This window comes from Giraffa tippelskirchi, chromosome 2, assembly GCF_054371585.1.
Source record: "Giraffa tippelskirchi isolate mGirTip1 chromosome 2, T2T-mGirTip1v1.2.pri, whole genome shotgun sequence".
Classification (NCBI taxonomy): domain Eukaryota; kingdom Metazoa; phylum Chordata; class Mammalia; order Artiodactyla; family Giraffidae; genus Giraffa; species Giraffa tippelskirchi.
The window spans coordinates 65,891,680-66,002,127 of NC_137276.1; the positions used below are offsets into that span (position 1 = coordinate 65,891,680).

At 50.0% G+C, this 110,448-nt stretch overlaps 1 protein-coding gene and 1 non-coding gene across 16 annotated transcripts; one reads left to right on the forward strand and one right to left on the reverse strand.

The window, feature by feature from the left end:
• Window positions 1-16,426: 16,426 nt before the first annotated feature.
• Window positions 16,427-102,073, reverse strand: PALD1 (phosphatase domain containing paladin 1). Of its 15 annotated transcripts, none has more exons than XM_081573869.1 (21): window positions 101,520-101,798; window positions 95,189-95,297; window positions 57,954-58,167; window positions 55,248-55,350; window positions 53,795-53,974; window positions 52,616-52,780; window positions 51,590-51,750; window positions 51,314-51,389; window positions 50,474-50,625; window positions 50,031-50,130; window positions 49,735-49,827; window positions 47,736-47,831; window positions 47,177-47,305; window positions 46,584-46,700; window positions 46,348-46,503; window positions 45,853-46,035; window positions 44,594-44,734; window positions 44,282-44,353; window positions 40,394-40,534; window positions 20,124-20,279; window positions 16,427-18,261 (listed from the first exon to the last, which is right to left on the reverse strand). In XM_081573869.1, exons 3-21 carry the CDS (start codon window positions 58,136-58,138, stop codon window positions 18,109-18,111), a joined length of 2,559 nt encoding a protein of 852 aa, XP_081429995.1. In that variant the 5' UTR covers window positions 58,139-58,167; window positions 95,189-95,297; window positions 101,520-101,798; the 3' UTR covers window positions 16,427-18,108. The 15 variants fall into 15 exon arrangements, with proteins under 15 accessions (XP_081429995.1, XP_081429989.1, XP_081429993.1 ...); XM_081573863.1 differs by having other exon boundaries at window positions 44,585-44,734; XM_081573867.1 differs by lacking the exons at window positions 95,189-95,297; window positions 101,520-101,798 and adding exons at window positions 66,988-67,114; window positions 67,278-67,303.
• A 7,269-nt stretch (window positions 102,074-109,342) lies between these two features.
• On the forward strand, window positions 109,343-109,415 carry TRNAG-CCC (transfer RNA glycine (anticodon CCC)). The gene has a single exon. It is a non-coding gene; the product is annotated as a tRNA-Gly (tRNA).
• The last annotated feature ends 1,033 nt before the right edge of the window (window positions 109,416-110,448 follow it).

The following is a 110,448-nucleotide window of genomic DNA, read 5'->3' on the forward strand; positions in this document are numbered from 1 at the left end:
ACAGATGAGACCAGGGTCACAAGTGAGATTCTCACGGGGTGATGAGGATTAGTGTTGCACAGAAAGGGACCAATCTCATCACAGACAGGATCCTCAAGAGCAGCCAAGGACTGACAGCCAACCCAGGCCACAGATGAAATGATTCCAGCCACAGGTTCACCCCAGACTGGCCATAGAGACTCAACCATATGAACCTTGACTTTGATCCAACACTGAGCCCCAACCCCAACCAGTTCTCTTTTGTACACCACAATCACATAAAACTCCTTCCAGGTTCCCACATCCCAGTTGTAGAACAAGGAGCTAGAACAATGATTTCTGTGTGGTTTTCCAGCTAGGAGGGACTGGACCCTGATTCCTCAAGTTGGCTGGTCCCTGACACTCAGTGGGTGTGGCTGAAGAACCCGACAGCCCTGTTACCCTAAATCTGCTGGGTGGGCAAACCCCACAATCACTGCCCTCCCGATTCTCAGAAGTCCTGCTCCACAGGCGCTTCTCTTCACAAAGCCAGATTTGCAACCCTGGCCAGCCAAACCAGAACAGCTGCTATTGTTTTGCAGACTATAATGGCAATCTGTTTACTGCAGGGCTTGACTGCACATCTGGAGCCCGCAGTTAATCTCCACAACAGCCGGTTCCCTGTTTCTTCTTAAGAGGCCCATGACGTCAGCTTACTGGCAGGACACTGACTTTTCCCTTGGGAGACCCAAACTCCCCATGAGATCCACCACCATGAAAGAAGGCTGGCCCCCAGGAAAACATCTTTGTCTCCTTCTCCTCTCTACTCACAGGAATCATAGCCTGGTGGACGGGGGACCTTCCCCCAAGGTCCCGCCTCCACGGAGGCAGTCACCAAGGATGTCACTCCCACCTCTGCCAATCCTTCTCCCACAGGAATGTAGGGCTTCATGAGACTTCATTTTGTGAGGCATTTTTCCAAGTTGCAGTAATTGAGAGACCCCCTACTGCCTCTCCTTGCCTCTACACTACCCTTATTTTTCTCTTAGTAACACTACAAGTAAAATACTAATAACATTTCTTGAGTGCTTATGGTAGAATTTTGATGGCTGTACGTACATTAGCGCATTTAATCTTCCCAGCAGCCCTATGAAATGGATGTATTCATCCCTGTTTTAGAAATGAGGTCTCCCAGAAAGCTGAGGAGCACGTGTCTCTGGCCGTCCCACTGTATGATTCCTGAGATGTCCAGAGCATATTCTGCACCATCTCCCCTAATGTCTTGTCCTCATAGTCTTCCCAACCATCACCACACAAAGACTTCATGTGAAGAAGACTCACTTTAGGTGGATGCTCTCAGGAAGAGTAATTCCCTGATGCCACCAGCCACTCACTTTTTTTTTTAAGTTGATAAGATAAGACAACATACAGAGCATAGTAGGGCTTCCCTGGTAGCTCAGATGGTAAAGAAGCAGCCTGCAATATAGGAGACCTGGATTCTATCCCTGGGTTGGGAAGATGCCCTGGAGAAGGAAGTGGCAACCCACTGCAGTATTCTTGCCTGGAGAATCCCATGGACAGAGAAGCCTGGTGGGCTATAGTCCAGGGGGTCCTAAAAAGTCGGACAAGACTGAGCAACTAAGCACGCACATACAGAGCATAATATTTATCATTTTAACCATTTGGAAGCATACAGTTCAGTAGCATTAATTACATTCACAACATCATGTAAGCATCACCTCTATTTTTTGTTGTTCAGTTGCTAAGGTATGTCCGACTCTGCAACCCCATGGACTACAGCATGCCAGGTTTCCCTGTCCTTCACTATCTCCCAGAGCTTGCTCAAATTCATGTCCATTGAGTCAGTGATATTATCTCACCATCTCATCCTCTGCTGCCCTCTTCTCCTTTTGCCTTCAATCTTTCCCAGCATCAGGGTCCTTCCCAATGAGTCTATCTATACCTGAAAGACAGAAAAGTGAAAATGAAGTCGCTCAGTCATGTCCAACTCTTTGTGACCCTGTGGACTGTAGCCTACCAAGTTCCTCTGTCCATGGGACTCTCCAGGCAAGAATACTGGAGTGGTTTGCCATTTCCTTCTCCAGGGGATCTTCCCAACCCAGGGATCGAACCCGGGTCTTCCGCATTGCAGGCAGACGCTTTACCCTCTGAGTCACCAGGGAAGCCCATCTATACCTGTGACTTGCTTATTATCTCCAACAAAATCTCTGTTCCCATTAACAATAACTCCCCCTCCCTCAGTCTCTAGTAACCTCTATTCTATTTTCTGTCTCTATGAGTTTGCCTACTCTAGGTACCTCATATTGGAGAAGGCAATGGCACCCCACTCCAGTCCTCTTGCCTGGGAAACCCCATGGATGGAGAAGCCTGGTAGGCTGCAGCCCATGGGGTTGCATATGATCAGAATCATACAGTATTTGTCTATCATTTCTGGCTTCTTTCATTCCACATAATGTTTTCAAGGTCCATTCATATTGTCAGCTGTGTCAGGCCTTTATTCTTTTATGGCTGAATAATATTCCACTGTATGGATATTTCACTTTGTTTATCCATTCTTCCATGGATGGACATTTGGATTGTTTCTACCTTTTGGCTATTGTGACTAATGCTATGATGAACACTGGGGTACAAGTTTCTGTTTGAGTCCCTGCTTGCACTTCTTTTAGATAAACAACAAGGAGTGGAATTGCTGGGTCATATGGTAGTTCTATGTTTAACCTCTTGAGAAACCACCAATCTGTTTCCTGCAGCCTGCCACTGGCTTCAGAGAAGGCAATGGCACCCCACTCCAGTACTCTTGCCTGGAAAATCCCATGGATGGAGGAGCCTGGTAGACTACCGTCCATGGGGTCGCTAAGAGTCGGACACGACTGAGCGACTTCACTTTCACTTTTCCCTTTCATGCACTGGAGAAGGAAATGGCAACCCATTCCAGGATTCTTGCCTGGAGAATCCCAGGGATGGCGGTACCTGGTAGGCTGCCGTCTATGGGGTCGCACAGAGTTGGACACGACTGAAGCGACTTAGCAGCAGCAGCAGCCGCCACTGGCTTCTCAGCTGGCCTCTGCCTTGACCTTCCTGGGTCTATCTTCCCACCTGTCAGGTCAGGACCTAAAACAAGATCCAACTCAGCTCTCCACCTTTAGGGAGACCAACCTCACCCTCATGGTAGGGTCATGAGACTCCAAGCCTTCCAAGCACCAAGGACCTAGCCCCACTCACTGCTCCGCCACCCCTCCCAGAACTCCCTGTTAGAGCAATGCTCCACTCCGGGGTGGGGGTGGGAGGCAGTGAAGAAAGCCAAATGGGTGGGGCTGTCACTAGGCCTGTCTTTTGCATGGTACTGTCTTGATCATCCAGAGAAGGCAATGGCAACCCACTCCAGTACTCTTGCCTGGAAAATCCCATGGACGGAAGAGCCTGGTGGGCTGCAGTCCATGAGGTCGCACTGAGTCAGACACGACTAAAGCAACTTAGCAGCAGCAGCAGCAGCAGTCTTGATCATCACTGCCTCCATGTCCCTAATAGGACCTGGCACTTAGCAAGCACTCAATAGATACTGCTGAATGAATGAATGTTGGCATATATTACCCTCTGCTTCCTGTAACTGTGAGCTTGTGCGGTGAGGGGAGACAAAGAGACTGGGGAGGGTGGGAGAGTGAGCACTGGAGCCTTGCTCCTGGAAAAGAAGAGTCGAGGGTGGGCTGGAGAGAAAGCTTCTGCTCCTCCCTTCTCACTGTCCCCCATGGCTCCGCCCCCCCCCCAAAAGGCCAACTCCACCTCTACTCTTCCTCCTTTAACCTTGAAACTATTTGAGACCCCCAGTGTGGGGAGCCAATATTTGGGAGGAAGGGACTTCCAACCAGAGCCAACCCCACTCTCATGCACAAGCTCATGACAAATACCAAGGTGAGGATGAGACTTCAAGGTTTCTAGTTTGGCTTTACCTTTATCGACCACTTCTCAAAGTGCCTACTGTGAGACGCATACTGTGTAAATATGCATGATTTCATTTATTTTTTCTAAGAGCCCTACTTTATAAGTGAGGAAACTGAGGCTAACCAAGGTTTGAGAACTTTTCTGAAGTCTCCCAGTTGCTTATTCTGGGAATGGAGAGATTCGAACCAGGGGTTCTGCTGCTGATGGTGCTGGGTATGTCCTGCTTCTACTCCCATTTCCCCACCTGTCCTCCCCAGGCATCCACCCCTCGCTACTGCAGGCCTGCAGCAGTGCCCAGGTGCCCTCAGTCACTCCTCCTGTCCTGGCCAGGGCATAGGGCTCTCACCAGGACCCCTTCCCTCTGGCTCCTCGCTCCTCCACTTTGGTCCATATAACACTGGAGGCTCCTAGCCCACCCTGGTGTCCTCCACTGTCTTCTTTGGCATTTGGAAATGACACCTGCAGGTTTGTACATCGCTTCTCCAGGGGCTAGAATGAGGGGTGCACTTGGTTCCCCTCCCTGGGGCATTCAATGAACCAGACCCCCAGCTCCCATGCCCACTCTCTGGACCAGAAGAGGGTGGGGAAGGCTAGCTGGGGATTCCAGGGAGCCTGGAGGGAAAGCAGGGGGCACGAATTTCCTGGGCATTCCTGTGTCAGGCACTGTGCTTCTCCGTCACTCTAACCCCCTCGGCTGCCAGTCAAAGACCCCACAGGCAGGGCAGGAGCGGGACTTGCTCCAGGCCATGTACACTGACCCAGAAGGCCTCACTCCTCATCAGCCACTCCCTTCAGTTTCCATGACCCTCTCCTCTCCCAGGAGGCCAACTGCTAAGGGAACAGCCAGTTGCTGAAGGCAGCTTACAGGAGGGGCTCAGGGACAGGACTCCAACCCAGCTAGAACCCCCCTCCCTGCCTCTTAAAAGCAAGCTGAGCAGAGAAGAAACAGAAAGCCTGTGTTTAAGCTGGAGCCAGCAGTCTAAACATAAGCATCTGTTTATGATTTCAAAAACAAAACAAAAATACAGTTTGCTGAATCAATTTGCAGGGCGAATGACATGGCGGGGGATTCTTTAACCTTGTTAAGAACGCAAACTGCTTTCAAGTCCTTTGGAAACCATTTAAAACCATGTAAGCGTGCTTATTAAGCAAACCGTACAAATCAGCTTACAAACCACGAGTAATCCCGCATGATTCTTATCTGGTGTTTAAGCAGGTGCTGCAGGGCCCTGGCTGGGTCCAGACAGTAGTTTATTCTTGGTTCTCATCTGTAGTATATTTGAAAATAACACTAGGGCTTTCCTTGAAAAAGTTCAGTGATTTAGACGTTCTGGTCCATCATTCCCTAATTTTGTCCCCCCAACTGCTTCCAAAAAGCATTTGTTTACTGTTTTCTTGCATCAACAAACTGGGCAGAAGGACCTTTATTGGTACCACCTGGAGTGAACAGCATTTTCACAGCCCTCCCAGACCAGATGTGTGTGGCAGACTACGCCCTTGCTTGCTACGTGACCTTGAACAAGCAGGTTCCCCTCTGGGTCTGCTGTTCCTCACGTTGCCTGGACACACTGACAGCTCAGGCAGGGTCTAAGATCACACGTGGGCTCCTGTGGGGGAGAGGACCGGATGTAGAAGCACCTTACAAACACGTCGGGTGCAGCAGCAGCATCGGGAAGGGGCCCGACTTACAGGTGGATGCCTGTCCTGCCCCAGATCCCACAGGCAGCTAGGGAATCCTGCTGGCGCAGCAAGTCAGGGTGTGGAGCAGGAGAGCACTGTCAGCTCCTTTTAGAGACGCAGAAACTGGGGCTGCAACAATTTGTCAGGTACATATGAGATGCTCAATAGCACCTGTCACTCAAGAAACACTCACAGAGACACTACCGTGTATGGTACCACAGGAACCACAAAGACACCACCAACTGCAGTGGCCTGTGCTGATCTGCTGCTCTCACCTCCGCCCCGAGACACTCCTGCTTGCGGCTGAGTCCCTCCTCAGTGTACCTTTCCTGGAAAACCTCTTCATGAAGCCGCAAGCTTGCCTGTCCGGCCAAGGAGAAAGTGCACCTCGCCAGAGAGAACGTCACTCAATGCCCTGATAGGGGAATCTGAGGCAGGAGGGACAAAGGCCTGGCTCCTGCATCAGCAGAAGGTGGACACAGGGACCCAGGCAACCCTAAGGGAGCGGGGTCATCTCACATGGCCACAGCCTCCCGCCCCCACCCAGGGCTTCCTTTCCCAGGGAATTGGGGACAGGAGATTGCTTTGGTCACTTAGAGCATGTATTCTTCAGAATCTCACCCAAAACTCTTGTGAGAAAACTTAAGCCAATAGACAATGATATAACCTCCCCATGTGACCAGAGTTCATGCCAACTGGCAGTCAAACTGGTGGAAATGCCACTCAGGGATCCAACAGAACCCACGCCCAGCCACCTGTAGAGGGTGCCTTTCAGGAGAATTCTACACAGCCACCAGTACACAAGCTCTAAGCAGCTGCCTCTCAGTGGAGGGCGAGATTCCCAAAGGCTGGCCCACACTGACTTCTTCAGTCAAGAGCAGCATGAGCAAAATAAGGACCATGTAGGGTGTTACAGCTATTGCATCTAATTGGAAGGCCCATCATTTTTATCCCCCAGAGAATTTGTTTGGAGGGGTTAAAAATACCCTTTTATGATATGATAGTGTTGTAAGAGGGGTTCATTCCTTTTTAGTGGGGCAACTTGGCAAAAATTTACAACCTAATATTCTTTGAAAAATTCTATTTGTCTCTGTAATCAAGAAGTTGGGGAACCACTGGAGAAACACATACAGGAGCCCCCACCCACTTTTGGGGAGTCACAGTTTTTGTATTTATTTTGAAAGCCTGTATTTATTTTGAAAGACACAAACACTGGATCCTCTCCTGAGCTAAGTACATAAACACAATTTCACACACAACTTCAAGCATCTGAAGCCCATGGGGATCTTCAGTGAAGAGGAAGAAAGACAGGCACTATGAGCTAGGGCCTGGGAAGACACCCACACAGCCTTAGGAAAGGTGGCTTCTGTGGGTCTCCAGGCCCTGGGTTAGTGAGTGGTACCAATCCAGATGCTGAGATAGATCTGGAGAGGAAGGGAAAAGAAAGAGCACTGCAGGGAGTCAGCACACTGGTCCCTGCATGACTTTGGCTGTCACTGCCTCTCCAGCCTCAGATCCCTCCTTTGCTAAGTGAAGAGGTGCACGAGCTCCCTTTAGGTGTCATATTTCCATGGTGAGTGAATTTCCAGCAGCGAATGACATATTCCAGTAGTATGAAAATACTCAGCAAAGGTTCATTCATTCATTCTTTCCAAAAACATTCAGAAATGCATAAACACAGTCCCCAGCCCCATGTAGCCTCTAGGCTACAGAGAAGGCACTGAGTCACCAGCATGGGTTTGAGGGAATCTTGGTGTCCCGAATCCCAAATCCCTTAGGGATATGACGTGAGCCTTGAGTAAATTACAGAACTTCTCTTGGTCTCATAAAACAGAGATCGTAATCCCAGCCTCGTCTGATTTGGGAGGCTCTGGTGAAATAATGAATTCAGTGCCCCAACATGATGTATGAAAACCACCCATAGGCATTCAATAAATAAAACTTTCCTTCCCTTTTCCTGAGAAACACCAAATGCCTTGTGAATTATCAACTTATCAAATATTTACTGACTACATTCCGTGTACCAGGCCATCACAGACCCTGAGATACAAAAAGTCCCCAACCTCCAGGATCTAATGCCTGATGACCTGTGGTAGAGCTGATGTAATAATAATAGAAATAAAGTGCACAGTAAGTGTAATGTGCTTGAATCATCCTGAAACCATTCCCCCCACACCTAGTCCATGAAAAACCTGTCTTCTGCGAAACCAGTCCTTGGTGTCCAAAAGGTTGGGGATCGCAGCTTTAAGGAATTGACAAGTTAGAGGAGGTTTAGACAAGTTGATGGACAAGAGTGTGCAAGTGTTTTTGAGAAATGGGCCCAGAGGTACAGACTGTTCTCCATATAATACTTCCAACCTGCCTGTACTTTTGAAATTTTTGTAATGAAACGCTGGACGTAATGTGGGCACAACATCTTGAGATACCTAGAATCCTTTCTCTAGGTATCTTAAGGGCACTGAGATGGCAGGGGTGAGCAGACTTGAATCAAACTGAACGTGAACCGTAAGGAGCAGTGGGCTAGAGAAAGGAGGAAAAGCAAAGGGAAAAGCAGAGGGAAAACCTGGAGGTGTCACTGGATCAAGGTGCCTGAGCTTCCTCTTTTGCAAAATAAGGAACACGCCTACCTCCTTGGGCTGTCGTAGAACTACTGGAGGTGATGACATACCTGAAGCACTTGGAAGAGGCTGCACTGATTCTCCCGCTTGTCCCTCTCCACTCCCTTTCTTCAGAGGCTGACCCACCCTGTGGACCATGTCACTGGTGCCCCCTGCAATCAAAGGAAGGTCCTGATGGGAGATCAGAGGACAGCAGAGGAGAGCAAGGCAAAGCATTTGCCCCTCTTCCATCAGTTCCATGTTCAGTGATGCTGCTCTGGCCATGGTTACTCCCTCCTCAACTCTGTTTCTGTTGGATGGTCCCGAGTCCCCTGAAGATGCCTGTGGCACGGGCAGGTAATACAGTGCTGTCCCTTTGCCCTCTTAGGTCTAGGGACAGTTACAGCTTCCCCCTGTAACTAGTTCCTGAGCACCTCACCACTGGTTCCCTTAACCCTGCCCACACCTCTGCAAATGGTCCTCTCATTAAACTCTCTTCACAGTCAGATCTGAAGTTTGTTGCCAGAATCCTAATTGTTACAGGGCAATAGCTACATAGTGTGAGTTATTTTTATACATAAATTATGATTGAGCATATGTTTTCATTTCCCCTTCCCAACCCACAGTCCTCAAAATATCATTTAAACTATGTATTTGTTAAATTCTATGCCAGTACTCGAGTAAGAAGGGGTCAGAAATGGTGAGGAATCCCTGAAAGACAGAGGTTGACAGAACTGGATAGGCAGGGGAGATGACAGCCCACAAGTCATGCAGGTGAAAGCTTCTGAGAGAGGAGGAACCAGCTTTGAGGAAGATCTCAGCTCAGAGATGCCAAGCCAGGAGGCAGGAGGAAGCCTGAACACCCATCAGGACATAGGTTGGAGCATTCCAGCAGAGGTGGCTGGAGAATTTGGCTCTTCTTGTGCCCCCTGAGGAGCCCAGGTCAGGTCAGCAGGTAGTAGCAGTCAGTAGGGCACTTGGGGCAGCAGCCCAGGGCTGATATACACCCTTGTCCAGAAGGACAGCCACCAGCACACACTGTCACCAGCACAACTCATCCCTGCCCAGCAGTCAGTCGTCTGGGATATGCTAAAGAGTCACAGGTCTCACAAACAGGATAACCTCAAATCTCAAGACAAAGATGAGCACACAACCAAACTCAGCAACCACTAAGGAACACCAGCAACATGGAAAACAAACACCAAACTCAACAAAGAGAACCAACATCCAATAAAACAGAGCTAATGGAATAAGCCTTCAAATATGAATAACTAATGTCTTCAAGGGGATTCCCAGGTGGTGCAGTGATAAAGAATCTGCCTGCCAATGCAGGAGATGTGGGTTCAATCCTTGTGTTGGGAAGATCCTCTGGAGTAAAAAGTGGCAACCCACTCTCGTATTCTTGCCCGGAAAAAAAAAATTCCATGGTCAGAGGAGCATAATGGGCTATAGTCCATGGGGTCACAAAGAGTCGGACACAACTGAGCATCCACACCACACCATGCTAATGTCTTCAAAGAGATGAGGCTTATAATGCTTTTAGGCTTCCCCTAAGAAATGAATTGAAAATCTTAAAAATTAAAAATGTGACCTGGGAGGGTGGTGGTAGGAAGTAAAGTGAAGTGAAGTGAAAGTCGTTCAGTCGTGTCCACTCTTTGCGACCCCATGGACTATAGAGTCCATGGAATTCTCTAGGCCAGAATACTGGAGTGGGTAGCCTTTCCCTTCTCCAGGGGATCTTCCCAACCCAGGGATCAAAGCCAGGTTTCCAGCACTGTAGGCAGATTCTTTACCTGCTGAGCCACAAGGTGGTAGGAAACATACCCATTACACACCTATTAGAATGACTAAAGTTAAAAAGATTGACAATTCCAAGGTTGGTAAGGGTGTGGAGGCACTGGAACTCCATGTGCTGCTGGTGGGGATGAAACCACCTGGAAAATAGTTTGGCAGTTTCTTAAAAAGTTAAACATACATATGCCACATCATTCATTCTCTCCCTAAGTATTTATCCAAGAGAAATGAAAACATACGTCCATACAAAGACCTCCACATGTTCATAATAGCTTTACTTGTACTAGCTAAAACTTGGAAATGACCCAAATACCCAGCAACAATTTGGATTAACCAACTGAAGGTACAGCCATATGATGGAATACTATGCAGCAGTAAAAAGAATGACCAACTGACATATATTAAACATGGATGATTTCAAAATAATCACACCGAGTGAAAGAAGCCAGATAATAAAAGAGTACAAATTGATGATTCCATTTATGTAAAACCCTGGAAAAGGCAAACAAATCTATGATTTCAAAAAGCAGATCAAAGTGTGCCTGGTGAGAGGGATGGGGAAGGGGGAAAGGAGGAATAACAAATGGACCTCAGCAAACTTTTGGAGATGACGGATATTGTTCATTAACTTGACTTCATTAACTTGAGGATCATTTCACAGGTGTGTATATTTGTCAACACTTAAAAAATTGTATACTTAGTGGTTTAGTGTATGTCAATTATACCTCCATAAAGTTGTTTTTAAAAACTTTATGGAAATGTGAAAAAAGAAAGATTGGAGTATTTGTAAGAGTTTTAAAATGAACAATATTCTTCTCATCTATTTTGTGTATGTTAATTTATATAGGGGGTAGGGTACGTCAGAGTGAGAGATATAATTAGTAGTCACTTGACAAATCTTAATAAACTTTTCAAAGCATATTTTCCAGAAAATGAGAGAGTTAATGACTCTGATACCCAGATAATAGATCCTTTTGCAATTCAGGTGTTTTCCAATTCTCTGCTTATAAAAAAAAAATTACAGGAAGGCTTCCCTGGTGGCTCAGTGGTAAAGGAGCCACCTGTCAATGCAGGAGGCAGGGGTTCGATTCCTGATCCAGGAAGATCCCACCTGCCATGGCACAACAAAGCCTGTGCACCACAACTATTGAGCCCATGCTCTAGAGCCCAGGAGCTGCAACTTCTGAGCCCATGTGCCTCAACTACTGAAGCCAAGAGCTCTATGGCCTCTGCTTTGCAACAAGAGAAGCCACTGCAATGAGAAGCCTGCACAGTGCAACTAGAGTAATCCCCGCTCGCCGCAACTAGAGAAAAGCCCATGCAACAATGAAGATCCAGCATAGCCAAAAATAAATGAATAAAATGATTTAAAAAAAATTATAGGTGTACTCCCTTGATTGACAGCTAATGAAAAAAAATTTTGATGTTTTAAAGAGATATCATGATGTGATTTTTGGCATATTACTTAGAAGAGGTTCACAGAATCAAGCAGCATTACTATAGCAAAAATTCACCTCTATTACTTTATGTGATCACAAATTCTCAGTGTTCACATTTATAAGAATGAAAATAGCTTATTTGAAAGCAACAATTGAATAGAAAAACATACAAATGTAACCAAGAAAAACATGTAAGATATTCATAAATATTAAAACTTAGAAAGAAGATAGTCACAGATGATACTCTTTGAGACTCCATGGACTGCATCTCGCCAGGCTCATCCATGCATGGAATTCTCCAGGCAAGAATGCTGGAGTGGGTTGCCATTTCCTTTTCCAGGGTATCTTCCCAATTCAGGGACTGAACCCAGGTCTCCAGCATTGCAGTCAGACTCTTTACCATCTGAGCCACTGGAGAAGCCCCACAGATGCAGAGGAGGCTTTTAAATACTTAAGAGAATATTACATATGATTTTACATTAATAAATTTGAAATTCTTGACAGATGTCTATATGTTATTCTGGGAAAATGTTGGTATTTTACCAAAATTGACCCAAGAAAAAGTAAAAGGCCAGAAAAGAGTAATAAAGATTTAAAAAATTAAAAATCCAGTCAAGATTTTTTAAAATTAGGATGGAAAGTCAGAAATGGTGGCTGGATGATGAATGAATGCTACAGGCAATGGCAACCACATGTCTATCATATGGACCCATCAAATGACGAGGACTGCAGTTCAAGGAGTAAAGAATCTTGGCTACTCAATAAATTAACATGGGCCAACTGGATACCCATTTTGAAAAAAAATAAATTCTGTACCTCATGTCACTCACAAACATTTATTCCAGGCCAACTGAAGAATGAAACATGAAGGACAATACTGTACAAGTGATCAAAGGAAACCAGAAATTAGATCAATAATCCTGGGTAGAGAAGGTCTGCTGACACAAGACACAAAATACAAAAATCTGACAGAATACACTCCAAAAGAATTACAAGACCAGATAAACTAAGAGAAAGAACTGGCTGTAGATCTATCTACCTACGAATGAAACAGTTTATGTTAATATCTTAAGCCTATTAATTTAAAAAAAAAACCAGTAGAAAAATAAGCAAACATATAAGAGAGCAAATCCAAATGGCTAACAAAAGAATAAAAAGATGTTCCATCTCATTCGTAATTGGGAAAATCATATTAAGATAAAAATAAAAGTTTTCTCCCTTATCAGATGGGCAAAAATTAAAAAGACTAGTGACCTCAAATGTTAGGGTGGGAATGGAGAAATGGGTGTTTTCATAAATTATTGGTGTCTAATTCAGCCCAGAAGATGGTCTCATTTAGTTCAAAGAAAGAACGAAAATTACTTTTGGATAGCATGGCCACTCTGTCATGTATGGCATGTCAAGGGGTGAGGTGGGCAGATGGTAGGGAAAAAAAATATGCTAAGGGGAGGCACAAAATGAAACTCAAAAGCCCCTGTAACAGATAATTTATCAGAGTGACTCATAGGAAACAAGCCCTTCTTGTGGGTGTTGAGGGGAACCTCTTGAAAGGACACAAGGGTTTGAAAAGCATCGAGTCTGAGAACCACAAGACCTCATGGGAGGGTTTTCAAAGTAATCATTCTTTCCCTTCACCCCCCTCCTAACCCACCCCAGCAAAGGCACGCTTCCAGAAGGACTGACATTTCTCTCCTATCAGTGAAAATGTCAGACAGGATTCCAGTACCCAGAGCTGGCACCAATATCCATCTCTAAAATGAGCGCAGGCTTGGAGTCAGATACTCTCTGACCACACAGATGAGTGGAACAGAACAGAGAACCTAGAAATAAACTCATGCCCTTATGATCAATTAGTCTTCAACAAAGGAGGCTTTGTTGGGCTTCCCTGGTGGCTCAGAGGGTAAAGCGTCTGCCTGCAATGTGGGAGACCTGGGTTTGATCCCCAGGTCAGGAAGATCCCCTAGAGAAGGAAATGGCAACCTTCTCCAGTATTCTTGCCTGGAAAATCCCATGGACAGAGAAGCCTGGTAGACTACAGTCCATGGGATTGCAAAGAGTTGGACACAACTGAGCAACTTCACTTTCTTTTCTTTCACTTTAAAGGAGGCAAAACTATCCAATGGAGAAAAGACAGTCTCTTCGATAACAGTATGGAGGGTCCTCAAAAAACTAAAAATAGTACTACCGTATTATCCAGCAATTTCACCCCTGAATATATATCCAGAAAAAGAACAAAAACACTAATTCAAACAAATGTATCCCAATGTTCATTGCAGCACTATTTACAACAGCCAACACATGGAGGCAATCCAAGTGCTCATCAACAGACAACTGGATAGAGAAGATGCAGTGTGTGTGTGTGTGTGTGTGTGTGTGTGTGTCTGTGTCTGTGTGTGTGTGTCTGTGTGTGTGTGTGTCTGTGTGTGTGTGTGTCTGTGTCTGTGTGTGTGTGTGTGTACACACAATGGAGTATTACTCAACCATAAAAAGAATGAAATTCTGTCATCTGCAGAAACACAGATGGACCTAGAGAATATTATGCTTTGTGAAATAAATCAGATAAAGAAAGACAAATAGAGTATGATACCATTTATATATAGACTCTAAAAAATTACAACAAACTAGTGAATATAACAAAAAAACAAAAGCTGACTCGTGGACATAGAGAACAAACAAGTGGTTACCAGTGGGGAGAGGGAAGTGAACAGGGGTAATACAAGGGTAGGAGAGTAAGAGGGACAAACTATCAGGTATAGAAAAAGCTACAAACATATATTGTACAACACAGAGAATATAGCCAATATTTCACAAGAACTCTAAATGAAGTATAAGCTTTAAAAATTATGAAAACTAGTATAACATTGTAAAGCAACCATACTTCAGTAAAAATTAATTTTAAAAATTATGAATCACTATATGTCTTAAATGTATAATACTGTACAGCAACTATACTTCAATTTTAAAAATAAGTAAATAAACAAAATATAAAATTAAACACATATGAAATTCTATTTTGAGCCACAAAACTATCAAGAACTTTTAAAAAAAATGTAATAGACCTGGATAGGAGGGGAGCTTGGGGGAGAATGAATACATGCATATTCATGTATGGCTGAGCCCCTTTGTTGTCCACCTGAAACTATCACAACATTGTTAACTGGCTATACTCCAAAATAAAATAAAGTTAAAAAAAAATGTAATAGCAGTGCTGGCCAGGCTGGAGAAACACTAAGCTCATTAACTGCTATTTGAGACCATCAAATAGGACGTTTCTGGAGGACAAATGAGGTGCATCTTGAAAAACCTTTATAATGGGCATTCCCTTTATTTAGAAGATAATCAGAGGTTGGCACTGCCACATGCAGATTTAGAGGTATCCACCCAGATCACACTGAGCGCCTCAGTCCTGCCTTCCCCACCCCACCCTCATCTATAGGGAAGATGAGCAATCATTTCCTGCCCTTCCGGCCACAGTTCACAGGCCCAGTGGCCCCATACTCGAGATGGAAGGGCAGGGTGGTGCAAAGAGAGAGAAAGACAACTGATTCTGGTTGGAACTATAACATATGAAGTTGGAAACCAGGCTGGTGGCTTCCCTAAGCAGTGCCGGAGAAGGCTGCCTTCACCAGAAAGAAGGACAAAGCAGCTGCCCAGAGAGACAAAGATGACGGTGAGGGTATGTTACTCAGGTCCTAGAGTAGCAGACACTAGGGTGGGATTAGACTTTCAAGAGTTTTATTTGCGGAAACCCCTGTGAAGGATGAAGGAGGAAGCAGAAGGCAGGAACAGCCTACAGAATCACGATGCAGGTCTGACACCCATGAAAAGAGAGAGGCAAGGAAGAGCCTCACATAGCAGGGTGGGTGTGAGGAACACTCAGCCAGACCAGTGGGGAGGCTCCAGGCAAGGCTGCCACAGGCAGAAACAGTGTAGCTAGTGGCTCAGAGTCCTGCCAGGCTCACAGAGACCGAGTGGGGAGAGTGCTGTACAGGGAGCGCAGCCTTGGCATGTGCTGGATCGAAGCTGTAGTGGCTAGAGGTTGTGTCGACTGCTCTTGCAGCTGCTCCTCCCGAGGGGGGACCAGAGCAGTGTACCCCGTGGATGCTGCAGAGGGCTTCTGGGACTCCCTGGGCAGTTTTCCAGGTCCCAGTCCAGGTCGTCCCAAGACCCTGCCGCATCTCTATCAAGGATCCCAGATCTTTGTACTGGTCATATTTTTATAATCCCTTCATCCCAGGCAGAACCACCCCTCACACTTACACACACACATGTGGGCGTACACACCACTGCACTCACATTCAGAAGCTACATAGAGCATCCTTGGACTCAGGGCGCTGGGAAGTAACCCCAGGAGGCCTCCCTTCACCCAGGCTGGGGAGAAAACCAACCCTAGTGCAGTAGGGGCTCTGGATTCCATTCTGACCTTGGCACTTCCATTTCAGCTGACCTTGGAACCACAGCCCAGAGGGTCTGATTCCCCCTAATCCTAGAAGAGCCTGGGGAGAAGCCTGGGTCTGCATTCTGCCTGCCTGACTCTCCCTCCTGCCTCTTTACACATCCATTTCTCAACACAAATGTGTTAGAGCCTTTGGGGGCCTAAAGGGACCAAGAAGAGCCTGCAGGGATGAGAAAAGGAAGTAGAGGCTGAGTACTGCTTTCACTCTGTTTCATAGCCCATGAAATTCAATTTTGCTCCATCTCCCTAAATAAAACAGTCTTTCACACTTTAGTGTGAATTAGCTTGCTACATTACTTTCTTCAAGGAGGGACGTCAGCCCTGGGCATCCAGAATGAGATGGTCATACATGATTGGGGATGTGAAGGAAAGAGAATAATGTCCAGAAAAACCCACCTTCTCTGAGAATCAGGTGCACAAAGGGCAGGTGCTCTTGGCTTACCCTGGCCCTCCCACCCTTACTCTGAGGGAGCAGGGACCCCAGCTTGCATCAGTTCTGTAATACCTGCCCCCACACTAAAGACATTGGCAGCCAGGCGCACTTCACATTTAGCCATTTTTAATGCTCAAAAGATCTGTACAAAAAAAAAAATCACGAATAAATCCTCACAACACCCCTGTGAGGTAGGTAGGCAAGTATTATTCTCCCATTTTACAGATGGGGAAACTGAGGCAGAGAGGTGAAGTGACTGGCTAGTAGTCCCAGCACAGCTGAAGTCAGGGTCAACCATGAGAACGCAAAGGATCCCTCCCAGTTCAGCCCTGATCTCTGACCCCTCATCTAGACCTTGTCTGCAGAGAAATTAACACTTTTTACTACATGCAAAAATAAAACCAAAAACAATAAATCTAAAAAGGTAGTGAAAAGACATACAGTAGATTTGCAAAAGAATTCAGCCAAATGGTCATAAATTTTCCAATACTAGGTAGACGTGAACAACTTTGGCCTCATCCGCCTTTTCAAAATACCACGACCAGTGATACATCATCTGTTTTTCTGCCCAAGTGCTGGTGTCCAACCAAGAGAGGCCTGCCTGGCCCCAGTGAGCCAGGCCAGAGTGACAGCGTCCACACCGTTCAGACCTTGCAATTTGGGGGGAGACCAGTCCCCGGAGGGAGAGCCGCAGGGTCAGCTCAACACCCGCCTGCCTCTCCTTGCAACCTTCCCACCATCCACACAGAGTTGGTCCCAGCAGCTGCCAACTCTGCAGGCCTTGGCCTCTTCTGCTCCCATCACAAGGCAGCGAGGATGGCCTGCAATCCAAGTGCCCCCTCGTGTCATCCCTGGCCCACTCACACACAGGGTCACCCAGGAGTCCCCACGGCTCCTGCCACAGCAGGTGGGGGTTCAGACCACTGTAGGGGGGCCAGGCAGAGCAGGGAGGAGGTGCTTCTCCAGACCTCCCCCCATGCTCCCAGGGAAATGGAGCAGGCCTCTCCCACAGGGCGGCATGCACCTTCTGGGAGCTCTTTCTTGCCCCCTCCAACTCCAAGAGGGATTCCCTTTTGTTTTCAGCTCCACGGAAACCTCTACAGTCCTGCCAGCCCAGGGGAGGGGAGAGGGCAAAGGCAGGAGGGGCAGAGGCCTCCACTGAACCCACAGGGAATGTGGCTGTCCTTCTTCATGTCTCGAGGTTGAGACATGAATGAGAGGCAAGAACACTAGGGAAAACTGCCTTTAAGGTAACAAATCTAGCCAGAGCGAAGTCCATCTCCCAGGGAGCCCAGGGCCACCAGAGCAATGCTCAGGCAGCAAAAGGGGAGAAGCCACGTGGGAGAGCTGCGAGAGAAGGAAACCAACACTGGCCGGTGCTGCTCTAGGCCAGGGGCCGTCAGAACTGCTCGGGACAGAGGGGAAGACGGAAGTGGCGAGAGGTTTGGCTTGGCAACTTGGGCAGTGAGCGCCTTGGAGAACTGATGCCACACCAGGCCTTCCTGCAGGCCCTCCCGGAGCAGCCATTCACAAGGCATCACTGTGCGCCAACTATCCTGTAACAATTCTTTCAAAAGGGGATCCCCACCCAACCTGGTCTCTGGGAAGCCGAAGAGTTGTTTCTCAGGGCCACTGCCACCGAAGAGCATCAGGTACCCCCAGACCACGTGGGGAGGGAGGTGGCCCTGCGGGAGCATCGGGTACCCCCAGACCACGTGGGGAGGGAGGTGGCCCTGCAGGAGGCGGTAATAGCAGGGGCAGGGGGAGTGCATCCCACAGGAAGCCCCCTTCCTACAGGAAGTCCCCTGCGGTGGACAGCTCGGGGCCACGGTTCTGCTCCTGCCACCGGCAGCGCAACCTCGAGAAGGGCTGGTCCTCCACGCTCTCGAGCTCGGGGAAGCCCAGCTGGTTGAGGATCTCGTAGACGCCGGCCTTTGCTGCCACCTGGGGAGGACAGGAGAGTTTGGGGCAGTGCTCGAGGGGAGGGAGGGTGTCATTTGGGTCCTGTGCCCTCCTCTGTCACACCCCTCACTGGGCTCTGCTGACACATGTGAGTCTGGGGCCCAGCGCTGCCTCCCACCAGCTCAGCGACCAAGTTTGCATCTTGATTCCTATTAACTACTCTGAGCTTCTGTTTCCTTGTGATGGCAGAGCACAGCGTGGAGGGCTACGCTGCACAGAAAGCGCTCGGCAGGCAGTAAGAGCAGGTAGGAAGTGGAGGGGGAGGCCAAGCATGCACCATGCTTTCAGCCCTGATGCTCCCATGGGGACACTCAGGAGCACAGGCCCAGCTGCTCGTGGTGTTACAGCTGGGGCTGCAGGGAGCGCTGGGGAAGCCAGCGAGGAAGAAGCAGCCAGCAAGAGCCCTTTGGCTATGAGTTCTGACTGTGGACCCAGCAGGCCCACCAAGGACCTCAGCTCAGGCAGGTTGACTGAGGCCTCCCTGGACACTCTCCACACAGCCCTAGGGCCCAGGCCCCGGCCCTAGACTCAAACCACTCAACAACCAGCCTTCTTCTCTTCCTACCATCCTGGGGATGGGGAGGATGCAGACTCCACTCCAAACTAACATCCCCAGGCAACCCTCACCCGCTGCCCCTCCGCTCATCCCCCGAGGCTAGAACTTCAACATCTCCTAAGACCCAACACCCTCCTTCAGCTGGGGAGGGGATCAAGCTCCCTCCCAGCCCCCGCCCCACCCCCCTATTTCAGCTCTCCAAGCAGAAGTGTCCTAGGTTCCTCACCACCGCCAAGAGGAAGCTGAGCCCTGGCCTGCTCAAGAGGCAGCCCCACTGTGACCTTGGTGTGACTCACCCGCACATCAGGACCACCCTGAAGGCCTGTCTTCGGCACAAACACTCAGCAGCCACCCCTCCTGGCACCAGCCCTGCAGGGGCCTCCCGGCCTCTGTCCCCTCGCAGCTCCGACCCCACCTGTACACGTCCCAAAGCCCCACACCCTTCCTACACCTGTCACTCCTGCCTTCCCATTCACCCTGCCCACGGGAGCTAATTCCAGCCTGGAGTCCAGATGTCAACCACCAGGACAGGCCAGTGAGGTCAGCAGGGGCCAGCGTCCCAGCGGAGGGGTAATTACAGGCCGCTCTGCCAAGCAGAAGGGAGACCTTTCTCCTACCCTAGAGGTGACAAGGAGGCAGCTCTGCCTCTAAAACTAACCAAGCCGGGAAGAGCCAAGCCGAAGGGAGGGAGGAGGTGCCCGAGACAAGTCTGTCCGAGGCCGGACATGGTGGGCTCTGGAGCCAACCAACTGCCCTAGCGCTGACTATGAACACGGCACTGAACCCCTCTGCACCCAGTCTCCCCCTCTGTAGAGCAGGAGCGTACAGTGGCCACGTGAGGCAGGCCTGCTGACACGAGCCGTGGCAGACGGCAGTGCACATATCTCACAGAATCCCCGCCACGGCCTCCTGAGGTGGTGCCCACTGTGCCAACAGTACTTCCGTGGTAACACTGAGGACAGCAGCTCAGAGGGGCTAAATGCCTTGTCCACGGTCATGGCTGGAAGGCGGCAGGGGAGAGGGAAGCCAGGGGGCACAGGTGAAGGATGAACACAGCAGTGGGTGTGAAGCACCCAGGTGACACTGCCTCGGGGACGCGGGGAGCAGGGGCCCAGCCCAGCCCCTACCCTGCAGTCTCCTCCTCCTCATCCCTCGCTCACGGCCCGCCGAGCGCAGACGCTGTGCTGGGAGCCAGAGCTGAACGAGACACAACCTCGGCCGCAGGGAGGAGAGACATGAGAGCCGTGCCCGCTCGCCAGGGAGCCGGTCTCCGGCTCCCCGCCCTCACCTCCCGCATCCAGGCGCTGAAGGGCCTCTGCCAGGAGCCGGCCTTCTCCAGATGCAGGTACGCGCTGAAGAGCACCAGGTAGACGTAGCGCTCCAGGTACTGCAGGCTCCGCAGCCTCAGCCTCCGGGCCTCCTGCTCTGACTTGGCCGCCTTCGCCTGGAGGACAGACGGCACGGGACGGGGGTCAGAGTGGGGGCTCATCCCCACCCGAGCACACCGCACACCCCACACACTCTACACGGGTGCACATGCCCCACACTCACACACACACCACACACGCTCTACACAGGTACACATGCCACATCCTCACACCACATACACCACACACACTCTACACAGGTGCACACGCCCCACACTCACACACACACCACACACGCTCTACACAGGTACACATGCCACATCCTCACACCACATACACCACACACACCCCACACGCTCTACACAGGTACACACGCCCCACACTCACACACACACCACATATGCTCTACACAGATACACATGCCCCATACTCACACCACATACACCACACACGCTCTACACAGGTGCACACGCCCCACACTCACACACACACCACACACACCACACACACCACACACGCTCTACACAGGTACACACGCCCCACACTCACACACCCCACACGCTCTACACAGGTACACACACCCCACACTCACACACACACACACCCCACACACGCTCTACACAGGTACACACGCCCCACACTCACACACACACCACACATGCTCTACACAGGTACACACACCCCACACTCACATACACACATACCACACACGCTCTACACAGGTACACACACCCCACACTCACACACACACCACACACGCTCTACACATATACACATGCCCCACACTTACACACACACCACACATGCTCTACACAGGTGCACACACCCCACACACGCTCTACACATGTACACACGCCCCACACTCACACACACACCCCACATGCTCTACACAGGTACACACGCCACATCCTCACACCACATACACCACACATGCTCTACACAGGTACACACGCCCCACACTCACACACACACCACACACACCACGCATGCTCTACACATGTACACATGCCCCACACTCACACACACACTCTACTACATGTACACACACCTCATCCTCACACACACCACACACAATCACACACACCACACACTCACACATACCCCACTCATACACCAGAGGTACTCACACTCCCCACACACACTCACATAGCCTCACAATCACACACACGACATATACACATACCACACACACTCTACACATGTCAGTTCAGTTCAGTTCAGTTGCTCAGTTGTGTCCGACTCTTTGTGACCTCATGAACCGCAGCACGCCAGGCCTCCCTGTCCATCACCAACTCCCTGAGTCCATCCAAACCCATGTCCATCGAGTCGGTGATGCCATCCAGCCATCTCATCTTCTGTCGTCCCCTTCTCCTCCTGCCCTCAATCTTTCCCAGCATCAGGGTCTTTTCCAATGAGTCAGTTCTTCGCATCAGGTGGCCAAAGTATTGGACTTTCAGATTCAACATCAGTCCTTCCAATGAACACCCAGGACTGATCTCCTTTAGGATGGACTGGTTGGATCTCCTTGCAGTCCAAGGGACTCTCAAGAGTCTTCTCCAACTCCTCAGTTCAAAAGCATCAATTCTTCGGCGCTCAGCTTTCTTTATAGTCCAACTCTCACATCCAAACATGACCAATGGAAAAACCATAGCCTTGACTAGATGGACCTTTGTTGGCAAAGTAATGTCTCCGCTTTTTAATATGCTGTCTAGGTTGGTCATAACTTTCCTTCCAAGGAGTAAGCGTCTCTTAATTTCATGGCTGCAATCACCATCTGCAGTGATTTTGGAGCCCAGAAAAATAAAGTCAGCCGCTGTTTCCACTGTTTCCCCATCTATTTGCCATGAAGTGATGGGATCGGATGCCATGATCTTAGTTTTCTGAATGTTGAGCTTTAAGCCAACTTTTTCACTCTCCTCTTTTACTTTCATCAAGAGGCTCTTTAGTTCTTCTTCACTTTCTGCCATAAGGGTGGTGTCATATGCATATCTGAGGTTATCGATATTTCTCCCAGCAATCTTGATTCCAGCTTGTGCTTCATCCAGCCCAGCGTTTCTCATGATGTACTCTGCATAGAAGTTAAATAAGCAGGGTGACAATATACAGCCTTGACGCACTCCTTTTCCTATTTGGAACCAGTCTGTTGTCCCATGTCCAGTTCTAACTGTTGCTTCCTGACCTGCATACAGGTTTCTCAACAGGCAGGTCAGGTGGTCTGGTATGCCCATCTCTTTCAGGATTTTCCACAGTTTATTGTGATCCACCCAGTCAAAGGCTTTGGCATAGTCAATAGAGCAGAAACAGATGTTTTTCTGGTACTCTCCTGCTTTTTCAATGATCCATCAGATGTTGGCAATTTGATCTTTGGTTCCTCTGCCTTTTCTAAAACCAGCTTGAACATCTGGAAGTTCACGGTTCAAGTATTGCTGAAGCGTGGCTTGGAGAATTTTAAGCATTACTTTACTAGCATGTGAGATGAGTGCAATTGTGCAGTAGTTTGAGCATTCTTTGGCATTGCCTTTCTTTGAGATTGGAATGAAAACTGACCTTTTCCAGTCCTGTGGCCACTGCTGAGTTTTCCAGATTTGCTGGCATATTGAGTGCAGCACTTTCACAGCATCATCTTTGAGGATCTGAAATAGCTCAACTGGAATTCCATCACCTCCACTAGCTTTGTTCATAGTGATGCTTCCTAAGGCCCACTTGACTTCACATTCCAGGATGTCTGGCTCTAGGTGAGTGATCACACCATCGTGATTGTCTGGGTTGTACAGAACTTTTTTGTACAATTCTGTGTATTCTTGCCACCTCTTCTTAATATCGTCTGCTTCTGTTAGGTCCCTACCATTTCTGTCCTTTATTGAGCCCATCTTTGCATGAAATGTTCCCTTGGTATCTCTAATTTTCTTGAAAAAGATCTCTAGTCTTTCCTATTCTATTGTTTTCCTCTATTTCTTTGCATTGATCACTGAGGAAGGCTTTCTTATCTTTCCTTGCTATTCTTTGGAACTCTGCATTCAAATGGGTAATATCTTTCCTTTTCTCCTTTGCTTTTCGCTTCCCGTCTTTTCACAGCTATTTGTAAGGCCTCCTCAGACAGCCATTTTGCTTTTTTGCATTTCTTTTTCTTGGGGATGGTCTTGATTCCTGTCTCCTGTACAATGTCATGAACCTCTATCTATAGTTCATCAGGCATTCTGTCTATCAGATCTAGTCCTTTAAATCTATTTCTCACTTCTACTGTATAGTCATAAGGGATTTGATTTAGGTCATACCTGAATGGTCTAGTGGTTTTCTCCACTTTCTTCAATTTCAGTCTGAATTTGGCAATAAGGAGTTCATGATCTGATCCACAGTCAGCTCCTGGTATACACATGTACACACATCCTAATCTCACACACACACCACACACTCACAGAGCCTCACAATCACACACACCCCACATACACACACCCCACACACACACTCACAGACTCTCACATCATATACACCATATACTCCACACACAGTCTACACATATACAAACACACCACTCACACACTCCACACACACAGACTCTCATAATCACACACATCACATATACAGTCATGCACACACCCCACTCACACACCACATTCTCATATACACACCACACACAGATCCTCACAATCACACATAGCACACATATACTCATACCTACACACACCCCTACACACCACATGCACCCAGTCACACATACCACAGACACTCACAGACTCTCACAATCATATATACACTCTATATATACACTATACACACTCTACAGATATACAAACATGCCATTCACATACTCCACACACAGACTCTCATAATCACACACCCCACACACTCAACACACACACACATCCCACACACACACTCTCACAATTGTACACACCACACACACACTCATACACATATATATATACACTCACAAATACCTCACTCACATACCACACACCCTCACTCACACACCACACACAACCAGAGTCTCACACACACTGCACACATACACACACACACAGTCTCTCTCTCACACACACACTGCACACACACACTCTCTCCAAGGCTGGGACCAGGTCATAGAAAGACCACAGAAACAGAATTAGCAAGAGGTGCAGTGCTTCAGGGAAGGAAGAGGCTGGGATGGGACACAGACCCTTTTAAACAGTGACCCCCAAGCACATTCTAGGAGAAGAGCATGAGGCCCCTGCTAAGGGGAAAAGAGACAGCCAAGGGATTAAAGATAGTTTCCCAGAGAGCGTGGATGCAACTGGACTGTGAGGGCTTCCATGGACTTGATGGACAGTAAGCACCAGAAGGGGAAGACAGAGGTGAGGGTAATGCGAGGCAGGTGGGCATCAAGAAGGGGCCAGCTTGGCTGGAAGGAGGGTGAGAAGGGATGGGTTGGCACCCACTGGGAGCCACCCTGGGCTGAGAAGGCCACCCTCTAATCAGCTACCCTGCATGCAGTTGCCTGGGCCCCACCCCAGACCAGACTAGCATCTCTGCAGGCTGGGCCTGGGCTTTGGATTGTGAAAAGTTCCCTGGGCGGTTCTACGGAGCCAAGGTTGAGCTCTGTGGCTTCAGCACTGGGGAGCCACTGAAGGTCTGAGAGTAGGGGTGACCTGTTAATGGAGGACTCACGGGAGACTGATGCTTAGGAGGAAGGAAGCTTACTTGGGGGCCTCTCCAGGTTCTCAGCATGGGGGTCGGCAGGCAGCCAGGGGCACAGGCCCAGGACATACAGGGCCAGCTCCCCTCCGTAGGGTGTCCACCCCAACCACCTGAGTGTGCCCCTTCAGCCCACCAGATGGATTGCCACCAAGGGGGAGCCCCTAGGACTGAACGCCACACCTCACCTCGCACCCTCCCTCTTCTCACCACCACGCCACCATTCCAGGATGCCCTGGCCACCATCCAGGGCCCACAGCAGCCCTCTCTGCTCCAGGAAGAGGGTGCAGTATAGCGGCTGTACCTTTAGACACCAGGAGCACCGCGGGGAGGGCACAGATGACTCCCAGCCCCCAGGAACCAGGAAGGGCAGTCTCCTAACAGCTGGGCCACAATTGGAAGCCTTCCCACACAGGCACACAATGTCAGTCTCATGCATCTCCTTCGGGAAGGCTCCCAGGTGGGCCCTTACCCCAGACGTGACACAACCCACAGCACCCTGAACAGTGAGCTGGAGCAGACCTGCTCACAGGGCCTGTGGCCCCTCCCACCTCTGCTTCGGGTGATTCAGACTTTGGGGCCTCGGTCCTCATTCTCCCAGGGTCGGGAGTGGATGGTCACTTGCACAGCTGGCCCCTCCCATTACCTTCCAGAAGCAGCTCTGGAGCCTTGGGAACCAAGCAGGGGTGGAAGGCAGACAGTGAATGGGGCCCCACTGGAGCGAGGGGACCACGGCCAATGCCTTGACTTCCTGGGAGACGGGACTGGGTTCCGGTCCCAGTTCTGCCATTTAAACTCTCAGTCCCACGTCACCAGGGGTCAGATAGCTCAGTAAAGCATGGTACGAGGAAACCCTATAAGCCCTGGGGAGCCACATGGGTCCAACCATTCATGGAACGGGGGTGGGGGGCCTGGCACAAAGGTGGGGCACACACAGGCCCTGCCCACAGAGATGCCTGTGGTCTGGGGGAGGCAGAGGACAACCGGCAAACACCCAGAGCAGCCGGATGGCAGAATCGAGGCAAGACGGGTGGCTGGAAGAGGAAGAGGCTCTGAGAGAAGGAGGATTTGAGGTGCATTAGGAAGAAGGGGGCAGGAAGGTGTCTTGAGAGGGGAGGAAAGGGTCAAAGAGTGAGGTGGGTTCAACTGAGGGAGGGGGGAGGGGTTTGTAGCAGCAGGGGACCTAGAGCCAGGGGAACCCCAGACCCTACAGAGGAGCCAGTGAAGGTTTTCAGTGGATGTGAGGGTGGGACTGGCCCCAGGGCTGCTGCCTTGGGAAGATGACTGGGAAGGGTGGGGGCAGGATGCTTGTTTTAGGAATCAGGCAACCAAGTGTTCAAAAAAAACCACACTAATTTGTTTAGAAATTAAGCAGTGAACCAAAAATTAAAAAAAAAAAAAAAAATTTACCTAAATACAAACTGTGGCCAACACAGCACAATTCTGCCTATCTCTAAGGATGCCCAAGAAGCACTGGGCATCCACCACCCTATCCCTTACCCTGCTCCCCAATCTCCATCCAAAGGCCAGGAGCCTAGTTCAACAGAGTTTCTTAGAAAGAAGGAAAGGAATTCACCCACTGTCCCACCAAGTGAGAGCCACTGCAAACTACTTTCTAGAGCTCAGAAGTAAAGTCCTGGGGTGTGAAGAGGCCCCAGCTCTGGGCTCAGCCCAGGGGCACAGCCATACCAGCCCTTAACCTCTTGGCACCCCCTGCAGCTGGGGGGACACAATCCTGCTGTGCCCTGAAACTCCAGCAAGGATTCTGAGGACCATCTGGGGTGGAGAAGTCAAGTGATTCCTTCCGAGTCCTATTGGCAAGGTAGGGTAGAATTATCTCTAAATTCAGACCACTGGGTCAAGGTGACGCCTGATACCCGCCAGAAGGTTCCTTAGGTGCAATCCTGCCAGACCGCAGTCTATGATTTGAGACAATAACCCACCTTCCTAGCAAAGCCCTGGTTTCCTCAAAATCACCCCATGTCGGCACCGTCTGGGGAGGAAGACAGGCCAGCCGCCTCCAGTAGATAAAAATAGTGGCTGTTTTTAAGTGGTTTGGCAGGCCAGGCTGTCATTAGCTGTGGCAGAGCAGACAAGGTTTCCTCGTCCATTGGGGACTGAGCACTAAAATAGACAGGGCCCAGGAAAGGTGGCCCAGGCGCTGGGTAGGTCAGGTTTCTCACGCCTCCGTTCTACCCAGCATCAGCACGGGCCCAGCGGCGCCTGCAGTGGCTCCCCTGAAGCTCTGCTGCTCACTGGAACACCTGGGAAAGCCCTACAGAGGCAGGGCTGGAAAGCCTCCCCAGGTGTGTACAGGGCTCCTGAGTGCAGGTAACAGGTTGAGCACGTTCATGCAGATCTGATGATGAGATTCTGATATGCCCTTCAGTGACCCCATGAGGGAAGAAGGACATCTCGTGTTGCAGATGGGGCTCAGCAAGGCCGCAGAGTTCTAAGCTGGGACATGAATTCCAAAACTTCAGCTTTCCTACCAGCACCCTAGCCCCCTTCACCACAGTCAAGTTCAACCACTCCCTGCCTCACTCTTGCAGCTGTACTTTTACCCTCTTTCTTCCTCCTGTCTGGAATGCTCTCCCTTCGCCTGGCCAGGTGATGTTCATCTTGTCCCTCCAGGCCCTGGACAAGCCCCTGTTCTCCCAAGGCTCTGAACCATCCAGTCCCACAACCTGCCCTTCTTGGCTCCGGTTCTCTGCACCAATTCATTAACTATTACAATACATTCCACCATGAGGGTTTCTCTTTTTTTCTTCTTAGGCCATGTCATACGACATGTGGGATCTTAGTTCTCAGACCAGGGGTCGATCGAACCCATGCCCTTCGTTGGGAGCTCAGAGTCTTAACCACTGGGCCCCCAGCGAAGTCCCATCATGAGGGTTTCTGACTGCTTCTCCAAGGCATGACTCGTCTCCTCAAGACAACAATAAGCCAGGGCAGACATCAGATTATAACCAGGTTTCCAACTCTGCCTCCCCACCACAGCCCCAAGTGTCTGACCAGGACTCAAGTGTGCAGAGGGTGCCTGACTAGTCAACAGACACTCACTTCCTAGGTCATGTCACCCTTTCAGTGTCACCTAGGACAGCGAGTGCAGGCAGGACCCTGGGGACTCCCATACACACTCCTGCATCAGGACTCAGACGTGCAACCACTGCTCATGAGCTCCACATGGATCCAGTTCAGACTCCACAAATTCCACACACACCCCAAACAGACCTTGGAAGCCCTCCCCAAACCTGACCCGCCCATAACTTGCCTTCTTAAAGGAAACTACATCCTTCCTGCTGCTCAGGCCCAAATTTGACATTCCTCCTCGACCTCTCCCTTTCTCAGCCCAGGTTTTGTTCAGTTCAGTCGCCAAGTCATCTCCAACTCTTCAAGACCCCATGGACTACAGCACACGAGGCTTCCTGGTTCCTCACCATTTCCCAGAGTTTGCCCAAGTTCAAGTCCATTGAGTCAGTGATGCCATCCAACCACCTCATACTCTGTCGCCCTCTTCTCCTTCTGCCCTCAATCTTTTCCAGCATCGGGGTCTTTTCCAATGAGTCGGCAGGTCTCAGCCCCACACCCAACCAATCAGAGAATCCCACTGACTCTACATCAACACACCCCCAGAAGTTGCCCACCTCTCATGCTCCAGTAAAGCCACCACATCTCAGGGACAGCTCCTGCTGGCCTCCCTGCCACTGCCCTCACTCCCGTCCCTGCCATCTCTTCTCCCCACAGCACCAGAGTGAGCCTGCAAGAACATGGAGTCATTACTGGAGCCCCCTGCTGCCCTCTCCCTGCCTGCTCCCCAACAAGCCCTCCTTTGGTAACCACTGCTCTCCAGTTGAAGCAGGGTCCAGGTTGGTCAGGTGACTAACAGCCCTCAAAGATGGTCAGTTTCCAGACCTCCCTGGTGGGCCAGTGGTTAAGATTCCAAGCTTCCAATGCAGGGGGCATGGGTTCAACCCCTGGTCAGGGAACTAATATCCCACATGTCGAAATACGTGGCCAAAATATTAAAAAAAAAAAAAAAGGCAGTTCCTAAGGAGCAGGGTTCCTGAGTTCAGACCCCACCCTTCTTCTCAAAATTCAATGCTACCCTCTCCTTGGGGGCTCCACATGAGTCCCTACAGACTCCATCCTCAGGCCTGTGGGGAAGAGGGGCCTCAAGCCCAAGGAAGCTTTCCACACCTAATCCCCAAGAGGGATTAGGCCGTCAGCCCAGACGTGGGTAACTGGCTTTCCGAAGATGTCATATTCTGATCAGCACTTTCAAAGCATTGAAGGAGCTAAACTTGGCACCATGGGCTTCTCTGTGTGCTGTTCATTCAACAAACACTGTCACCCGTAGGCTAAGCTCTGGGATTCAGGGCCGACCAGATACGGTGCCACCCTCAGGAGCCCACTGTCCCTGCACACAACCCAGGGAGTCTGCCTGGTGTCCCAGCTACCCTACAGCCCACTCCCACATCACCCGTACCCTGGCTGGTGCTCACCACCACCCCTCAAAGCAGGCCGGGCAGCAGTAGTTGAACCCAAGTGACAGATGGAAAAACAGAGATCCAGGCAGGTCAAAGTGATGGGCCCAAGGCTGCACCGTAAGTTACCAGCAGAGCCTGGGCTAACACCCAGGTTACCAACCCCAACTAGGGCTCTTTCAGTCACTGGAGAAGAGCGCCCTCTCCTGGAGACCAACAATGTGGACAAAGAATCAAAAGGTACCGATATGGTGGGGGCCAGTTTCCTATTTAATCACACAGTGACTATTCCCTCTTCCCCCTTCCATCCACTCACAGGCAGACATTCATGGAATCCTGCTCGAGACAGGCAGGGTCTGAGTCAGGGTTTCAGAGATGAGCCCTTATGCATGGAACAGAGACGATCAGCAGAAAGAGTCAACTCCAGTGACCACCACAAACTTGACAACAACAGCTGTAAGCACACAGGCTGGGTATCAGGAGAGGGGGGAATATGCTGGGGTTGAGATGTGAACCCCTTCTAAACAACTGAAAACCCCAAGTCTGTTGGTGCATGCTTGAAAACCATGCCTGGCACAATATCAGTGCTCATTGGATGGACGCTGTTGAAACCAGGAAAGTACGCGGAGGGTGGAAGCAGTTCCAGCTCAGCCATATGATGGGAAACAAGGAAAAGCAAAGGAGGTCTCAGACCGAGAACATGAGTCTACTGACACTCATTCACACATTCACACTTACACACAGACCTACAAACACACACCCCATCTGAAAGCCGCTCACCAATCCACTGGCTCTATTTTGGGCCAATGTTAAAGAGCCTTGGGAAGGATTCTTCTGTCACGTTTTACATGACAGCTCACAGCACTCCAGGACTGCTCTAACTGCACGACCTGAGACACTTTACCTACTGGAGTGAGGTCTCCAAGGAACAACTTTGGCCAAGCCAGAGTCTTGGAGAGACTGAGAGAGACCCCATGTGGGGGTCAAGGCCAGAGCTGTCTCTCTCTACATTTATCTTAAGAAATAATCTTAGTCCTTGGGGTGCTGAGCTGGACCTCTCTGACCTCTTAGCAATCCAGGGTGGTGCATCCAGGAAGGGCTGGTGGCTTCCTTGCCAACCCTTTTATTCAAGAGAACCGTTTCCTGGGTTGTGTCAGTGAAGGAAAGGAATGTGGGCCGAGGAGCTGGGAGACAGGTTCTGATCCTGCCTGCAGCTGGTCACAAAACTTCATTAGGCCTCCGTGTCTTCCTCAGGACAATGGGTCTAATAAAACCCACCCTCACCTCCTCACCAGTTGTTCTGTGGACCCAAGGAAAGAGAGGGAAGTTCTCAGAAAACTCAAAAAGAACAGCTCAAAGTTAAAGCATCACAGTCTATAAAATAAACCTCAATTTAAGACCAAGGGATGTTTCACATCTCCCTCTGTGGCTACCTTCACCTCAGATTTTCCTCAACCTCTTTCTGAAGGGACAGAAGAGAGATACACCATGCTGCTTTAAACACAGAACTGATACAGAATTAACATCACTAGCCAAGGCTAAGGAAAAGTACCCCTGGCATTAATGATTCTAACAGGACTTCCTGCAGGAGCCCTGACCTTGGTTTCTGTCACAAATATTTTCCCTTTTCAGGCCCAGCAGGAAACAACTCATTCACCAGATGGTGTCACCACTGTGGGCTGGTGGCCATCTTGGATTCTCCTCAGTCAGGGGCCCAGCCTTCTCACCTCTACCCCAACTTCATGGAGTGGCTTAGTTCAAAGGATTTTCTCTCTCATTTTTCCGTTTAAGGTATTTTTTTTGTAAACACCCTGAGCATTCTGGCCCTTTCACATACGTGGGGTGATCGGGCCCTGACCCAATCTCACTGACGCTCTGGAATGGAGGAGGCATCATGAGCTGCAGCCCGGAGGCTCGGCAGCCTGAAGCAGGCCTCAGTGGAGAGAGATGCCCGGGCTGCTGTAGCAGGGAAGGTCTGTCTCTATGGAAAATGTATGTGCAGGTTTGGCCCCGTGCCCGTCTACAGTCATGACCTGAGTCTGAGATGGGTTCTTGTCTTCTGGCCTCCTTCCCCTACTCAGGCTGGGAATACAAGGGCCAGGGCCATGGTTTCCAGGTCGTACTATTCTCCCAGTGGGGCTGGAGGTGGGCAAGGGAGGGGAAATGGTGCCTTCTCCTCCTTGGGCAGCAGTGGGGCACAGTGGACAGGGCCTGACCTGAGAGTCAGGGGCTGGGGTCTCGCCCTCCTCCCGCCATCATCTACCAGCTGTGTGTTCTTGGGTAAGCCCAGTGCCTCCCCTCCTCAAATGGAGGTCATGTTACAGGCTGCCTTGGTCAGGCACAGGCACACAGTGAAGACTGAGCCAGACCACGGATGTGAAAATGTACCGTCAGCTTGGCAAGGATACATCCCAGTTGGCCAAGGACACAAGGGACCTGGGTCCTCCCACATCCAGCAACTCCCAGCCTCCCATCCATCTCCCCTCTCTCAGACCACCCCCACCTAGTCAGCCCCAGACTCTCAACACAGACTCCAGTGCCATCCAAGTCTGCAGGAACATTAGGGCTCACCAAGTCCCTCCCTTCAGCTTCAGAGAAGCATCTCCCAAAGCTCCCCAGCGGATGGCAAATCTAGGGAAAAGCAAGCACTGGCCCTGCCTTCCTGTCCTCACAGCATGTGGGGGGAGTCCCTTTCTGGAAGCACTGCAATCAATTAATGCAGAGGGAATGAGAGTGCCAAGATATCACCGTTTCGCAAACCCTCAATAAAATAAGGAATCCAGAAGACGAGCGCCAGAGGCTGCCAGCTCACAAGAGAGACCCGCGGCAGCACACAGCATCACCCACGACTGTGCCGGCCAAACACCAAGCCAAACCTGATCGAGCCAGTGCTCTAGGTTTACAAAGAAAGCACAGGGACTGCAACACAGGCTCAACCAAACCCTGTGGTGCAATCAACAAGATCTAGACTATGGGACGCCCGGGAAGATAACCGGTTACCTCATCACATTCACTTCAGGGGAGGAAAGGCGGGGAAATGTTCTATATTCATTGAGACTTAAGGTCTCATCAGATAAATGCCACCTGTGGATCTTTTGGGTCCTGCTACAACTGCAGAAAGACCTTGGGAGACCAGTAAGAAAATCTAACATCGACTAGGTATTGCAGGATAAGAAATCACTATTGTTTTAGGTGTGATAATGGCATTATGATGGTCTTTTTTAAAAGATCCTTTCTCTAATGTATATGCTGAAATATTTCAGAGAAAGTAATATTCAGTCTAGGACTTGCTTCAAAATAATCCAGAAAGGGTGGTGGGCGGCACTGGCAGGGCTTCAGATGAGATAAGACTGGTCTTGATTCCTGAAGCTGGGAACACAAGGGTTCAAGGAATTATTCTCCCTACTTTGAAATTTTTCAAAATAATTGCAAAAAATAAGTTCCTACTTTTCAATTCAGTCAATAATCCTTCTTCTAAGAATCTGCCTACAGAAACAAGCCATGTGGGTGAAAGAGCAGCACACGCTGGGAGATCCACAGCACCATCATCTGCTCAGAGAACAACAGGAAGCGATCTCATGAGCCACATCCACAGGAAGAGCAGGGGATGCTGGGACATGTCCACTCCACCACGGTATCATGCCGACATTACATATGGGGATATAAAGGCTATTCAACAGACAGGCTAAAAAGTCCACGAGCCCCAACTATTTATTAATGAGCCTCTCCTCATTCTACTATAAGATAATCTCAGTGAAGCTTCACTCACTATTCCATCCCCAGACACAGGACAGGCACTCAGTAAGCAATGTGCTAACTGAGGACATGTTTCAATCCAAGAACATCATCCAGGTGAACACACAGGACAGCCTGGGCACATATCATGATCCTCCTGTTAGAGGAAATATGTGCACAGGCACAAAGACTAGAAAGAGAAGGCAAACTGAAACCATTCCTGGGAGACTGGGTAATGGTCTGATATTGTTCCCATAACCACAAAAAAAGCAACAAACAATCCTCATCACTGTTGTGTGACCTCACTGTGCAGACAAGAGACACACACACTCTGAGCCCTCCCTCCTGACCCTCAACAGAGCAGCGACCTCCACATCCTCCCGCTTGTCTCCACCGAGGGCCCTGAAATGGTTTTACTGCTGGCAGAAGTGCCCTCACCAAGTTCCACGAGTTGTTTTCTTACTTGCTTGTGATTAGGGTGTAAGCTGACTGTTGGACCTGGCAAGGAAGGGAAATGCACCGTTTGGGGGTTCTGGGGTGCAGGGCAGGAAGCCAAGGAGCCATGTGCTGCAGAGGGTTTCAGAATCCCAAGGCGGTGGGCTCCTGGGAGGAAACCTTGAGGTGAGCAGAGTGTGGACTGGACCTGGAATGTTCCCAGGCAAGTGGAGAGCTGATGTAGGTGGTACACCCTTTGCCAGGCAGAGGTTCTGGAGCTCTAACTGGGCAAACAAGTGTATACACGCAGCATTCTAGCCTGCTCTGAGCAGACAACCGCAGTCTCCATGGCAGAGCACCTCGGGGTTTCCGGATTGAAACCGGAGGGCAGGGGTCTAAATACACAGCCACGTACCAGGAGTGAGACACAGCTGCCAGAAAGGGGAGAGGGAGCAGCTGCCTTCTGGAGCCTCAGCAAGCCCCCCCAAAGCCCACCAGGCAACAAGGACCAAGACCTGGGGTCAAGGGCATCAGGGGAGGGGCTCAGGGTTGGGAGTGAGGGTCTTTGCCTCTCACCTCTGCTCTGCTTATGATAATTCATGTGGGACCCTGGGCATCCCACTCTGCTATTCATCTGTAAACAGGGGGATCAGATGCTCTCTAAGTCCCCTTGGCACTAAAATTTGAGAGTCTGTTCAGGAGGTTTAAAACTAGGAAGAACATCACAGGATATGCTGCCCCACAAAGATCCTTGGGGCTCCCTTTCTGGAGCATTTACTTTGTACCAGCCAAGCCCTGTGCTTCCAGTCCCCTTGCCATTCCCACACACGCCCTACCAGGAAGCAGCAACAGTCCAGTATGGCAGGTGAGGGACACAGGTGGCTAGAGAAGATGAAGGTGGCCCTGTCAGAATCCAGCTCCCTCCAGCTCCCACATCCTCATTCCTTTCACCAGTCCACCCAGGACAATCTAACTTGCTTCCTTCCCATCCACACAGGGATTGACGATCATAATTAAGTCCATTCCAGGGTGCATGCACGCACGCGCGCACACACACACACACACACACACACACACGCAGGAGGCCAGATGCTCCTTCAAGTCTGGAAGCCACTGGGACAGCTGAGGTCACCCTGCTCCCAGGCAGGACAGGGACTCTGGGTCCAGTCAGGCCAGGGCAGTTTCAGGGTGATCCTGGAGGAGGCATGCTGCCTTTCCAAGTAAACAGCGGCCTCATTGCCAAAAGCTGCAAGTCCCAAATCTAGGTTCATGACCAGTTTCCCAAGTCCACAGGCATTTAGACATACAAATCTCTTCAAGGCCTGTCCTCTATTCTGAGAACACTCACTCTACTTTTCTGGTATTAAAATAACCTTTCTTTTATAAAACACCAACCATGTTAGATAGTACTTGGGTTTTTTCATTTTTGCTCCTTTCCTTCCTTTCTTCCTTTAAAATGAACACATTTAACAATAGCACATACCGGCAACCCTTGAAAGGTCCTTCCCTTTGTTTAAACTGATGTGTGAAATAAGGAATAAGGTCTTCAGGTCCTGTCTTTGTTCTATAACAGCACTTCTGGGAGTCTATGATTAGATGGCCTCTGAGATTAGCGTCCTTATAAGAAAGGAGACCAGAGAGCCTCCTGCCTTCCCCCATCTCTGTACATACACACAAACACACACACGCACGCACGCACGCAGGCCATGTGAGGACACAGTGAGAAGGCAGCTGTATGGAAACCAGGATGAGAGCCCTCACTAGAAACTCAATCAGCCAGAATCTTGGTCTTGAACTTGCCAGCCGCCAGAACCGTGAGACAGGAAATTTCTTTTGGTTACGCCATGCAGTCTGTGGGATTCTGGTATGCCAGCCCAAGCTGACTAACGCACTTGGGATACCCTCTCTCCCTCTCTAGGCTTCTGTATCCCCATCTGTAAAAGTAAGAGGGTAACATTGTATGGGTAGCTTCCCTCGTGGCTCAGATGGTAAAGAATCTGCCTGCAATGCGGGAAATGTGGGTTCCGTCACTGGGTCAGGAAGATCCCCTGGAGAAAGAAATGGCAACCCACTCCAGTTTTCTTGTCTGGAGAATTCCACAGACTGAGGAGACGGGTAGGCTACAGTCCATGGAGTCGCAAAGAGTCGGACATGACTAAGCAACTAACACACACACACACAACATTGTATGAGGCCAGGGTCACCCTGATGCCAAACCACACAAACACATCATAGAAAAAGAAAACTACAGATCAGTAGCTTTTATGAATTTGATGCAAAAATCCTCAACAAACCAAATGCAGCGATACAGAAAGAAGATCATACACCATGACCAAGAAGGATTTATACCACAGATGCAAGCTTGGTTTAACAATCAAAAATCAATTCCAATAATACACTCCACCAACAGAATAAAGGCAAAAGCCAAAGAATCATCTCAATGGAAAGAGAAAAGGCATTTGATAAAATTTAACACCTCTTCATTAAAAAATACACTCAATAAACTAAGAATGCAGAGGAACTTCTTCAGTCTGACAAAGGACATCTGTGAAAAACCCATAGCTGACATCATACTTAATAGTGAAAGACAGAAAACTTTCCTCTTAAGATCAGGAAGAAGACAAAGATGTCTGTTCTTGCCACTTCTAGTCAACACTGTACACGAAGACCTTGCCAGGGAAAATTAAATAAAAGGCATGTAGATTGGAAAGACAAAAGTATATATCTCTGTTTGCTGATGACATGATCTTGTATACATAAAATTCAAAGAAATTCACTAATAAAAAGCATTAAAACTAATAAATGAGTTCTACAAGATTGCAAAATAGAAGATCCATATATAAATACCAGTTATATTTCTATACAGTAGCAATGAACAAACTAAAAAATGAAATTAAGAAACCAATTCCATTTATAATAGCATAAAAATAACAACACACCTAGGAATAAAATTAGCAAAATAAGTACAAAACTTACACTCTGGAAGCTATAAGACATCATATAAGAAATTAAAGAACACCTAAGTAAATGGAAAATACCTCATTTTCATGGGTTAGAAGAGTGACTATTGTTAAGATGGCAATACTCCCCAAACTGATTCCCTGCCTCTTCCCAGCTGACTCTGTCAGCAAGAGCACCCCACCTCCCCTTCCTCTTGGATCTGCTTGACCCCCACTCAGGAACGTTAGGGAAACCCATCACTCCACACTCTGCCAGAGCACCCAGTCAATGCCTCCTAGAGGGGCAGAGAGACACACCGTCTCCCATATAGGAGGCAAGGACTTCAGGTCCCATTTCACCCACAAAAGTCCTCAGTGACCAGGTAAGAAGCCACCTAATCATCTGGACCACAGCTATCATGGGTGGCTAGACTCAAAAAGGACAATTTCCAGGGAATTTCCTGGTAGTCCAGTGGTTAGGACTTCATGTTTTTACTGCAGAATGTGTGGGTTCAGTCCCTGATCGGGGACCAAGAATCCACAAGCCATGCAGTACGGCCAAATAAATAAATAATTTTTTTTAATTTAAAAAAAAGGCCATCCTCCAATAGTGAGGATGCAGTAAACTGGAACCTTCACATACTGCAAATGGGAATATAAAATGGCGCAGCCACTTTGGAAAACAGTCTGGCAGTTTCCCCAAAAGATTAAACCTAAAGTTATAATATGACTCAGCAATTCCACTCCTACAAAAGACGTCCCCACAAATACATGTCATAGCAGCTTTATATTCATAATAGCCAGAAAGCAGAAACGGTCAATGTCCATCAACTAATAAAGAGATAGACAAAATGGGATCTATCCATACAACAAGAAGAGGGTTTAGTCATAAAAAGGAGTGAAATACTGATACATGCTACAGTTTGAATAAACCTCAGAAATACTATACTCAGTGAAAGAAGCCAGTCACAAAGGACTAAATATTGTATAACCCCAAGTATATGAAATGTCCAGAATAGGCAAATCCCCAGAGATAGAAAGCAGACTGATGGTTGCTTAGGGCTGGGGGAATGGAGGGGATGGGGGAATGATAACTAATGGGTATGGGAAGTTTCTTTTTAGGGCGATGAAAATACTCTAAACTTGATTGTGGTGATGATGATTATACAACCCTGTGAATACACTAAACACCATTGACTTGCGCACTTTAAATAAGTGATCTGTGTGGTGTATGAGTTACACCTCAAAAAAAACTGTTATGAAAAGGAGAGAGCAAGGAAACTACAGCCAATATTTTATAATAACCTGTAATGGAAAATAATCTGAAAAATAATATATATGTACATGTATAACTGAATCACCTTGCTATGCACCTGAAACATTTTAAGTTAAATATACTTCAATAAAATATATATATTAAAAAAAAAGCAAAGGAGAGAGCAAGAGGGCAAGACATGACATGTTAGACCCTCTGTGTGGCCCCCGCCCAGGAGTAGCAGCAGCATCTAGAAGCTTGCTAGACACCCGGACCTACAGAAGCAAAAGGTCAAGCTGGGCCCAGCAACGTGCATCTAACATCCTCCAGGTACTCCGGAACCTCCTAAAGTTGGGGGCCCTGGCTTAGAGTATGTAGTGCTCAACCTTAACTGCTCTTTGCAATTACCTAAGTTATTTTAGGAAAAGATCCATGCCCTGGCCATCCCCATCCCTAGTAGACCAACTGAGTCAGACTCTCTGGGGATTGAGCTCAGGCATGGCCTGTTTTAAAGCTCCCAGGTGAATCTGTTGTACAGCCAGGGTGAGAAGAATTGAATTGGAGGGTGTCTCAGGCCCCTCAGCTCTTCAGCTCTTTTTAGAGTTTAGCCCACGCGCAGCTCACTAGGGCCACCTGGTGGCCACATTGGGGAATGACTCTGTACCCTGCTTCTGTCCCAGACCCTTATCCCCCAGTCACCAACACCAGGGATGGGGTTCAGGGGTTCCCCTCTTCCCACAGCAGAGGTTGGCACCATCCTGGCCTTTGGAATAGGGGTAAGTGGCCAGATATTATGGGGAGGGAACGAGAGTCCTCTGCTGGTTCTGTTTCCATTAAAACACCCCAAACTCCAAAGGCAGCCAGAGCATCTACTGCACTTAGTTCCAGCCACACTGCCCTTCCCTCCCACTGCCAACAGAGCAGACCCAGCTTACCCATCCAATTTCATCTCTGACAATTTCCAACACAACTGTGTTTGTGGGCACCGAAGCACCTTCACCATCTCTGAACTCTCTCTGCACTTTTCCAGCTCCTGGCCTTTGACCATGCAGTACCTCCCATCTGAAGCAACCTCCCCTGCTCTCATTACATCAGCACGGTTCAAGGCCTGCTCTGTGGGACCTCTCCTCTCTCTCCAAGGCTCATGCCCACCTCCTTCCCGATGACCCCTGCTGCACCCACTGTGTGCCCCACAGTGCACATCCATGACTGCAGAGCTCAGAGGAGGGGAGGGTCTATCAGCTTTGGTGGGGTGGGGGGACCCCTGGATTGCCTGAAGGCAGCCAAGAGCTCCAGGGCCAGAAGGAAGAGGCTGTGAAGAGGGGTACTTTGACTGAGTGTGGTCAGCGTCGGGAGGGGACCTACGGTACTTTGAAGCAGAGCTAGGCATTCCTTTCCTACTACTCAGGCCTCTAGCTACAGAGAGAAGTAGAAGCTTGGTTCTCTGCTCTTTCAACGTCTCCTGAGCAGGAGGAGCTCGGGCTCTCGGTTCACTGCTGCCACCTGGTGGCAGTACAAGAGACCGCCATGAGGAAGACCCACAGGGAGCTGCCGGCCGTGGGGAAAACTAGGCCATCTTTCAGAGCTCAGCAAAGTCTGAAACTCCTTAACCACTTTCCCCACCCCAAATTTGGTATCCCTTCCAACTGACCGCTGACCCTGGGCATAACCTGACCCCAGATGGCCTGCCTCCACCCAAACACCCTTTCCCCCAACCGTGGTCTGACCTGTGACCCTGAGCAAAGGTTGGCCTGGATCAGCCATTCACAACGCATGCCCAGTGCAGGCTAAGCACAGGGCTGGCTCAGAGCCACCCCTTCTTGGGGACTGCTGGCCCACCGCAAGTCGGTACCCAGGGGGGTGGCTCACTCACTTGGGGCACAGTCTTCTCAAAGCTTCTGCTTCCTTCACAACTGTCCCCTCCCACGCCAGCACCCTCCTCTGCCCAGCAGACAATCAAGTTCACTGGGTCAGAGAGGAACAGAATTAGACACGTCAGTATGCTCCACAGAGAGACCAGAGGCCCCCGAGTCTGACGGCCAGGGTAGCCCCCGTGGGTTATGTAACTGCACCAGCCGGGCCACGTGCGACAGAGTGCCTGGGACCACGGCTGACTGGAGGGCTTGTTTTTTCTAGATCAGCTAAAACTCTGAATTTTTATATGAAATCTGGACTTTTATAGAAAACTTCTGATGTGTATAACTGAATGCTCAGTCCCTCAGGCAGCATCAGCTGTGAAAACACTGGATGGCTTTCCTGCCGGATATTAAACAGCCACTCCCCAGGACCCATCCACCCACCTGCCTCCTGCCCAGGACCCCCAGGGCCTCCCGTGGCCCAGAAACTGGAGGGTGAATGCCTGGCACCACAGGGATCGCGGACAGAGTGTTCCTTCTGACCAGTCACATCCTTGGCGCGTTCCAGGGCCACAGCAGCTGCCAAATCCTCTGAACCTCATCCCTGCACACACCCCACCAAGCACTGCAGAACCCAGCCAGGGCAAGTCAGGGCTGGGCGTGCTTTTATGTCAGGGATTACCTTGACTTCCAGGAGGTGGAGAAGGGACTGAGAGCCCATGAGGGTTCTGTGGGACGCCCTAGCCATCTCACACCCAGGTCAGCCCCCTCCTGGGCTGTGCACGCGGGGACGGCACGTGGGCCGGGGCTCACCTGGCGGTAGGTGCAAATGATGATCTCCCGCAGATGGTAGTGCATAGGCGTCATGGTCTCACTGACTGTGTCCAGAGCTGCATCCACCTCCCTCTTCACCCGGTGCCCGTCAGGCAGCAGCTGCACCACCTTCATCACCACCTGGGGCCAGAGGCAAAGGATGAGCCGAAAGAAAACCGGGGGGGGGGGGCCTCCAGCGCTAGCAACAGGCTCGCCCACACTAAGGGCCACGCTGGCCCTAACAGCCCCTTAGTTCTCGGACAGGGACGGGACATAAGGGCATTTCTGGATATCTCAGAGGCCAGGGCTCCCGAGGGGCTTATTTTTTCAAGCAGTAGGAACCTTGCTTCAAATGGAGCCTTATCTAGGACTCTAATACATAAAACGGATAGTTGTCATGTAACTGGAGCTGGCGGGGTGAGCAGTGGGTGTATGATAAGCCTCACGTGGGCTCCGCTGGCTCTCCTTCCACCCTGCAGGCACTTCGGGGACACCCGGCTCTGGGAACCCCAGTGTGGACAGCGTTCCCTTTACCTGAGGACACTGAGGCCAGTTAAGGTCACTCTGCAGTGCACGGCTCCTCCCAGCTACCCTCCCAGTCACTTGCTGTGGATTTGGCTCTGACTCAGTCTACCCTGCACCCCCACACCCTGTGCCAGCAGCGATCCACGCCTCCAGCACCCCCAACCCACTGCAGCAGCCCCGCCTCCTCCCCCTCACTGGTAGCCAGAGAGGCCTTACAAAATTATAAATGTGAGCGCTTCCTATTTGGGTAACTTCAATCTCTTCCTGGCTCCTTTACACTCAACATAAAACCCGAAAGTTTCCCCATGTCTACAAGGTCACCCAGTGTCTGACCCCACCTGCTTCCCAGCCTCACTCAGAACTCCGCCTACTCCTCCTAGGGGTCCAATGCCTTCCTGGAGCCCTCTCAGTCTACCCATCCCAAAAGCCCACATAGTCCTTTCAGAGCCCCGAAGTCGACCGCCACCTACTCATCACATGCACCCACGTGCTTAACTTGTTCACATCCACTCCCCACCAGATGAGAAGCTCCCTGACCCCCAAGAGCAATAGATTTTCTCTCTAAGAGGCATTCCGTGGGATGATGCTAAATGAACAAAAGACCAAAACCCTGACTAAGTCAGCTCTTCAGCTCTTCTCTCAATCTGACCCATTTCCACAGCTGCGTCCTAGCAGGATCACGGTGGTGGTTGGGGTGGGGAGGTAGGTCTCCCTCACCCTTGTGTTTCTCAGAGGAACTGGCCCTGAGCTAGCACACCGGCAAGGGTGGAGCTACAGCCCAGTGGGAGGAGAGGACTCATCACCTGGGAGGACCCTGGGCTAATCCACGCCTGGATTCCGAGCTCTGGCTGGGACACCTCACTGGAGAGGAGTATGGACCACAGGCAGGCCCCCAGCGTGACCCAGGGGCAGCTCCCCAGCAGAAGGCTGCAGCTTTTTCAAATGCAAGGCATCAAACTCAGCCTCTCCTCCCCTTCCTCTCCTTGGCTGTCACCAGCTCCAGCAGGAAACCCAAGGTCATCCTGTTGTCTTCCCTCTCTGCCCCACCACTAATGGTCCCCAAGACTGACCAATGGGGACTGGGCTCCTGTTCACTGGGCAGGCCCATCCTCACTTAGGCTCCAGCTTTCCCTCTCCATGCATGCCTTCCTCCACATACTGGCACTCCAGCATAAGACTCTGATCCTGACCTCCCCTACTTCCTGGCTGGCCTCAAGGTTAAGATCAAACACACAGTACGGCCCTCCAAGGTCCTCACAATCAGTGACCCCCACCTCAAACCCTTCCATTCTGGCCAACTGCAGCCTCCCACAGCTCCTGCCCTTTCCAGACTCCCTCCTCTGCACACTTGATCCTCTCTGCATACTACCTTTCCTCCCCACAGCCCCAGGCAGACTCATTTGTCCTTCTAAAAATGCACTCAAATGTCACCTTCTCCATGAAGCCCTCCTGGACTCCCCCAAGCTATACCCTCAGCCCTCAGCACTAATGTCTATTTCAGCCCTCTTCATACTCTATTAAATGCTCCCCACTGGACTGTGGGCTTGACAGACCTGAATTAATCACAGAGGAAGCTGGTCTAGACATGAGGATGCTAGAGATGGGTGAGGATGTGGTATAGAGTATCCTTGGGTCACAGGATGTAACTTTAGAACACAGATTCAGAGGCTGACTTCCTGGCTGTGCTCTGGTCCCACCCCATCTCTGATGTGGTTCTAGGGTGATGAGCTTGGCTGCCTGCATCAACTGGGAGGAGTCAGGGCACCTAACCCTTGAATAGACATTTCTCTGAAGAAGATAAACAAACGGCCTTAAAACAAATGAAACAATGTTCGACATCACTAGTCATTGGAGAAATACAAATCAACACTACAGTGAAGTATCACTTCACACCTACTGGGAAGGCTATTAAAAAAAAACACACAGAAAACAACAAGTGTTGGAAAGAATGTGGAGGAACTGGAACCCTTGTACTTTGCTGGTGGGACTGTATATGGTGCAGTTGCTATGGAAAATAATATGGCAGTTCCTCAAAACTTGAGCAGTGAGTTACCAATTGATTCAGCAATTCCTCTTCTGGAATTGAAAGCAGAGACTCAAACAGATATGTGTACACCCACGCTCACAGCAGTGTTACTCACAATAACCAAAAGGAGAGGACAACCTAGGTCTCCACAGACAGATAAAATGGATAAATGAAACATGGTCAGTACTTATAATGGAACGTTATGCAGCCTTTTAAAAAAAGGAAATCGTGACACATGCTACAATATGAATGAACTTTGAAGATATTATGTCGAGTGAAGTAAGCGAGTCACAAAAGGACAAAAGCTGCATGATTCTCCTTATAGAAAGTACATAAAATAGTCAAATTCATGGAGAGAGAAAGTAGAATGGTGGCTCCCAGGGGCTAGAGGAGGGATGATGGGGAGTTAGGGGGTATGGTGAATTTGGCCTGAGGAAAAAGTTCTGGAGATGGTGGTGAAGGCCATACAATAACGTGAACGTACTTAACGCCAGAGAACCAAACACTGAAAAATGGTTAAGAAGACAGATTCTATGTTATGTATATTTTACCACAATAAAAAAATAAAAGGAAAAGAATCTGTGAATCAGCCAGGAGAAAGAAGAGAGAAGTGGTCGAGGGCAAGGGAAAAGCATATGCAAAGGCCAGAGGCTGAAGGCGCTTGGTGAGCTTGAGGAGCTGCGCGGAGGCCCGGGTGTCAGGACAGCAGGGAGGGGCAGGGCAGGAGAGGGGCACCGGCGAGGCTGGCCAGGCAGGCAGGAGCTGAGCACAGCGCTGACACCGGGCAGCCCCAAGCCAACTCTTGAGTTCCACGTGCCCCGTCTGTAAGACGGGGGGGGACATTGCCACCTACCAGCAGGGTGTCAGGGAAGATGGCACATGGCGGGGCACAGTACACGGGTGGCTCAGTGTGCAAGGTGAGTGCGGTCCATCCAGAACCCTGAACTGAAATGGGCGTGGGGTGGAGCATGGCCCTGCACAAGGTCACCAGCCACAGCTGCGTCCCCGGTGCCTGTGAGGTGGTCGTGAATGTTACCCAGACAAGATAGTGGCCAGGGGTCTCCCCAGGGCACACAGCCACCCAGCAGCAGGGCCAGGAAGAATGGGGAGGGGTCCAGCCCCCACTTCTCACAGCCATCTGCCAGGGCCCAGAGCCAAGCTACCCTGTGCCCTGGTTTGCTCATCTGTGAAACGGAGACAGGGAAGTACAGATACAAGGAGGTGGAAGAAGGTGATGGCCTTGGGAGGAGTTTTGAACATCCCTCCAGACCTGCCAGGGAGACTCACCCTCTCTCCTCCCCAAGGTGTCCCCTGGGGACGCTAGGGGGCATACTCACCTCAAACTCGCCCTTGGTGAACTTGGCATCAGGCACACTCACGAGCTCTTCCTCGCCGACCTCGGGGAAGCCCTGAGGGAGCACAGCCGCTGGGACTGGGAGCCCAGCGACCAGACTGCACCCTCCCCCAACCCCGTGCCCAGGGCCCATGCTGGGGGTCTGCCAGCCCACATGTCGTCTGCCCAGGGCTAATGGGAGGGGCCTCTGGGATCACACCAGGCACCAGCTCAGCCCCACAGACCCTCCTGCCTTCGCTGGGGTCCCCAGGGACCAACTGGCTGCCTGCCTGGGCAGACCCCTGACCTCACATACTCTGATGTGCCAGAAGGCAAGCACAGCCACCACCATGGCGGTCGTGGTTCGGCCCTGGCCGCTGAGGCAGCTGAACACGAAGCCAGTACCCGGGTCCTTGGCAAGGGCAGCCTGCAGGGCCCCCAGCAGCCGGTCAAAATCCTGCATAGGGAAACCGAGGTCGGAGTCAGTAGGCGCTCCGGCTGCACAGATTCCCAAGGCGGCCTGTCCCTCCCAATGGCAACCCCGCCAGCTGCCCTGGGAGTGCCTATCCAGTGCCTGGTTGTGCCAGGCTCATAACCTGGTATACACACACACAGCTCACTGAGGTACACACAAGACCTTGTACACACAAGCCATACCCCCAGATAACCTGGCATTGGACATGTCAGCACACACAAGCACACACCTGAGGCTCCAGGTGCTACCACCCGCCAGGGAGAACATACATATTCCCATGTGCTGTGCCCCCAGGCTACATGTGGACCCCCAGCCCTACTGCCCACCTGAGGTGGACCCAACCCAGGTCCCAGCTACAGGGCAATTTGGACCTCAGCCAAGCACTGCAGCACAAGACCACTAGGGGGCAACAAACTACAGGCAACCAGACCACAGAGCAAGTGAGAGGGCAACACACAAGCCCATCGCCACTCATCCCACCAGGCATACAACAGGCAGTGTGCAGACACAGACTCGCCACCCAAACAACCGACACATCACACAGGCACACAGTAACCCCCACACAATACATGCCAGGCACACACTCCACACAAACCTTAGAGACACAGACTACACAAGACATACACATGCACAAACCTATAGATAACACACGCAGACACAAATGCTCTCCATCACACAAAGAATTCTGCAGCAGCCCCCTCCACAGACTCCATACACTCACCACCTCACAGCACTCCCCAAAACATGCTCTCTCCACGGCCCCTAGTAAAGACAAGCAGTACCTCACAGCCGCGGTAGACACAGACTCACCACATACACATACACACACACTCCACAGCCACACAGACTCCACCAACAGCACAGACATACTCACCCACCCCGCACTTATATCACATGAAACACACACATACACGTGTGCACGCATACACATGAATGCAAAGCCTGGAAGGCATGTGAATAAACCACGGAGGCCACTCTGAAACCGTGCAGAACAAGCTCTTAGTCCCTCTGGGGAGCTGTGCCCACAGCCAAGACCCAGGCCAGAGGGAGATAGGGTCTCCCTCCCCTCTCCAGAGGCCTCAGCTGCTTGGTCCTCTCACCTCCTCGCGAGGGGCGCAGAAGTCTGGCACGGGGATGCGGTGGTAGGTGAGGCCGGGGCAGGCCCCGCGGTGCCGACTGAAGACCTCCTGCATGGTGAGGCACATCTGGAACCTGTGGGTCCGAGGGCCCTCTGCATCTGGGGGAGGCCTGGTCAGGTGGGCCTTCAGCTGGGTCTCCAGGTTCTATGGGAGGGTGGCAGAGAGGACTCAGGCCACAAGGCAACCCCCAGGCCAGCCCTGAAAGACCAGAGCCGGCTACGGCCAGGACAGTCCTGGCTTTTGGGCCTATCACTGCCGCTTCTCGAGCCTCCAGGTTTACAACCAGACATGGGGCTAGCATGACAGTCTTGAATCAGTCACTCCCTGAGACACTCCTCTCGGGGCCTGTTTTCTGCAACTGTACAACAGGAGCGTACAAGCTTCTGAAGACCTTTTCAGGCCAGCTTCCCAGAAGGCCTCCAACGTAGGGGTGCGTACAAGGCAGGAGGGCCTCACCTCCAGCTGGTCGGGGGCCATGGGGGGCCCGGGCCGCCGCAGACTGTGGGTTCGCCCATCACACTCCAGCACAGCCTCCTCCCTCAGGTTGACCCACACGACCTTCTGCAGTTTCCTCTTGGAGTCAGTCAGGTAGGCCAGGATACTGCCCAGGGCCTGGAGGACAGGAAGGCCATCAGTGAAAGGGCTCAGTCACCTTTCCCCTTCCCCACAAGTGTGCCCCCCAGGGTGGTCACCTTGGCACTGGGCTGGGCCATGCCGTAGATGGGCAAACGGGGCACCCGACGGAAGTTGGCCACGTCCATCTCTCTGATGGTGCTGAGTGCGTCTGGGGAGACGAGGTCATCTGCCCCCTGTCGGGAAGCAGCAAGCCTGGGACCCACAGCAGCCACTGAGGTTCAGAGCCTGGCCCCAGGTGGGCATGGAGGATGGGGGATAAGACCAGCACTTGACAGTTTACAAAGCACTTTTGCACGCTTGGAGCCTTATAACCACCCCGGCATAGACAAGAACAACGGTGCCCACTCTCCGAGTAAGGACGCTGAGACTCAAAGATGAGACACTGGCGGCAAAGCTACCAGAAAGTTTTCCTCACTCCCTGCCCAGAGCACTTGGGTTTGAGAACGAACAGCAGTAACCAGAACAGTAACCAGAGCTGCAAGCACTTCTTAGGGCCTGAGAATGGTCCCATTTTGTTCACAGGCAGATCCCATCACCCATCATCACTGAGGGCAATGGTTAGCCCAACCCCACCGGAATCAGGGGTGTAACCAACCCCAGGGCCAGCCCACAACCACTCCCACTTCCCCAGTCCGTCAGGTACACTCACCAGGGAGTCCATGGCGATGAGGTCCCTGGGGGCCACAGGCCCCACTGAGCTTAGTGTCACAGGCAGGCGGTATAGTTCAGGATGGACACACAGCCAGCGGCTGAAACTGAGGGCAAAAGCCAGCGGGTACTGCAGCCCGAGGCAGAGAGAGACGGGAGTTCAGGGGCACGGGGCCATCCCAAACTCTTCCTGCCTACCTCGTGGTGGGGGACCCAGGAGACACCCATCACAGTCCAGAGCAGGGACAAGAGGGTGGGGAGAGAGGAACAGGATGTCCAGAGAGAGATCCCTCCAGGCCCAGATGCCCTGGCTAAGGATAGAGAGATGGATCCAGAGGAAAGAGAGATGGGGCCTCTCCTTGGCTGACCTGCTCAGGGACTGTCTATCTGGGTCTCTCCTTACTTCCCCCATTCCCACCTTCCTCTGAAAGCAACAAACGTCCCCACTCCCCTCCCAAGCTCCACAGAGGTCCCCGCCGACCCCATACCAGTCACCGAGTGGGGAGACTGGAGGGGCCCCAGGATAAGGGGGCGTGTGTCCGCTCAGCTCCCAGCCCCACCTGCTCGTGGAGATAGTAGTTAAACAGGATCAGGTACAAGTACCGCTCCAGGCTCTGAAGCGCCCTCTGCTGGACACCGTGCTGGCTGCTGCTTCCCTGAGAGGGAGGGACCCGGAAGGGCCAGCGGTAAACATGGGGCAGCTCAGGCCACCCAACCGCATCCCTGGAAGTTAAGCCTCAGAAATTCCCAGAGGGCAATCCATCCTGCTCTTCATAACACTGTTTTGCCAGGTTGGAAGTTCCTGCAAGCATCTAACTCTATCCCATTTACTGTGGTTTATCCGTGTTCAGGGAGGGCAGCTGGTGACCAGAGCTGGACCAAGCATTCCAGTTCTCGGTGGGGCTGTGCCCAGAGACAGGCTGGGTCCCAGTGCCACCCACGCAATCCGTGCTGAAGCATCAAGTGTATAAACACCCTTCCCTGAGCCAAAAGCCCCGCCTAAGAGCTGTGACCCTCTCCGCCCCAGCATCCACTGGGCAGGGCAGCTGTCACAGAGAATTCCAAGGTCCTTCTCTTCACCTGTGGATCTCAGGCTTCTCCTGCTGGGTCAGCACCACCTTCTGGAGGGCAAGTGAGATTCGTATAGGCCGGAAAAAAGAGGCCATGCCCTTGGATGAAGTTTAATCCCACCTCTGGGAATCTAGGCCTGAGGTCAGCAAACTTTTATTTCTATAAAAGTCCAGACAGTAAATATTCTAGGCTTGCAGGCTACCAGATCCGTGTTGTGACAGCTCGAAGCTGCCAAGGCAGCACACAACCACCGTAGACTGTACGTAAATGGATGGGCGAGACCTCATGTCAACAAAACTTATTTACCAAAACAGGTGGTGGGCTGGATTTGGCCTGTGGACCGTAGTCTATCAAGTCCTAATCCAGACCTTATAAGGGGAAAAATCCTAAATACAAAAAAGCCTCGTTTGCATGAAGCAGTTCAATGCAAAGTAGGTACACTGGTGACCCCACTGTGCAACAGGAAGGGGCCTGTACATCACATCAGGGGATGCCTATGCCCAGGAACAGCTGCTCTGTCGGGCTCCCTTCTGAGACTTTATGGCGTGAGCTCACCTAACTCACAACAACCCTATGGAGTAGTTACTGTTAGTGGCCCCATTTTATATGTGGGGAAACTGAGGCACGGAGCAGAGAAGGAGGTTGGCCAGGCCCACATGCCTGTAGGTGGCCGAGCCAGAAGCGGAAGCCTGGTAATCAGGCCAGAGCCCTGCTCCTAACCTACAGGCCAAGGAAGGCTAAGCCTCACAATGGCTTTGGTTCCACAGCAATAAATCTCAACGACGACAAGCAGGTATGACACGGAAAAGACAGGGTTACATGAAACAAACAGGAGGCAAACGTGCCCTGGACAAGCTACAGAAGAACATCAGAAATATGGAAACTGAAGGAAGCCAGCCCAAAATGTTCATAGTAGCTGTGCTTGGATGATGGGCAGTTTTACTTCTTCTCTAATTTCTCAATTTTCCATAATATTGCTTTTAAAAGATATTTCTTTAAGCATTAAAGAAGAAAAAGGCTCTGTGGGCTTTAGATTCTTTCCATGAGCTGTGTGCAAATGCTGTCAAGCCAGCCTCCTCTCTCCAGAGCACGGGGACGGGCCTGCTGAGACAGCCCAGAGCGCATTGCTCTTCTAGAAGATGGGCTGGACCTAACCCCAGCCTTCCCAACGAAACAGCAAGTGTTTCATCTGCAGGGGGGGCCCGGAGCAGCCTGGAAAGCATCTGCAGTCAGAGGCCTCCAGCTCCTCGCCAGCAGCCCCTTCTTCCATCCTGTTTATTCTGCAGCAAGGGGTCCCAATCAGGGAAAGTAAACTTCCTCTCTTCCTACAGGCCCAGCTCCCCATCTCCCCTTCCTCTGAAAACTGCTCTCTACTCGTGGAAGCAGCAGCAGCAATCAGGAAAAGCCAGGCTGAAAGGGGCCAGTCAACAGGCCTCACCCAACGAGGCTGCCGAGCTCCAGTGAAAGCAGCAGCTCTCCGCGCCTCACCTGGGCCCGGCTGCCTTCCAGCTCCCGCTGGTTTCCCAGGACTACTTCCTTCAGGTCGTGCAACTCTGCACAGGCGGCGATGGCTCTGTCCACCTGGTGCCAGGGACCAGGGCAGGGGAGAGGGGACACAGGCAAGGAAGGAGCAGGGCCAAGGAAAGATGGCAGGAGGCAGAAGAGAGGGGCAAAGAGAATGACTGGTCAGGAAGGGAGAGCAGGGGAGGAGAGCTCCCCAGCAAGGACACCGAGTGCTCCCCCACCACCCCACCCCCAGCTCTTCGCCCAGTTCCCTCGCTCACCTCCTCCACCATCCTCCTCCCCTCAGGCACCGTGTGGAGAAAGTTCTGGACCACCTCAAGCTGTTCCATGGACAGTGGCTTGGTCTTCACAGGGGCAGCCCTGACAGGCAGGGACAACAGCACAATCAGCACTCCTGGAGGCCACCGTCAACACCCTCCCATTCACCTGGACTGCACTGGGCTACACTCTCAAGTTTCCCTTCCAAATCAGGTAGGAGAAACAAGAGGTCTTTGCCCCACTGGGGAAACCGAGGCCCAGAAAGGTCAAGTGACTTTCTCCAGATCACCCAGGGAAGTCTGTGCAAACCAGGAAAGGAACTGCCAATGCCCAATATCCAGCTGTAGCTCTGGGTTTCTGATGTGTCCTCAGCATCCTGGGGCGGCCCGCCCCTGCTTCCCCCATCCCCGCAGCCCCTTGGGGCACTAGCTCCCATGCCACTCACTCCGGCCTCAAGGCGGTCCCATCATGGTGAAACAGGAGGAGTGTGCCCAGAACCATGCCCAGGCTGGCCCTGCCCACGCCCGTCTGGCAGCTGAAGAGGAGAGCAGGGGGAGGCCTGTGGGCATCTTGGAGCAGCAGCAGGCTGGGGGTCTCCTGGGGAAGGACCATGAAGAGCAGGGAATGGTGTGAGCAGAAAGCCCTCAGCTGAGGACCAAGTTGGGATGCAGGTGGAGGGGCATCATGACATTGATGCCTCCCCCTGGTCTGTGGCAAGACGGGGACAGACCAGCAGCCTCTGGAGCAATCCCACAGCTCGGTCTGCTCCACCTGCCCCAGGAGCACAGGCCCTGCCCCCTTCCCAGGCTCCAGGGGGCTCAGCAAGGCCCTGGAGGTGAAAACTACTCAGAGGTGACACAGGGCCACAGCCACACTGCTATGCAGTTTACACTGCAAATTCAATAAGGCCACCTCCAAGGGGAGTACAGATCAAAACACGGGTACTCAGGAAATATCAGCTGGAGACCCGAGGGTAAGAAATTTTAGTTCTAATAAAGAAATGAGGAACCTGAGACCTAGAAAATTTAGGAGATTCATCCAGGATCACACAACAAAGTGAGGAGCCGAGCCATACCCAGAGCCCAGCCCTCCAGATGCTCAGTGCTGGGCTCTGCCATTAGACAGTATACAGTTACACATCCACACAGACACACGCAACCCCCTCGGCCTTCCTCCAGGAGACACACCACCCAAGCATCTCCAAGGAGACAGGGCCTTGACACAGACCCACTCTCCAAGCACCTGCGCACCCCATGCTCCCACCACTCCTCCAGTCCCCACTTACCCGCAGGACACCAACAAAGGCATCAAACTGGGCTTCCAGGGGAGCCCCTTGCTCTGGCAGGGGCAGACGGTGGTACCTGCCAGGTGACAGGGAACAGCCCATCAGGTAAGCCACACACCCCACACCCCGGATGTCCACCATTCCCGGGGGAGACACAGGCCTGGGGGACTCAGCCCAACCTGCAGATGGTAAGACTGAGGCCACACCAGGAGAGAAGGCCCAGCAAGCACCCACGCCCAGCACACGGGGTCCCCATGCAGGCCTGGCCCCCAGTACCTGTAGGAGGGCTGCAGGAAGAGGGGCCTCTTATACACCTCCTCAGTCACGTGCACATCGTCCTCGCCCCGGATGGCCACGGCGTGGGGCTCCCCCCGCAGGTCCTCGGTGTTGTGGTATACATAGTACTTGTTCTCACTCAGCTGGGCAAAGTCATGGATCTAGATGGAGGCCAGGGGCCAGAGGGCCATGATGGACCTTTCTGGCTCAGCTCTGGAGGCACCTAAGCCACACAGAGGCCATGGATAGGCCGCTTGCCCTCCAGGGAGAACTACGGCCAGAGGTGCTTTCTGTGCCCTGGGAGTATGGAGGGACCGGGATGACCACTGGCCCGAGGGCAGCCACCTATGCCTCAGGTGATGTGTCCCACACCAGGGTCAGGCTGGAAGGGCTCTGCCCAGTGGGCAGCAGGAATTGGCCAAATCACCAGACTGAAGGACAGGAGGAAGCTGGTCAGCTGGGAGCTGGAGGGGACGAGGCCTGAGAAGGAGATGGGGAGACAACCACAGCCAGTGCGACCTCTGCTCCTGCCTGGGGATGTCTCAGAGGAGGGGGGACACCATGACCCCTACACACTATTTACACAGCTCTGTGGTGTGTGAACAGCCCCAGAGACCTGGACAAGTCCCCATGCTGTGAAGAAAGAGGTCAGAGGAACCTCAGAAACAGAGGCCCAGGGAGAGAAGTGGCCCAGCCCAGGCCTCACAGCTCATGGAAGGCTGTAAGGCTGGACCTGTCTTGGGACTTTCAGTTGAGTGCTCTCTGCCCTCCACCAGATCCTTTTCTAAATAAGTATGCTGAGTTTGGAGGAGAGAAGCAGGGTGGGGAAAGAGCAGAGGCAAACAGAGCTGAGGAGAGAAGTCCTTACCCTGGTGCCCCATAAGCTGGCATTGCAGCAGCCACTGGCCCAGATGGGACAGCAAAGTGGGCAAGCACAGGCCAGTGAGAGCAGAGCGGGCTTGGGCTCAGCTCAGGTGTCCAAGGCTACCAGGAGGGCGGCCTGCCACCCACACAGGTGGCCCTCACCTCCTTCCGGATGGCCAGCTCCAAGCGCTCCGCCGGAACCCCGGGTCCAAGGCCCTGGAGGTTCTCATGAAGATGCTGCTTGTCTCGAGGCGTGTAGGGCACGAAGTCCTCAGCAGCTCGCAGAAACAGCACAGGCTCCTCCCGCACACAGAAGATGACACACTCCTGCTCAGCGCCCAAGGAGAAAGGAGCCATCACCACTATCTAGGGTGGACACCCGCTCCACTGCCCCTTCTCCTGACCTCCTGGAGGGCCTGTCACCGCCCTCTGCCCCTGCAACCTGAGTCTTACCCCAGAAATGCCACCTGCTCCTGACCCTCCCTCCTCTCTACATCTTTCTCCCCTTGTGGACTACAGGGTCCTTGCAGGTAATCATGTCCTGGTCATTTTCATGTCCCCACAAAGCCTAGCATAGAGCCCTGAGTAAATCAAGTGCTGATAAACATCAGCTGAAGACATGAATGCCCACCACCACCACACAGTCACTCTGTCACTGAGCACCATACAGACAGAGGGAGCTAGGTGGGCAGGCTCCACCCTGGAGAACTTGCTGGGACAATGGAATGGGATCCATGCTCAGCTAACATCCCCTCTTCACTCTGGTTCACTAAAGCCTCTCCATCTTCATCCACGTTAAATCAGACTGCCTGCTACGAGCCTGCAATGACAGTGGACCCTCCACCTCTGTCCTGGAGACACTCAAAATCCCATCTCCACAGCAGGTGGAGAGAGGAGTCATGTAAAGCAGACACGTGGAGTCCAGAGGTCTGAGTGTGGGTCTTGGGACACCACTCAGGGGCTGTGTTTCCTATCCTCTCTGGGCCTCAGTTTTCTCCTCTGTAAAATGGGACAATAGCTGCCCCACCCATGTAGGGTTAACATGAGGATGTAAGTCTTAGCTGTAATCATCAACCTATGGGTATATAGAGGGGCTTCTGACCTCGGGGTTCCCATGTCCATACCGGACAATGCAATAAATATTTGCCCAGAATTTCCCAGTCATCCTGAGCACAATGACCATCGACTTTCAGGGCCTGGCAGGGCCTGGCCCTGGCCACCAGTCACCACCTCCCCCAAAATATGGCCAGGCCCCTCCAGAGCCTCCGCAGTTGCCCCTCCGGGAAACCCATTTCCCCCGACTTGGGGACTGGTTCCTGCCTGGGAAATGGCCACACTTACCCGGTATCCATCCTTCTGGAGTTTCTGGAGGACTTGCCTGAACCCCAAGAGGCTGGGCTGTCCCATGCCGAACACAGCGAGCCCGCCCCGCACCTGCCGGAAGTTGGGGGCCCCACAGCTCTGCAGGGTGCCCAGCATGTCCATCTTCTCAGTAACATCCTGCACCAGGAAGTAGCGACCCTGGCAAGGGAGAGCCACAGGGGTCACTCAGATGACACAGGGACATCTTCTACAGACAAGGCTCTATCCCAGGCCCCAGAGGATGGGGAGCAGGGAGACCGGGTGGGGGACATGGTCCTCAGGTTGTCTGCAGACTCGTGGGAAAAGTAGACAAAATACTTGTGATGCCAGAAGGGGTGTCATATAGTGTAGGAAGACAGAAGACAACTCTTCCTGAAGGAGAATCAAAGAAGGCTTCATGCAGGAGGCGGCATCTGAGCCAGGACTTGAGGCAGGAGAGTAAGGAGAAGCACTACAGGGACAGGAAACCGAAGACCAAAGCTGCCTGTAGGGTGCGTCTACAGCTCCCAGGGCAGAAAACAAACATCCCTCACCCAGAGAGGAAGCTCATGGAAAAGGGGTTCCAGTAGGGAATCACAGCTGGGACATCAGTAACCAACTAGGAGAAGAGTGTGAGCCACTTCCTAGGGGCCTGCAGTCTTGAGTATAGGCAGGTCTCTCCCTTCCCCAGCTGGGGACGGAGACCACAGAGAAAAGAGGGATCAGATGAGAGCAGGAGGAACCGGGAGATTCATTCCCAGGCAAAAAGAAACCATGAAGTCATCTCATCTACCCGTTCACCCACCTACCCGTCCAACACTACCTCCCACCCAGACCCTCTTTCAACAAATACAGTTTAATCATCATGACCACCATTAATTCATTCACTGACTGTTTTTGAGCACCTACATGATTACCCAAGCACTATTCTAGGAACTCGGACTATAGCAATCAACAAGACACATGAAAACTCACCTGCCCTTGGAGACTTTACTTTCCAGGGGATATTTTAAGGTTAAAAAAAAAAAAAAAAGATAGATCTAGATAGATGTACATCTATGTCTACATTTCTCATCTATGCACCGAAGAAGTCCTAAAACTTCAAAAGACAATGGGATGGCGATTCTTAGCCTGAGAAGAGCAGTCTGGGGCCCCAGGCCCTTCAGGTTCCCATGTGTGTCTTCCTTGGAACTCAGAGGAAGGGGTGTGGCCAGGCTGGAGCCAGGCAGGGGACACAAGGGGACAGAAGAGCAGGGTCTCCACAGGGCAGCAAGAACAGGCCCTAGGGTATCAGAGAGTGAGAGCAAGTGGGATCAGGGTCCCAGAGGATGGGGTGAGGCAGAGAAGGAGGCCGTGGGGAAAGCAGGGGGAGATTAGGGAAGGAGCCTGGGAGGAAGGAGGGCTGGAGAGGTGGGAGGCAGGAAGGGAGAGAGAGGGGCAGGCCTGACCTCACCTGTACCAGGTAGTGCTCGGGGGTGGCATCTGAGAGCCGGCCCAGTGTGTAATGGGCTTTGAGTAGCTCATCGTGGATCTGGAACTCCTCCTTGCAGTTGTACCTGCCAGGGGCAGGATGCAGGTGGTGTCAGGCAAGCACAATGGCCAAGATACACTTCACCCTCACCAGGCCCACAGCAGGGCCACCCTATCCCATGCACGCATTTATGACAGATGCTGCCTACTGTCCTCCAATATCCACTCCCCTCTTCTTCCTCAGCAATAGTTCCCTGAAATTGTGACTGGTCCATCCAGCTGAAGACTACAAGTTCCTGCCTCCCTTGCAGCTAGTGTGATCATGTGATTCAGTTCTGGCCAATGGGATGTGAGGAGAAGTATGCAACTTCTGGCCCATTCCCTTAAAGGAATGCCTTCTACTCTTCCTTCCTTCTCTCTGGCAAGCACCCAAAAGTGATGGCAGGAGGTAGATGCTGATGATGGCAGGGCAACAAGAAGAGAAACCTGGCCGATTATGGAGCAGTCATTCCAGCCTCGAATACCTCCTGGACTTTTGTGTAGAGAGAAGCTTCCATCTTGTTTAAAGCCTCCTTAAACAAGGCTTACTTTGGCCCCAGATGGTCCCTCCATCAGTCTGTCTCTGAGAAGAACCCCCACACTGACAATCCCACAGCACAGTGCAGTGGTTCGGGACACAGGCCTTGGGGCCTAGGTAAGACTTCACCCCCACGGCTTTGAAGTTACTTGGTCTGTAGCATCTCCAGTAATTCCCATCTCCTAAGGGCTGCTGTGAGCAGACAAAGCACTAATGAAGTAAGTGCTTATTTAGCACAGTGCCTCAAGGACTCTAATCATCTAGTAATCTAATTACTATTACTAGCAAGAGTTCTACCTCCACCCAGGGCCATTTCAAACAAAACACACCGATTTCTGAAGATGCTAAATCTGAGGAAGGGCTGTGCATTCCAGACCCAAAAAGCTTCTGTGCTGATTTTAACAATGAATCAGACACAGCCTCCCAGGCCTCATGATCTGGAGTCTGACATCTCTTTACAAAAGGATAGGCAGGGTGATGGAATGAGTAGGGTGGGGAGCACTAGACAGCAGTCGTGAGACCTGGGTTCCCTGGCCAGCTCTGTCTCCCTCTCACCCATGACCCATGCCAGGCAAATCCTGCCTTCCCAAAACTCAGTTTCTGTATCTATATCAGTTTTCACACCTGATCTAAAAAGGATATTGATTAGATCAGAAGTCAGAAAACCTTTTCTATTAAGGACCAGATAGTAAACACTTCAGTCTTTGTGGGCCCCGCAGTCTGCTACAACTACTCAACTCTACCATTGCAGCCTTAAGCCTTAAGCATCCTTTGATGATATGCAAATGAGTGGGTGTGGCTGTGTCCCAACAAAGACTTATTTACCAAAACAAGCAGTGACCTGATTTGGCCTGAAGGATATAGTTTGCCAGCCCCAGTTTTGGATGATCTTCTAAAGTCCCTTCTACCACAGACAAGCTACAACAAGCAAGGATCACTAGGTCACAGTTGGCTCTAGGAGGCATGCACAATACCACTGAAGTGGGTTTTTACAGCAGGCCAGAGAATGTTCTGAGCCATGCCATGCTTAAATTTTTGAATGTCATCCCCACATATCCTGATAAGGAAACTAAGCCCTTATGAGAGGGAAAAGGATTTGCCCAAGGTCACAGAGCAGGGGAGAGGCAGAGCTGGGCCCAGGATTTCCAACACTGTGCTCAAGACCCAAACCAAGTTCTGTCATGTGCTAGTCAAAAGACTACATATCAAGTCCCTTTTATTTAACATCTCTTTCCTCCTCTTATCTTGAGCAAAGTAATGTATTATGATTACAGCTTTCCTGTCAGGCCCCAAAGCCAGCAGGATGAATTTATCACTCCTTCAGGTTTCCTTACACAGAAGGCCCCATCTGCTAGGCCTCCACCAAACGTCACTACATGGAACACATCCAGTTCTTAGCTAATCATGTCTACCTTCCTCCATCCTGGAGGGGTCCCAAAGGCAGGGAGCTCAGTGGGTGGATGCGAGAAAAGACAAGGCTTCCCAACTCACCAGGAGACAGATCCAATGTCCCTCTGGCTCCCCAGCCTCAGGCTCTCAGCACCCGCTCCTTCCCTGGGCCCACAGGACACATGCCGCGTGTCCAGGTCTCTCAAAGGATGGGGCCAGAACAAACCCTCAGTCACCTCCGGGAACGTCCCTGAAAGGCCTAATTAGGAAAGTTGACCAACAGCTTCCAGCTTTTTCAGCCCAAGGCCCTATAACAGCCTGGTGTCAACCTCAGTTTTGAACCATAATTACAGATTGTGGGGAAGGGGGGGAATCTAAATTTTATGTATCTAAGTACATAAACCTCCTTTTAAAAAGTTCAGCGAAAAATTACTCTCAGAAGAGTGTCCCAACCTCCCCCTGGCCAGCCACTCCTCCCTCTCCTACACTCCTTGGCAACCACAACATGATAAGTAATATGGTCTAAGAGAACCCCAAAAGACACCAGCTCTGCCACCCACTTGCTGTGTGACTCCAGACAAACTGGTTAACCTCTCTGGGCCTCAATGTCTTCCTCAATGGAAGCAGAATGGAGACGTTAAGTGCTGTATGCCACCACCCCTCCAGGCAGCTCCCCGCAGCCACGTCTTCTGGGGACATGGTCATACTTGTCCTGCCACTCACGTGATCACGACGGGGGCCACCTTGTTGGGGATGATGGACTTGGCCTTACTGTTGTGCAAGCCCGTGGTCTGGAAGGAGTGGATGCTAAGTGAATGCCGACCATCCATCGAGCCACCATCCTGGAGGCCCTCAAAGGGGGCACTTGCCGAGACCGTCTGCTGGGCTGTGCTGGCCGTTGTACCCATAGTCTGCTGGCAGCCTCAGGACCCAAGACCTGTGGGGTAAGAGGAGGTGCAATCAAGGAGGGGGTTGGAAAAGTCACAGCAGGAAGGCACCTAGCCCACCCCTCATTTCTGCCCTGTGAACAAAGTCTGAGGCCCAGAGAGGGCCCACTCACCCTCCAGCTGTCACTCAGCAAAGCACGTGTTAGCTGAGGCCTACCATTGTGCCTGGCCCTCTGCTACTACTTTGGGGAGAGTTATTGACACGGACAGACAAGAAGACATAGCCCTGACCCCTTACAGTTTACCCCTCCCTAGTGAAGATAAAAATGAAAGTGAAAGTGAAGTTGCTCAGTCGTGTCCAACTCTTTGCAACCCCATGGACTGTAGCCCACCAGGCTCCTCCATCCATGGGATTCTCCAGGCAAGAATACTGGAATGGGTTGCCATTTCCTTCTCCAGGGGATCTTCCTGACCCAGGGATCGAACCCAGGTCTCCCACATTGCAGGCAGACACTTTAACCTCTGAGCCACCAGGGAAGCAGTGTTAACCATCCCCACCAAGTCAGAACCCAAGGCTCCAAGTACCTGGGTCAGGCCACATAGAGACCAGGCCTTCCAGACTGGGAGAAAGGGAAGGCTGTCACCAAAGGGAGAACCAGAGGCAGAGGGAAGTCTGGAGATGGCTTTGAAGGGTTTGGATGGGAACAGAACATAGCTGTGAATGTCACAAAAGAAGCCAGGGAAGTCCAGACTGGGTGAGTTCTCAGCAGATCAAGGCCCCTGAACTCTACATCAACAACTTCAACATCAACAACATCTACATCACCAACAACATCTCAACAGCCAAAGCTTTTGCCCAACATCCGGCATACTGGGCATCCTTGTGGTCTCACAATTCCCACTGCAGGGCTCTCTCCTAGGGAAGTAGTGAAGGATGTGCGCAAAGAGTGGGCTACAAGGGTGTTTTGTTGATCACAATGTTATTTATAGTAACAAAACACTGGCAACTGCCTGCAACAGGGGACTTGTTGAACAAATTATGGGGCATCTCTAAGGTGGAATGTTAAACAGCCTTAAAAATATATTGACTGATGTGGAAAGATAGCTAGGCAACCAGAAGGGAAGAGGAACAGGCTGCAAAGCAAGCACAAGATATAATCCATTTTAATACGTGAGCACAAATCAGGAGAAAAGTCTGGGAGGGTGCACACCAAGACGCTAACCTAAGTCATCACCTGGTGATGAGATTACAGACAGTCTTTATTTTCTCCTTTTTCCTTATCTGCATTTTCTGCTTTTCTCCTCTTAACACTGGGTAGTAAAACCTACTTAAAAGAATGGCTGGAGAAGCAGGCCAGGAGAGCCACTAACAGCTGGCAGAGGGTGTGGGGAAGACTAGCTCAGGGGTCTGAGATCCAAGGCTGCTGGGAAGAGAAGGGGCTGGGAATTCCACACAGACTCAAGAAGAGGGTGACAGATATGGGAGGCAGAGGCTCATGGAACTTTCTCAGAGCCCAGTAGCAGCTGGTCCCCATGGCACTGATGGCCCAGGATCAGAAAGGGGAGGGAGTTCCCTGCCCTGCTGGTTCCCACTCCTAACTGTACCCTGAGAGTGTCAGTCACTCAGTTGGGTCCAACTCTTTGCAATCCCATGGACTGTACCCCGCCAGGCTCTTCTGTCCATGGGATTCTCCAGGCAGTAATACGGGAATGGGTAGCCATTCCCTTCTCTAGGGGATCTTCCCAACCTAGAGATTGAGCCTGGGTCTCCTGCATTGACAGGCAAATTCTTGACCATCTGAGCCACTAGGGAAGCCCTCCATTCTGAAAGCACAGGGACAATACAGTCCTTAGAACCCGATGATTCCCCTGTGCTCCCCTCCCCAAGCCGCCCTAATCCGGGCATGAGCTGCTCCCCATCAGTGGGGACCACCTGCTCCCCACCATCCACACACTCCCAGCCCTGCCTTCTCATAAGCAGCAGCAGCACCTCAGGAAGTGGATGGTGGGGTCAGCAGTCAGCACGAAGCCTGGGAAGCAGGTCACTCTGAAGGCTGAGCTCACCACACCCTCACTCCCCCAGATGCTGGGTCAGAGTTCCTGGTCCCAAGGCAGTGCTCCCCCAGCCTTCCAGGGCCGTGCCCTCAGGCTCCCCCTTCCCAGAGTCACCCAGACAGAATAATTACTCATTCTATCCTCCCAAGCACCCTAAACCACCGCCTCTCCTTCCCTAGTTTGGAAAGGGCCCCCTCTCTCTCCAGCCCAGCCTTGTCATCCTTGACAACTCCCAGCAGGCATGTGATAGCTCTGCTAACACGCACACCTTGTGTTTATAAGAGCCTCGTCACAGCTCTCCACGCCTGGGCCAATCTCTCTTTTCTTCTCTCTTTTCTTTTTCTTCTTGGTAGAAGGTGGAAGGACTAAGCCTCTATTTCCAAACAGAAACTCACACCCTCAGAGCAGGTGAGAGGCTCCACAGTGGATCTCCTGCTGACTGTCAGCAGAGCCAGAACCTTCTCTCCATGGCTCCTCAACATTCCCCAGACCCCTCTCAGCAGCCTCGGCCAAGGAGGCATTGGGAAGGCGGGGTGGGAGGGGGTGGGAACAGCTGCCTCCGAGAATGGGCTCGGTGGCTGTCCCAAAGGAGGGAGTGACGGACGGGACATGGGAAAGACCTGCAGGAGGCAACAGCTGGCTTCAGCTGCCAGGCCAAAGCCGCGCCCTGCTCCCACGGGGTGAGGCCGGGCCTGACACCTCCACCTCGCTGCCCCCACCATTCCAGCTCTTGTCTCTCACAGGCTTCAGAGGCGATGACAGGCCCCAGCCGGTCCCTGAAAGGACAGCCCAGAGACAGTACAGATGTGCACAGCTGCAGGCTGCAGGAGTGGGGGAAGGACCACAGCCTCTGAAAGTTGACCTGTCTCCAAAATGTCTACAAGAGGGGGAAACCTCAGGCTTCCCGGGTTTCTCACTCTGCAACTCTCCTCCAAAATCTCTTTCAACTCGGGCTAGAGTGAGCCTTGCCAGTACAGGGCCCTTCACCCTGCAGGGCCCATGCTCTGAGGCCTTCAGCAACTTACTTCTCCCCTCTGGGCCTCAGTGTCCCCATCATAAAGTGACAGTGAAGGATGAGATAGTCTGAAGGCCGCTTCCACATGGACCTGGCCCCTAAGATTGGCAGTCCTAGCGGTGACACCACTGCTGTCCACGGTCAGGGCCAGGGGCCAGCAAGGGCAGACGTGGGGGAGGTCCCTACTGCTCAATCCTCTGCTAGAAGGAGAATTGGGGGCAGACGAGGATGAGACTAGACAGTAAGATAGGAGGGTCTATAAGCCTGGATGGTTTGCAAACATTTATGCCTTATTTTCCTAACTTCTGACTAAAAGCAAGCACTTCCTTCAATCACGAGTGAAGGCTGCCCATGTTGTGTCTCAGAGCCCAGGACATGGTCACCACTGAGCTCAGAGATGTTTTCACATCACACAGCAGCTCTGCAGGTATCTGGAAACATGGCTTGCGCTCATCACTCCCTTCATACAACCACATAATGATCAGACCCGGGACCACTCTGGTTTCAGTTTCTCCATCTCTAATCCAAACCACCACCTCCCCTCTACCCTTTATCCTGGACACCGTACAGAAACCATGATCTCCAGCTTGTCAAACCCTGTGAGCTTGGAAAAGATGAATGGTGGCTATTCCAAAGCAGAGTCTGGCTCTTGCAACTGAAGCAGAAAGCTGGACATCTGCTCCTCAGCCAGCCATCATCCTGCCTCATTCCTTTCTTTGCCTTTCCTGCCCACCAGACCCTCTTGCAAAGTCCTGCCTTAAGGAATGCTGTGACCACAGGAACCTCCACAAATGGTCATCACCAAATCCACCAAGAGCAGAGATTCAGAGTAGCTATATCCCTGGAGTCAGCTAGTCCAACCTTCTCTTTCTACAGATTAGGTAACTGAGGTCCAGAGAGGAAAAGTGATGAGCTCCAAGTCATAAGGGAAGAGGTCATAAGGACAGAAGGGGGACCCAAGGCTCCCAGCCCCCATCCCAAGTCCCCTGGCTGGGCGTGCTGACTCCAGCCTGAGGCAGAGGGGAGCCTTTGTTGTGAGCACAGGGAGATTGCACTGAGCAGACACTATACTGCTGGCCAAGTCAGGGGCTGTTGGTAAGGATGTGATTCCCAAGCCTACCTGGGGTGAACAGAAAGGGGAGGGTTTAACAGGTACCTGAGACAGTCAGTGATCTTGAGTACTGACCCAGGGGCATGCCAGGAGGACCAATGGGTGGACCTCTGACGGCAAAGCATCTAACACATCTCATTTATTCCCAAACCGATACAAAGAGCCGACTCATTGGAAAAGACCCTGATGCTGGGAAAGATTGAAAGCAGAAGAAGGGGACGACAGAGGATGAGATGGTTGGATGTTTGAGCAAAGTCCAGGAGACAGTGAAGTACAGGGAAGCCTGACATGCTGCAGTTCATGGAGTCGCAAAGAGTCGGACATGACTTAGCGACTGAATAACAACAGCAACAAAAAAAGAGGTGCCAACTCTTACAACTCAATATTAAGTTAACAAAATATCCAATTTAAAATGGCAAAGGATTTGAAGGTACATACAGATGCCAAATAAGTATATATAAGGTGTTACGTCATTAGCAAAATGCACTAGAATGACAAACTTGAAAAGACCGACAACATCAAGTGTTAGTAAAGCTGTGGAGGAACTGGAGACATGGTGCTTAAGTGCAACATCGCATAGCCACTTTGGAAGACAGCTTTGTAGTTTCTTACAAATTTAAACAGACACTTACCACGTGACTCAGCACTTCTACTCTCAGGCAGCTAACTACCCAAGAGAAATGAAACCATGTCAGCGTTATTCATTATAGCCCCAACAAAAACCAACCCACAAGCCCATCAACTGGTGAACAGATGAAAAACATGTGCACTTTTATAGAATGAAATTGTTGTTGTTTAGTCACTAAGTTGTGTGCGACACTTTTTCAACCCCATAGACTGTAGCCCACCAGGCTCCTCTGTCCACAGGATTTCCCAGGCAAGAATACTGGAGTGGGGTGCCATTTCCTTCTCCAGGGGATCTTCTCAACCCACGGATTGAACCCACGTCTCCTGCATTGGCAGGCAGATTCTTTACCACTGAGCCACCAGGGAAGCCCACAATGGAATACTACACAGCAATTTAAAAAAAGGAAAAAGTAACTGATATACACATGACATGGGATGAACCTTGAAAACATCATACTAAGAGAAACACACCAAGCCTTGGAGACTTCAAACTATATAGTCCCATTCGCATGACATCAAGCAAAGGTAAAACTCTAGGGGCAGAAAGCAGATGGATAGTTGTCAGGGACAGGGGAGTCCAATACACAGGGGCTTGAGGGCACCTTTGGGAGATGGAATTGCTCCATATATTGAATGTGGTGGTTACACAACTACATGCATTACCCAGTGCTGAACTGTACACTTAACATGGGCGAATTCTGCTGCATGAAGTTTACCTAAATAAATCTGTTAAAAACAAGAGGAGTTTGCCCCTTCCCACCACCCCTTCCTCCTTAGCTCCATAACTCACCCACAGTGAAACCTCAGCCAAGCTACCTCTCTGGACCTCAGTTGCCATGTCTGTGAAATGGGGACAGTAGTAGTACCTCCGCTGGGGGGTTGCCATGAAGGGTATACAATAGAGTTGATCCCTGAACAACATGAAGGTTAGAGACATTGACCCTCCGTGCAATCTAAGGTATGTATTGGCAGTTCCAAGTATATGGATCCAACCAACCACAGACTGTGCCGCAGGAATCTATGAAAAAAACTCACACATCAGTGAACCCACGCAGTTCAAACCTGTGGGGTCCAAGAGTCCACTGTATAATTAGACAAGCCTGCAGAACAGGGCCTAGTTAGTGAGTGCTCCATAAAAATCAGCTATTAGCATGCATGTCAGACTAACACTCATCAATCAGACTCTGGAGCTGTGCTGTGCAATACAGTAACTGCCAACTGGGATGCATTGCAAGTGTAAAATAAACACTGGGTTCAAAGACTTAGTACCAAAAAAGTGAAACACCTCATTAACAATTTAGTATTGTTGATTATATGGTTAGTTCAGTTGATTATATGTCAAAATTATAATATTTAGATATTATTGGGGTTAAATAACATATGTTACTAAAATTAAGTTCACCTATTTAGTTTTACTTTTTCATGTGGCTATTTAAAATGACATGTGGGATTTCCCTGCTGGTCCAGTGGTTACAACTCCGTGCTTTCACTGCAGGGGGCATGGGTTTGATCCCTGGTCAGGGAACTAAGACCCCCATACGCTGCATGGCACAGCCAAAAACTTAATCAATTTGAAAAAATGACACATATGGTGATACTATCACAACATTGTAAACCATTAACTGAAAAAACATGTGGCTCACTTTATACAGGTATCCCGCATCTTTTTGAAAGTTCGTTTTATGCCACTTTGCTCTTCCAAAAGACCTTCATTAATAACTGTTTTCACTAACCAAAAGAAATCCAAAGAGGATTTTGCTTTTACAAAAAAAAAAAAAGTGGAAGATAAAAATAGCGTTGAGCATTTGTCTTGCAGGAGACACTACAGAGGCAGTGCACCTCATGCAGGAAGAGTGGCCCCACCAAACTCCTTCCCGGAACCACTCTCTGCATCTCAGCATCAAGCTCCAGAGCTCTGATCTACAGGGTGAGCATCTGTGCTTTATATCCATTCATTTTATGCATCCATTAGCAAGAGGTATCCTAAGGTAATTCTGTCTCCACTTAATGCCATTTCGGCTAACACAACTTCCATAACTACTTCCAAAACTACTTTCAGATAGCAGGGAAACTCATATTCCTGCAGTGCTGCTGAGTCTCAAGTCCTCCATGGTCCCTGAGGGTTCCCCTCGGTCAGCTCAGATTCCTCAGAGTTGAGCCCAGTGACTGCGGCACGTATGAACTTATAACCTTCTGTGTGGGGCATGAGGAAACCCCAGGAAGGCAGTGCTAGCATCTCCATTCAACAGATAGAAAAGTGAGAACTCCCCAATATCCTCACGCCTAGTTGGAGATACAGTGATTTCAACTCAGTGTGGTGGCTCAGACGGTAAAGAATCCACTTGCAAGCTGGGAGACCTGAGTTTGATCCCTGGGTTGGGAAGATCCCCTGGAGGAGGGCACGGCAACCCACTACAGTATTCTTGCCTGGAGAATTCCGTGGACAGAGGAGCCTTGCAGGCCATGGTCCTTGGGGTCGCAAAGAGTCGGACACAACTGAGCGACTAAGCACAGACACAGACAGACAACTTAATCTGAAAGGTGGACTCTGTGGCTGAAATTCCCATCCCTACTGCATACTAGTCATGTGGCACATGGCTTAACTTCTCTGGGACTCAGTTCCCCAACTATAAACTCTACAACCCCAACTACAACTCTTCCTCCCTAACTGGATCATCTGGGGATGAAGTAAGTGAATCTGTTTAAGGTGACACCTGCCCAGCCCAACACACAGCGAGGGCACAGTCTGGAGGAATAAGTGGGCTCAAGAGTCCCCTGGCTCCCATCCTGGGCAAACAACAGGGGCCAAGTGGGGCTGGGCCACAGCAGCTGCCCTGCTGTAGAAACACACAATTGTAAGTCTCCCCGTTTCACTCTGTTTTGGTAAGCCACCTAGGAAAGTTTCAATCTGCTTTTGGTCTTAATCAAAAACCAAGAGAGGGGATTCTCTGGTGGCTTAGTGGTAAAGAATCTGCCTGCCAACACAGAAGACATGGGTTTGATCCCTGGTCCAGGAATATTCCACATGCTGTGGGGCAGCTAAGCCTGTGTACCACACCTACTGAGCCATTATTCCAGAGCCCGGGAGCTGCAACTACTGAGCCCACATGTCCTAGAGCCTGTGCTCTGCAACACGAGAAGCGACTGCAATGAGAAGCCTGCATACCATAACTACAGAGTAGCCCTTGCTCGGTGCAACTAGAGAAAGCCCATGTGCAGCAATAAAGACCCAGCACAACCAATAAGTTTTTAAATTTTTTTTAAATAAAAAAATTATTTTAGAGAAAAGAACCAAGAGAATCTAGCTCTTCTCTGGAGCCTTGGGAAAGTCCTCTGTGTTTGCTCTGAAAACCCAATCACAGATGAACAGGTTCACATCCTTAGTCGGTCCAACTGCTCTGCCACTGCTGGTCACTGGCCCCTGACTAGTCCAACGATAGCAGCCTCCAGGAAAGAAGGCTTCCTCCTTCTCTCTGTCCCCCGCCACCCATCCTCCGAGCAGCAGCCAGAAGGATCTTTAAAGCCCTAAATCATGTCATCCGCCCTACTTAGCTGCTTCCTCTTCTGTAAAGTGGGAGTCATAAAACCTGTCTCGCCTCCCGTAAGGGTTGTTGTCAGTAGCACAGATAGAAAAGCCACAAAGACACAGAAAGGCCCCAATAGGCTGCAGGAATGGAATGATTACCATAGGAACACGGACGACCATAGGCAGAGGGCACTCAGGCAGAGGTCATGTCATTTCCGTCCATCATGCTGTGACATGAAAAGCCCTCACCCAGTGGATAGGCCCCCACCCCCTCCCCTTGCTCTGATGCTCCAGCCACAGGCCATGTCCACCTCCTCCTTCCAACACCACAGGCCCTCTCCTCCTCACGAGCACCCACCACTCCTCTGCCTGGAACACTCTCTAGCTTGTTCACGTGGCTACCCCTTGCCCTGGTCTTGGCTCAAATGTCCCTCCTCAGAAGCCTCTCTGAAGTCCTAGCAATACTGGCTGTCCACACCCCACCCCCTCGGCACTTCTCCTGCTCACGATCTCCTTTTACTTTTCAGGTGCCTCACCGATGGGATTATGTCTACAGCAGCAGCCTTCCCAACTTCCCAAGAGCTGGTCGGTGCCTAATGTGTCCACGGCTTGGCCCCAGCACCAAACCACACATGGGTCCCAGCAGATGCTCAGGAAACGTTTCTGAGATGAACACATGACAACTTGGGGGCATCTTTCAGGACCACAGAAGAGCACCTGGCATCAAGGACCAGGTCTCAGCCCACACAAGTGGGTGTGGGGAAAGATGCTCCCACCCTTACTTTCTCACCTAGACTGCCCTCCTCCCCACCCTTCCACATCCTACCTGCCAGCTCCTCCAGGAAGCTCTCCCTGACTACACACCCACCCCCATCTTTCAGCTCCCACTGCCCATTGTGAGCATCACAAAAGGGGACTCTCCATTCTCTTCCACTGCATGCTGTTCCCAGCAGGGGGTATCCTATGTCCTGGGTCCCACTGCCTGGCTCCAGGGAAAAGCCAGACATATACTTGCTGAGGGAACAAATCAGCTCCATCAGTTCACCCTCTCACCCTGGCCAGCTCCTTGTTGATGGGGCCAAGGATGGTACTCATCAAGCAGGCACAAAAGGTGGAAAGATGTCTAAACATTATAGTATTTATTTCTGAGCTGGGGGATTGAACATGGTTATTTATCTTCTTTTTTGCTTATTCACCCTTCTAAATCTCCTACAACAAACATTATTACTTTGGGAATGTTTTTAAGTACGGTTATTTGCAACAGTTTCAAAGCTAGACAAAGGTCACAGCTCCCCGCACAATGTAGCCCCCACCTCACCCACCCCTAGTCCCCCAGTGCACCCTCAGCTCGGTGCCTTTGCCACCCACGTGCCCTCTGCCTGTGGTCGTTCATGTTCCCATGATAATCATTCCATTCCTACAGCCTGGTGGGGTTTTCTGTGTCTTTGCTGTTTCTCTGTCTTTGCTTCTGACAACAACCCTCAAGGGAGGTGAACAGAGTTTATGGCTCCCACTTTGCAGAAAGAAAACCGCTAAGCAGGGCCAGTTATGTGAACTTCCCCAGGCTATATGGCTTGGTAGAGGCAGAAATCTGGTTTCTGCTGTGTGGCCCATCACCTAATGTCTTTGGCGGGTCACCCAGACCCAGCCCTTCACACAATCTCTGTCACTTAGCCTCTTTAAAACTAGGATGAGGTCAATTTAAAAAAAAGTAAAAGGGGCTTCCCTGATCCAGTGACTAAGACTCTGCACTCCCAATGCAAAAGGCCCGGTTTCAATCCCTGATCAGGAAACTAGTTCCTGCCCCAACTAAAGATCCCACTGCTGCGACTAAGACCCAGTGCAGCCAAATAAAGAAATAAATATTTTAATAAAATTAAATGAAGCTATCTGGGATCTGAGATCGCAGGAGACCTTCACCAGCTGAATGATATCTTTCTGAAATGTTTCCATTTTTTCTAAACTGAAAAAAAAGGTTAAAAATTAAAATCAGAAGGTGAATGAATGTTTGGAAAGAGTGCCATGTGTTCAGCAGTGGGCTGCCTCTGTGAGGCGGGCCTTGAGTTCCAGACTTTGGCCTGCAAACAACGGGGAGCCCGAGAGGTGGAACTGGAGGTGGGACAAAGGCAGACAGGGCAGAGCGACTGGGCAGCCAGCTGAGGAGCTGCAGTGAGTGGGGGCCAAGGTCAGAGTAAGGGGATCACCCTTTAGGTGGACCCCTGGGCTGGGAGAAGCTGCAGGTGGAACAGCAGGCCCCCACTCTCGGTGAGGGGCAAACGAGCCTCCCTCTCAGCTCACCTGACAGGTGGAGAAGAGAGAGGGGGCTCCTGCCTGCTCTGCGGCCAGCAAAGACCCTGGCACGTGTCACCAGATGCTCCAGTAGGGCCTGTAGGCTCATGGAATCTGGGACCCTCAGGAAGGAAAAGGGCCCTATTCAGCACTCCTAGTTGTCTGCCTCCAGGTTTAGGGAGCCCCCCACCTCAGGAGCTCCCCATGGTGGATCAGCTGTCCTGAGAGGAAGCTCTGCCTATGTAGTAGGACCTTGGATTGGAGATGGGGGCAGGAGGCTACAATGGACATTTTGAGGAGAAGTCAGAAAATCTGAACACAGATTATATTTTGTTGGATAAATAAGCTGACTTCCTCAGATGTCATAATGAAATGTGGAAATGAGGAGAATGTCCTCATTCTTAGGAGATACAAGCTGAAGGGTTTACTGGTGCAGGATCCTGACGTCTATGAATTTCATATGGTTTAGGGAGTAGGGGACAGAGGGAACAAAAGCTAGAAACTGGTGAGGAGGGACTTGTGTGCTCGTCTTTCAACTTTTCAGTAGGTTTGAAATTTTCAGTAGGTTTGAAATTTTTCAAAATTAAAAATCGGTATTTAGAGTATTTTTAAAATTAAAAAATGTTTAAATATTTAGCTACCTTATAAGAAGCTACTTTTCCACACATTCCCCTCACTGAAGCCTCAGAGAAACCATCTCATCTGGAAGGAGAAAGTCTTCAGTCCACACATGCAAAGTGCTTGAGCCCGGTGGTTTTATTTCTTTCCATTCTCATTAGTTGCTAGGACCCGAAAGTCAAGGAATTTCAAATACAACTCCAAGATCTCCAGAGAACCCAATTATGCCCAAGAACAGGGTGCTGTGGGATGCCCCCGGAGGGGCCCCTGCCACCCTCCAGGCCTGTGGGCCAGGTGGGGACAGTGCTCCAGGTTGAGCGCTCGTCCCGGGTCAGCCCCACAAGCGCCGTATCCGGTCCACTTGTGTCCCGGCACCTGTGGGTCTTCCATCTTTCCCAAGCGTGTCCTCTTCCCCCAAGTCCCAGCAGCCCAGACAGGGCCACACTGTCTCAGCACGCACCAACCCTCTGAGAAGAGGGTGGCCCACCTCCCTCATGGAGACCACTCCATGGGGCTGGCTCCAGCCCCTGGAAAGCCCTTCTCTCTTGGGTTCAGCCTCTGCTTCCCTCTTGGGTTCAGCCTCTGCTTCCCTTCCTGTCCTGGAGCACGTGGCTTTCTGGTCCCAAGGCAGGACTGGCCTCCTCCAAAGAAATCTCCCTGGTGGAGACTCTGCCACCCTTGAACTGCTGGCCCAGCTTCTCAGCCTGGGAACAACCTCCAGTAAATGTCCACAGCTGGGACTTCCCCGGTGGTCCCGTGGTTAAGATTCTGTGCTTTCACTGCAAGGGGCACGGGTTCAATTCCAGGTTGGGAAACTAAGATCCCACAAGATGCATAGCCTAAAAAAAAGAAAAGGAATGCCCACACTGCCTTCAGCCCCTCTCCCTCCCTTCATCTGTATTAAACAAACCAGACGAGGGACAGGGCAGCTAGCTGAGCATGTGGCTGCCTACAGCCAGGGCCACACTCCTGATCTCCCCTGCAGCTACTTGGGCCAGGTGACTAATCCTAGCTATTGAAACATGAGGGGCAGTGTCCTTGGCAAATTCCGGATCCTTCCCTATGAGCCCCCTTTACTCCTTCCCTCCAGCCTGCTGCCTGGAACACAGGCATGATGGCTGACATTTTGCAGCCATCTTGAGCTGTGAGCACATGAAGCCACACCCCGGGAATCTGTGTAGCAGAATCACCACATCATGTCCTGGACCGCAGAGCTCTGAGCTCGGACAGGACACAGAAATAAACTTCCATCTTGTGTAAACCACTGTCATTTGGCTTTTCCTACTACTTGCAGCCAAATCTAATCCTGACTAATGCACTCCGTTATTTTTAGGGATGGCCCTCAACGACCACAAGCCGCAAGGCACGACTTCCTTCTTCCTCCTTTCTCAGGAGAACATCAAGTTCCCCTGGTTGTGCTCAGGCAGGTCGACACCACCAGGATCCCGTGAGTGCAGCCCACGCTGGGGCCACAGTGGCTCACGGAATACAGAAGACGCTGTCCACGGCCACCAGGGCCCATGGGGTAGCTGAGGATATGCACAAATGTCATGCCACCATTGACTGACAGACCATGTGATGCAAAAGCCTTCTCCAAGTCAGCTGCAGAAATCGAGAAGGTTCCAAGCTGCTAAATGTTTGTTCCACCCTATAGATAGAGGCTTGGGCTCCATTCCTCCAAAAAGGAAGACAGAGACCACAAATCTCCCCATCTGGAGTCTCTCCGAGTCCCTCTTGAGGCCTTTCTGAGGAGAACTCTGCAGAAAACAAGAAGGTATTATCTGGCTGGGAGGGACCCTGGCTATAGGTTCTGTCAAGCAGGAGGGGAGTATAGACATCCCCGGGGAGGTGTCAGTCAGCTCTGGGAAGGACATTCCTTCTATGCTGAAAGAGGCTGAAGCTCTTCTCCATCTAGGATTAGGAGTAGTGGGAAGGCCCCAGAGAGAGCAGGGTTAGAAGTACCTGGACACCTTCACAGGCCCAGTGACAGTGCTCCAAGAAGCTGGCCATTTGGGCTTTTCAAGGTCAGCAGAACCTACACTCTCCTGACACCACACCTAGGGCCCTGACCCTGCCAACACTCTCCTGGCTGCTTCCAGGGACTGGGCTCCAACAGGCCAGTGGGACCTTACACTTGAACCCAATTTCTGACCTCCAGCAATGCCACAGGGACCTGAAGCATCATTTTAAGGAGCTGGGAAGAAAGATGACCCACTTCTGGAGTTTGTCCCCATCCGCCCCAGCCCTGTGGCCTCCAGTCTAGACTCCCTTGCCTGGCCTTCAAGCCTCCCATTCCCACCCTCACCATCCCCTATTTACCCTCCACATCCCTGACACTCCAGGCAAAGCCAAGGTCTCAGCTGCCCCATGGGATGGAGCAGGTCAAGCCGCAAGAGATGTTCCCCTCCAGCACAGGTTCTCTGAGAATCCTCAAGTTCAACCTAGCCCTCTCTGGGTCACACTTGATGTCCACCTAGGAAGTAGGAAGGCTGGTCAAGATTGGTAGGACGAGATCTTAGCAGCTCAATCCTCTGCACAAAATCAATATTTCACAGAAGTTCAATGTATAAAACAGCTAGAAGCAGGCTGCTGTGCTGACCGCCAGCCCAGGAAGAGGGTTGCCAAGCTTCTGGTCCCCAGACCCACTGTGGGGCCCCTCCTAGGGAGGAGCATCACCAGAGCTGCTGGCCAAAGATGCTCAAGGCCCTTGACTGCTGGAATCTCCCAAGATGCATCCAGCCCTTCCTTGCCTCCATGCCCCTGCCCTCCTGGTCCTACAACCAGCAATGCCATCCCTACCCTCACCCCTTCACCCCATCCATTACCATGCAGTAGAAATGTCCCCTTCCCCTCCAAACCTTCCAACACACAGCCTGGACCCCAAACGACCCTGACTTTGAACCCACTGGACTGGTGTTTGGTAAGTACAAGCCTCGTCTCCCGACTCTGGATCTGATACTCCTCTGCGCCACCCCCCCACCAACACCCCGCCCAGGGTAGACAACAGTTGTAGGTTCCGAATGTCACTGTGCTAAACGAATTGGACATCTACTATCATTTCGGCTTCAAAACAACCCCATGAGAAAGGCAGACGCACAAGCTTTTATACCATTTAACAGATGGAAAAACTGAGGCTCAGAGAGTTCACTACATGATATAACAGAGCCAGGCCTCTGGTTCTGCAACCTGGGCCCTTTCCACTGCACTGCCCACCCATTACTCTCCCATTTCTCCTGAAGTCAGCCTCACTTTCCCAAACGACACTGGGAAGCTTAACCCAGGGATCTGGCAGAAGGCAGAGAACAAGCTGGACCCAGGGAAGAGTGCCCTTCCAGGGCCACAGCCTCTCACCGAGCCCTAGCAGCCAGATGCCTGGGGCGGGTAACAATGGAGCTAAAAATAGAGCAGGAGGCTGAGTGGCCAGCTGCAGGAAACATCTGTCTCAGACACAGAACAAACACAGAGGAAGTCACCATGCTCCAGGATTCCCCTACTATGGGGCCAGGGGAGGGCTGGGGAGGAGGGGAGAGAGGGGGGTTTCAGATTTTCAGCCTGGGCCCAGGGCTGGGGCTCACATCAGCCCACCCCCGGCCCTGGGTCTCATCCCCTAACATCCAGCACACAAACACATGCAGACACGGGACAGGGTCTAAATTCCCCTTAAGCACCAACATGTATCTTAAGTTAGAGTCACACCCACCTCTGAGACTCCAGTCTGTCCCTCTCATTTTACAGAAGAGCAAACTGAGGTCCAGAGACCTGCCCAGTCACAGAGACAGTGGAAGAAAGAGCCAGGACCTGGGGCCTCCTACCATTCTCCCTCACCTCCCTGTACATCTGCTTCACTTTTCTGAACAGGGAAGACCCTGACCAGGAAGAGCTCTTTTGCTCCAACGAATGAAGCACAGGGTCAAAGTGTTCTCAGGTACTAAGACATCATTGCCCTTCTCACCACTAGGAGCAAAGGCCACAGTGGGTGAAAGTGCTAGACGCTCAGCAGGAGGCTCAGCAGTGGCCCCAGACTGGGCTGGTCGTCAACTGCAATGTCAAAATACACCAGTGTCACTTAAGGATGTCCTTGATAGAGCAGTAAAGTACACGTCTTTTCAATAATGCGGGTAGTGACCTGGAAAGAAGCACGTGGCTGGTTACCAGCACACGACAGCTGTCTGCAAGATAAACCCTCGTGAACTGGTTTGCACTGTCAGCTGAAGCAGCCCCTTTGTCCGTGGAGCATCCCTTTTATGCAAAAGAATGGCTGACAGACAAAAAAATGTATTCAGAACTGGGTATCTGGTAGACATTTTCTCCAGAATGAACAAAGTGAGCCTGTCCCTTCAAGGAAAATAACTGACAGCATTTGTTGCCAGTGATAAGTTTGAACACTTAAGGAAAAATTAGAATTCTGGAAAACCTGAATCAGTCACTTTGAATCTGAAAGCTTCCTAAAACATAAAGATTTTGCAATTATATGATTGATGATGCTAACACATGCAACTGTGGGATATGATGAAATGAACTGTCCCACATTTGGAACATCCAAACTCAATAAACCAGTATTTTCCCAATCACTGATGCATGTTACCAAACCACACCTGGTCAAAGAGCCAGTTACAGTACCAGAGAGTCCAATGAATTTTAATGTAACAAAATATGAAAAGTTCATCAATGTGTTTTCAGATTCTATATTCCCTTTAAGAAATTATTACTTTTATGCACCATCAAAGGAAAATATCCTCAGGCTAACAAAATACTCCTGCCTTTTCCAATGACTTACCTGTGTGAAGCTAGATTTTCTTCCTATACTTCAACTGATCAACATATCATGACAGACCAAATGCAGGAACAGATCAGAATCCAGCTGTCTTCTATTCAACCAGACATTAAAGAGATTTACAGATTGGCCAAACAATGCCACTTATCCCACTATATTTAAAACATAGTTATTTTTCAGAAAAAAATATTTATGTGTAACATATAATGGGTTTGTTATTGTTATTTTGAAATGAATGTATAATTCTGTCTTTAAATATACTGTTTTAATTCCTAACATGGTCAATATCAATTTAAATATATGACCCACATAAACAAGAGCTCTTTGAGGCTTCAATTTTTAAGAGTATAAAAAGGGTATAAAAGAAGGGTATAAAGAGTATAAAGGAAGCAGTATTGAGACTAAAAAGTTTGCAAATAGACATGGTTTCACTCCCACCATAACCCAATGGTTACTGTGGCCTAGCATTCCATTTTTTGCAGGTACAGACACTGAGGCACAGAGAGACTGTGTAATCTGCTCAAGGGTACACACGTGGCCAAAAGCCTCCAAGCACATGCATGCTCTTAACCACTAAGCTGTCCCTCACCTAACATCACGCTCCCAAGGTAAGCAGAGAAGGATGAATGATGACACACTGCAAAGGGAACCAGAGAAGTGAAAAAAGAGAACAAAAATAAATATTTATATAGTCTTGGGGCAGAAAAGAACTTTCTATGCAAAATGCTAGGGGATAAATAGAGCAAAATATTGATAGAGCAGACTACATTATAAAATTGTCAGCTTTTTAACAAATTTGAGTCAGCTTAACTGAGGTGGACAAACCTAGAACCTGTTATACAGAGTGAAGTAAGTCAGAAAGGGAAAAATAAATATCATATGTTAATGCATATATATGGAATCTAGAAAAATGGTACTGATGAACCTATCTGCAGGGTAGGAACAGAGACGGAGACATAGAGAATGGACTTGTGGACACAGCAGAGGAAGGAGAGGGCGGGATGAACTGAGAGATACATTACCAAGTAAGTATTACCAGATAACAAGTGGGAGGTTGCTCTATAACACAGGGAGCTCAGTTTGGTGCTCTGCAATGACCTACAGGGGTGGAATTGGGGGTGGGGGGGGAGACCCAAGGGGGAGGGGATATATATGTATACTTATGGCTGACTTACACTGCTGTAAAGCAGAAACCACACAACGCTGTAAAGCAATTATCCTCCAATTAAAAATAATTTTTTAAAAAAATGGTCAGGTTTCATCTAACACAGAAAAACCACAAAGTTATATGACAACTGACAAATTGGATAAAAATATTTTCAACATATCTTTATTATTTATCATTTTATATAGAGGGATTTTTTAAAATGAGAAAACAAGTATATCTTAAAAGTAAAGCATACAAAAAAAAACACAAAGACACAACAAAGAAGAAATACAAATGACTGATAAATGTGAGAAAAGATACTCACCCTAAGCTGTAATTTTAAAACTGGGAGCGGCTGCCACGTGTTGCCTTTCATGGCCTCACAGGTTCAGCAGGGTGAAAACACCTGGTCTCTGCAAAGGTGCCAGGGATGGGCGCCCTCCTAAGGACGGGGCAAGGTGTAAACTGGCATGGCTCCCTGGAGGACAAACTGGCAATAATTCTAAAGTACCTTAAAAATGTACAACCCTTCAGCAATTTTTCAATCGAGTCACAGGAAATACTCAAAGATATGGCCACAAAGGTGTTCAGTACAGCTTTGTTTACACTAGTCAAAGACTGGAAACATCTCTCACATTAACAGTGGTCGAAGTTGAACATACCACAGACGTCATCACATCATCATTCAAACAGATGGAACGTCAGATGACCATCGCTAACAGACTGTGGAGCCAAAGAAGCCAAACTAAGCAAACACTAGATGACTCCATTTGTCTAAAACTCAAAATCAAGCCAAACGGGTGCATGGTGCTGGCAGTCTCGTCTGGAGCAGGAAGGAGGGGGTGGCGATGGGGTACGGGGCCAGGGTGCTAGAGGAATTATGTTCTTTGACCTGGTAAAGCTCTGAAGGCTGTGCTCAATTCATATGACCATCAAGCTGTACATCTGTACAACTTAAGAGTTTCAAAAGAAAGAAGGAGCCCCTTATTTACTGATAGGAAAATATCTACTGTATGTTTAGTTTGGGGGGGGGAAGACAATAAATAGTAATTTAGAGCTTTGTCCCATTAAAAAGGCGAGAGGGATCCTGTACACAAGCACACGTGCTCACACTACACAATGAAAAATGTCTGGAAGAACAAAATCTCCAAACATGAATGGTCAACTGTGGTTATCACTGGGAAGTGGGAACACAGATGATTTTCCTAATCTTCCTGCATATCTTTTATTTCTCTGATTTTCCTATGTGAACATAGACTATTTACAGAAGAAAAAAAAAAGAGAGGGGATAAAAGAACATTCACAGTACGCACACTACACTGATGCCACGAACCAGGGTTCTGTGTCAACTCTACAGCCCAAGAAGACCATGATCCACAGGAAAAGGTCAGAAGAGTGAGGTTGTTCCTGAGTTGTCATTGAGGAAAAGCTAAATACATTCCCTAGAAGATGGAAGAAACCAGGATTTTAGAGTCAGAAAGACCTGGCTAGACCCTCAGCACCATTCCCAACAGAGACCCAGGTCAGTTCCTGAACCTCCATGAGACTCAGGGTCCCTGCAGCGAAGTGAGGGCTAAACGCGGTCAAGGATGTCTGGGGCTGACCAGATCAGTTCTCGAGGCAGATCTGACAACAGGCTCCCCCAGGTTAAACAGAAGAAGAAAAGGAGGCCCAAGGAGGCTGAGCCACCTCCTCCCTTTACCCTGCAGGCCTGCGACCCCAGGGGAAACCCACAGAGGCCTTACAATTGCAGCGTGGTCCACAGTCCAGACCTCAGGAAGTGCCCTGCCCTCCCTGGGTCTCAGTGCCCCCAGAATAAAAGGCATCAGCTGGATATTGAACTTGACCTCAGGTAGCCTCCCTTGGGCCCCACACCCATGATTCCTGTGAAACCCCCACATGGAAGGCTGTGGCAGGAAAAGTGGCCGGCTTATCCAGACAGGAAGTGACCTCGCCGGATGAATGACAGGCCAAACATTCCATGGGGAGCCCCACCTGCTGATGACCTTCAGGGTCATGGGAGCCAGGAGTGGGTGGGCACACAGAAGCCCAGGAGGAAACAGGATTTACTGCGGAAGGCCAGGCACACGGCAGACCCCCAGGCGGGGAAGTGACTTCATTTCACATTCAGTCCTCCTCGCTTCCGCCCCTGGCATGGCAGGGAGTTAACCCTGAGGCAGCCAAGCTTCACTGGCCCCAGCCACCTTTACACAGGCCAGGGCATGAGAATGAAGGCTCTCTCCTCTCCCTCTGTCCTTTGATCCCCAACCTACAGATGAAAAGTGAGGCTCAGAGAGGCCGACAACAGAGCAGAGGCTCTGAGACCTCTCCCATTGCCCTAAACTGCACAGAGGAGGGAGACGCTAATTCAGAGTTGGGAACTCCGGGAAGACTTCCTGGAAGAGGAGGCCACTGAGCTGGGCCTTGAATGATGAGCAACATATGACAGATTAGAAAGTCATTCAGCACAGAGGGAACAGCATAGAGAGAGAGATGCTTGGCACTGTGCAGAGCCTCCTAGGAAGTAATATTATTCTGGCCTTGTGAGGCCGGAATACAGGATAGGGTAAGGTTGATTTAAGTCCCAAGTGTCTTGGGGACCATGCCACTGTGGGGTGGCATGTGCTGTGGGGTGAGATGTGCTGTCCAGGCCAAGGCAATAGGGGAGAGCCATGACAATGCCCTGTGTCAACCCAAGATGGCTGCATGGAGGAGGCAACCTAAGGGGAGCCAACTTAGCAAAGGGGACGTCTGGGGCCTAGAACTCAGCAGGCTTTACTCTACACACCCAGTTCAACCTGATTTCTCTGTAAAAGAGAAGGGAAAGGTATTCATACTACCTATAGTACAGTGTGCCCAGGTCGGCACCAGATGCCAAACTGATAAAATAGTAGGGCCCTATGTACACAGCCACTTAGGTTCCTGTGAGCTCCACCACCCCCACCTGTGGGACCTTGACAGAAACACTTGACCTCTCTGCTTCAACAGCTGTCACATGAAGACAAACCCCTGCCCCCCTTTGAGGACTGTGAGGATTAACTGAGATGATAATCCTTGTACATGCCACTTGAGCACCCACAGCCCATGTTCAGTGCACATTCAGTTTGCTGTCTCTCCCTTCTGACCCACAGTGAGGCGGAGTGAATTAGCTTAGATCACATGCCAGAGACATAGCAGAGCCAAGATTCAAACCCAGGCCAGACCCAGGCTCAGCCCAGCCCATCAGGCAAAACAAAACCCGAAACCCTAAGACCCTAAGCATGCCAGCCTCGGCTCCCCAGCCTCAGTTGGTTTCTAACAGGTGAATTTCCAGTGGCCAAGGAAAGAGCGGGGAGAAAACACCAGGGCACAGAAGGGGAAGAAAACTATGTCTAAGCTTCTCCCTTTTCCTGTTTATCTATCCTCTCAAACCCAGAGCTCCTGGTAGCTATCTGTCCAGAGCAAGGTCTGCCAAGAGAGACATCCTGCTGGTGACTGCCCGGCCAGGCTTGTGCCGGATGAAGTGCAGGGGACACTGAGGCCCAGCCCACACCCACCCCTGCAGCTCCTGTCTGGCCCAAGGACACTGCTTCACAAAAGGACTTTCAACAGAAGCCAGGGCCCAGGAAGAGGGACCCAGGCCAGGGAGGAGGGGCCGCTGCCACTGCCTCCTCAGCGCCAGCTGGCACCCAGCTCCCATCAGCTGATGAGAAGGATTCAAGGAAATGACTCTAAGCCTGGGCTGGGCACTGCCCTGGGTGGTGGTGGGGACTCAGATCACAGGCTGTGCAGGCAGGCAGACTCAGCCTCCAATCCCAGCTAACCAATGACCTGCTGTGTGACCTTGGCCAAGTTACTGAGCTTCTCTGAGCCTAATACCCTTATCTGTAAATTGAGGATAATATTAGTACCTATTCCATAAGGATGTGGTGAGGATTACATGAGACAACATAAGGGAAGGGCTGGCGCCTAGTAGATGTGAATAAATGTTATTTATTTCTCACTCACACTGTCAAGTTGATCCCCTGCCTCAATCCTGAAGATCTGAGGTGCCTTTAAAATGTGTTCAAAAGAACAATTAAGGCCTTCAAAAGGAATGAATTTTGACACATGCTCCAACCTGGATGAACCTTGAATATATGCTAAGTGTGTAAAAAGCCAGGTACAAAAGGACAATTACAATGATTCCACTCATATGAGGTACCTAGAGAAGTCAAATTCGCTAAGACAAAAAATAGGAACTGCAGGGCATGGGGAGCTAGTGTTTAATAAGCACAGAGTTTCTGTTTGGGAAAATTAAGACGTTCTGGAGCCTAAGAAGTTCTGGATGGTGATGAGGGTTACAGAACAATGTGAATTGTACACTTTGAAAGGTTAGAAGTGTACATTTTATGGTCTGTATATTTTACCTCAATAAAAAATTTAAGACCCATTAAGAACATTTTTTGTGAATGTTCATATTCCTTGGAGAGCTCAGATCGAGAGCTGGAACAGGTGTGTGAAAAGCTAAAGGCACCACCTGCCAGGAAGTTGGTAGCACCGACCTGAGTGAAAGAAGCTAAACAAAGAGACAAAAGGCTGCCTGGGAGGGCTGCGAGAGGAGGCAGCCCCAGCCAGGCTCCTTCCTGTATGAGTTGGGGTCTGACCAACACCCACAAAGGCTGGGAAGATGCAGGCCAAGGGCAGAAAGTGGGTAAGACCACAGGTGAGAGGCCTTGGCAGGGTGGGTGGATAGACTGAACTTCCCCCATGACTCACCATGTGACCTTGAGCAAGTCATTTCCCCTTCTGGATCTTCTGAAACCTCCTTCATCGCCTTCCTTGTAAAATCAGGATTCCACTCTATCACCCAGCAAGCACCCCTGAATCTACATCCTAGAGAAGTGAGTGTTTGTGTCCACCAAGAGATGGCAAGAGTGTTCAGCAGTTTTTCTCAGAATCCCTCCGAAACTGCAAACAAGACAAAAGTCCAGCTACAGGAAAAAAATATATGTATATCGTTATATAACCATACAATGGAATACTACACAGCAGTGAAAAGGAACGAGCTGCAGCATCACTGATGAATCGCAGGGTTCAAGTTGAAAGGAAGAAGTCAGAAGAAGCCAGATAAAAATACCTCATACTGTATGATTCCATTCACATAAAGTTCAAGAACAAACAAGACTAATCCTTGAAAGGCACTCAGAGGCATGGCCACTTGAGAGGATGGGAGGGTCCAGTAACTAGCTGGGAAAGGACACCAGGACCTTCCAGGCCACAGATAATGTTCTACATCTTGATCTGAATATGGGTTGCACAGGTGATATACCTGTGAACAATTCATCAAACTACACCCTGATTTACTGAAAATTATAAAAATTATACAATGAAAACTATATCTCAATTTACAAAATAAAATACAAACAGCTAGTAACTCATACTCTGTCTTGAGAACTGCAGTAAGGTGACTCTGAGAAGCCGGATGTGGAAAGGTTATAGACATGTTGTGTGGTGCGTAAGAACTTGGGCTGGGAGTCAGAAGGACCAGGGTTCAAGTCCTGATGCTCCCTCTGACTGAATATGATTTTTTTTCTTCTGTGATTTTGTTGTTGTCGGCCAAATTTTTCATCATGAAATTTGTACTTAATGCCACAAGTCAAACAAGAACACATAAAGAAAAAGTCTATGCACTTCCCCTCTCCCTCTAGGCCCAGCACGTAAGCATCCTTATATAACAAGACTTTTTCCCTTAACAACACAACACAAAAACCCCTCCCAGTTAATTACACAGACCTCCAACTCTATCTGTTTAATGGTGGTGTGTAATTTCATTGTATCACTACTCATTCAACAGCTACTAACTATTGACCCTATCAACCAGATAGGCATCTGAGAACAGACATTCCACAAAAGAGAAAAAGGATGGGAGGGAGCAAATCAACAAGTAAATACAATAATGACACACTGTATACACTATGATGAAGGCTCCAAGGGCTGAGATGCTCAGCTAGAAAATAAGACAGGAAAAGACATATAGAGCTTCAACATACAACAGGATTATATCCCAATAAACCGACCATCCCATGGAAAAGAAATGCAAAAAAGCAAAATGGCTGTCTGAGGAGGCCTTACAAATAGCTGTGAAAAGAAGAGAAGCGAAAAGCAAAGGAGAAAAGGAAAGATATTCCCATCTCAATGCAGAGTTCCAAAGAATAGCAAGGAGAGAGAAAGCCTTCCTCAGCAACCAATACAAAGAAATAGAGGAAAACAACAAAATGGGAAAGACTAGAAATCTCTTCAAGAAAATTAGAGATACCAAGGGAACATTTCATGCAACAATGGGCTCAATAAAGGACAGAAATGGTATGGACCTAACAGAAGCAGACGATATTAAGAAGAGGTGGCAAGAATACACAGAAGAACTGTACAAAAAAGATCTTCATGACCCAGATAATCATGATGCTGTGATCACTCACATACAGCCAGACATCCTGGAATGTGAAGTCAAGTGGGCCTTGGAAAGAATCACTATGAGCAAAGCTAGTGGAGATGATGGAATTCCGGTTGAGCTATTTCAAATCCTCAAAGATGCTGCTGTGAAAGTGCTGCACTCAATATGCCAGCAAATCTGGAAAACTCAGCAGTGGCCACAGGACTGGAAAAGGTCAGTTTTCATTCCAGTCCCAAAGAAAGGCAATACCAAAGAATGCTCAAACTACCACACAGTTGCACTCATCTCACAAGATAGTAAAGTAATGCTCAAAATTCTCCAAGCAAGGCTTCAGCAATATGTGAATTGTGAACTTCCAGATGTTCAAGCTGGTTTTAGAAAAGGCAGAGGAACCAGAGATCAATTGCCAACGTCCGCTGGATCATCGAAAAAGCAAGGGAGTTCCAGAAAAACATCTATTTCTGCTTTATTGACTATGCCAAAGCCTTTGACTGGGTGGATCACAATAAACTGTGGAAAATTCTGCAAGAGATGGGACTACCAGACCACCTGACCTGCCTCTTGAGAAACCTGTATGCAGGTCAGGAAACAAAAGTTAGAACTGGAAATGGAACAACAGACTGGTTCCAAATAGGAAAAGGAGTACGTCAAGGCTGTATATTGTCACCCTGCTTATTTAACTTCTATGCAGAGTACATCATGAGAAACGCTGGGCTGGAGGAAGCACAAGCTGGAATCAAGATTGCCGGAAGAAATATCAATAACCTCAGATATGCAGATGACACCACCCTTATGGCAGAAAGTGAAGAGGAACTAAAAAGCCTCTTGATGAAAGTGAAAGAGGAGAGTGAAAAAGTTGGCTTACAGCTCAACGTTCAGAAAACTAAGATCATGGCATCCGGTTTCATCACTTCATGGCAAATAGATGGGGAAACAGTGGAAACAGCAGCTGACTTTATTTTCCTGGGCTCCAAAATCACTGCTGATGGTGATTGCAGCCATGAAATTAAAAGACGCTTACTCCTTGGAAGCAAAGTTATGACCAACCTAGATAGCATATTAAAAAGCAGAGACATTACTTTGCCAACAAAGGTCCATCTAGTCAAGGATATGGTTTTTCCAGTAGTCATGTATGGATGTGAGAGTTGGACGGTGAAGAAAGCTGAGCGCCCAAGAATTGATGCTTTTGGGTTGAACTGTGGTGTTGGAGAAGACTCTTGAGAGTCCCTTGGACTGCAAGGAGATCCAACCAGTCCATCCTAAAGGAGAGCAGACCTGGGTGTTCATTGGAGCGACTGATGTTGAAGCTGGAACTCCAATACTTTGGCCACCTCATGCGAAGAGTTGACTCACTGGAAAAGACCCTGATGCTGGGAAGGATTGGGGGCAGGAGAAGGGGGCGACAGAAGATGGCTGGATGGCATCACCAACTCGATGGACATGAGTTTGGGTAGACTCCGGGAGTTGGTGATGGACAAGGAGGCCTGGTGTGCTGTGATTCACGGGGTCGCAAAGAGTCGGACACGACTGAGCGGCTGAACTGAACTGAACTGAAACCCATCATAAGTTGAAAATATCACAAATCAAAAATGCACTTAACACACCTAGCCACTACACATTGTAGCTTAGCCTAGCCTACCTTAAATATGCTCAGAACATTTACATCAGCCTACAGTTGGGCAAAATCATCTAACCCAAAGCCTATATATTTTATAACAATGTCAAATCCCAAATCCCTCGTGTAATTTATTTAATAGGGCACTGAACGTGAAAAGCAGAAGGGTTGTGTGGATGTAGAATGGTTGTTACATGCAGGTAACATATGTATTGATTATTCATCCTCCTGAGGGCGTGGCTGATGGACCTGCCGCTGCTCAACATCACGAGAAGAGTACACTGCACATCGCTGGCCCAGGAAACAATCCAACTCAAAATTCCAAATACAGTTCTCCATGGATGCATCACTTTCACGCCATTAGAAAGTCAAAAAAAACCTAAGTCAAGCCACCGTCAGTTGGGGACTGTCTATATTTGAGATATGATGGTCACAGAAGGCATATACTGGCACCCAAACAACAGGGAGGTTTGGGCCACATGAAAAGCAAGCCGGGCAGAGGATGCAGCCCGTGCCAGGGTTCTGCCACGAGGAGGACCCAGAAGTGAAAGGAAACAGTGTGGTCTCTGGAGCAAAGTCTTATATCCTGATAGTTCTACTTCTTTAGGATAGGCTACCGAAATTTGGACTGCTTCGATGAAAAGGTGTGTGCATTTTAAAAACTAGAGTAGATAGATTCTACCATATTACTTTTCCACAAGGTTGTAGGAATCCATACAGCAACCAGGATCATTTAAGAGGGCCATTTTCCCCACAGCCTCACTGGTTCAGAAAATTACAGATCCTCTTCACTTTCGCCCACATGAGAGCTCTCTATTTCCACAGGAAAACTCTCCAGGCCCAATTCACAAAAAGGTAAATGACAAATCCTCCTCCCCAGGATGCTCTGAAGTTTACCTGAGAAATAAACCCACCCAACCTGCTGAGCCCAGTGCCTAGCACAGAGTGAGCACTCAACAGATGGGGCCTGCTGTTCCATCACCTACATTAATGCCAACTCCATAGTCACCAGGCTAACACAGGGAGCTTCTATGGGGAGCCTGGAAGCCTCAAACCCCAGAAGCTTAGCATGGCTGTCCCTGGAAACAGGGCTACAGGGAGAAGGAGGTGGAATTATGGCTCAGCAAAAGAGCACTGGCTGGGAGTCAAGAGACTAGGTTCAAGTCAACCTTTCTGAGACTGTTTCCTCATCTATAAAATGGGCCAACTCACTCCCTCTTGATGCAGCCATTCTACCAACGTTTCTGGGGCATCTACAAGAGATGACTCTACACATGGACATCACCAGATAGTCAATACCAAAATCAGAATGATTATATTCTTTGCAGCCAAACATGGAGACATTCTATACAGTCACCAAAAATAAGACTGGGGGCTGACTGTGGCTCAGATCATGAAATCCTTATTGCCAAATTCAGACTTAAATTGAAGAAAGTAGGGAAAACCACCAGACCGTTCAGGTATGACCTAAATCAAACCCCTTACAGTGGAAGTGACAAATGCAAATACAAGTGACAAATACAAATACAGTGACAAATACAAATACAGTGGAAGTGACAAATAGATTCAAGGGATCAGACAGGATAGACAGAGTGCCTGAAGAACTATGGACAGAGATTAGTAACACTGTACAGGAGGTGGTGGTCAAAACCATCCCCAAGAAAAAGAAAGGCAAAATGGTTTTCTGAAGAGGTCTTATAAATAGCTGAGGAAAGAAGAGAAGCGAAAGGCAAAGGAAAGATATACCCATCTGAATGCAGAGTTCCAAACAATAGCAAGGAGAGATAAGAAAGCCTTTCTAAATGATCATTGCAAAGAAAGAGAAAAAAATAATAGAATGGGAACGACTAGAGATCTCTTCAAGAAAATTAGAGATACCGAGGGAACATCTCATGCAAAGATGGGCACAATAAAGGACAGAAATGGTATGGACCTAACAAGCTGAAGATGTTAAGAAAAGGTGGCAAGAATACACAGAAGAACTATACAAAAAAGATCTTCATGACCCAGATAACCACCATGGTGTGATCACTCACCCAGAGCCAGACAGACATCCTGAAATGTGAAGTCAAGTGGGCCTTAGGAAGCATCACTGCAAACAAAGCTAGTGGAGGTGATGGAATTCCAGCTGAGCTATTTCAAATCCTAAAAGAAGATGCTGTGAAAATATGGCACTCAATATGCCATCTAATTTGGAAAACTCAGCAGTGGCCACAGGACTGGAAAAGGTCAGTTTTCATTCCAATCCCTAAGAAAAGCGATGCCAAAGAATGTTCAAACTATCACACAATTGCACGCATCTCACATGCTAGCAAAGTAATGCTTAAAATTCTCCACGCTAGGCTTTAATAGTATGTGAACCGAGAACTTCCAGATGCTCAAGCTGGATTCAGAAAAAGCAGACGAACCAGAAATCAAATTGCCAACATCCGCTGGATCATCGAAAAAGCAAGAAAATTCCAGAAAAACATGTACTTCTGCTTCATTGACTACACTAAAGCCTTTGATTGTGTGGATCACAACAAACTATGGAAAATTCTTAAAGAAATAGGAATACCAGGCCACCTTACCTGCCTCCTGAGAAACCTGTATGCAGGTCAAGAAGCAACAGTTAGAAATGGACACAGAACAACGGACTGGTTCAAAACTGGGAAAGGAGTACGTCAAGGCTGTATATTGTCACCCTGCTTACTTAACTTATACACAGAGTACAACATGCAAAATGCCAGGCTGGATGAAGCACAAGCTGGAATCAAGATTGCCAGGAGAAATATCAATAACCTCAGATATGCAGATGACATCACCCTTATGGCAGAAAGTGAAGAGGAACTAAAAAGCCTCTTGATGAAAGTGAAAGAGGAGAGTGAAAAAATTGGCTTAAAACTCAATATTCAAAAAATGAAGATCATGGCATCCAGTCCCATCACTTCATGGCAAATAAATGGGGAAACAATGGAAACAGTGAGAGACTTTATTTTTTTGGGCTCCAACATCACTGCAGATGGTGACTACAGCCATGAAATTAAAAGACACTTGCTCCGAGAAAGAAAAGCTATGACAAACCTAGAAAGTATATTACAAAAGCAAAGACATTACTTTGTCAACAAAGGTCCATATTATCGTCAAAGCTATGGTTTTTCCAGTAGTCATGTATGGATGCGAGAGCTGGACCATAAAGAAGCCTGAGTGCCAAAGAATTGATACTTCTGAACTGTGATATTGGAGAAGACTCTTGAGAGTCCCTTAGACTGCAAGGAGTCCAAACCAGTCAATCTTAAAGAAAATCAATCTGAATATTCATTGAAGGATTGATGCTGAAGCTGAAGATCCAATACTTTGGCCAGCTGATGCAAAGAGCTGACTCACTGGAAAAGACCCTGAGGCTGGGAAAGACTGAAAGCAGGAGGAGAAGGGGATGACAGAGGATGAGATGATTGAATGGTATAACCAACTCAATGGACATGAGTTTGAGCAAGCTCCAGAAGAAGGTAAAGCACAGGGAAGCCTGGCGCGCTGCAGTCCATGGGGTCTCAAAGTGTCAGACAGGACTGAGTGACTGAACAACAACTACTATATAAAGGGCATTGTTCTAGGAGTTAACAATACAGAATAAAATTTCTGCTTCATACATGCTAGCTGGACACACAGAAATAAACTATAAATTAGTAAAATATATGGCATATCAGGGGGCGATGAGCAATTAAAAAAAAAAAGGCTCTGTGGATGAGGTATGAAATTTTAGTGTATCCAGGGCAGGCTTCACATTTGAGTAAAGAGGAGAAGGAAGTGACAAGGCAAGCTTGCTGACTCTGAGGAGGACAAGCATCCCTGCTCAGGGTCAGCCATGCAAATGCCCTGCGGTTGGGGTTCCCATTGTGTTGAGGGAGCCAGGCGGCAGCCAGTCGGCTGGAGCCAGGTGGGAGCGAGCAGGTGGGTACTAGATGGAAGCCACAGTAAGAACACTGGCCTTCACTACAGCTAAACGAGGAACTACTGGGGGCCTTGGGGCAGAGAACTGTCCTGGTCTGACTTTGACATTCCAACAAGGTCACCCTGCTGCTGTGTTAGAAGAGTCTTTTCGGCAGACAGGGCAGAAGAGAAGGGCAGAACCCAACAGCCTGTTAGGAGTCCACCACAACCATGCAGGCGATCCTGATGGCTCGGACCTGCAGTGTGGCTCTGGACCCATTCTGAAGGTGAAGCCAAGAAGACTTACTGAGGTATGAGAGAAACAGAGGAACCATGGGTAACTTCAGGTTTGGCCTGAACAACTAGAGGATGTGCCTGCCACTCCCTGAGATGAGACAAAGGGAAGCCACAGGCAGTGAGGACTGAGCAGATGGTGGGGGGGGCTGCAGTCTCTACTCCACTTCAATCTCAGAAGGAAACCACAGGGCTGGGGCCTTGAAAAGAAAGAAGAGCTGATCCAGAGGCCTGTGTGGCTCCCTCTGGGAAGCAGTATGAAAGCCAGAGAGGGGAAGCAGGGCCAGAGGGAAGTCACGGCAGCATGCATGACCCACTACAGGCCTTGCTGCCCACAGAGCCCAGGCCATGGCCATGACTGGCTGCTCACGGACCCATTTCATAGGTGGGGAAACTGAGGGAACTGAGTTTCACAGTGAGCACCTCTCATTTAGAAGCTGGAAAGGGCCAGGATGCGGTAAGGCGGGGTGGCAGGCAGCTCACACCCACTACCCCAATCAGGGACCAGGGGGCTGAACCCAGTGTCCCCACCAACCAGGAAGTCTGCAGGATCCCAAGAGGTGATGAGGACTCCGGGTTTCTCAGAGTTGAGACTATGACTCAAATCCAGATTCCAAGGATATCTGCTTTGGGACCCAGCAGCTCTTCCCTCCTTCACCCACTCCCTCACTGGAATTTCTGCCCCATAAAATTCACCCTTATAAAATATACAACTCAGGAACTGCCCCGGTAGTCTAGTAGCTAAGACTCTGTGCTCACAATGCAGGGGTTAGGTTCCTGGTCAGAGAACTAGATCCCACACACCACAGCTAAGAGTTCACAGGACACAACTGAAAGATCCCGCATGCTGCAATGACGACCAAACATCCCATGTGCCACAACTGAGACCTGGCATGTGCTCAGTTGCTCAGTCATGTCCAATTCTTTGAGACCCCATGGACTGTAGCCCACCTGGCTCCTCTATCCATACGGATTCTCCAGGCAAGAATACTGGAGTGTGTTGACATGCCCTCCTCCAGGGGATCTTCCCAACCCAGGGATCAAACCCAAGTCTCCTGTATTGCAGGTGGATTCTTTACCACTGAGCCACCAGGGAAGCCCTGGCATAGCCAAATAAATAAAAATATTAAAACAAATAAATAAATTATACCACTCAGCAGTATTTAATACATTCATATTATTGTGCAACCATCATGGCTACCTAATCCCAGAACAGTGAAAGTGTTAGTCACTCAGTCGTGTCTGACTCTTTGTGACCCCATGGACCTGCCAGGCTCTTCTGTCCACAGGATTCTCCAGGCAAGAATACTGGAGTGGGTTGCAATTCCCTTCTCCAGGGTCCCTCCCCGACCCAGGGATTGAACCCAGGTCTCCCGCACTGCAGGCAGATTCTTTATCATCTGAACAGGCAAGGAAGGCCCAATTCAGGAATACCAAACCCAAAAAGTTAAACATACAATTATTATATGACCCAGTAATTCCATTCCTAGGCACATACCCAAAAGAACTGAAAACAGGTATCCAAATACTTGTACACAAATGTTCTAGTTACAACAGCTGAAAGGTAGGAACAATCCAAATGTCCATCAAATAATAAACTGATAAACAAAGCATGGTATATTCATACAATACAATCCAAAGACAAAGAGTCACATATTGTATGTTTCTATTTGTATGAAAAGTCCAAAATAGGTAAATCCATAGAGAGAGAATGCAGATTAGTGGTGCCAGGGGCTGGGGGAAGCGGGTAATCAGGAGTGACTGCTTTATAGATATAGAGTTTCCTTTGAGGTGATGAATATGTCTCAGATGTTGAACATTACTAATCATCCAGGAAATGCAGATCAAAAGCACAATGAGATATCACCTCACACCTGTCAGGATGGCTATTATCAAAAAAAGAGACAACAAAACGTTGGCAAGGATGTGGAGAAATTGGAACCCTTGCACACTGTGAGTGGGAAAGGAAAATAGCACAGAGGTTCCTAAAAATTAGAAATATTAATGGAACTTCCAGACGATCCAGCAATCCCACTTCTGGGTATTTATCCAAAAGAACTGAATCAGAATCTCAAAAGAGGTATCAGCACAACACCCATGCTCACTTCAGCACTAGACACAACAGCCAAGAGGTGGAAGCAACCCAAATGTCCACTGATGGAGGAATGGATAAAGAAAATGTGGTACACACACACAACAGAATATTGTGCGTGCGTGCTAAGTCGCTTCAGTCATGTCCGACTTTTTGCGACCCCATGGACTGTAGCCTTCAAGGCTCCTCTGTCGATGGGATTCTCCAGGCTAGAATACTGGAGTGTGTTGCCATGCCCTGCTCCAAGGGATCTTCCCTACCCAGGGATCAAACCTGCGTCTCTTACATCTCCTGCATTGGCAGGCGAGTTCTTTACCACTTTACCAAAGCCAATTGGTGCTTCCCAGTGGAATAATATTCCCAATGGAATATTATTCAATCTTTAAAAAGAAGGAAATTCTGCAGTATGCAAAGGATGAAACTTGAGGTTGTTATGCTAAGTAAAATAAGCTAGTCATAGAAAGACAAATACTACATGATTTCTCTTATGTGAGGTATCTAAAATAGTCAAATTCAGGACTTCCAGGGGTGGTACAGTGGATAAGAACCTGCCTGTCAATGCAGGGGACATGGGTTCGATCCCTGGTCAGGGAAGATTCCACATGCCGTGGGGCAACTAAGCCCTCGAGCCACAACTACTGAGCCCGTGCTCCCCAACAAGAGAAGCCACCACAACAAGAAGCCTGTACACCACAAGGCAGAGTAGCCCCTGCTCACCGCAACTGGAGAAAGCTCCCACACAGCAACAGAGACTCAGCCCAGCCAAATATAAATAAATAAAATAAAATTGTTTTAAAATAGTCAAATTCATAAACTCAGAGTGGAATGGTGGTTGCCAAGAGCTGGACAGAGGCAGAAATGGGCAGTTACTAATCAACAGGCACAAAGTTCCAGTTAAGCAAGGAGAACAAGCTCTAGAGATCTGCTACACAACATTGTCTTTATAGTCAAAAATGATATTACACACTGAAAAATTTGTTAAGAGGGTAGTTCTCATGTTAAGTATTCTTACCACAATAAAATAAGAAATTTTTTCAATGTTTTGGAATTAGGTAGACGTGACATTTGCCCAATTTTGTGAATCCACAAAATACCCTTGAACTGCACACTATGAAATAGTTAACTTTATGTTATACGAATTTCACCTCATAAAAAAAGTACTGAGAGCATGTCCATGCATCCAAATGACTATCTCTCCCAAGCAAGTGCTACGGTACAATCTAGGGCTCGAGCCTGCTTCTGTGTTCACGATTCAGTTCCTACTTTGTGAATGCCAAATGACATCACTGCACAAACAAAGGTTGTGCTTCAAATAAGAGAAGGGGGATAGGGTGGAGAATTGAGCCACCTCTAGCCCATAGCAGCCAGGACATGCCCAGTGCAAAAGCCTGGTCTCTTAGCAGTCAGGACTATGTTCATCCATGTGAACAGAGCAAAGCCCACCTCTGTGCCAAATTCCCACAAGAAATGGGTTGAAGAGCCACAATGTGTAGATTTCGATAACACCATTATTTCAGCCTTATCTTTGATAAAACGAGCCAGCATTCCAGGTTAACAAGTGATGCTCTATTAAAACAGACAGTTGGGGATTACTCATTGGCAGTTCAGGCTCAAATGTTAGTACAGTCAGCCAGTCACATCTTTGGGTTCTGCATCCTCGGAAAATATTTGGGGGGGAAAAAAAAAAAACTCCTGAAAGTTACAAGAAACAAAACTTGAATTTGCTGTGTGCTGGCAACTTTTTACATAGTATTTACATTGTATTTACAACTATTTACGTAACATTTACATTATATTAGGTATTATAAGTAATCTAGAGATGATTTAAAAGCTAGGGGAGTATATGTCTAGGTCATATGCAAATACTATGCCATTTTACATAAGGGGCTTCAGCTTCTTTGACTTCAGAATCCAACTTTGGAATCCGTGGGGGTCCTGAAACCAATCCCACCGCCAAAGATGCTGCAGAGGGACAGCTGTGATCAGAATTACCCCAAACCAGCCAGCCAGCCCCCTTTTTAAGGCCCCTCTACACAGCAGGCACAAGAGTCAGAAGCAGGGGAAACAGAAGGCGCCAGCCCTCTGCCATCAACCCAACAATGGCGATTTCGTTTCAGTTCACATCCTTCCAATTAAATTAACATTGTTCATTTGAAATGGGTTGGCTTTCTGGTTTTATTAGTTTCACTCTAGTTTTATTTCATGCTCGCTTTATAGTTATGTAAAAACCATGTAAACATGTCTAAGGCACTTACATCTAGTTTTATATTTGTACCTTTAAGTTATATTCTAAGAAAATTCAAATAAACAAGTGAGGCTTTTTTTTCCTTTAAAAAGCCACAAAAAAACCACATACTTATGATTTTATTTATATGAAATGTCCAGAATAATCGAATCTATAGAGACAGAAAATAAACTTGTAGGGTAGAAAGTGATGACTAACGGGTACAAGCTATCTTTCTGAGCTGATGAAAATGTTGTAAAATGAGACTGCAGTGACAGACGCACAACTCTGTGAATACATTGAAAGCTACTAATTGTAAACCTTAAATGCCTGAATTGTACAGCATGTGAGTTAAATCTCCATAAAGCTATTTTTAAGAGCGGGGGAAGGGGAGTCGACCTATTACCCAGGTTTGAACAGCACTAAGCTAGAGAAATCACAGAGAAATGAACAAACCCACCTATTCATGGCGTCCTTGCCAGGCCCACTCCACATCTCCCTCCCCCTATACTGTCCCCAAGGGCTCTGGAGCCAGAAGAGGCTAAGAGGGAACCCTAAGTCATAAGCTAAGCCCTCCCTGGGTGAGGAGGTAGCTGCCCTAGGACACCACAACTCAGGATTCTTATCTTCTGAACAGTATTAAGGCACTGTTTTGAATTATTAAATTGGGAAAAACTTAAAAACAATGACTACCACCAATGTCAGTAAGTATGCAGGGAATGTGATTCTTGTATACATCAAAGGCAGTATCAAGGGAGGATGCATGACAATAAAGATTCAGCACCTCAGTGACCCAACTAGCTGGGATTTGGGTAGAGGCAGGAGCACTTTGAAACTGAGCACAGGCAGCCCCCTTCCTGGGGAGGCAGCTGCCATCCCCGCCCTCCTCCACCCACACAGGCCCAGCACAGCCTGCAGCGCAGGAGAGGGCCCCTATCCAAGCATGCTGCCTGCAGCCAGCCTCAGCAAGGGGCAACTCTGCTGCAACAAGAAGGGAGGTCTCAGTCCATCTTCTGTCCACCCAGCAAACCTCCCTTTCCTTCAGCCTATCCCTTCCAGCGACACTTCACAGAGACAGGAAGAGGAAGCCCCTGCTGGCAGCTGCTGCGTAGGAGGCGCTGGTGAAGCCAGCGGGAGTGCACGTCTACCCATAACAGGCTGACCCCTTTTGTCCCAATGCCTTCCTCCTCTAGAAACCTGCCTGAAATTGACCACCTCCACAAAGCCTTCATCCTGTCTCCCCCAAAGGCTCATTGAGCCCCAGCTTGGAGCCAGAGGAGGGGGAGGAGTAGACACCTGTTTGCCGGGCCCAGGACCCTCACCTCTGGGCCCTCAGCCCAGGGATGGCTCCCTGGGAAGGTGTAGAACTTGGATAACTGTGCTGGCAACACTCCCAAGACAAAGCGCTAAGTGAAGACGTGGACCCCAGAGCCATGGACCAAGTGCAATTCTGTCTATGTCCCCCAAATAAAAACTACACAAATGCATACAGAGGCACAGAAAAGATGACTGAGGGATATCCACAAACTGCTGACAGAGATACCGGCCAGGAAAGGAAGTAAGGAAGGGAAGGGCTTTCACATTTCATTCCCTCTCTCTAGGAAGCTACTACCCGAATCCTTTGTAAAGACAACTACTTAATTTTTTTTTGATGCGAAAACATTTTCAAAAGCAGGGTAGACATCCATCAACTGGGAACTCGGTAAGCAAGCTATGGGCCCTACACACACTGGGATACATAACCAGCAGCGAAAAAAGGAATACACTCCTAGAACACGTGACATGACACTCAAGAACATCACACTGAAGACTTCTCTAGCGGTCCACTGATTAAGAATCTGCCTGCCATAGAGAACAGACCTAGGGACATGGGGAGAGGGGAAGAGAGGGTGAGATGTGTGGAAAGAGTAACAAGGAAACTTATATTACCATATGTAAAATAGATAGCCAAGGGAATTTGCTTGTATGGCTCAGGAAACTCAAACAGGGGCTCTGTATCAACCTGGAGGGGTGGGATGAGGAGGGAGATGGGAGGGAAGTTCAAAAGGGAGGGGATATATGTATACCTATGGCTGATTCATGTTGAGGTTTGACAGAAAACAGCAAAATTCTGTAAGGCAATCATCCTTCAATAAAAAATAAATTAATTAAAAAAAAAAAAAAAAAGAATCTGCCTGCCAATGCAAGGAATAAGGATTCAATCCCCGTCTGGGAAGATCCCACATGCCTTGGGGCACCTAGGCTCCAGCGTCACAACTACTGAAACCCTCGAACCTTGAGGCCGTGCTCCACAATAAGAGAAGTCTGCAATGAGAAGCCCGTGCACCACAGCTAGAGAGAAGTCCGCACTTACTGCAACTAGAGAAAGCCCACACACAGCAAAGAGGACCCAGTGCAGTCAAAAATAAATTGAAAAAAAAAAAGAACATCATGTTGAATAAAACAGGCAGAATTTTAAAATATACCTATTAACTAGATGAGTCCACTTACGTGAAAATCTAGAAAAAACAAAACCTGAGTGACAGGAGATAAGTGGCCTGGGACCAGGCATGGGAGCAACTACTGGCTGCAGGGGAGCCCCAGGAAACTTCTGGGTGATGGAAGTGTTCCCACACTTGACTGGGGTGGGGGCTGCATGCCCATGACGCTCACCAACACTCAGCCAGCTGCACCTGTAGGGTGGGTGAATGTTCTGGTACGCACACCTCAATAAAACTTAAGTGAGGCAGGAGGAAGGGAGTCAGCACTTAATGGGGAAGGGATGTCCCTTGGGGTGATGAAATGTTCTGGAACTTGAGGAGGTGGTGCCACAACATTGTGAATAAACTCAATGCCACTGTAGCTGTACTTCAAAATGGCTAATTTTACAACAAGTGAATTTCACCTCATTTTTTTTTTAATTTTTAAGTAGACAAGGAAAACATAATTATGCCCATTTTGCAGATGGAAAAACTGGGCTCAGAGGAAGCAGTCAACTGCTAGTCCCGGGTTTATCCACATGCATAGAGCCCAGGAGAAGTAAGAGACCTGCTCCAGACTTCCCCAGAAGGCTCTATAATGCTGGGCCTCTACCTCCAGGGAGGGCTCTGAGCTTTTTTCTCTGGGGCATTTGAAAACCAGAGCTTCCCCACAGGCCCCGGAGTGAGCCAGCGGAGCGGCACCTGCAAGGACTCCCCAAGGCTGTGAACTCCATCAACAGACAGGGCTATAGCCATGGCAGGGAGCAAGCACCAGCAAGAAAGTAGTCAAACTAAGGCTAAAGCCAGGATGGGCGTGGGGATGGGCCCAATCAGATCCAGACTAGATGAGGTCTTCTGGGGCCTGCCAATCAGGGCCCTAGGGAGATGAGGGGTCAGCACCAACCTCAGGGACCCAGGAGAAGGACTCAGCAACTACAGGATGGCAGTCAAAGTAGACACATCCACCAGCCTCTTTGTGACTGGCAGGAGAGGGGTTCACGCCTTCCTGAGCTCTGCAGGAAAAGAAAAGAGGAGAGGTTCTCCTCTGTGCTTTCTAAACAGAATCTTCAAAAACACCCAGTGGCCCCGTCCTCCACTCTGGGGAGGGCCCAGACAGAGGCCACTGCCTGCAGACATGCAGAGCCTAGGACCCAGAAGCATGTAGAGGCCGGCAAAGCCCAGGGTCATCTGAGGGCACCCACTTCTCCCCCTCTAAATACCCTTGCACCAGCCTCTTGGCAGTGGGGCCTGTGTCTCATGGGTGAGGGCGGGAAGCCCAGCCATGGACCCACAGCCGTCCTAGCACCACACCCTCTCTCCTCCTGGAATTTCCGAAAGCCCAGCTCCCTGGGAGCCCACAGGGTCAGGAGGGGCACACCCAGTTCCCAGATGCTCCGTACTGCCTGCCATGGGCATGGAGGTAACCCCAGATGCCCCATGTCTCTCTTTCATCAGCATGCTTCAGCTCCAGCCCAAGCAGGGGCTGAAAATCCAGTACACATGTCAGGTAAAGAAAATAAAACAACTTCCAAGGTCCAGGAATTCCACTATTAGACATTCAATCCTTAGGAGAGGTTTCAAAGTCCTCAGTTCATTCCTGAGAAAGGGGATCTGTTAACCTACAGGCATCTCAGCTAAGAGCAAAAACAGGCATGTTGATGCTGCAATGGGGGCAGTCTGGAGCCCCCAGCTCAAAAATGAGGGGCCGCAGGGAGGGCTGGCAGGGCTTCCCAGGTGGCTTAAATGGTAAAGAATCCACCTGCAATGCAGGAGACCCAGGTTCAATCCCTGGGTCAGGAAGATCTCCTGGAGAAGGGAATGGCTACCCATGTCAGTATTCTCGCCTGGAGAATCCCATGGACAGAGGAGCACAGCAGGCTACAGTCCATGAGGTCGCAAAGAGCTGGACACAACTAAACAACTAACACACAGGGAGGGCTGGCAGGCATTCATAAGAGGGCAGGGAGGTCCCCTGGAGAATGGGGAGATAGACAGGGAAAGTGATTCCTTAAAGTAAAAGGCCTCTAGGCCTCTCATGTCCTAAGAGGGAGGCCAGGACTGTCTCTGAGCCCAGTGTGGGAGGGACAGCAGATCACAGGCCGGGAATGCTGAGCCTGGGCCCCACCCCAGGTCTGTGGATCTGCTCATGTTCCCTAAACATGCCAAGATGCCACATCTCTGCATGGGCTGCTCATTCTGTTTGAGAAGCCTTTCTCATCCTTGCAAACTTTTGGCCATCCTTCAAAGCCCACCTGAAGCATCACCTTGTGCCCAGGCAAGCCCTTCCCTCCCTTCAGCTCTGCCCACAGCTGGCACTGGTACCCAGAAGGTACCAATGGTAGAAGGTACACAGGTGCCTCTCTCACCTGGCAGGGACTGAGTCTCACTCACCTTTGGTCCCCTGCACCTCACATTGAATCTGGGGCATGAAAGGCCAGGAATTGGAACCAAGATAGCATCCCGGGGCCCTCCCACCTTGAAGCACTGTGCAAACAGCCTGGCCTCTGTGGTTTCACAGGCCTGTCGCTCTGCTGAGATCACTGTAATCATGGTAATAGCAGCACCGAATGTTTACTGAGCACTTACTATGAGCCATACATTACCACGAGGGCACTCCATATGCTACCTCCTTTCATCTTTGTGACATTCTTCTAAGGGCATTATTATTAATCCTGTTACACAAGGGAATTAGGCACAGAGAAGTTAAGTGAGTTGCCCAATGCCACAGAGCCAGTGAAGGAAGAAGCCAAAACTCAGACCCTCATGGTCTGGTTCCGGACCTAGTAATCTTAATCACTAAGATGTATTGGGGGTATGAAGACAGTCAGTTGTCAGGACAAGCTCTAAATGGAAGAGGAACTCGGGGGTTTTAAAGGCTAATTCTCCCTGGGCCTTCTCTCCCCCCGGTCCCAGCAGAAGACTTAGGAAGAACATCAAGGCCTCTGCCCAGATCCAGCCTGCTGCTCCTAAGCTCATCCCTGTGCTGAGTGCCAGTTACAAGAAACACAAAATGCCCATCTGCCAGCTCCTTGGCCCAGACTGGGGAGGTACACAGCTGTCCGCTGGGAGGCAGAGCCATAATTTGGGACTATTCTTAGCAAACCACTGGCTCCCCTCCCAGAGGCCAGCAGGCCAGGCCCAAGCTTCATACAGCCTCCTGCAAGCGTGGAAAGGTCCCACAGGGCTAAGAAGCGACTGCGGGGTGAGAAGTGAGAACAAAGCCCTCAAGCTCTCAAATCAGAGGTGCTGGCCTGCTCATCTTCCCAGGATGTGGCCACCTGGCTGCTGACCAGCTCTGGGGAGTCCTGGCCACAGAGCAAGTCTGCTCACCAAAGTTCCACCAACAGTGCTCGCTCTGTGCCAGACCCTCGGCCACACTTTCCACTCACATTAAACCCTCGCCACACCCCAAGGGTGAGGGGTTACTGGCCCCATTTAAAGATGAGGGGTTGCACTTTAAAGATGAGTTAGTTAAGACATTGAGTAACTTGCCCAGGTAACACAGTGAGTTAGTGTCAGCCATATTGCCCATCTCCAGGTTGGGCCATAGCCAAATGGTGGGGCAGGGCCCTTCCCTGTCCAAGTCCAGGGTTTGGGGGAGGGGCAGTCCACACTAGAGAGCAAAGGTCTCACCAAAGATCCAACTGCAAGTCTACTCTTTCTCTCCCCCGGGACTGTCCCTTCCCTGCAAGAAACCCTAAGGTTTGGGCTAAGAAGGAGAGTCCCCACCAGGTTCCTTCCCTACCCCGGCAGCACGGTCTCACTTCAGGAAGTTCTGCAGACCCAGAGGAGATGAACCTCAAAGTTCAAGGAGCCCCTGCCGGTGCTTAAGGCATGCACCCAGCCCTGCAACTTAGGGAATAGGGAGGTCAAAGAATTCTCAGGGTTAAACAGAGGATACTGAGCCCTTTGGGGTCTCCAAACCCCAAAGCTGCTGCTGCTGCTGCTGCTAAGTCGCTTCAGTCATGTCCGACTCTGTGCAACACCATAGAGGACAGCCCACTGGGCTCCCCTGTCCCTGGGATTCTCCAGGCAAGAACACTGGAGTGGGTTGCCATTTCCTTCTCCAGTGCATGAAAGGGAAAAGTGAAAGTGAAGTCACTCAGTCGTGTCTGACTCTTAGCAACCCCATGGACTGCAGCCCACCAGGCTCCTCCGTTCATGGGATTTTCCAGGCAAGAGTACTGGAGTGGGGTGCCATTGCCTTCTCCAACCCCAAAGCAGGAATCTAGAAATGAAGCCACACCACTCAGCACCTGCACAGCCACTATGCCAAACAAGTCAACTTTCAGGGACCACTGTCACACAGAGTCACAGGAATAACTCAACAGTGCCTGTCTTGGACTACATCTTGGTTGTTGTTGTTTGGTCACTAAGGTGTGTTCGACTCTTTGTGAACTCCTGGACTGCAGCACGCCAGGCTTCCCTGTCCTTCACTTTCTCCTGGAGTTTGCTCCAACTCATGTCCATTGAGTCGATGATGCCATCAACCATCTCATCCTCTGTTGCTCCCTTCTCCCCGTCCTCAATCTTTCCCAGCACCAGGGTCTTTTCCAATGAGTCAGCTTTTCGTATCAGGTGGCCAAAGTAGTGGAGTTTCAGCTTCAGCATCAGTTGATTTCCTTTAGGATTAGCCGATTTGATCTCCTTGCTGCCCAAGAGACTCTCAAAAGTCTTCTCCAGCACAACAGTTCTTGGTACCCACCTCTGATTGTGTTCTGCCTTCTGCTGCCGGGTGACTCCGGAGAAGGCAATGGCACCCCACTCCAGTACTCTTGCCTGGAAAGTCCTATGGATGGAGGAGCCTGGCAGGCTGCAGTCCATGGGGTCCCTAAGAGTCAGACACGACTGAGCGACTTCATTTTCACTTTTCACTTTCATGCATTGGAGAAGGAAATGGCAACCCACTCCAGTATTCTTGCCTGGAGAATCCCAGGGACGGGGGTGCCTGGTGGGCTGCTGTCTATGGGGTCGCAGAGAGTCGGACACAACTGAAGCAACTTAGCAGCAGCAGCAGCCGGGTGACTCAGCAGGTCTAAGTGTCTGTGGTCCAAGTGCTCACAGCCAACTCCGTGTCTTCTCAGGGACTCAGGTCACATCCACGTGGCTCCATGTCTCTCGTCAGTGAATGTCAGCTCAGATCTCTGTCTGTGCTTCTCTGGACCCACCAATATGCCTGTCTACTTCTGTCAGCCAAGCCTCCATGATGGCATAGATCTGTATATACAGTATCTGCAGCCTATTCATTGTTCCCGCTTGTGTGTTCACTGTCTGCCCCTGCACGTGTCTGTGCCCTGAGTTGCTTGCCCACCCCTACTGTCTTCCTGTGTCTGCTCTCATGTCCACTGTATCCAGTTCCTCACCATCCCAGCCCACGCAGCTATAAACCTGAGTGTGTTCGCACACATCTCTGGCCACGCCAGCATTCCCCACCTGTTCCTGGATGACCCCATAGGCATCACTTGTTTGGAGGCAGGTGGGTGTGTGTTCACCCAAGTACTCACAGTGCCGGCCAAGGGCTAAAGGGTAAGCTCAGCAACTCCCACACCCAGAAGAGTGTCCAAGGCCACGGGCACAAGCTCACTGCCACCTCTACAAACTGTTCCAGGACAACTTGCCAGGGATGATGGGCAAGGGAGCAGAGCCCGAGGCACAGCAGAACCTCAGAGGTGAGGTCACAGATGCCCCAGGTACCACTAACCTCAAGCCAGTTCTGCTGGGCCTGTCCACTTCCAACACCCCAATTCCAACCCTGATGGCCAGCGAGAAGAAGATTGTCTATCTGCACTCACAGGAAACAGTGTCTGGCTCCAGGGCTCCAGCCTGCCAAGCTCATCCCCAGCCCCCAGAGACAGAAGCTCTTCAGAAAGGAAGTGAGGACTTCCTCCTATAAGGCTGGATCTAGACCCCAAACTTCAGAAGCCCCAGGGAAGCTAGGAGGGTCAGCCTGACCCCAGAAACCAAACGTACTTCTCCTGAAGTCCGGAATAGCTTCAGTCAGCAGGAAAAAAAAAAAAAGCAACTAGGAATGGGGCTGGGGCACACTCCTGTTGCTCCCTGTCCCTGGAGGTGGTGGGAGGTCCTAAGCAGCAGGGTAATCAGAAAGGAGGGGTATGGAAGTAGAACAAGAATATTTCAAACATATTTGCATGGCTGCATGAGAATTGCATCCTAGCTTCCCTGGCAATTACAGCCTGTGTCACTCATTCAGCAATTAATCATGTGTATTCTCTTGGTATTTCCACTGTTACTATTAGTCCCAGACTGGTATGGAAACCTTACAGTAAAGAAATTTCTGTTTTTATGCCTTGTGTCCCACCCCCTCACCGCCCCCCACCCGGCCGCAACTGTGGGGCTAAGCCACCTAAGGGGAGAACCCTCCAACTCCTTCCACCACTCCCATCTTCCTTGGCAGAGCCCAGTGCCTGGCATTTAAGAAATGCTCAGTCACTGGGTCCAGGTTGCTCTGCAGGAAGCCAAGGAGTTGGTGCATGGAACTCTGGTGGAGAGAGCGAGAAGCTGGAAGCTTCCTGAAGTCAGGGGAGCTTTTCTTCCATTTCTGACTCCCTAAGAGGTAATAACATGTTCCAACCGTCCTGGCTGTTTTTAACAGTCCAGGGCAGTAGTCTCCCTGACACTGCCCTCTGCCTTCTGACAGGCCACCCGCCCCTCCAAGAAAAACCTCTGAAGATGAAAAAAGGGCTCCCCTGGGAGACCCAGGCCTACAGAAGGAAAGAGCCAGATGGGGCCCAACATCAAAGCTTGCACCCACTGGGATCTCTGAACTCTTCCCGGTTCCATGGACCTTAGGTGCCTAAGGAGGAGCCCAGGGACCTCAGGTGTGGAACATGAGGCGGCTTGCCTCGCCGCAGCTGCAAGGGAAGCCCAGCTCTCAGGTCTCGCCCGAGGACCAGCCATCAAGGGTGGAGGTGTCGCCATCCCACATCTACCCTAGACGGAGAGAAAGCTCCTGGAGAAAGCGCGTAGCCGAGCCGGACAGACAGAACGACTCAATAACTCCTGTTTAAAATGTGTGGTTCCGCTTCTCTCCCAGGCACCGATCCCGTGCGGGTTTCGGTGGGAGGGGCCAGGATCTCTCCTCTCCACTGAGCCCAGAGAGGCTTGTGATCTAGGGGATGGGGAGTGGATGGTCGGAGCAGCCCCGGCCCGGGAGTGCCCAGAAGAGTCCCTCATCAGCCCTCCCTGGGCCGCTCCGCGTCCGGACTCGTCGGTACCTGCCAGCCTGTGGCCCCGGGGGGCATCCGCGCTCCTGCGGCAGGCGCGCGGCGCCCGAACTGCGGGCGCCGAGTTAGGCAGCGGCGGGTCGCGCCGGGTACTGGCTCCGGCTCGCTCCTCCCAACTTCCCCAGCCCATCCGTGAGCAGAGGCGGCTCCGGAGGCTGGCAGGCCGGGCGCGACGAGGCGAGGGCACAAGCGCAGGAGGCCGCGCTCGCCTGAGTAGAGAGCCGCGCACCCCAGCCGGAGCGCGCCGCTCGGCTCCGCGTGCCCCGCGACCCCCACGCCGAGGGCGGACCCGGCGGGGCCGCCAATCACCGCGCCCGCCGTCGCCCAGCCAGCGAGAGCCCCGGACCCAGCCGCCGAGGGGGCGGGGGTCTCGGATTTAAAGACACACTCACCAAGCAGCGTCCGGATTGGCATTCCAGAGCCGCTGCTGCCTGGTGGAGAGGGAACGGCTGGCCCCACCTTTCTCGGTCCCGCTTCCTCCCTCCGCCAGCCCACCCTCCGCCTAGGAGGAAAAGTTTGGGGCGGGGGAGACTGCCTGGGAAACCAGTTCCGCTTCCCTGGTCATGAGTTCGGCTCTTTCTGGAAAAAGACCAAACCCTACATCCAGCCTCCCTGGCAGGAGAAAGAAGCAAAAGCTCTCGGCGCCACACCCCCGCCCAGACTCCAGCTCCCCGGGATATCGGCGGGCCCTCGCCGCTCTCTGCTTTTTAAAGCCAAGCCAAGCCTCGGCGAGCGCCGGAAGAATCTCGCTGTGCTGTGCAACCTGAGCTAGGCGACTGCTCTCTCGGGACCTCGCCACCACAGGAGTCAACGGTTGAGCCCTTAAAGAGCAGGCTGTCCACTCAGTGGTGGGCTTCTCCCAAACCTTGGACACCCTCAGTACCCGGAGACAAAAAGGGAAGAACCCGGCAGAAACTTCGGAAGGGGAGAGGTCCCTTTGTCCCCACCCATGGCTCCCTGCAGTGACAGGCACAATCCTAACCCCCAGAAGGGCCTGTCTCCGCCTCCCCTAACTGGGGGAGGCAGTACAGCTAGGCCCACCCGAACGCCCCAGCAGTCCCTGCCAGCCTTCCGCTGGTGCGTGCCTCCAAGGCACCTACGTGCGTTCACTCTCACCACTGTTTTTCTGAGGGAGACGAAATTTGTTGTAGTTAGTGAGTCACTTCCCTCTTCTCTCTGCCCTGCACTGGGGACCTGCGTCTTCCTCACCTGTCACTACCTGCCTCGCCCACAATCAGGGATAGAGTGGGAGTCAGTGAAGTCCAGGTTTTCCCAGTGATGAAGGCAGTGCAGGCCTGCCCTCTCTCCAAAGTCAGGCCAGAAGGCACTGGGCTAGGAGAGGGACATGCAGGCCCTGCAGCCCCTGTGAGCCCTAAGAACAAAGAAAGACAAGAGGAATGGCTGTTATTTATGGTGCTCTTACCAGGCCTCCAGCACCTAGGTCTCAAGTACTTCACTGGATGATTCTATGAGATGACTACTTTTATTACCCCTCTTTTAATGTGTGGGCTTCCTCCTGTCCCATCCAAGGTGTGTGAAGAGGAACAGAGGAAGCCCAGAAGTGGCCTTGGGAAGCAGGTCTACCTTCTGCTTGGAGACCAGCAGAGCAAGGCTCAGGCTGATACATACCTTACTGCCTGTGTGGTCTGTGACATACATAATCTGTCTTCAAGTTCCTCAGCCAGAGGACAGCCTGTCCTCCTTCAAAGTGTTGACAAGTCAGGGAGCTGGGGCCTGTGATGCCCTGGTGTGGCGCATGGCACACTGTAGCTCCATCCTTAGGCACTGCTCCCTTCCTTCCTCTTCTGCACAACCTCACAACCCCCACCCCCCGTCCCTGCAGATTCCCCATTTGATCCCCTGTCATACTGAGGGTGCTGTTGCTGTTGTTCAGTTACTAAGTCATGTACAAATCTTTGCAACCCCATGGACTGCAGCACACCAGGCTTCCCTGTCCTTCACTATCTCCCGGAGTTTGCTCAAACTCATGTCCATTGAGTCAGTGATGCCATCCAACCATCTCATCTTCTGTTGCCCACTTCTCCTCCTGCCTTCAATCTTTCCCAGCATCAAAGTCATTTCCAATGAATTAGCTCTTTGCATCAGGTGGAGGATGCTGAGTTCCAGGATAATGTGCCCTTGCAGCAAGGACCAAGGTAGGGGTGCGCATGTGTACTAAGACTGTGCTTAAGCACACACCTATACACATACACACATGCACACACATCCCTCCTCCTCCCTCAGATGCTGGGATCTATGGCTGGCTGCCTCTCTAGACTGAGCTCCTGGAGGATAAAAGTCCATGTCTGAACTGTCTTTTGGTCCCTAGCACAGTGCCTGGAACATTGGTCATTCATTCATTTGTGTTCACCATGCACACAGTAGGTGTTCTTGTTGAATCAAACAAAAAGCCCAGGACAGAGATGTCCCCAGAAGAGCCAGAACCACAGCCCTTCTTGCTCCTATGGAGAGCCTCCAGGCTCAGCTGATAGGCCCCAGAAGTAAAGGGATGAGAGTTTCAAGGTTATCTCAGAGACAGGTACAGATGGTGTCCAGACCACAGTGTCTAGCCTCACCAAGCCACCCCCAGCCTCTAAGGTTCTGCCAAGTCCCTGCTCAGAGCAGCATCCTAGGGGTTCCCCCCAACCACAAGAGAGCCTGCAGGCTTTCTTCCTTCCCTACCCCCTACCCCTGGCACCTGGGAGGGGGACGGAGGCTGAATGTTGAAGAAGAGAAAAAGGAAAGGACACAGCAGCCCTAGGTATACCCACAAGAAGCCACTCTGCCTTCTCTCTCCAACCCCAGGCAGAAAGGAAGAATCAATTGAGCCAACTCTCTCAGTGCAAACTGCCACAGAAGCCCCCCGAGTGGTCTGGACACTCACAGCAGAAGCCCAGAAGTCCCTGATAAAGGGTCAGTGGTCCCAGAACAGGATCTCAGAAACTAGATGGCTCAAGACCCACCCTTACTCATCTGGCACCCCCACCAGCACTGCCACCACCCACCCCCAGATGCACAAACACCCAGGACACCCCCTTATCATCTAAAGTGGTGGCCCTGCAACAACTGTGTGCTTGCATGTGAACACAAGTATCCACACATACGTACTTGTGTTGCTCATGTATGTTTGCAGAGATGTGAATGAGAATGTGCATGTTTGTGTGGGTATGTCTAGTGGGCATGAGTGTGGATGTCCAAGTGAGCATGTGTGTGTATGTGGGCGAGTACAGCACACACAGACTCACCCACCGCCATCTGAAACCAGGCAAGCTGCTACTGTAAAAGATAGTAAACACCGCCATCTGAAACCAGGCAAGCTGCTACTGTAAAAGATAGTAAACCACCCCATTACTCATGCTTCCAAGAGAATCACCAGTGGCCATCCACAGTCCCTCTGTCCAGGCAAGCAAGTCCCAAGTTCAGTCCCTGCAAAGAACCATAAGCTATGCAAACATCCAATTCCTTTATGGGAACACTCAAGCCAAGAATTATTTCCTGACTCGCCAGAAGGCAGAAGAGCTGGGTTCAAATCAACAGAGATGAGACTTGACAAAAGATGAGAAACAGGCCCTACTGCTCTTTCTATTTCTCACTACGCGCCAAGCCCGCCACAGGCTGGGGGACACTGGGCCCAGGGAATGGACAAAGTCAGGGAGAGTGCTGTTCTGGCTCTGCTCCCCCTTACTGCCAAGACTGGGACCTACATGGGTCCTCCAGGACATGTGTCTTGGAACCTGCATTCTTCCCTGAGAGCCAGGTGGTCTCTGAGCCCCAACACAGAACCATTCCCATTTGCCCTGGCTGCCCCTCCAGGCCCACTGCCCCACCACCAGCACCCAGCTGCCCTCAGTTGTTCAGGCCCTTCCCTCTGCAGTGCAGGGCTGAAGGACCCAGGCTCTGAGGAGTGCTGACTTGCCCTGGACCTAACCTTGTCAGTTTTACCACTATGAGACCCCTACCCTAAAAGTCACCATATTTCTCCAAGTCTTCTTTTCCTTGTTTGTAAAATGGTATATAGAGCTGTTCATGCCTCCAGAAAATGTCTGAAGATTAAAGGAGTGCCTAGCACTCAGCCAGAGCTCGCACTTGGCCAGAGCTGACTGACTGAAGCTATTGTTATCGTTATTGTTATTGCCACCTGAACTCACACTCTGACCCAGTCCCAAACCTGCCACGGTCAAGGGGTTATTCGAGGCTGAGTTCAGGTTCTTCCTCCTCCAGGCAGCCTTCCTTGTTCCCAGGACCTCAGTTTGCTCCAAACTCCTTCCCCCTCACCTCTGCGCAGGAAGCTGGGACCTGAGCACTCCTGCTTGGCACAGGATACATGGCCAATAATTGACATTATATTAATAATTATCAGCAGGATTATTAATTTCATTGGTTGGCTTTCCTTTGGGCCTAGGTCCAAGCATAGCATCTCCCACTTCCCAAATTTACACACTAGGTTCAAACTTTTTTGACAGAGATTCAAAGTAAGAAATACATTTTAGGATATAAATCCAGAAAAATCAAAACTCTAATTTGAGAAGATACATATACCCCAACGTGCACAGCAGCACTGTTTGCAATAGCCAAGACATGGAAACAACTCAAGTGCCCGTCAACAAACATTTAGGGACTTCCCTCGTGGTCCAGTGATTAAGAATCCGCTTCCCAATATGAGGACACGGGTTCAATCTCTGGAACAGGAAGATTCCACAAGTTGTGGAGCAACTAAGCCCTTGCCCCATGAGTAGAGAAGTCCCAGCCCACCACAACAATGAAGACCCGTATGTACGTGCTCAGTCGCTCAGCCGTGTTTGACTTTTTGTGACCCCGCAGACCGTAACCCACAAGGCTCCTCTGTCCATGGAATTTTTCAGGCAAGAATCCTGGAATGGGTTGCCATTTCCTCCTCTAGAGGATCTTCCTGATCCAGGGATTGAACCAGAGTCTCCTGCGTCTCTTGCTTGGGCAGGCAGATTCTTTACCATCAAGCCACTTGGGAAGCTTGATGAAGATCTAGCACAGTCATAAAATAAATTAAAAAAAATTTTTTAAAAAACAGACATTTGGCTTAAGAAGATGTGTACTTATACAATGGAATATTACTCAGCCATACAACAGAATGAAAAATTGCCACTTATAGCAATGTGGATAGAATGTTAAGTCAGAAAAGTGAAGTCAGAAAAAGACAAATACTGTATAATACCACTTATACATGGAATCTGAAATATGATACAAATGAACCTATATACAAAACAGAAACAGACTCACAGACATTGAAAACAAACTTATGGTGACCAAAGTGGGAGGGAGAGAGGGACAAATTAAGAAAATGAGCTTAACAAATTCAAACTACTATACATAAAATAGATGAGTAACAAGGATCTACTATATTCAACATCTTATAACCTATAGTGGAATAGAATCTGAAAATGTATATATATAGCTGAATCACTTTGCTGTATTAACATGAGATTATCATGGCCTATAACCAACACAATATTGTAAATCAATTATACATATATATACACATACAAATATATATACACATATCTATGTACTATATATATGTATATATTTTTTTACTTTGGGACCACCAGCTACACAGAGACATAAATATATACAAAATGCTTAGCTTTACTACAAGTGATGCACGCTGATACTTTCTAATCTATCCTATCCTATTTATTTTTATTTTTATTGATTACAGTGCACAAAACTGATTTTATCTGTGCCCTGCAGTTTGAAAATGCTTCAAAGAGCAATGAGGTCCCCAGGGCAAGAGAACCTGGAGGCCTACCCCAGCACCCCTCAGTGCCTGACAAAAGAGTGCCCAGGACAAGTGGAAGGAGGGTGATTCTACCTCCAGAACATTCCTCAAGTACTATAAGGAGAGTGCTCCATCAGAAGAAAAAGAGAGAAAAGGGAGAAGGAATCCTGGTTCATCCATTCAACAGATATTCCATTCATTCACTGTCAATCAACGAACATTTACAGAGCCCCTTCTATATTCCAAAACCTTGGCAGTGAGCAGTGAATGAGGCAGACAAGGTCCTGCTTTCATGAGGCTGACATTTTAGTAGAGTGGGGGCAGGGGATACAATAAAGAAGCAAATATTAATATCAACAGAAGCAAGATCATTCCTAAGTGACTTGGCTAGGAAGAAAATAATACAATAGAATAGTAAAGAAGAATGTACTGATGGGGCCACTTTGGAAACGATGGGGTCTCTAACCCTCAGGTAACCCATGATACATACCTCACTCACCTGAGCTGGTGGTTGAGGGACCTAAATGGGATGATGACTTCAAAGTACTTGGCACTGTCCTGGCACAGAGCAGCTTTTATGCTCATCATTATTAGATGGATAACCGTGGTTGAAGGCAGGCTGTGATAATGTTCCGCAATGTGTAAGGTTGCACTGGGGTTCAGGGGAGGATGAGGGGACAGTGCTGACTACAGCATAAGCCCAGGACCCATGCATGTGTTTACCTGTCCCTCTGCACAGCTCAGCTGGCTTGTCTCTCCCTGTTTCCCAAGCCACAGCTCCCTACTTCCACCTCCCCGCACAGTTCAGCCCAGCCCAGTCGGAGCTGTAACCTCTAAAAGTTTGGGCACTGAAAGAGTTAACTTCTTTTCTTCCCAAGCCACACAGGAACAGATACCTAGCAGCCTTCACCACCCTACCCTACACCTTTGTAGACTCCTGCTAATCAGGTCACACCTGCCTGGGGAACATGGGTGCTGACTCCTAGCAAGACAGCACAGGGGTAAAGATCTAGAGCCCAGCCCCAGGAAATGCTGAAGGCTCTGGGTCTGTTCAGTGGGAGCAGAGAAGGCTCAGTGGCAGGACACTGTCTTCTGGTCCTCACAGGGCTACTGGGGAGAGAGTGAGGATCTGCCTGAGGTGAGCTGCTCAAGCATCTGAGCTCCAAGCAGCAATGTTGAGTACCTACTATGTGCCTGAACCTGGGCTCAGGGAGAAGACCCCACCTTGCCAGAGGTGCTCACAGGTCTGTAGGGCAGGCAGACCAGTAAACTGATATTTCAGAATGATGTGTTTCCTGCAGGGTGGAGTGGGAACTGGGGTACTGGGGGATCAGGTTAGTTCAAAGTGGAAGTGGATGTCCTACCAGTTCAGTGATGCAAAGTGATCTGTTTTGGCTTTGTCATCAGACAGACTTGAGTTTGAATTCCAGTTCCTGCCACTTCTGAGCTATGTGAACTCAGGCAAGTTTCTGAGCTTTTCTGAGCCTCTGTTTCCATATCTAGAAAATGAGGGTTGAGACTTCCCTGGCAGTCCAATGGCTGAGACTCCACACATCCACCGCAGGAGACTTGGGTTAGATCCCTCGGTTGGGAAGATCCTCTAGAGAAGGAAATGGCAACCCACTCCTGTATTCTAGCCTGGGAAAGCCCATGGACAGAGGCGCCTGATGGACTACAGTCCATGGGGTCGCAAATGGTCTTAGCAACTTTAGACTTAGTGACTAAATAGGGAACTAAGATGCTGCATGTTGCATGGTGAGACCAAAAAAAAAAAATCTTATAAAATGATAGTCACACACACTTTGATAAGATTTTGAGATTGTGTTGGAGAAGGAAATGGCAACCCACTCCAGTACTCTTGCCTGGAAAATCCCATACCAGGTTCCTCTGGTAGGTTACAATCCATGGGGTCTCAAAGAGTCGGACACGACTAAGCAACTTCATTCGAGATTAGGTGAACTAACAAATTTAAAGACTTTACTAGCTGTCCAAGAAGAAACTCAGTAACATAACAGCAGTTATGGCTGCTAGCATCATCGGAAGATCCCCTCCAAGGACTTCCCTGATGGTCCAGTGGTTAAGACTCTGAGCTCCCAACGCAGGGGGCCCAGGTTTGATCCCTGGTCAGGGAACTAGATCTCATATGCTTCAACTAAAACCTAGCGTAGCCAAGTAAATAAAAAATCAATATTAAAAAAGAGAGGGAGAAAAGAAGATCCCCTCCAAGGTGTCTCCCTCTGCCTTCACCTCCTCCCTTCTCCCCCTCCCCTACTTGCATAGTGCCTCCCAAACATGCAGAGAATCCCCTCCCCCACTGCTATCAGTAAGAAGTGCCCAGTGGCCTTTTGCTGGGTCTCACTGCAGAATCCCAGGCCCTGAACACTGAAACTAATGAGGCGGGATAGGATGAGGGGGAGACGAGGGGGTCTGCCAAACCTTGCAGCAGGAAGACCATCCATCCCTGAATAAACAGGCTGTCACCCCTTCCCTCCCACTCTCCCTCTCCCTTAAATAACCCAGATCTGTTGCCCAGTTGTATCCAAGCAACACCACTCAGGCTCCCAAGGATGTCTCACTCTGACAGAGCCATTTATGAAGATGCTGCAGGGGAGGGGGGCAGGGCAGGGGTCAAGGGAGCCACAGCGGCCTGACAGCTTCTTCCCAAGGCCTTCGTATGGCGACGAGACCCTGGTCCCCAGGAACAGAGCTCCTGCGCTGACACCTCACCAGATCGGTGGGCAGGGAGATGTCTTGCTCACCAGAAACATTCCTGAAGAGGCCAAAACCTCCCAGACTTACAGGGAAGATCCCAGACTCCCCAAAGCTTGGGACACATGGGAACCAGTGAAGTGCCTTGGCAAGATAATTGGCCCAGGCCCAGCCTTCTGAGGTCTAGTCTTGGTGCCAACATTCACAGGTTGTGTTTTTCCAATCAGGTCACCCACCCTCTCTGAGCCTCAAAGAAATCATGCCAAAAGAGGATAGGAAAGGGATGTGTTCACACTTTTTGATAGCATCTGTCCACATGACACATGCACAGACTCTTCGCCTCAGCAATTTCATTTCTAGGAATTTAGCCTAGAGATGTGTCCACACAACTGACAGATTAACAACCACATAGGGTTATTCCTCATTTGAGATGGTGCAAGATTGGAAACAAGAGAA

Bases quoted from the DNA above. Each gene is read 5' to 3' on its own strand.
- PALD1 (XM_081573862.1), bottom strand. From the start codon at position 58,138: ATGGGTACAACGGCCAGCACAGCCCAGCAGACGGTCTCGGCAAGTGCC. The intron at 50,626-51,313 runs GTAAGTGGGGAC...GTCCTTCCCCAG, and splicing joins CCTTTGTTGGTGTCCTGCGG to GAGACCCCCAGCCTGCTGCT. The intron at 49,828-50,030 runs GTGAGCGAGGGA...CCCTGGCACCAG, and splicing joins GGAGGAGGATGGTGGAGGAG to GTGGACAGAGCCATCGCCGC.